Source organism: Larimichthys crocea, chromosome XXIV (genome assembly GCF_000972845.2).
Source record: "Larimichthys crocea isolate SSNF chromosome XXIV, L_crocea_2.0, whole genome shotgun sequence".
Taxonomy (NCBI): Eukaryota; Metazoa; Chordata; class Actinopteri; family Sciaenidae; genus Larimichthys; species Larimichthys crocea.
The window spans coordinates 2,407,126-2,520,501 of record NC_040034.1 but is presented as its reverse complement, the minus strand read 5'-3'; the positions used below and the strand labels follow the sequence as shown (position 1 = coordinate 2,520,501).

The 113,376-nt window shown below is 43.3% G+C and overlaps 4 protein-coding genes across 7 annotated transcripts; 1 reads left to right on the top strand and 3 right to left on the bottom strand.

The window, feature by feature from the left end:
- Positions 1-3,384: 3,384 nt before the first annotated feature.
- On the bottom strand, positions 3,385-24,501 carry nin (ninein (GSK3B interacting protein)). Of its 3 annotated transcripts, none has more exons than XM_027274974.1 (28): positions 24,103-24,501; positions 21,101-21,310; positions 20,249-20,336; positions 19,092-19,276; positions 17,181-17,226; positions 16,913-17,088; positions 16,322-16,468; positions 16,016-16,183; positions 15,788-15,924; positions 15,559-15,699; positions 15,246-15,420; positions 15,048-15,158; positions 14,836-14,925; positions 14,605-14,740; positions 14,314-14,435; positions 13,121-14,220; positions 10,093-10,191; positions 9,926-9,995; positions 9,573-9,740; positions 9,374-9,490; positions 9,104-9,217; positions 8,864-9,010; positions 8,438-8,617; positions 8,230-8,364; positions 8,050-8,151; positions 7,842-7,934; positions 4,895-5,041; positions 3,385-4,282 (listed from the first exon to the last, which is right to left on the bottom strand). In XM_027274974.1, the coding sequence occupies exons 2-28, from the start codon at positions 21,287-21,289 to the stop codon at positions 4,067-4,069; spliced, it is 4,599 nt and encodes a 1,532-aa protein (XP_027130775.1). In that variant the 5' UTR covers positions 21,290-21,310; positions 24,103-24,501; the 3' UTR covers positions 3,385-4,066. The 3 variants fall into 3 exon arrangements, with proteins under 3 accessions (XP_027130775.1, XP_027130776.1, XP_019133411.2); XM_027274975.1 differs by having other exon boundaries at positions 4,895-5,008; positions 24,103-24,500; XM_019277866.2 differs by lacking the exons at positions 3,385-4,282; positions 4,895-5,041 and adding an exon at positions 5,127-6,296 and having other exon boundaries at positions 24,103-24,498.
- Positions 24,502-29,716: 5,215 nt separating this feature from the next.
- pygl (phosphorylase, glycogen, liver) lies at positions 29,717-39,642 on the bottom strand. Its single transcript, XM_010754598.3, has 20 exons — positions 39,400-39,642; positions 38,872-38,973; positions 38,673-38,751; positions 38,382-38,485; positions 37,651-37,782; positions 36,679-36,790; positions 36,396-36,478; positions 36,128-36,265; positions 35,907-35,999; positions 35,485-35,631; positions 35,240-35,403; positions 34,392-34,506; positions 34,040-34,141; positions 33,189-33,336; positions 32,188-32,246; positions 31,941-32,082; positions 31,658-31,865; positions 31,436-31,570; positions 31,244-31,310; positions 29,717-30,294 (listed from the first exon to the last, which is right to left on the bottom strand). Exons 1-20 carry the CDS (start codon positions 39,640-39,642, stop codon positions 30,106-30,108), a joined length of 2,562 nt encoding a protein of 853 aa, XP_010752900.1. The 3' UTR covers positions 29,717-30,105.
- An 808-nt stretch (positions 39,643-40,450) lies between these two features.
- On the bottom strand, positions 40,451-77,342 carry trim9 (tripartite motif containing 9). 2 transcript variants are annotated; one of them, XM_019277902.2, is made up of 11 exons: positions 76,350-77,342; positions 61,810-61,905; positions 60,986-61,108; positions 52,439-52,549; positions 52,161-52,314; positions 51,385-51,530; positions 48,377-48,515; positions 46,964-47,002; positions 45,590-45,893; positions 45,197-45,359; positions 40,451-44,086 (listed from the first exon to the last, which is right to left on the bottom strand). In XM_019277902.2, exons 1-11 carry the CDS (start codon positions 77,184-77,186, stop codon positions 44,009-44,011), a joined length of 2,190 nt encoding a protein of 729 aa, XP_019133447.1. In that variant the 5' UTR covers positions 77,187-77,342; the 3' UTR covers positions 40,451-44,008. The 2 variants fall into 2 exon arrangements, with proteins under 2 accessions (XP_019133447.1, XP_019133448.1); XM_019277903.2 differs by lacking the exon at positions 46,964-47,002 and having other exon boundaries at positions 76,350-77,341.
- A 24,166-nt stretch (positions 77,343-101,508) lies between these two features.
- tmx1 (thioredoxin-related transmembrane protein 1) lies at positions 101,509-107,986 on the top strand. Its single transcript, XM_019277937.2, has 8 exons — positions 101,509-101,787; positions 102,045-102,160; positions 103,324-103,369; positions 104,192-104,320; positions 104,603-104,648; positions 105,462-105,563; positions 105,655-105,721; positions 105,807-107,986. Exons 1-8 carry the CDS (start codon positions 101,558-101,560, stop codon positions 106,046-106,048), a joined length of 978 nt encoding a protein of 325 aa, XP_019133482.2. The 5' UTR covers positions 101,509-101,557; the 3' UTR covers positions 106,049-107,986.
- The last annotated feature ends 5,390 nt before the right edge of the window (positions 107,987-113,376 follow it).

The following is a 113,376-nucleotide window of genomic DNA, read 5'->3' as shown; positions in this document are numbered from 1 at the left end:
CCATCCGGTGTTGTTCTTCCAGACTAACTTGTTGGATTTGCAACGCCGTAAAGAATCTCTCTCTCTAAAACCGAATTTCCAGACAGAGCACGATGTATAACATAACTTTATCCACTGTCGTAGTTTTTAAACCCGTTAATATTTCTATTTCTTTCTGGATATAGCTTCACAATTTTATTTACTTCCCAATTCAAGGCAGCGATACCAACACAGAGATACAGCTATCTGCTGTTTACATGTTTTCGGAATACCTTTCTTCCTGTGATTGGCACAGGAGTGCGTTTGTGTTTTATTTTTAACCTGTGCACGTCTCATCGCTTACCATACTGCATCTCATCCTGCCATCATTAGTTATATCTCATCGTCATTACTTCGTTCGTTTAAGTTTCGTCACGTTATGACAGTTTACTATGTATCACATCCTAAAACTCAACAGACTGTGACACACACTAAAAAAAAACATGATCATAATATAACTGTGTGCAGACTTTCCTCACTTTACTGCACTTTATTGTGAAATATTGGACTGTTTTCTGTGTTTGAACACAGAAAATGTCATAAATCATAATTTGCTTTTGTAAACGAAACAAATACAACATTATATTTACATTTCTGTTCAGCAACAAATAACAACACAGTAATTTAACACCAAATACTATATATACCGTGGGGCAGTATTTCCTACTTACCGCACTTTATTGTGAATATTGGACTGTTTATGTGTTTGACAACAGAAAGTTAAATCATAATTTGTGCTTTGTAAACGAACAAATACAACATTTATTACATTTCGATTGAAGCCAACATAACAACACAGTATTAACCCCAAATACTATATATCCGTGTGCAGTATTTTCCTCACTTTACTGCACTTTATTGTGAAATATTGGAATGTTTTCTGTGTTGTTGAACACACGAAAATGTCATAAATCATAATTTGCTGCTTGTAAACGACCAAATACATTATATTTACATTTCCCATTGAAGCCAACAATACAAAACACAGTAATTTAACACCAGATCTCTATACACCTGTGCAGTACTTCCTCACTTTACTGCACTTTATTGGAAATTGGACTGTTTTCTGTGTTGAACACAGAAAATGTTATAAAATCTAATTTACTGCTTGTAAACGAACATACAACATTATATTACATTTCCATCAAGCCAACAATAACACACAGTATTTAACACCAGATACTATAAATACTTCATACGGCATGAAGTAGCGTACTATGCTGATAAACAACATAACTGTCATTTAAGCTGTTCAACAGTCAACAACAGATGAACACTCAGTCAGAGGACACTGTGAGCTGGACACTAACAAATCTGAAACTAAAGTCAAAAAATAAATAAAAAGTCAAACATTTATTTTTTGTTTTTCTAATCTGATGTTTAATGTAGCATTTAGCCGGCTAGGTTGCATCTTGTTGTTAGGTTGTACAAAAACTAGTTTTTATAGTTTTTACGGTCTGTGAGCCACTTTAACTTGTTGATATGTTGAACATATGTATATATTCAAACTGTTTTCGTGGTTTTTTTGCCACTTAAAGGCGGTTAAAGTTAATTCTCGGCATGCTAAGTGAAGCTAACTCGGAGCTAACTCGGAGCTAACGACGCTAACTCACTCTCAGCCAGCGGGGACGTCTCCTTCTTCACATACTTCCCGTGGACCTCGGCTGGTTTCGACGCTTCGTTTTGCTTTTCTTTTCGTGAAGCATAATCAAGGCTCCGGGGAAAAAACATCAACACCTTCCCTGGATCGTTGGATCCGATCGAGCTGCGAAGCGCGGACAGGAACATTTTATTTGTATGTAAAAAAAGAAGCAGAAGGTTTTTTTTTTTTAGCAGCTGAGCTAACTCTCCTCCACCTCCAGGCTCCGAGTCTGAGCCCGAGCTCCACTCCCACCGCCGGCCCTCCTTCACTGGGGAATGGTGACCGTGCGGTCCTGCCATCTCACGGGCTGACTTGCCTCTGTAGCCGACACACGGACACATGAAACAATATTAACATGGTATTAATCATAAGAGGCTGTGGAGGAAGTATCAAAAGTCATTAACACCACACTGAAATACTTAATTAAAGTAAATACCTGCATTAAAATGACTTAAGTATATAAATGCTCTATGGAAGCCCAAAGGGTCATGCATTCATACATTTTATTCCTGTTTAATTTCATGTTTTTTTGAGATCCAAGAGAACTAAACTTTGAATTACTTAATTACAAGTAAAATACCTGCATAAAGTATATAAATACTAGAAAAAACAAGAGTAAAACAAAACTGTGGAAGCCCAAGCGGTCATGCATTCTATATTTTATTTCCTGTGTAATTTAATTTGTTTTCTTGAGATCTCAAGATAACTAAACTTTGAATATACTTACATTCCTTAAGTTTAAGCTGTAAAAAGCCAAAAAAAAAAGTTTTAAAAAAAAAAAAAAAAAAAGTATATAAATACTAGAAAAACAACAACTTATTTATGTCATTAAATTGAAATTTACAAATGTTATTATCCTGAGATAACAGGATACATTTCTTGAGATCTTAAGTTCATAAATTTTACGGAAACCCAAAGCGGTCATGCATTCATATTTTCTTGAGATCTTGAGAGTCAGAAAACAAAGTTCATCTAGAGAACATCATCCCATTATATTGAAATAACGTTTGTTATTTTGAGCTAATCACAAATATCTTGAGATCATGAAAAAAACAAATGAAATGAACTCGTTATCAGAAAATGTGACTGCTTAGGGCTTCCGTAGTCCAGCAACTAAGCGGTCCTACATTTTATTTCCTCAGTTTTCTCTTGATAACGAGTTGATTTGATTTGTTTTCTTGAGATCTCAAGATAACTAAACTTTGTTTTCTTGATATAACGACATTAATTTGAGATCCAGACTGAAGTTTATTAAATAACTGCAGGAAACATCATTCAGTGCAGCAATTGTTGCAACGATTTAATATACTAGATTATTATTTGTTAATTCAGTGTAGTGACATATATATAACTCGTTTTTGGGCTTCCTTAAAAAAGTAAAAACAGGTTGCAAGAAGTCGGTGGACGCATGCAAAATATAAATATATCTATATACAAGCAATAATTTCATTATTTTACATGCATTAGATCAGTGTATATGCATGTGATGTTAAATAATTAACTGAAGTTACATAAGTGTAGTGGAGTAGAAAAAGTACTTGAAAATAAGAAATATTCAAGTACAAGTACTTTAAAAAGCAACAAAACCATTTAGTGCCAGTGAACCAGCATGCACCACTGCAGCACCCTGACCCTGTTTGACCCGAATGGAACGGGGCCTTAATTAGCATCTTTGGTAACACTTGTGAATGCACTCAGGTACAGCACAGACGAGTCAAACCAAACACGATCCGTGTATTTTTATTTATTTCTGTAACACAAAACTCGACCCTGTTCTCAGCTTCAGTGCTTCACAAAGACGTTCATCATTCATCATGGCACAGCTTCACATATTGCAACAGTTTAAAGGCTTTTTAATTTAAAGTAAAGTCAGGTAGTGTTATTGTTATCACGCACGCAAACACCTTGGAAAAGGTCACCAGACTGTTTGACTGTTCTGTTGACATGATTTCACCGCTGACAGGTTTGTGTGCACACCTAAAGGGCTTAAAGGAGGAAACATGGAGAGATGAACTAAGTTATAATCCCTGTGACAACACAGAGAAAAGAACACTTGCATAAAAAGTGCACGTGAGTATCGCTCCTCTCTTTCAAAAGAGAAACATAGTGTCATGATACAATATGTACTTAAAAATATAAATTACTGAATGTTGTCTTTACAGTACGACGTCACATTTGGTTCTTTAAAAAGGTCCAGAACAACATAAGCAGATTATTTCTGAGAATAAAATGAACAAATGTATAAAATACTGCATATTTAACAGTTAAAAAAGGCTTAAAGACGATAAAACATGCAACAGAAAAAGGCCTTTTTCTTGTGCGTTGGGCTCCATCTGTTGCACGAAAGGTTCAAGCGACGACAAAGACAGTGAATAAAATAGTGCACTTCGCAGTGAACGCAACGCGTTACGAGCATTGATAGTGGTACGGCAGTGAGGAAAGCGGCGAGGGGTTCAGGTCTCGCACGATCTTGTTCAGGGTGGAGATCTTCTCTTCCAGCAGGTAGTTCTTCTTCTCCGCGATCTTCTGCCGCTGCTCCGTTATCTCCAGAGCTTTCAGCAGCTGGGCGTTCTCCACGTACAGGTCTTTGATCAACACGTCTGCTTTGCCGTTCTTGTGCAGCTGGAAAAAAAGAAAGTGGATGATAAATAATTTTATAATTAATCTAATGGAGCAACACATCAGTTTGTCTTATTTTTGTGTCCTGCTCAGTTAAACAGTCCCAATTCTTTAATATCCAAGTTTAAAAGGTACGCTCAGACTTTATTAGTGTTGATTTGTAATGCTGATTTTTGTTGTGCATTAAAAGTTTTGGAGAATAGTCAGTGGTGTTCTTAATGATGCATCGACTTCATGAAGATCTCTCAGCTACTCGAGTGTTTTCAGGTTTGGTTTCTCTTTTTGCTGGTTTGAGCCTGCAGCCTGATCAAAGTCCATGACTGAAACCGTGCATCTTTAATAAACTCTGATGGCTGTGTGCAGGAATTCAGACACTTTGATTCACTTTGTATTAAATGTTGCTGCATACATCTTCATGTTTTTTAACACTAAATATCAATATCAGCCTCAAAAATCCAGTAACTAACTATAAACAACAACTTCAAACCTCTGACTGAACTCCATCCTGAATAAAGTCTTAAAACTCAAACATTTATTTAAGATATTTCAGTTTTATGATGCTATATGTGAGACTTGTTTCTGAATGTTCCTGCTGAATGATCTCCGTGCACTGACCTGATCCTTCAGCTGAGCGACCTTCTCTCTGAGCAGCAGTTTGATGTTGTGCAGCGACAGTTCGATCTCCCTCATGCGCTCCTCCATGTGCTTCATCTTCCTCTCCTTCCCGTCCTGGTGAGAAGACAGCGAGCGATGAACAAGTTGCTGACAAAAAAAATGAAAGTTGAATTTTTGTTGTTTCTTCTCTTTGAGCTGAGAAAAAAAAACACGTTTAAAAGAGCTAGATGTTTTGATGCTTTATTTTGTCTTCTGCATTAAATGGAGTGTGGTACATTTCTAAAAATAAAAATAATAAGGAGCGGGACAATCACTACAAAAACAATAAATAAAATTATAAATAGGTATAAAATTATGCCACGTATTCCAGATACTTCTACAAAAAAATAATTTAATGCATAAATAAAATAAACCCTAACATGATTCTATTAAAATAAATAAAACAAATAAAACATTTGAGTCTATACATGGTGCAAAAAAGAAAACACACAGATACGACATTAATTAACAGACAGAACAACATTAATCTACTGGGGACAAACAATAATTTGGTCCAATAATAAATAGCATTTGAAGTTAACAAGCCGTGTGACGTGAACGAAAGATGTGATTCACTTTGGTCGTGCAGCAGCAGCAGCAGCAGGAGCAGAGACAGAAACATTCCCAGAACACAAATACAACGTTAAAAACAGGAAGCTTGAAGAAACATTTAACTATGCGCGGCGTGAAATCAGAAATACAGGCATAAAAAAACAAAAAAAACAAAACAGTGAAAACCTTATTAAGCATCTTCGTTAACAGATAAACCCTGACTGACGCAGACTTTTGCTTGATTGTTAGAAAAAAGGCTCAGAAGGCTGCGAGGCCTCAGCTTAACACTCCTCGATGGTCGTAAGGCAAGATGTCGCACAACATTTCGCCTCTGAGGATATTTCTATATATACCCTGTCTCACATGGTACAAGTGCATAAACAGAACACTCCCAGAAAAACACACCCTGCGTTAAAAAGTCGCTTAGAGATGCTGAACTCGACACAGCAAACTTTACATTTTCATTATAGTGTCATTAATTCACCTAAATCCCATTGGGAAAAGCCCTTTTGTGTGTTTTCCTGCCACCTAGCAGCAGGAAAATACAATTACACATTCATGCCCGTTTGAATCAGGCACCACGTTTGTTCACAATCTTCCTACAAGGATGCAGAAAGGACGCCACGGTCCTACAGTACAGTAGCAGGAGGAGCAGGACTGAGAGGAGCAGGACTGAGAGGAGCAGTCGTTGGAGGAGGGGGAAAAAAAGAGGCGAAAGTGAAGAGCATGGAAAGACGTGGCTGGCGTTTTACAGTCCACCGATCCGCCGGTAGCTGTCCGCGTGAGCCGCCCGCTGCTCCGGCATCGCCCCCTGCAGAGAAAAGGCAGGTACACTTCACCACGGCTCCACCTGTCCGTCCTATCAACACCTACACAGGCCTGCTCAGTTACAGCAGGGCTTCATGACTGTTATATATGTGTATGGAGACGTGCATTTAATATAACATAAACCAATGAGAAATCATATGAATAAACACAGACAAAGAATAAAAACGTGGAGTAACCGAACACAATGTCAATGACGGTGATGAATAAAACAAATATTCATGTGATTAAGGTTTGTTACATATTTTGTCTGTATTTATTCACTTCATAATGTCTCATTCATTTATTTAACATCGACTGCTTCTCGTCTCCATGAGCACAAATCACTTCAACGTCACTTACAGGGAAAGATTCACGCATCATAAAGATCCCATTTTATATAATATTTATGTGGATAATATAAATTTATATTGTTAAAGAGGCACTTAATATAAAATCAATAAAGTTTACTATTACGGGGTCTGTGAAAATGTTTTTGAAACTTGTATTCCTTTTAAATAAAATGTTGAATAAGTGGAAAAGGAAAGTTACAACACGTGAAAAGCTCAAATTTTATAATACATATTATTTATTTATGACGTAAAGCAGACATGAAATGTGCAAAAATGTCCAAATATTATTTGGATTATGTTTTAATGTGTACTAAAACTGTTATGTTTATTACTGAGAGGTGTGAAAATAAAACTGGTTCATGCTGATATAAACCTTAATGTAATGTACACACGCAGTGTTATTATATTAAATGGGATCCTCTGTTCTTTCCTCTACAGTCATGGTAACCTGCTGATGATAACTAGAACAGAAATGACAGTGGGTTGACTTCATTTCAAGATAAACAAACTAAGTCTACAAACTAGAGTTTGTGCGATGTGACTAACGAGGTGACAAATGGAAAGAAAAACAGCCACCGAGACCACACCCAGACGATGGCACCGCTGCAGCTACCTTCAGTCCCCGAGATGGAAAATCAAATAATGACAGCAATGACAGAGTCAGAAAGACGACGAAGGAGGAACACACCACAGGCTGAACACCAAACCCAGAAAGTAAACACTACAAACTACACACACACACGACACATGGAGATGAGGACAGACGGGCGCTGACATGGAGCCGTGACAAACACCGAGACGAGGAGCGCCGCAAAACCAGCAAACAAGTGAATGACACCCAGCTCCGGTGTTTAAAACTAATTATTAATGTCAACTGATGATTTTATTTTTTTTAATTTTCAGCACCTGAGCTGAGTCATTCATTTGAGCGGGAACGAAACCAAAGAAAAACAATGTGAGTGTCCCAAAACATCCCCGACATGAGATCCAGAGAAGTTCAGCCCCCTCCTTAAAACATTTAATGAGAACTGTGACAACATAACGACAGCGGTGGGAGAGAAATGGCAGGAGATGAATGCAAAAGCAAAAGTGTGCAATGACGCAAGGCCGCTAAACCTGCAGGTGCTCATGTATTTTCAAATACATGTATACGTTAAGCCTGAGTCTGCCGTCAGGGGAAGATTCAGGTTGCTCTGTACCTGCATGTTGTCGGGATCTTCTCCGCGATGCGGTCCCCTCGGCATCCTGTGGGGTGACGGAGGCAGAAGGCCGACCAACTGAGCCTGAAATGTCTGGACAAACAGGAGAAGAATAAGAAAGTTGGGAGAGAAATATATGAAGTATATTAAGAAATAAAATGATTAAAGAAAGCAGAAATACAAGAGAAAAGTTGCCACCGTGACCGACCTCCAGCAGCTGTGTCGACAGTCGAGCCATCTGAGTCCTGAGCGCCTCGTTTTCCTGTTGAAGGCTCTCCAGCTCTGCGTGTCCTGGTCCCGCTTCACAGCCCTGAAACACACGAACGACATGTAAGAAGAACTGAAGCAGACACACTCTCGGCGTGTTTAGGAAAATGTTGGTTAATACCTTAGCGAGCTCCTTCTGGGCCTCGAGCTCCTGTTTAAGAGAGGAGTTCTCCTGCTCCAACGCCTTCACCAGGGAGGACTGGCTCTGCTGTCTGTGCTGCTTCAGGGACAGGACGGTGGCGTCGAGCTGACGGACCTGCACAAGCTCACGGGTTAGTGACGGAGAGAGACGACGGAGCACTAACGTGACAGTAGGTCTTCAAGCTCACCTTTTCTCTGGACTGCACCAGGTCTCCCTTGATGCTGAGCATCTCGGCCTGAAGCCGCTCGTTCTCCTGGCTGAGCAGCTGCTGATCCTGCTCCATCAGCCGCGACATCTCGTCTCTGTAACGCTTCTTGCTCTGATTCTGGAGGCCGCTCGAGTGCAAGGCCATCTCCAAAACATGGTTCTGCGACAAACAGGGACGAAAAAGTCAAGTCTACTGAAGGAAGGTGCAAAACATGGACACCTTCAAACATCATTTGCTGCTCTTGTGTGACCCAAGTGAAGGGTTTAGTGGCATCTAGTGGTGAGATTGCAAATGACAACCAAATGAAACCTCTCGACTCAACCAAACTACGCCGGCCTAAGGTAACAGTTCTTATCTTCAGGTGATTATACACACATTTCTGCCAAAACATCCAGATGATCGTACCTTCTCGTTGACATTCTGCAGCTGTTTGTGCAGCACGGCAACGTCGTGTTTGAGGGAATCCCTCTCCTGCTGCAAAACTCGAAGGTCCGACTTGAGGCGAGCACTTTGATGGTTCAGGGCCTGGAGAGTTTCATCCGTGGTTTTCGCCTAGAGTGAAGAAACAGGAAGGCATTGTGTGACACCGCTTGTTCCTGGAATACTTCCAAATCTGAAGTAACAGAGGTCACAGCAGACGCTCACCCTCTCCTCAGCTTTGTCGAGCTGGTTGCGGAGGCCCTGGGACTCCTTATCCGCGCTCTGACGCTCCTCCGTGAGGTGGCTGAGCCGTCTCTCCATCGAGTCGACTTTGGCCACCTGAGAACCAGAAGACGACAGCTGAAATGAAACAATCTCTTACATACACCTTCACTGGATCATGCCTAAACATCTCAGCAGATCACAGCTTTGTTTTGAGGCCAGAGTCAGGATGTGTTTGACGGTGAATGATGGCGTCCACGGCCTGATGCTCACCTTCTCTCTGAGGTCAGAGAGCTGCTGTGACAGCTGAGTGTTCCTCTCCTCCAGCTGTGCGGTGTCCTCCAGAGCTTTGGTCAGCTCTGCCTCCAGAGCAGACACACAAGCTGCCATCTAACACAAAACAGCCACCGGTTAACTACTCGCTACGACCACCACGACACCGTGACGACCGTCGGTCTGTCGTGAAACACACCTTGTTTTTCTCTTCAGACGGGAACGCCTCCCTCCTCTCGTTTTCCTTCATCAGCTCTGCCAGCTGCTGCCGTACGTTTTGCATATCGGTGATGTTTTGGGTGTCTTTCTCTGACAGCGTCCCGTTCTCGTCCTCCAGCTGCTGGATCTGCAGACGCAGCTCTGAAATCTGCAGAGGAGGAGATGAATTGACATCTTATTACCTGTTCTGAATGTTTTTGAACACTTTAGTCCAACTAAAACATCTTAAAAACTGCTGGATGGACTGTCATTAAATGCACAGACAGACATTCATTGTCCCCAGAGGACAAATCTTGGACAATATTCCATGTTTTACGTTTAATAACACAGTACCTGTTTCTTGAAGTTCTCCGCTGCCTTTTGAGCCGCAACCTTCCCTTTTTTTAAGCGCTCCAATCTTTGCCTTAAAAATGAAATATTAAAAGAAAATGTCAGTTTACGAGACGAAACAAAACTGGAACAGGTGTGATTATTTGCAAATGAAATGTCTCAGTTCTTACATCATCTCTTCCTGAGCCTCTTTCAAGTCCTCTTCCTTCAACGCAGAAAGCTTCTGCCTGAGGACGTGGTTTTCTTCAGCGAGACGGCTGGCCTCAGATCTGTAAACAGACAAAACTTTGTTAGAAAAAACTACATCCAACAAGTTATACTTAACCGTACACGTCAGGATGCACCTTTCTAATTCAGTGGGATGACAACATCATGATAAGTTGCTAGACATCGATTAATTTCTACAATGTACACACACGGACGTTGCGATATTTTTCTGCTTTTCCACTGGTGATCTACAGGGATCGAAGGAGCACACGTGTTCGAGATCTGTTGTGTCACACAAAAAAGGGTTTAGGAACCTAATCACAGGACAAACGGCACAACGTTGCTCGGGAAACTCAAAGGGACGGGGACCACGAGAAACCACAGGAGACACGGAGGAGGGACGGGCGTCTCTAGTTTCTGTCCACGTTACCTATGAGCCTGTGTGGTTTCATTTAACGTCCGCGACTTGTCCTGGAGCTCTGTGATGGCTCGGCGAAGGTTGGTGTTCTCCTTCTCGAACTCCTCGCAGCGGTCCTTCAGATTGGTCACCGCCTGACCTTTAACCTCCAGCTGATTGGTCAGATCCAGGGCGGACGCCTCCGCGGGGCTCTCGGCAGCCGAAAGAATCTCGGACTGCCTTTCCAATTCGCCGAACAACTCGGAGAGCTTACTGTTCTCCTCCCTCATCCGGCCGATTTCACCCACCAGCGAGATCTGCTGGTCCTGGAAATCATGGAAAAGGTTCATCCTGCTTTCAAGGCTCCAAACTCTCTTCTCGAGTTCTCCGTTTTGGTCCTTCAGTTTGGCGTTTTCACACATGCAGTCTTCATATCGAATCTGAAGATCCGCCATCTTTAAGGCCTTTAGCTCCACCTCTTTGACGTGCTCCATCAGAAGCACCATTTTAACTTTGAGGTTGTAGTTTTCCTCCAACACCTGGTGGCCAGTTTTGATCTTTTCAGTGTTGTGAGCCAGAAGATTCTCCAGGATTTCTGTTTTCTGTTGAAGCAGGGAGATCTTCTCATGAAGGAGGACGTTCTCCTCCGCGGCGGTGTTGTACAAAGACTGTAGTTTGAGGGAAGAACACTCCCTGACCTCCCAGTCATCGTCTTCATCCAGACAATCATGTGCGCATTCATCCTTTATCTTAGTGGTTAAATGTTCACAGTCTGCGTCTGACACAAGTTCAACTTCCCGTCCATGGTTGTGAGAGTTAACCTCAGCATCCAACAGAGACGGCTCATCGGGGCCACCCGTCTCCTCCGGCGTTGAGGGATCGACCACAGTCTCATGACACGGCTCGTCTTCACGGGAAGAGCTTTCATTGTCCAGAGTGGGTACGTCTTGAGGTTTGTTCTCCTCCTCACATGATTCAAGAGCTGCTTTATTCTCACCATCTTCACCTTCAAACGCCTCGAGAGATGAGGACGCCTCACGCTGCAGCTCGTTTTTGGATTCTTCATCCGGGTCGTGGCCCTCAGAGGATGTCGATTCATGGGCTTCAGGTCCAACTCTGGGCTCTCCTTCAACGTCATCACCCTCAGGCACAAATATTTGACCATCCTGTTCTTCTTTCGTCTTTACTTCTGGCATTTTGTCTCCATGATCATCATTGGTAGCAAGAGCATCGTCGTTTTCGATGTTTTCATCCACAGCCTTGGGGTCCTCTGTTGGAGTTTCGTCTTGTTCAACTGGAAAAGGTGCCAAACAAACTAGTTCCTGATCGTCATCGTTGAGACGGATTTCACAGGGTACACGACATGTTTCTGTGGTGTTCAGCAGCTCGTCCATGAAAGTGTTTATTTCATTCGATACTTTTATTTCTGCTTCCTTGGCCTTTTCCGCAGAAGACAGAACCTGATCGAATTCCATCTCCAGCTCTACGATTCGGATTTTCAGCATGTCTCTCTCAGCTACGAGTTCTTCTCTGTCGTTCTCCAGGTTATCGTTTAATTTTCTCTCCAGGACGGACATGTGTTCCTGCAGCCTGCTCCTCTCCAGCTCAAAGTCCACCGCCGCCTGTTTAAGCAGCATCTCCAGCTCCTCGATCTTCATCTTCAGATCGTCGCGCTCGGTCAGCAGCTCAATCCTCTCGGTGATCTGCCTCTCGGAGATGTGAAGCATCTCGTCGTTTTTTGCCCTGAGTTCTTCCCGCTCCTGCTTGAGATCTTCGATGGTCTGATTCAGCAGGAGCTCGGTTTCGAGAGCTTTTTTCTCGGACTGGGCGAGAAGCTCGTCTCTGGTTTCCAGGCTCTCCTGAAGCCGGTTGTGGAGGTCGTTCAGCTGCCTGCTCAGCTCGATCTCTTTGGTCTGAGCCTCGCTGATGAAGTCATCCAGTTCATTCTGCAGTCGCTGGTTGTCAATCACCACTTTTTCCATCTTCTCTTCATGAAGACCTTCGAGCTCACGCCGCTCCTTCCTCCACTGTTTCTCCTGGTTCTCTCTGTCCTCCTCCATCATTCTCCTCTGCTCCTCCACCCTCTGGAGGGCCTCCTGCATCTGCGCCTCCCAGTGGAGCTTCTGCTCGACGTGGCTTTCTGAAACGGCCTTCAGCTCGCTCTGGTAGTGCTGCTCGAGTTTCCGAACGTCAGCCTGGAAACGCTTCGCGACAGACTCTTGATCGCCTGAGAAACGATCTTCCACCTGCTTGATTCTCTGCGAGAAGCTGATCTCGATTTCCTTCCTGTGCATGGTGGTTTAATGTTACAGCAACACTTCTGAACTCGTGACGGCACAAACAAATATCAAGATTCTTAAAAGAAATCAGCATATCCGATTATTTTAAAGGATTAGTCGATATTCTTTCAATGTAGGGCTGAAGCTAGTGTTACATTACATTTATACTGTTTATTTTCAATACTTTCTTATATTTTTATGCACCAATAACACCAAGACTTGGTGATAGCTTCATATTTTAAACACACTGACATGATCTAATCCGTCTTGGCAGACAACAAATTAATAATTTTTAAAAAAAGTCAGACGTCTCACCTCTCCTGAGCGATATCGTCTCGTAGTCTGTCCAACATGCCGCTGAGAGCGTCCCTCTCTTCGGCGTGCTTGGCGGTCAGCTCCTTCACGGTCTCCTCTAGACGAGCTCTCTCCTCTGCCATCAAGAATTCGACCCTCTTCTCCTCCTCCTCCGCCTCCGCCTGAAGCTTCTCCCTCTCTTCACTCACCCTCTCCTGGATCATCCCTTCGTAATCCTCCTCCAGTTGCGACCTCTCGCTCTCCCACTCCTCCTTCAGCCTTTTCTCCCTCTGCTCGAACTGCTCCTGTAACTGCGACCTTTCTCGCGCCACTCTACCGAGCAGAGCCTCCTCCTGACGCTCCTGAAGCCGGGCTCGCTCCGTCTCCCACTGCTCCCTCAGCTTGACCTCCTTCTCCTCCTGTTCCTTGACAAGTCTCAGCATCTCTTCCTCCAGCAGCGCCTGCAGAGACTCGTTGTTCTGCTCGTCCAGCTGAGCCTTCTCTTTCTGCCACTGCTCTGTCAGCTTCTGCACAATCTCGTCACGCTCCTCCTCGAACCTCACCTTCGCCTCCTCTAGCCTGGCCTTCAGTTCCTCCTCATGCCTCCGGTTCAGCAGCTCCTTCTCCCTTTCAAAATCACCCAACAGCCTCTTCTCAGACTCGGCCTTTTCCTCCTGCAGTTTCTTCCTCTCCTCTTCCAGTCTGGCTTCAGAGAGCTCTGCATGCTCCCTCTCCAGTTTACTCATCTCAGCGGCGTGTTGTTCCCTCAGCTCCTCAAGTTTTTTATCCATCTCTGCGTGCTGGGCTTCGAGGCTCTTCAGCTGCTCCTCCAGGTCGGCGGTGTCGGTGTGGGCCTCGAGCAGCTGTTGCCTCAGAGCGCCCACTTCCTCCTCTTGCAGATTCTCGAGCTCTTCCCGTTCTTCGGCCTGCGCCTGCTCCAGACACGTCCGCTCCAGCTCCGCTTTCTCGAGCTGGCTCTGGAGCTCCTGTGCGTGGCTCTGAACACCGGCCATCTCCTCCCTCAAAGCCTGGACCTCCTGCTGGTACTGGATGGCCAAAGTGGCCTTCTGGTCCTCGTGGCTCGTCCTCTGCTTCTCCACCATCTCGTCAAACTCATTGATCTGCGGCGATATAAAGAAAATATAAGACTCATGCATTTAACTTCTCCCTGTTGTTCCTGTCCAAAGTTATTAAAAGGTCTCTAATGGACTCACCTTGTATTCCAGCTGGTTTCGCAGCTCCTCCATTTCCTGGAGGTGCTGCTCCTTCAGGTGCTCCAACATCATCTCCGCCTCGAGGCTCATGCTGAACGGCTGAACTTCCTCTGAACCGATACCTGCAAAAAAAAAGAGTTGATGAAGCCGGTGACGCTTGACGCTGATGCATGTTTCCATGCAGCATCTCTACGCACTGATTGTTGTCACCAGCTGATGTAGTTAGCGCTCTGTAATGAGTTCTCTGAGGACTGTATGTGTGTGTGTGCTGTAAGGATTCATCAGGCCTACCTGGATCAGACTCCATGCCGGGGCTTTTGCTCTCCAGCTCTTCAGAGAGAGGTTTGTGGCAGGGCTGATGAACCCGTCCCAGGCTGTGGAACTCCCGCAGCTCGGACTGCAGCTCGTCGATACGATCCTGCAGCTCCTACCGGACGAGTTAAACACGCGTCATCAACAAAAGAATAAAAGAATCACTGACATCTAGTTTGCTTCTTTTTCTGGTGATCTAGACGCAGTTACCCTGTACTGAGCTTCATAGCTGCTGCGCAGCTGTTTAATCCGTTCCTCTTGAAGGAGGAAGTCGGCACTGCTGGGGTCCAAGTCTCCAAACTAAAGAAGATAATTTCATTTACACGAATGTGGTTTGTTTGCACAGAAAACATCAAATAACAAAATCATAAAAACACTAAAAAGGGATGAAAAAGAACATGCATGCTCCAACAACTCCTCACCCGTTCTTTCATAGCGTTGTCCACACACGTCTGGAGTTTTGTAATCTGGCTTTGTGCCTCCAGCAGCTTTTCGTTGCTGTCCAGCAGCTCCATCTCAAGACGCCTGTTTTCCTAAAAACAAAGTTTTGTTTACAGTTATCGACCAGGTTTTCTCTGGATGATGATTTATCGAGACAAAAGCAGAAATCGATCCGGTACCTTCACCGAGATGGAGAGGTGGTCTCTGAGGAAAGATTCATCCTCTCTGATCTTCTGGACTTCTGCTTCCATCTCCTCGCGCTGCAGGTCGGCCTGCTGCTGGAGCTGGTCCATCTCCTGCATCAGCTCCGATCGGACAGCCGCGAGCTTCTCTTTGTGGTCCTGTTCAAGCTTCCTGTACGATACATGAAGAACACAAGATTCAAGGCAAAGAAGTGCGGCTAGAATCCTTCTAATCAAGCTCATTAAACATGAAACAACACATGTTTATGTGTTGCTGTGATGAACTGCTGTAATCTGAGGAATAAATGACCTGAGGTTGAGATTATTCGTGTGTTCAATCGCAGAGTGATGCTCGTCCACCTCAGTGGCGAGCTGACTTTTTAGTTTTTCGGCTTTCTCCAGGTCCGATCGGATTTTCTCTTTCTCCCGGACTTCTCGGTCGACTTGCTCTCTGACGAGAGAGAAACAAACGATTCAGCAACATAGAGAAAGTTATTTCCACCTGAACGAGCTGCGTCACGGCGCTGACTCGTACTCACAGGAGATATCTGATCTCAGCTTTGAAGCTCGCCAGCGCCGCTTGGTGAATCCCGTTCTTAGTGACGAGCAGCTCGTTTTCAAGCGCCATGGTGAGATCGCTGAGACTCAGTTTTCCATCGAGGCTGAAATTCAAAGCCTGCGAATAAATTCAGAACATTTTAAAATAATAATAATAATAAAGAGTAATGGCGACAGTCATCATTTGAATAATAAGTACAGTTTGGCACCTGCAGGATCTCGGTGCTGTTTTCTATCCCTTCCTCCATCCAGGCATCCAGGATGTATTCGACTGGAGTGAAACCGGTACCGTCATCGAGGGTGGAGAAGAGGCGCATGCCGATGGTGCTGGTCAGAGCAGATGGAGTGGCGATCCGGCGGCCTCCTTCATCAAACGGCTGTATGGTGGAGAAAACAGTCTTTACAAGAGAAAAGATGCATTCTGGGTATAAAATGAAAAATAAAAACGTCTTTACTGAAGCTGCAGCAGAGCCCGATAAAAACAGGAATTAATTAACGAGAGAAAAGAGGCGTACCTGGGTGGAGTGGAGTCGTTTCAGCTGTCTGTAGGGGGTGGAGGCGGACGGTGTCGGAGGTTTGTTGTGGTTTACAACCCTGGAAACAAACTCCTGAACGTTCATCGCTCCATCGCCGGTTAGACTCTGCAGCACGTCGACGCTTACCTGAAAAATTAAGTGATATCTATTTTCCTCACCCTGTGTGTGAAATTTCAATTCTTTGACCTCCTCAGGATGATTTGTTAAACCCACAACAAATCTTTCATTATTTTTGGAGGTTTTTATGGTCGCACAAACCAACATCACCTTAATCTTGAGACAATTTTCCTTTTCTTACATTTTTAGAGCAAATGATTTATTTATTGAATTGAGAAAATAGTAAATGATGAAAAATAAATCAGTAGTTGCAGCCTTATATGTAAATATCTGATAATGTAATACAGGAGAAATTTAAAGGTGGTCACACAAACAAACCAAAAAATCTGAGCGCATGTCTGTTTTAACATCAACAAATTATAGCCATGTTCATTTAAAGTCAAGCCTTTTTACTGTGATGAGGTGTTTTGCATTGAGATGCAATAAAACAACGTCCCTGTTTTTAAATCTCACCTCCAGGCTCAGGTGTTCACACAGAGCGAGCAGCTCGGCGTGTCCGGCGTACCCGTCCCACGATATCTTCAGCTCGGCGCAGGCTTCGCGCAGCCTCTCCTCCAAACAGCTCGGCAGAGGGAGGCTGGATTTCCGGGGTGTGCTCGGCTCGTCGGGGTTCCAGAGGTGCATCTGGCCTAAACACGAGGTGAGAGACGGGGATCGATTTAGCGCCAAACATCAGCGAATGAGTAAAACTCTGAAGGGGAATGCTGCGACTCTGACGCACCTTCAGCCTCGTATTCCTCGGAGCTTGTTTCGTGAGCATTCCAGCGCTGTGAGAAACAAAAACAACAGATTAATATCACAAAAGTTTGACCTTTTAATAACCAGCTCACATCAAAATATAGAAACTGATTTGTGAGGAGAGATCTGATGGGACAAGCAGCTGGTTGGGAGTTCAAACATGTTTTTCTGGCTGACAAAAAACACGAGAGCTTTTGTGACGGCACGAGCAGCGAGGATGAAACTGTCACGGACAGACACACTTCTTTCTTTTCTTTTATCATCACAGGCATGTTAATGTTTTTCTCTTCTCATGCCGAGGTGCAACGTTTAAAAACTTTAAAAGTTCTAACTGCAGAAACGAGAAACCGTCGCTGAAAATGAAACACAAAAAGAAGTTTTAAAAAAAGTTCTTTGAAAGCAAAAATGAGGACGTTTTCAGCAGATTCTTGTTCTTAAATTCAGCATCGGTATCAGCAGAGTTTTTAAAGTTTCTGTGCTTGTTAATATAGAGGAGAGGAGGAGGAGGAGGAGGAGGAGGAGGAGGAGAGGAGGTGGTTTATCTGGGTGTGAATCACTGCAACCCAGTCCCAGTGTGAGCGTCCATTGTTTGGGAGGCAAACAGTGAGGGAATGGAGAACAGATGGGATCCTGCGAGCGGCATTTTGATACACGGTGCATAGGCATCCACCATCGGGGGTGGGGGTAGTGGGGCTCATTGTTCCTCTGTCACCCTCCTCCTCCTCCCTCCACCCAAAAGCACCAAAGCCTGCAAGTCTCTGCGGCAGAGCGCCACCCCACCCTCTGACCCGTCCCCATCTGCCGGACATTGTAGCATTGTTGCGGCCTTAGATTAGTCAAGACCAAGACACGCTTCAGTTCGACGTCTCCAATGGCGTTTGTCTCGGTGCTGGCGGGCATCTGGGGTGGAGTCAGGAGCGCAGACAATACGCAGAATATTAACGCGTCCGTCGGTGCACGGGCTGAAGCCGTTTTCTTTGTCCTGATTTATTTTTGCTGCAGCGCGTCCAGAAGTTTGAATAATGAACCTGTTGTCCGAAGGCCGCAGCAGTCAGTAAATCCTTCACTCACCATGAACTCAAACATACGGCTGCATCGTTTTCTAGTCATCTTTTCTGCAAATGACTCGTTTTGTGCAACCAGTCAGTCCAAAAACTCAGAAATACATTTGTTTATTGACTGAACCATTCATTGTCTGGCACTCCACAACCAAAATGTGACATCCCGCTCATCTTGCTGCAAACTTCTCCCCCTTGTTTCTGCTGCAGCGTGAGCTCAGCCCTCCATACGTGTGTCAAATAACTTTCTATGTCAGCGGCGAGGATAATCCAAGAAAAGAAAAGGATCTAGAAGATCAACCAGAGGAACCGTGCAGAGCGTTCAGCTCTGAACTAATGCGACACAAGCGAAGCATGCTGGATATAAGCCACTACAATGAGAGGCACCGACTGTCAGTCTTTAAATGAGAAAGGGAAATATTGACAAGCATAAAGAACCAGTCAGTGCCCGTCTCTCTCTGTCTTTATCTGCTGAACGCTCAGATCTGTTTGGACACGATGGACTGAATTCCTCCATCGCTGCTCTGTTGCCTTGACCACCTTGTCGCCACAGACACACACACACACTCGGGGCAAAGTTCAACTCGGCACAATCGCATCATGAAACATTAAACACTGTGCCGCAGAGCCCTGTGAGCGTGAACGCTGCGTTTGAGTGTCTGTGTTACATTCAGGATCTGCCCTGCATGCCACTAAGCTGATTAGCTAAGAATAACGCCGCGCTGCCAGCCTGCGGCTGCCGAGGAACACGGTGCATGAAGGACAGGAGGCGATAAAGGCTGGCATCACAGTGTCTGGAGGTTTAGTGCAGCACGGCGCTGGTCTTAGCCCTTTACCTCACGCTTCCTCGGAACAGCTGAGTCATAGTTGTCCTCAGGATCCTCGTCCTGCTCCTCCTCCTCCAACGGATTTGCGATTTTAACTTCGGACGGGTCGGAAATAGGCTCGATGAACTCGGGCGTGGAGCGGCGGCCGTAGCGTTTGCTGCCCTTCACGAACTTTGGTTGGATCTCAGGAGATTCTGAGGAGATGCAAAGACAAGAAAGTGTTAAAAAAGGGCCAGTGTGTCTCTATTTACAGAATTGGAATATAATACACATAACCATGTTTTCAATGGTATATAATCATCCATGTTTTTGTGACCTTGGCTTGTGACTTTTATCACACCATGTTCCTACAACACTGGCTGCAGACAGAACCTTTTGTGTTTTTCATACATTTCATGGCCACTGCAGAGACAACAGGGTCATCATGAGGTTTGCACAACAGAGGAAACGATTAAAACTGAACACAGAGAGAAAAAATGCTTGATGACTAATATCTGCCGCAGATTCCAGCAGCTGTAACTTCTCTAAAAGTGGTAACCGAAGCTCAAACAGAAACTGAAAGGCAAACATCTCTACTGACTTCATCTTTGATGAACACGAATGTGAGATGTGACCATAAAGAAATAAAACATGTCAGCTTATTAAACACACGGCTGAACACGTCTGAACAAATATTTCTTGGCTTCATAAACAGATTTCTACCGGGACCTACGGATCCTACTGAGCCCTCAAGAATAACCCAGATACTTTTTGATGCTCATAGTTTAAAGTTTTTTACTTTAATGAACAAAAAGTCAACCAATGATATAATGGAGTGCTGGGAAAAGGAGGTGTGGCTTCAGATAACTTTGTTTTGGAGGGATTTCATCTTTTCTGTGCTCACATTAAAGCAGAAAAAACTAAATAAAAGTATAAAGAAGAAAGAAATAGCTTCATCTAAATGACTCTTTGTGTTAAGTACATTAATTAACAAACTGTGCCAGCAGTCAAACCATGACGGAGCAAACAGCTCACTGCTAATTGGCTTTGTGCCTCTGTATGTAGATTTACAGCTGAATCAGCCTTCACGAGTCTCAGCTTCTTCTGAGCTTTAAGTTCAATATTAAACTGATCCTGACGTTAATTTAACAGATTCAGCTTCATGACTTTGTGAATCCAGACTTTACCCGGTTTCGGCGGGCTCTCCTGCTCCGCCTGCTCGACACTCGACGACAACACCTGAATCAGCGCGTTCTTGAACGCGTCAAAGTCGACCTGAAACGAGAGAGATTTTGCATACGTGTGAGAAAATGCAAGCAATGCTCAGCATGTGAAGCCAAATATGAACAAAGCAAAAAAAAAAAAAAGTTCATGAAATTCCTTCGACTGCATGTCAGAGTCCCCGTGTGCCGGGGTGGAGGCTGGGCGGCCCTGGCTGTCTGGGTGGAGGAGGGTGCGTGGAGGTCACACTTCAAGAATCAACAGCTGCTAACCCTGAATATGCTGATTTTCTTTGTGCGTCGAGGCCGACGGCTGCCGGATTGTTTCATAGAAGGGGGGGGGTTTTGACTTTATTGTTGGATGCCATGGGCAGGCAGTCAGTTCACCAGCTAAACATTCATCCCTGCCCACACACTCCCAACACGCAAGACAATAGCCAGCCGTCTGTGCACACGCTTATATTCAAAAACGACGACATGCAAAAGTGTGGAGGTAAGCAGAAGATAACACACTGCAGATCCGAGTCGCACACAGATTGGACCGGCGTCCTGGAGAACCCTCAAAGAAACTCATCTGTGCATGATGATTAGGCGGCTTGTTTGTCCTGACGACAGACACCTGGGATCAGGGGTTGATGGGGGCACGTTTTCCCCTCAACAAGACTGGCTAACAAAGCACCAACAAAAAAACCCACAAAGACCTGAGAGCTGGAGTGGCTCCACATAAGCACCTGCCAAACTCAAAAAGGAAAGCCAAAAGGCCACGACTGGGCAGATTACTTCAAAAGTTGCACACCTGTAAGAGGAATGAACACGTACCCTGGCAGTGAGGCGGTCCTGGTTCTGCAGCAGCGCATGGAGAAGGGCTGGTGTGGCATCGTCAAGGTGCAGGGACTGGCAGAGGTCGGCGAGTTCCTCCGTGCACAGCGAGCCGGAGCCGCTGGCGTCGAAACTGTTAAAAACTTCTTTTAGGCGCTCCTCATAGTCCTGCTCTTGGGTGTCATCCATCCCACAGGACAGCACCCTGCCCTGAAACAGAAGGAAGAGGAAACACTCGTTCAATCACACAGTATCACAACGCCGCATATTTACAGCATGATGCGACGGAAGACACTCACAACCAGGGTGGAAACATTTATCTCGACAGCATGCGACCCTAACAGCACCTTCATCTGAGTGACGCCGAGCGACTGAGCCACCGACACGCTGCTCCAGCGTCACTTGTGGTGGAGGCTTTGCCTAATCCAATTAGGATGATTAGACAATCAGGAAAATTGATAGACGTGACCGTGACTCTGTTTTAACGCCTTCGGCCAGGGAAGTTTCATGACCCGAGTAATTCAATCTGAGGCACACGTGAGAGGGAAGTTGTCGATGTGAAGAAATGTGATATCAAAATGGAAAGTTATTTAGTGTTCGAGGTTTCAAACTGCTGATAAAGACCGAGGACAAAGTGGAACAAGCAGCCAGGAACTAACTGAGAAGGTTACGGCGAGGCTTTGAGCCAACGTTCAGCAGCTGGCAGCATCGGTCACAGACACATGGACGAGGTTTTAATAGTCTCTATCCAGCTGGATCATCACTGTGATTGAAAAAACAACGAGAAGCATTTGACTAAGATAAAGAAAGACAAATACAAAAACAATGAATCCAGGGTGTTTATTCATGAATCTTTCATATTTCTAAACAGAGAAATGAACATGAGAGGTCTTCATGGATCAAAATAAAAGAAGAGATAAAGTCTGACTAAGTTAAGCAATGATATAACTCACAGACGCAGCCCGGGTCAGCCACCTGAAGCTTAACGAAGGTGACTGGAAATAGCATTAGTCTATTTTTACTCACAAACACTCTCCACAAATGTTTTGTCTGACTGCTGCGACACGTTTCAGCACAAATCATCTCCTTTATCATCTTTGTTCACTGCATTTATTCTGTGTTTAAGAGTCCACGGTGTCTAACGAGTGGAAACTTCTCACTTCGGGCTTATAAAACACAAAGAGTCCCCTCCTGACCTCCAGCTTTTCCAGCTGCTCTCAGTGAGATCATCAAGCGCTCGGCCAGGTGTCCCCCCACACCCCGGGCTCGGGGTACCCTCATTCACCGCACGCAGACAATGGAGACAAAAACTGAATCAGTATTCTGCATCTGCACACTTGAGCCGCTTATGAAATGCAAGAAAATCATGGCTCAGAGCTGGCGGCGGTGGCTCGGTGTCACAAAATTAAAAATCAAATCTGGATCAAACAAGAACAGATCGAATCAAATGTTAAATCTTTAACACTTGGCTTGGTTTGTGCTGTCCCACTGATTCAGTCTGCGCCCTCCGAGCAGCCTCTGAGCCCATTATCCCGGTAGCCCTCCTGCACGGCGGCCGGTGGTTTGACAGCTGCTGCGGCCAAAGAATCGCTCTAGTCCGGGTCACAAGAAGGAGGTTAATCCTCGGCACCATAACCAGCGTTCACCGCTACTGGTCTGATTAGTAATTAACACCAACACTGACAGACGTCAATCTAAAGAAAAGTAAAAACTGTGTTCTCCATCATGCAACTCCTGAAGGAGAGAGTTTTCCTTTATAATAATAATAATAATAATAATAATAATAATAATAATAATAATATAATAAAATAATATAATAATAATTAAAAAAAAAGAAAGGTCACACAGGTCAAGACAAACACGACAGATCCAACGCCACAGAAACAAACAGGCAGAGCGATTAAAAGAAAATTTTAAAAACAGCTATCTTGATGTCTGGAGCTTCGGAATAAAAAAAGAAGAGTACAACAATAAAAACATAATACTCAGACGGAGCATGAAACGTGGAAAAATGTCAGCCTGGTTAAGAATAACGAAACAATAAGATCAAATATTAAGAGACAATATCACAAAAAAGCAGAAAATGTCTAAAAAAAAATCATCATGCATCATGTTCTTAAATCAAAATCACATTTCTACCTTCATATTTATATTATTGTTTGCTTTTCTTTGCACATGCACAACAACAAAAATATTATTTAACATATTCTGACTCCCTCATTATGATAAATATCTGCACAAACTAAACTAAAACAACATTTATATTTATATTGTTTCTCTTTTTTAAGACTTCAGGTTTAATCTTTGCACCAATAACACATTTTATACCTTTTCTGACTTATAATGCAGTTAGATTATTTCATTTTTAGTCTCTTAACATGTTTAAAGTCTCTGCAAATGTTTTAATTTCTTAAAATCCAGATTTATCTTCTAGGTTTATTATAATGCATGTTTCTTGTGCTTCATGCTGCTGCAGGATGCATGAGTTTGGATGAAGCATGAGTTTAGATGATGCATGCATGAGTTTAGATGCAGCATGAGTTTAGATGAAGCATGAGTTTAGATGAAGCATGCATGAGTTTAGATGATGCATGAGTTTAGATGAAGGATGCATGAGTTTAGATGAAGCATGAGTTTAGATGAAGGATGCATGAGTTTGGATGCAGCATGCATGAGTTGAGCATCTATCTGACTCATGTCTGCAGATCACAGCATGTTGAGTTTCGTGTTTTTTGCACGTCAGCTGTGGACAAACAGAAGTGTCTCATATGACCAGTTCATCGGGAAGTGAAGCCTGAATGCTTCACTAACTTACAGACACACTGAGTAAACTACAACCACCTGTAGAAGCGGGTTTAGCTCCTGGAGCTAACCCACGGAGGACGTCTTCATCACCGGGGAAAGTGATGTGCTAACCGGGGCTAAAGTATCCGCAGGCGCGTCTGGAGGGAGGAAGTTCAAATCAGTGAACATCCGTCTAAAAAGACTTAATGTGAACTCACCACAGTCTGTGAACTTGGAGGACAGTCGGCTCCTTTTTCCCAACCTGAATTTGGATTTAAATTATGCGGCAAAACAAACTTTTACAGCATTTCTTCCTCCGGCGGGCGGCGGCGCGGTTTTCTCCCGGACAAAGATGCGTGTCAGCGGGTAAACTCCGCTCGAAGATGCGCCGGTCCGGTTTGAGTTTGTGGAAGTTTGTTTTTATGTCCAGATATCAGAGGACTGTCTGCCGGTTTTCAGGGTGTCTGCTGGCCCGGCTTCGTGTCCTCTCTCCCCCGTGTCTCATCCTTCTCTCTCCGGTGGTTTGTAGCGGGTTTTGAAAAAGCGGCTGTTAGAGGAAGGGGCGGGGACCGGAGAGAGCCTGAGGCCGCCTGAGTGGACACACAGGCCGGCCCCCTGCGGACCGAAGAGGGGGGTGGGGCTGGTACTGAAAAATACTCAATTACAAGTAATACTTTAACTTAAGTGAGTGCAAAAGTATTGGACTCAAAATATACTTAAAGTACCAGAAGTACTTATTATGCAGACTATAACTACATAAAATACACTATATATGAATTTGGGGATCAATAAAGCTTTATTTGACTCCTATAATAAAACATCATCATATATTTTTGCATTAATAATATGAAGCTGCAAAAAAAGCAACAATTCTATGGAAGCCCAAAGCGGTCATACATTAAATACATCTTTGTTTTTTCTCACGATAACAAGTTAATTTCACAAGTTATTGTGAAACATTTTCAACAGAGATAACGACATTATTAATTTGAGATCTCGATAAAACAAATTAACTCGATGAATTAACTAAAATATAACCTACGGAAGTCCAAAGCGGTCATGTATTCATACATTTTATTTCCTCTAGCGGGTTCATTTCATTTGTTTTCTTGAGATTTCAAGATCATGGAATTTTGTTTTCCAAGACAATGCCATAATCTGAGATTTTAAGAAAACAAAAGACTAGTTTATTAAATTATCAATATTCTCCTGCTCCTCTGACATCGCTACACTGAATGACGTTTCCTGCAATGATCTCAGATTATTTATGACAAAAAAACAGAGGAAATAAAATGTTTAACTGTATGACCTCTCTCTAACTTCGTCATACGTTCATACATTGTATTTCCTCCAGTTTTTATCCTTGTTGTCACTGTATTTTGGCGTTTGCATCCTTCTATCAGCAGCCTGCGTAGCTGACACAAGTTTTTATTTACTGCATGTTTGAATCGCTGTATTAAATGTGAACCAGCAGCAGAGGACCTGATTAGTTTCAGTCTCATATTGTCAGGTGAGAGCTCACAGATTTGGACAGCGGGGCAGATTTTATTGCTGCAGTAGAGAAATAATAAAGAGAGCTGTCTGCTACTAAATCTACCTGCTACTCACCTTTAGTCACTGCAGTGAGTAATGTGTTGTTCATTCTGTGTGTGGTCATTGCAGGGAAAAATATGTAATTAAGTGCTGTCCTGTGATTGGTCCTTACATTTCCAAAACATATAATATCAAGCCTACAGGATAAATAATTTAGAGTTTGTCTGACCCAGTTCTGCTGTACTCAACAGAACAACAAACACACAGTAACAAAAGCTGAACAATGGGACAAAAACAGAAGACAATAACTTCTTTGTTCCACAGATTTCAGACAGTATGCATTATTAATATCCAGCAACTGATGAGACAGTCTGATATGATGTGACGTAATAGTAAGGTTTGATGAAATATTTACAGGAGTACGATATAAAGATCGAGGGTGTGGATGGACATGATGTGATGTTGAAAATCCTCTCCTGAATAAAATTTAACAGCAACTACTGAACTGTCCCCACTGTCACACCAGGAACCTTTTTTGCTGTGAAGTGGCCGTGCGAACCACTGCACCACCGTGCCGCGATATAAATTCAATCACCTGCAAATCCTTTTTCAAGCTATAGTCACTTAAATACAGTAGAGAGGCGACATATTTAAAGTTCAAACTGATTAACCTTGTTGGTAAATCTCTTTCTGAATTTGATGTTTCAAAAAAATTGGTGATAGGTGATAGCATCATGGGCATGAAAGTCCTCTAAAGGCTCGCTCACAAACCGCATGGACCAATAGTCTGACGGTTAAAGAACATTGTTAATTCAATGATTTCACCATCAACAGTCCATCTAATATCACTGAGGATCCTAAAATCAACACTGAGTGTCTGTGACCTTTGACCCCTCAGGCAGCACCGCGTTAGAAACTGACACGTTTGTATGAAGGATTTCATTACACGGGCTCAGGAACATTATTAGAAAACCTTTGTCAGTAAACACAGTTTGTTTCTGCATCCACACATGCGAGTTAAGACTGTGCGACACAAAGTGAAAGCCGCAAATCAACAACATCCAGAAACACAGCTGACCTCTCTGAGACGGACAGACGGTGTGCTGAGGATGGACATCATGTACTGCAGGCTGAATTTAAGTTTCCAACTGAGTAACTGACCACACATCTGTATTCCCGTACACTGTGCACACCTCTGCACATTTACTACCTGATCCAAGATATGATAAAATGCATCCTAATGTACAAACACCATACTGACCCTGTGTGTTATCTTCTGCAGAGGAGTTTCCATTCTCCGTGGATCTGAGGACACATGCAGCTTCCACCTCGGCACAGAGGACGGCGTCTCAGTGGGTGTCTCGCAGGTCGTTTGTGGGTTCCTCTTTGTGTCCGTTGAAGTACATCAGTGTCTGAAAAACACCACGAGCCCGCACACATTCGGCCCAGGTGGCTCCTGAGTGAATGGGACCACAGTCTACTCATTTACCTGCACTCAGAGAAAAAAAAAACTGTACTGTACGTCTTAAAAAACACAAAGCCTGTTTGTTTGTGCTGCTCCTTCTCTTGTCTTTGTGTCTAATAGGTATACGCTCCCTGCCAGCCAATGAGGGCAGGCCGTAGGGAGAAACCCCAGAGCGGGCACCGGGGAAACTCTGGGGCCCGTCCTGTTATTATCTGTCTCCATGGCAACCGAGGGACCAGGTGGGATGAGAGCAGGAGCATAGAGACCCTTGAATTGATCCTAATGGAGTCTAGTGGGCATCAGAGGCCCCTGGGTTTATGCACAGGCACAATGCACTCGAGGGTTTGCGGGTCAGAATAAATGAGTCTGAAAGCCACTTTTGTTTGTTTGCATTCATTGATATTCTCAGAGGGGAGCCGCTGAAGGTTTCTGTTCTGGAGCTTCGACTCATATCAAGATCAGATTTAGATTTGTGTGTGCTGCAGGGTGTCATATGCTCGTAGGAACTGAATCCAGTGATTTAGGTTTGTTTTAACTGTTCTTGTTGGATTCATGTTGTACTTTTATTACACTGGGGAACAATTTGAAAAAAAAAAATTCAGTTGAGTTAGATTTTTATGCTGATTCTAAAATTGCAGTCAGTTTTTTCTCCACAGCTCCAGATAAGCAAAATCTATGAGCATACCGTTATAAGTTCTGTTTGGTTTGATGCTGTTTTTGTAGTTTTCAAAGCGTGTAACTATTCCATCTTAGTGTTTTATTTCTATAGGTATATATTTCCTTTGTTCCAGATCACTTCTCGTCGTAAACGTCTAAACAACCCTGACTCCTTTTGCTTTATTTGTGCTAGTTTTACCATTCAAAGTCAGAGGAAAGCAAACATCAGTGCATTTGTCAAACAAGCATATTTTGCATATTCTAAAGTAAAACTCGTGATCAAGACGACAAACCATGGGCCCCTCACAAAGTGTGCAAGCAGTGTGTCAAGAGTTTAACGGATGTGGACCAAAGGAACACATTAAAAGTTGGCGTTTGGTATCCCCATGGTTTGGCGAGAGCAAAAAGATCATTGCTCAGACTTTTGTTTAGTAAAAACATCAGGATTTAACCAGAAAAATAAAAGTCAAGCTAGAAGAGTTCTCGAAGTTTTCGAACAACTACCTCCTCTGGAAGATCTGAGTGATGTTGAAGAACGCAGTGACAGCAATGATGCAGATTTTAAAATTCACGAGGATTCAAACAAACAAGCACATATCTGTTAAGTTCAGTATTTTTCATATTTTTTTAAGAAAACAGGGATCCTATAGTTCAAAAACTCGATAGAGAGAAAAACTGAGATCACTTTTGGATTCCGCACCCAAAAATTTAAAACAGCTGTCCGACCGAACTCTGTTCCCCAGTGTTATTTTTCTAGATTGCTATGTGTTGTAATATCGTCCTGTGTGTCTTGTATCTGTTTTAATTTGACTTTTTCTCATTTATGCTGCTGCCTGTTGTGACCAGGACTCTCTTGGGGGAGGTTTTTAATCTTCCTGGTTAAATGAATAAATAAATCATGTCTTAGACCACAGAGGTAAGATTCTTATTGTTGCTCTTCAAGTGATCTAAATCCATTCAAGATCCACAGCTTCAGAAAACACAGTTATTATTGTTTTATCAACTTGATACAACATGATTTTTCATTTGATGAGGATTGTGTTCATGATTTTGAACCAATGAGTTTCTCTTTTGGGTCTCCTGCTGTGAAACTTCTTTTTATTATTATTATTACACATGCAGGTGTATAGGTCATGTTGTCCTGTCAGTCTGACTGGACACAGTCATGATTTGAAAGGTTTGAAATAGCTCAGCTGGGAGAGACTGAAGCTCTAAAGGTTGCTGGTTCAATCCTGGCCAACATAGTCAACATAGTCTCTTGTGTCAGGTCCTGCAGCACACATCTTTTCTCTTCTCTGTAAGTCACTTTAGATAAAACTGTCAGCTAAATGACTGAATGTTAATGTCGTCTAATAACCCTGACGAGGTTTTGGAGACTCCACTGTGGAGCCAAGTGAAGCTGGACTGACCAACGACGCCATCTACCTGTACCAGAGGGTAAAGAAACAAAACATGAAACTACCAGAGACAACTGAGTGAGAATGTTTAACTTACTTTAACTCTTTTTTGGTGGGTGGGAACCGATACTGCAGTGAAAGTTTGTGAGGTCATGTGATTTTATTACTGATCCGACCTGTGTGGGTGTGTACAGACCAACCTGTGTCTCGCTCTTCTCTTAGTTTTGTTGCACCTAATCAAGTTTCTATTCAGCCAGAAGAACTCATCACCTGTGTAGGCGTGCAGGGCCGTGAAGTATACTCTGCGTTTCATGTGTTGGTTAGTCTATAATAGTCTAAATACTGACTCAACAAGCCAATATACATTTTAATTTCTTACTGTCACAGTCTGTTGTTGATGCTTTAATCCTCGAAGCTCCACAGATGAGAATTATACATGGAGTAGTCGACCATCCTCTCAGTAAGCTGAGGCCGCTTATCGCATTTTTGTCTGTCTGCAGCCCTTCAGGGTGTTTACCAAGCCATGGAAACACAGCTGCCTACGTCTTATTTAGTTTCATAAGAGTGCAAACACTGTGACAAATGTTTGTGGGGAAATAAATGCACAAATTGCAGTTTTTAATCAGCCACAAGCTCAGCCACAAATAATTAAATATGTGTAAATTAAAGGTCCAGTGTGCTTTCACAGCTTGTTGCTTTTCTTCTTCTTCTTTTAGCTCATGAATGTTGTCGAGTTTCCAACCTTTACCGTCTTTTAATAACTCAGATTCCTTTGCAGACTTATGATAAAATATTTTTTTATTCACCCGAATGAAATCTGTGACTGACACTGATACAGACACGAGTAAATCTTGGGAATGGTTTCAGCCTTCCTGCACAGACAGGCTTTGTACACACAGCATCAAGTCGCAGGAATGTAATTAAAGATTCAGTTTAGTCAGCTGCTCCCTCACTGTCTTCCTACTGAATTCCTTAAATACAGAAACCCCCCCACCACCAATCCTGAACTTTGGGAATGTCGACAGACTCAGTTTACTGCATGTGCTGGTGCAAAAGGACTGTAACAGACAATTTCTAATGCATGTGCTTTGAGAAAATAAAAACATGTCCAGACGTGAGTTCTGAACCACCTAAAAAAAAAAAGTTCTTGAAAAAGTTCCGGCCTCGCCTCACATCTTCTTCAGAGCTCTGGCCGTTTCTTCGATGGCCTCTCTCGGCTCGTTGGGAGCGGGGATCTTCAGGTCGGTCGGCTCCACGCCCCACACATCGGTGGCGTACTCTGTGATGGTTCTGTCGCTGGAGAACTTTCCTGTGGCGGCGATGTTCTTGATCACCATCTTCGTCCAGTCTGTTGGGTTCTGTCAGAGAAACATAAAACAGTTTTATTTTAGGTTTTATTTTTTTGTAGGTCTGAAGAGATAACGCTTCTTGTTTTCTACTTGATTTTACTTCTTTATTTTACACTATAAATAAAATGCATGAACGTGTGACTGCATTGGGCTTCCATAAATTTGCCCTCTTGTGGTTGTCTAAAGCATCAGAATCAGATTTATGTATAACCAACAAATAATCTGACTCCTTCAACCTTTCACTTGATTTATGCAGCTTCACTTACTTTCTGAGCTCATGTTTGCTTGTTTCTTTGCTGTGGATGTTTTTTGTATCTGTTTATAGTTCTTCCTCATTCTACAGGCTTCTCCCGTGCACAATTTTCCTCTTTTCTTTTGTTGTTGTGTTTCAAATAAATGTGTGCAAATCAATAAAAAAGTGCAATGAAGCGGAAAAACATAGAGAGCTATTATAGAAGTAGGTGAAACAACAGGAGAACATATGGGCTACAATATGAACAATAATAAATGATGAATATAGAATCTGCCAAAGCACACAAACAAAATCTGAAATCAGAAATGCAAATAGGATTTGATCATGAGGATCCTGTAGCACGAAGAAAGTTCAGCTCAGTCTAAATATGAAAACAGATACCCGTGAAAAAAATATTAAGAGAAGAAGAGAAGAATGAGTATTTTTGCTTTTGTGTTGGATCATGAACAACCTGCTATGAATATGTGAAGTTAAAGACAGCTTTAATCATCTTTGTTGAAACTCTGAAACTCCTTTATGAACTCAGAGGATGCTGTATGATGAGTCAGGTCTTCTGGTGATCTGACTGGTCAGTAGACATCGGATGGTTTTAAACTGACCCTCTGAAGTTAAGTCAGGTTACCGTGGTGATTAAAGCTGACTCAACTTTGTCATACTGGAAAAAATGAAAGTCAAAGACAGCTGTTTGCTTGAGGCAAATGTTACCTGATACAGCTTGCTGACTTTCTCTTGGCATTTCACGTAGTCCTCATAGTCTGCAAACACTTTGAAACTGAAGAGAGACAAGAGAGGATGAATAAGTCACGAGTGTGACAGCAGGAACTTGTAAAGAAGTTCCATCGCTACGAGTAAAACTAATTTGCTTCTTTGTAAAGACTTTGTCTGCACGCTTCTCACCGGTCATGTTTGAAGAGCATGTTAGTGAGGTCTCGGAAAATCTCTGGATTTCTGGGGCTGAAGTATCCGCTTGTGATCTGGTCCATCACTTGTTTCAGCTCTGGGAGCTTATTGTAGTACGACATGGCATCGTACCTAAAAAACAAAGACAACGGTTCATATAGTTTAACAAAAAAAGAACTCTGGAACTTAAATATGAGAAATAATAAGAATCTCATTTACCCCTTTTTGTCCATCTCAGCCACGTCGTCCACCCTCATGCCGAAGATGAACAGGTTCTCCTCTCCGGCCTCCTCGGCCATCTCCACGTTGGCTCCGTCCATGGTGCCGATGGTCAGAGCTCCGTTCAGCATGAACTTCATGTTACCTGTTCCTGAAGCTTCAGTGCCAGCGGTGGAGATCTGCTCTGACAGATCCGTGGCAGGGATCACTGAGGACGAGCAAAGTTTATATATTATTATTACATAAAGAGCTATCCGTTTTGCTCGTATATGTCAGCAGCTACCTTTCTCTGCCAGAGAGACCCTGTAGTTCTCCAGGAAGATGACCTTCAGCTTGTCTCCCACCACGGGGTCATTATTCACCACGTCAGCCACCGAAGTGATCAGCCTGATGATCATCTTCGCCATGTGGTACCCGGGAGCAGCCTGCGGAGGGCGACAGTGGATGACTTACTGTAAAACAAGAACCTCACACCACGCCTGAACTTCAGCATGTGTCGTTTGTCACGTCTGCTTTGGCTGAGCTGCTACCTTTCCTCCGATGATCACTGTCCGAGGTACAAAAGGTGCACTGGGCTCCTTTCTGATGCCTTAAGAAGAAACACAAACACATTATGATTTATGTGTGAAGCACTCAATGGATCATATGAACGTTGGGTCACTGTTAAAACACCAGGAAGTTGTATTTGCATGCATGCTACACACACACGTGGGATTTAAAATGTACGTATTGTTGTTTTATCCAGTGCTCAGGATGGAGACGCTGGTTGGTTGGTCACACCATCTGTGTCCTAGTACTCAAGATTGTTCTTAGTCTCGAGACTGGACTCAAGACTACTATTTAAAGGCCTCGATCTCTAGATCTTAGTTAAAGACCGGTCTTAATTGTCTGTGAGGAGACATCAGCCAAATCTTCTGCAATAAACCACAAAGAAAAGACCTTAGCTACCCAAGTATGCATGGTCTTGACCTGGTCTCGATCCCTCAAAGTCTTGGTCTTGTCTCGGTCTTGATGCACACTATTCTTGGTCATGACAACACCACACACCTTAAAGATCTCACAAGCGAGCTGCTGGGACGTTTGTAGGCTCTTATTGTGTGTTTACTTATAGATTTATGTCTCATTCTGTTCGTCTTTTATGCTATAAGGACCCTGAATTGTCATTTTATAGAATTATATTGCATGTCATGGTTGCTGGGAAAAATTTCCAAGAGAGAAAAAAGTTTTAGATGCAGCATCAAAGTAAATTTCATTTAGCATGAAGCAAGAACAGCTGATGAAAGTGACTTCCTGTTCATCAGCTGATGACTACAATGGGATATTCCTACTCTGGATTCAGTCTGCAGATGCTTCCCATTCTTTGTGTTTGTTCTAACTTGCTCAGAGAACCGGCGGTCGGCTGGGGGGAGTCTTCCGCGTCAGGATGTGTCAGATTGTGTCAGGTTGTGTTAGATTGTGTTATGTAACTCTGCAGAGCCGTGCGGTAGCTTGTGAAACCTTCTGGCACTTTGTAATGAGAGGTTTCACATACGGTTGTACATGGTGATGATGTGCAGGCAGTTGAGGAGCTGCCGCTTGTACTCGTGGATCCTCTTCACGTGGACGTCAAACATGGACGCTGGGTTGATTTTCACCCTGTACTCTTTCTCCAGGTGCTGGGCGAATTTCACCTTGTTGTCCTGTGAGAAAAAGGAAATGTTGTGACTTGTTGGTGGGAACGGAGGAGTTGTTCGGTGAGGTGAAGTTGCTGAATCACGGACGCAGCCTGTCCTGACACATACTGACTCTACAGCTGCGAAATGCAATGTTGCAACTGACCATAATGTGCCTGCAATGACATGCAGAAATGATAAACAACCAAGAGAGAAACGGGCACCAACGAGGCTTCATGGTGCAACAGGACATGTAGAAAAAAGCTGCCAGTATGGCAACATTGTTGCTTATCAATCCAGTAAAACCGTCACGTGACACAAAGCTTTTAGATCTATCGATACACCTTACACCATAACAGCTGTCTGCAGCCTCTGCAGAGTGAAGATGCTGTTTCAAACCATCTAAACGTGACTGAAGTTTTATGTTATTTCAGTTTTCTTTTGTCCATTTGTTGACGCCGTGGTACACTGGAAGAAATACTCGAATACCAATGTAAGTACTCCATTACAGTGCATTCAAGAGTCAAAGTACAGATGTATAGAGTTAAACATAATACTTGTTCTGCAGAAAAAGGCCCCCACTGACTGATAGGATAGTTTTAGTTTGGTAATACTCTTGTAAGAATACAAATAAATCTCTCGGCCTCAAGCAGAGGATTTTTAAATGAACTTATATTTTCAGTGATTAGTATTTCTCTCTAGTACTTAAAGTCAGTAGATGCACTCTCACCTGTTTCACTCTAGAGACGTCTCGGATGAAGGCCGCATCGGTGACGAGGTCATTGAGCTTCTGCAGCTCGCTCAGGTCCTTCACATAATCCTCCCCGATGGCCTGAAAGAGATTAAAGGTCACAATAAAACACGTGTAAACACAAACTAACAAACAGCGTTTACTGCACTCACGCCTCGTATATTTGCAAAGCTGACTGCCGTGAAAGACTCAGGAGAGAACGCTGTGCCAAGGTTCAATCAAACGACAGCTGGGGGGGGGATATATTGTCGAGGATTCTGGGATCTTAACTGCTACAATGTCTCTTGGCGCTCGATTATTTAATTATTTCTCAGCTCAGCTCTGAACAGACCTCAGCTATAAGCTCAGCCAGTCCGGGGTTGCAGAGCAGCAACCAGCGTCTCGGAGTGATGCCGTTGGTTTTGTTCTGAAACTTCTCCGGCTCCAGATCACTGAAATTACGAAACCTGTGGAAGAAAAATGAGAAATGTTCACGGGGAAGGATGTAATCAGTTATTTCAGTGTGCATGTTTGTATGAGATCTTTGAAGGAAGCATGCACTTTCATTTGACCTTTGAGTGAACGCTACATTTTTTAGATTTCAAGTAAAACTAGCTCATCAACTATTAGATGGATTGCAGTGACATACACTGCAGATATTCATGATCACCTGAAAACAAATAACTTTATTGATCCTCTGCATTTAAACTTATGTAGTGAAAACGAGACATTCGTGGTTCCCAGAGGATGAATCCTTGTAGTTTTTAGTGACAACTAGTGAAACTTTTGTCAGAATAAATTGTAATAACTTGTGTGATTTTTATTTAGCGCCACCATCACATCAAAGTTGTAATACGTCCAATATTTTATGTTGAAACTTTGTGTTTGTAATGAAGTAGCAAGTCAGCCAACACCTGCAGTGAACGCCCTGAAGCATGAGGAAACAGAGGGTGAACTAATCAGACCACATTCATTTCTCACTGATAAGGAAACGGGTTTGTCTTGGTTTCTTAACAGCAGTCGTGCCTTTCAGGCTTCCACGCTTATTGTTCAGAGGCATGTGGTCTGCAGCATCTACTCTGTTAGTGATCTGTCTACCTGAGCTGCTCTGAGTTTATTTATGAAAATGTGAATTAAAATGTTGGAGCCTGGCGCCGCCTGGTGCGCGCGAGCATCGTGCGTCCTCGGCACAGGGCTTACACTTGGGTCTTGATGATGTTGGAGTGTATCTCAGCGACTCCGTTGACGGCGTGAGATCCCACGATGCACAGGTGCGCCATGTTCACCCTCTTGCATCCGTCCTCTTCAATCAGAGACATCTTCCTCAGCTTGTCCATGTCATTTGGATACATGGCTGCAATCCTCTGCGGCGACAAAACAGATGCACCTTTAGGACGTGTCAGGGAAGAGTTCAATCAATACAAAACATGAACTACAGCACGCACATCCAGGTGGATCTGGTTGATCTGGTAGATGATCTGCAGGTGTCTGGGCAGGAGGTTCTCCAGCAGCTCCACAGGCCAGCGCTCCAGAGCCTCAGGGAGGACTGTGTGGTTGGTGTAGGCGAACGTTCGCCGGGTGAGGTCCCAGGCCTGCAGAGAGGAGGCAGGTTATTCTTCCTCTGATCAAACATCACACTTGAAGTCTTGTTCTTCTCGTCTGTGCTGATCACAGATGTTCCACAACAAGCTGGATTTCATTCTTTAACTTGTTCGACTTTCCCTGCAGGACATTATGCAACACACTCACACTCATTTGTCAAGCCCTGTGGCTTTGACCTCCTTTGTGTTACATGCTTGTGCTTGTTTGTGATTTCGTCATTGAAGCCTGTGTGAACTCAGATCTACCAAATCTGACAATCACTCACTGTGTCCCAGTCGAGTTTCTCGATGTCCACAAAGATTCTCATCAGCTCGGGGATGGCCATGGCAGGATGAGTGTCGTTCAGCTGGATGGCGACCTGGAAAACGCGACACAACATCTCTTACTGATTTCACCTCCAGTGACTCTTTTCTAGTTTGAAATCTCATTTCAAGACCTGATCTCGCTCACTTCGTCAATAAATGACCGACTGAGTCTGAAGCTTACTTTTTCTGGGAAGCTCTCGAAGGAGGTTCGGCTGGGGGAACCCTTCTTTGTGGTCTTGAAGCGACGGATGATGTCTTGGAGTGTGGCTGCCACAACAAAGTACTCCTGCTTCAGACGCAGTTCTTTTCCTTCAAAGAACTACAGACACAGTTAAGACACGACATGTGTTGAATACCAGAGAAGGAATGATGCATTTCCTGTGGAACCAGGTGATACTTTTATGCAAAATGTTCAAGTCGTGTGCTTCGTGACAAAATATTGAACTTACATTGTCGTTGGGATAAAGAACACGGGAGATGTTCTCCGCCAGATTTCTGTCCAGGACAGCCTGGATGTAATCTCCAACATTAACTACAGACAGATGAGATGCATTTTAGTTTCACTGATGCCATATTACAAATATTATATAGTGCCTGAAACTCTGCAGCATTTGAGCTCTTGAGCAAGGTGCCAGTGTTGCATCTTTCTTGCCAATCTCCTCTGTCGAAAACTAAACTTGCAAAAAAAGGTTTTCATGACAGAAGTGGTCAACGTCGCCTTCGGCAACTCACAGTCTCTCAGGTTAAAGTCGTTCGGGGCGCGAGCAGACCACAGCCTCATGGTGTTCACGGTGTTGTTCATGTAGCCGGGGATGGGTGTGTCGTAGGGCATTGCCAAAACCACCTGAATCAGCGAGAGCGTAGAACAGTGAGTCAGCAAGGAAACAAAACAACTGTTTACAAAAAGTTTACTACGAGGATTCAAATGATCGAGTCTGCAAGGCGAACAAAATACACGAGTTAGAAATGAGAATAAAAACATGTTTAGACTCTCAACTATACGTCATAAAGAATGCCAAATAAACTACTTATTATTTTGAGAGACTTTCTATGTCTTTGTTGTCATTTTGTGTCACTTTGCATGTCTTTGTAGTTGTTTTGTATAATTTTGTAGACATTTTGCGTGTCTTTAAAGTCGTTTTGTGTCCTTTTGCATGTCTTTGTAGTTGTTTTGCGTCACTTTGTAGTTGTTTTGTATCATTTTGTAGACATTCTGCGTGTCTTTAAAGTCGTTTTGTGTCACTTTGTAGTCATTTTGTGTCCTTTTGCATGTGTTTGTAGTTGTTTTGCATCACTTTGTTGTAATTTTGTGTCACTTTGTAGTTGTTTTGTATCATTTTGTAGACATTTTGCATGCCTTTAAAGTCGTTTTGCGTCACTCTGCACGTCTTTGTCGTCGTTTTGTGTCACTTTGTTGTCATTTTGTGTCCTTTTATGTCACTTTGCGTGTCTTTATAGTCGTTTTGTATATCTTTGCAATTATTTTGTGTCTTTGTAGATGTTTTCTGTCTCTTTGTGGTTGTTTGATTAACTTTCCATCAAAGGTTCGGTCCAGGTGCTCCTTTGGTCTGCACCAGGTGGGCCTGTTCAATAATCCCTTCATTATACTAACAAGCCACCTACCTATCACCTGCTAACTGCAGTAAGGAGGGCACACCTGGTCACTTATCAGTACCGACTGTGATCTTTACGCATCATCAGTACCTGAGTGTCGACCCATTTGGAGCCCTTTTCCGTCTCCTCTACTCGTCCATAGAAGTGAACCGGCAGCATGTATTCAGGACGCGCTTTCTCCCACGGGTTTCCATGCCTCAGCCAATCATCTGCCTCCTCCACCTACAACAGGGAGGTGCAGGGCAAAGATAAAAAGCTTTAATATGATAAATGTAGGTCCAGTGATGAAGAAACTCACAATGTTATGTCAAGTCCAATCGGGTCCTTGATAAGATTAGATTATGTGTGAAGTTCAGCAACTTTCACCACATTTAAAGTTCACTGGCAGCAGGGATTAAATGTATACGGTAGATTCATGTGAGAAAACACTGAGCTTAAACCCAGTTCAGTGTTCAGGAGGACATGTTTACAGAACAGCAGAAAGAATTCAAAAGGGCAAAAGCCTTTAGTTTGAGGATCTCTTATCACAACATACACAACGTTTATTTGGTTCTTCCATGCAGACCACAAACGAAGCCCCCGTTAATGATTAGCTCGTGATGTATTCTGACCTAATTCATTTCTACTTTGGCCCCGCTCCACTTTGCAGACAGCTTGACGACAGACTCAGTGAATTTCAAAGTAAAAGATAAGAGATAAGATGAACTCTGTGTTTGTAGGGAGATGTTTTGTGATTTTAGGCTAAATTAAACTGTCGAGCGTGTATTTTGAAAGTTAAAGACAGTTAATTAGCAGCTAATTGTTGTTTTAGTTGCAGTTACCTGCCAGCCGTCTCTTATCTTCTGGTTAAAGATTCCATATTCATATCGAATGCCATAACCGTACGCTGCCAGACCCAAGGTGGCCATCGAATCCAAGAAACACGCTGCGTGCAGAAAGAATTAGACATGACATCTGTAGTGATTAAATGAAACAAAATGACTGTTCATGGTGTCATTCAGAATTTATTTAGTCATTTAAATGTTCTGTTGCAACATTTCTGTGGCTTCAAGTTCCTCCAGACCTTCCTGTCTCTCTGTTTCCATCAGGTTCAAACATCTGCAGCCTTTTACCTGCCAGCCTGCCCAGACCTCCGTTCCCCAGACCTGCATCCTCCTCCATCTCCTCCAGCTCCTCCATGTCCAAGCCGAGCTACAGCAGGCGGAAACATAAAAGCAACCCACAGATGACGTTTGTGTGAACGTTTCAAAGGTTATTAAAAGTCGCACAGTCATTTTGTGTGTTTGCTTTTCCTGTCAGTGCATGTCTGACCTGATAGATGGCCTCATCGCAGGCGTTCTGCAGCCCGAGGTTAATCATCGTGTTCTGGAGCGTCCTGCCCATGTAGAACTCCAGAGACAGATAATACACCCTCTGCACATGTTAAAAAAAAAAAACAGAAATCAGATGCACACAGCTTTTTTTTCATGTGTTAATCAAATATTTGTGATACGCCTTGTTTGATCGTGGCTCGAAGTTGCAGAAAGCCGAGCCGTGCAGCAAATGAATGAACGTGGAACAGGCAAACATTGAGCTGCATGTTACAGCAGTGTAAATATGATGCAATGAGCTAAAAGCACTGGACTTCTTGGAAGTTTTCTGCAACTTCTCATAAAAAACATGTCAGAGAATAAACTCTGTGTGGCTTTCTCTCCAAACAAACACAAACCACGTCGGCAGAAATGACTTTAAATGCAGTTAAAGTGAGCAGAACATATTTTATGTGTCAGAAAGGAACATTCAGATGTCAAATGTGTGAAATAGATACATTCTGGTCAGCTTTCTGTGTGTTTACAGTACCTTTGGGTCTGCTTCATAGTAAAACTGCTGTGTTCTGATCCATCTCCCCACCAGGTGATCTCTCACAGTGTGAGCCAGGGCAAAGTAATAATCCCTGGGTGTTGCAATGTTCCTGTCTTTGACCAGGGTGAAGTGCAGGTGTCGGTTGAAGCCCTTCTTCAGCTCCGCCACGTTCTCCACTCCCACAATCCCCCTGATGCTGATCTGCTTGCGCTTCTCCTGGTCGGTGAGAGGTGTCGCCATGCTGTCCCCGGGGGAAGGTTTGTCAGGTGAGTGTGACCGTGGCTGTCCTGGGCGGCTGGAAGTGAGGTTGGAAGGTAAGGCGGTGGCAGTTTTCACAGCAGCAGTCTCCTCCTTTTGCTTCTTTTCATTGGTGAGTGCAGGGGGAGGGTGTTTCCTGAGGCGGCCACTGAGCTGCAGAGCTGAGCAGCAGGAAAAGGTGAACAGAGAGAGTACAGAGAGGAAGGACTGAAGGTTTCTGCACAGCTTAGGTTGGTACAAATCCAGACAGACAGACAGACAGACAGACAGACAGACAGACAGACAGATAGATAGATAGATATTGACACAGATCCAAGGCTCTAAGTTGGTGAATAACAATGCAAAGTATATTTGTCATTAAAAGTGCAGTGTGTAAGATTTAGTGGCATCAAGTGGTGAGATTGCATAGGTTTAGAAATTGTGTTTATACTCTGTAAAACTACGGATCCTGTGTCATTGTTACCTGTTCTGCACTGTGTTGATGTTTTCATTTTAAAGACTGTTGCTCCCTCGGCTTTTCTTGTGCTAAATTATAAGTATGATCCAACGTTTGTCGACATTTCACTTCTCAGACTTCTAATAAAACACATTTAGTGTCTAGTAAACACTTCTTCTTCTTCTACATCTTCTTCTTATGGTACGCGCTCTGTGGAGATATAAAAGGCTGATTCTGAAGGTAATGAATTAGATTTCACTAAAAACATAGCTTTGCATGTTGTCCATAGATTGCACTAAAAGTTGCACACTGAACCTTTAATTCAGATCAGACAGACAGACAGGCAGCATAAAACCTTGTTGACACCTATTTATTGAATATCCACACATACAAAAAAACACAGAGGCTCATGTTACACTTCAGATCATAATAATAGCAGTAATATGGTAATGATAGACATATAATCATAACAATCATAATAATCATACTGTGTTAAAATCATATTAATAATGCTCATTTTTATATTCATAAAATATTTCACTGTAAATAATAACATCGAGTGATGACATCGCACCTCGGATCAAACGGCCAAAAAAAGTTAAAATGAGGTTATAATGCAGGTAACACACACTCACACACACTCACACACACACACACACATATATGTATGTACATTTGGAGCTATAACACCCAGTGTCGCCCAGCGACTGTGAGGACGTTTGTAATAATTCATAAAAGTTTGACGAGGCTGTGTGATAGATTTTAAATGATTCGCAGGGAGGGGGAGGTAAAGTTTGATATATTTAAAGTGTGTTCGGCTGGTTTTTAGAAATAATAAATGTTACAATCACACAGTTTTTTAACGTCAGCACCCTCCTGTGTATTCAGTAAAAAGAAAGAAATACACATTTATGTTATCTTTCAATCATAGAACTCTAGAAATCCCTTTATGTGAAGCGTTTCGTTGGATTAAAGCCATTTTCCGTGTGTGTGTTTGTCCTGGATTCAGAGGTTGCGTAATGCTCTGATAATGGCTGCTCTTGTTTCTCTGTATGAGTCAAAGGAAGCTCTTCGCTGCTCAGTGACCCGCTGCTGAACGGGCTGCTTTTGTCCTCCGGCGTTATAATTACAGCCGGACAAAAGGCTTACCTTGAAAAAACTGTCAATTAAATCAAAGCTCGAATCGCAGCCTCGCAGCAAAAAGGCCGTGCAACTTGCTGGTTTGTCTGGTTTAGTTTAAGTCAGCACACATGCACGTATCATACTCAGATTTATATTTGTGCAGCCAGATGATTTACAATCAGTGTGAGCCCAGGGGAAGAGAAAGGAAAGAAAGACACCTTCCCATACCTGACTAATATTCCCTTCAATACTGTGGTTATTATATCCGTAACAACAACAACAACAACAACTAGTGTCGAGTTTGCCCTTTTGCCGATAGAAAAAAATAAGTAGCAGCAGCAGCAGGTGTAGTCAGGCATCACAGATGTTACAGTCGACTCTGCTGAAGCGATGAATCTAGTTTGTAGCAAAGTTTCGTAAATCTTTTTTTTTTTAGGTGGGGGGGTTATTGAGGAGGGGAAAAGGCACACCCATGAAGCTCAAACACAGGATAGCACCTCATGTGAATGTATGTCTCAGGGCGGCGATGCACAGGGGAACGTTTGTGGGCATCCCATCAACATTTAGACTGCAGATACTGCTGCCAGGAAACATCTTTCAGTCATTCTAACCACTTTGGTCCAGATGGAAATATCCTAAATTGGTGAATTTCTAAGACATTTTATACTTTCAGGCATTCATGGTCCCCAGAAGATGAACCAAAATGTATTTGGTGATTGTGACTTTGGCGTTTTCGTTTGTTAGTGGCATGTCTTGCATCCAACTGGCAACTGTTGGATGCATTTCTATAAATTCTTGTTAATGTTGACACTCATGGTTCCCAGAGGATAAATCCTACAGCCTTTTCTTGATCCCTGACTTGTAGAGTGGGTGTCCACTGAATGCAGGGCACCCACTCAGGGTCGCTAGTTTACTGTCATCGTTGTGTGTGAATGAATGGGTGGATGAAATGTGGCGAAATGTACAGCACTGTAAAAATGCTGCCCATTCATCTTCCCAGAAGATGAACCCTACAGACATGATCACGATCCCTGACTTTTATTCTCTAGTGTCTCTAGTGTCATTAGCAGTTCGCAGTGGTCACCTGTGAAGTATTTCAGTGTCTACTGGCTGGATTTGTACTGATTCATGGTTGCCAGAGGATGAACCCATATGACTTCTCCCCTAGCGCCACAATAAGATGTACATTTGTGTTTTTTTATGGAAATATCTCAACAACTGTTGGATGGATCGGCATGAAATTTGATAGAGACATTCGTGACCTCGTCAGGATGAATCATTGAAACTTTGGTGATTATCGAATGTTTTATAACCAAATAACTCCAAAACTAAAGACGCTCCCATCAGCCTCAGCGGCACTAAGGCTAAGTACAGCAACACAGAGCAGTCCTGTTGGGGAGTCCGTTGCCCGAATGCGACGCCTCACAAACATCCCAGTGCATCGTCCCCTTTCCCGTTGCTTTAATAAGACAAAAACTGGTTCTCGCGATTTACCGTGAAGCCTCCTCGTCTCAAGAACAAACTACATTTCTAAAGCGACAAAAAGATTCTTTCTGTAATAACTATACATCAAATAAAGGAGCAATGACGGATTCTCATTGAAAAAACTCTGAACATCAATAACTTATTTAAGCTATACACCTCTCTGCGATAGATCGTCTCAATAACAATGTTACAAAACTACCAGGATCGGTCACCTACGGTAAAAAAAAAAAGCCAGAATGAAGCGAGCTGCTGTAGCACCTTATTCAAGCAGCTTCACAGTCATCATCTCTAACTTCACTTTCCAACACTCGATCAACGCACGGAATAATCGCCTGCTTTTATGATACATTAAACCCCAAAATCTTCCCCTCCTGCTTCGAGAGCTGCACTGCAGAGAAAGGCTGCATTTATTACGGCAATGCTGTATTTTTATATATTTTCTTTTTTCTTTTTTATACAGATGATACAGAAAGTTTCACATGAGCTTAAAGCCACTAAGAAAAGCGTCTCATGTACACGGGGACGAGGATACGACAGTGACGCGGCTGAGAGTCCGACTATTGCTCTCTTCTCGTCCGGGGATCGCTGACCAGTCTCGAACCCGTTCCACCCTCGCACACATTCACAGAAAACATAAAAAAGAAACGAGGGTGAGAACGAAGAGTAAGTTGTATCGTCTGTGGTGTGATGGAGGCTACTTCTTCTAAGTTAACTTTACAAAACAACCTCCTTCCTTTGCTTATTTGCTTTAAACCAGAGAGTTAGATCAGTTTTCATGGCTTTATGCTAAATATGAAACTAAACCTCTGTCCAAAGGTAACAAAATCCACCTATAAGCACCTTTAAACGTGTTTTATCTTCTATTTCTACATCACACAGATCAAACTAATAAGATTTAAGAGAGCTTCAGACGTGTTAGTACACGTGTTTTTGAACTTTGGACAGAGCCAGGCTAGCTGTTTCCAGTCCGACAGCTTCATATTTAGCATGAACACATGAGAGAGGTTCTGATTTTATGCAAAGAAAGCAACAACAACAACAACAACAATGACGACAGGACTCCAACAGGAGGTACAGATCACAAAGCACTGCTCATGTCCTGCAGATTGGTCCACGTCGGTCCAAGGTTTAGGCATGATAAAGGCATGGCTCAGCGCTGGATGGGGGCCCTCTAACGGAGTCATGGGGTCAGTCGGTCAGGGGGACACGGGAAGAGGCGGGAAGGGGAGGGTCATAGTTATTGACTGGCAGGATGAACCCTGGGAAATCCCACAGAGGTTTTCCCTCGACCGGTTGTAGAGTCTTTTAGCACACGGAGCCGGTTGGATCTGCCTCTCCGGGAGTGTAGAAATCAGGGATGGGTAGTCCGGTATGCAGCGTAACCTGAAGAAAAACACATTTACATACAAATATGAGTGATGGGGAAGATGTCTGGTTTATGTTTCCCCCTGCAGGTGGAGCTGTTGAACTGTTTCCTTCAGCGAGTGAAGGAGGCAGTTTGCTTTCATCACCCAGAGACAGCATAAGAAATGAGAGAGGTGGCTCAGAGCTACTAACTGCTGTTGAGTCTTTGAAGCTTTCTCTTTCAAGGTTTTAATCCTCCGAGAACATATTTGTAAAACTTCTGGAAAAAGCAGTTTGCACTCGTTCTGGATCTATAAGTAAAAGCCTCTGTTTACACCCGCAGCGCTGCTCACAGAGGCAGAGGAGAGCGGCACCTTGACCAGCTGGTTAATTATTTATTTAAATATTCAACCATTTGAATCATTTTACATAACATTTCCTGACATAGGACTTAAATAACGACGCACAAAATACAAAAAATTAAAAATAAATAAATAAATAATAATAAAAGTAAATTAAGAGAGTAAAAATAAATAATAAGGTAAAAATAAAATAAAAGTATATAGAATTAATACATAAAAAGAAATATGATTAAAAGATAAATAAAAAGTATGAAGTAAAGTATTTAAATTAATTAAATTAAGGTAACTAAAGAAATAAAATAATAAAAGTATTAATAATAATTTGACCAGCTAGTATAAATGAAATGTGCATGTACATAAGAATAATTCAACCTGATAAATAAAGAAGATTTTAACTATTTTCTATGATGTTATGAAGCCTGTGCACTAATATAAAGTGTGTTTAATTCATAAAGTGAAACAACAGTTTGTTGTTTGTAGGTTTATGTGTCGAGCTCTTCTTTGGCTGGCTCCACTAACTCTCTGTCGGCTCCGCCTGCTGCCTGTTAACCGGCCAAGAAATAGTTGGCAGACGACGTCTTATTGTCATTTTTCTTTCTTTCTTTTTTTATTTTAAACCTTTGGACAGAGTCAGGCCAGCTTCTTATTTACAGACGTGAGAGTGCGTTTCCCAAAACTAATCCATTAAAGCCACTCAACGCAAAACAGAAGGATCCAGAAACTGAATTATTATAATTAAACGCGTAGCTGTAGTTCATACATACAATCATAAAACATCACTCAGTACCTGGACGTTTCGGTTGATGCTGATCGCAGGGTAATAAACGCCCTCCAAGCCTTCGAAAGCCACCGGACCCTGCTGCTCATCGTTGATGAGGAAGATCAGGATCCCACGAGAGAAGTCCAGCAGGACTCCTATTGTAGTTCCTTTACTGATGCCGCCGTCCGTCCTGCACGGTCACACAGAGAGAGATGAACATCAGACTTCACATTCACATAAAATAAAATAACTTCTTCTGTCAGTCACATGAGCTTTCGTACATGACACCCCATGCTTTCAATTATTTTGAAGGCAGGATGTTTATTTGGTGTTTGAATTGTTTCACCGCTGTCTCAAAATAACAAAATATTTAACACTTTAATCTACATGACTCCTGGACATCACGTGATGATTCTTCACCTGTTGGTGTGTGAGTTGTTGTGCATGAACCAGGAGCGGTTGTTGTCCACGTACATAGCCCAGGCCTTGTCGTCCTTCCCCAGCATCACGTCCTTCAGGACGTCACCCCGGGCGATACCGAAGGCCGGATCCGGGTGGTTGTCATAGCGATCGATGGTCATCTCCCAGTAATGAACGCCGCGGGAGAAGGCGGAGTTACCCATGACCACCCTGTCGTCGTAGCTGTTGCACGTCACCGTCAGGTTGTCGTTGGAGAGGATGATGTCCGGGTGGGCGGAGGCCGGGTCGAACGTGAACCAAGCGACTGCACACACACACACACACACACACGGGAACACACACACCGTTTAGCGTCGATGACATCACTGACACGGTGACCATGACTTCACAGAGGTGACAGGAGGTTAGATGAGGTGAAGATACACTGTAAAAATACTTAATGTAAGAAAATGAGAGATTCTATCACTATTATTATTATTACACATTTAATATTCTAAGCATCGTACTACACTTAACTTATAACTTAATTATCTTAATCTTAATAATCTTAATCATAATATCATCACACCTTTGTCACACAGTCTGCAAATAAAATGGAGTATGGAGGTTGGACTGCTCCCAGCACTCCACCATCCTCTGTGTGTGTGTGTGTGTGTGTGTGTGTGTGGGGTTATATTTTGGGCCTTCAATCAATTATATTGATTCTATTGATCTGTTATCTGGTTTGCTTCACTCTCATCGCTCTCATAGGATCGTTGTTTGCAGTGAAAAGGTTCAGACGACTGTAGCTGGTGAAGCATTCAGCAGTTAAAGAGTCATTATGTTTCCATCATGAGGTGGTGGCGACCCAAACTAGAGCTAAAAATGAAGTGAAATGCGACTATTTGCTGATTATTTGCCATCTAAACTTTATGAAATGATAATATTTCAGTCCTGTGCTGCCACCAAGTGGCAAATTTTTTTTCATCGTGCAGTTTTAAAACCTCAGCAAATAAAAACCATTTATATGAAATCGCTGCAGGCACGTTAAATCAAACGTGATTAATTTTGCAAACTGTTTGACTCGAGGTTGAAAGTATATACTCTATACTCTATACAGAGAAATATGGGAATCTAACAGACGGACGTTTGCACTTTATGTGGGCTCCACTGGACTTTAAAGTTTCATTACATGGCTTTTTATTTCCCAGAGGAAATAAAACAAAGACATTTATTAGAAGCCCGTATTGAACGTGCAGCCCACAGAGCGGCAAACCGCCCCCCTGCTGGTTAAAGAGTGAAGACCCACGGATGTATAAAAGGAGAGGATCGCACTGATGAGAAACAGGAAATGGCCAGGAGAGGATTACAGTCAGCAATGAGAGCCGTCCATACCTGTGCCTAGAGACTGAATATCGCATGGAGGGAGTCCAGCTGAAATGTGAAATGAACGGGGGTGGGTAGAGGAAGGGAGGAAGAAAAGAGGGGAGGAGGAGGAGGAGAGCGTAGTGAAGCGGTGAAGCAGACGGGGAGGGGTCGGGACGGGTGGAGGAGAGGGTAAAAAAAAGCAGGTTTGATCAGGGAAGCTGGTTCAACTCTCAGTGGTCACAAAACACGAGAGAGGAGAGCCCAAACACAAAACCAACGAGTTCCTGGAAACAGACTTAAGAAGAACAAAGCATGGAAACAAAGAAGAAGAGTCCAGGCGAGGTGACGGATGTCACATCTCTGCAAAAAACAACAGTCAGAGTGGTTAGATGACTTCGTACAGCCGCTGAGTGCTCTGTCTGTCTGTCTGTCCACTGATGGATCACAAGCTTCCCCATCTATACAGAGCAGCGTTTAACTAACGGGGGAAAGCAAACGCGTGGATGGATTATTCAGCTGCTTACCAGATGTACCTGGTTTTAAAAAGCTCAAACACACCCTCAAACAGAATTCACATCAAAACTTTTAGGGAGGCTTTTACCGTTATTACTTTTGTCTGACATGAAAGATAGATGAGGACGAGGAAGGTCCTCGAGACGCATCTTTAAATAAATAAAAAAATCAGGAAAAATAACTTTTTGTCCTTCTGAAGATGCAAGGCAGCGACAATTTATTATTCTTAAGATCTCTGCGAGTTCAGTCAAGATTTATTTGCCTGTTAATGAGCAAAAAAATCCCCCAAAAAGAAGAAAGAGACTGAGCCGAGACTCTTGTCTGTGATCTCGTGAAGTGGCGATAACAGAGCTGTACTTTTACTCTGATTACTGTGATGAAATATTTGCCAGCTCACGCCCAGTCAAAACAAAAGACACTAAAGAGGCTCAGTAACAAACACGTGGAAAGTCAAACGTGCATGTTTAGTCTTTATTTTTACTTTTATATAGTTTTATAAAGATCTAATTTCTTTGCACAGGTTTATTTTAAATGCCATCTCTGTCTATCATTTATGAGCCACATTTCACAAATAGAAATAAACGTGTGAGCGCTCTCTGGTGGACAAATTTATTTCTGTTCTACATTCACACTCATAACAATAAATCTGCAATGAGCTGATTTATCCGTCGTGCTTCACTTTAAATCTTTGAAAGCTTCAGCACTAACAGTGGAGACGATGATGAGACTCGAGTCTCGGCTCTTTGTGGAGTCAAACTTTATTTTACAAACTGACTCGAGATCAGAGGAATATTAATTATAATGAATTCTGTTTTAAGAGTGTGTTTTTCCTTAAAGATATATAAATATATAAGTATAAGCAGTATAAGCAGTAGTAGTAGCAGTAGTAGTAGTATAAGGAGGAGGAGGAGATGATGCTTAACGTACTCTCAGAGGTCTGCATGATCAGTGTCTTGCTGTACTGGCCCACTCCGCTGGCGTTAAAGGCCTTCACTCTGGACTTGTACGTGCTGTTGAAGTGGAGCCCGTCCACTGTGCAGATGGTCTCCGTCCCCACGTACACTTCCTGTAAAGACACACAGGCGCTTCCTGTTAAAGTTGGCGGATACATCAGGTGCGTAATCATGACACCAAACAGACAGACAGACAGACAGACAGGCAGCTTCAGAAGGAGTGTCGCCTCTTTTTTTTTTGGGGGGGGATTTGGCGGTGAGTGTAATAAGTGAGAGTGTGAGTTTGTACAACTGAGCGTGGGCGAGGCAGCCCACACCGAGGTATAAATAGACACGGGGACACAACTTGCCAAGCTCAGCGAGGCGCTGCGTCGGCGAGCCTCAATGAGTCAGAGAGTGGAAGAGAAAGAGAAAACTTCCTTTGGAAGGTGCACAGGTATGATATAAGACGTGAGAGGCACAGATTGTAAAAAAAAACATCAGATTAAAATGTGCTTTAACATCTCAACAGTGTTCAATCTGGCATCGGCTGCTCACCAATCAGCAGTTAGCGGATGCAGTTGGTGTCAGAGTGGATGTAAATGATCACCCTCTTACACGGAGCAGTTGTAATTAAGACCGAAGGGCGAAGGCTCACACAAACAGACAATTACAGAACACACAAACGAACCCGAAAGGTTTCAGACGAGCAGCTGGATTTAGAGAGCGGCAGAGTAAACTGACTTTCAGGTCAGCGGCGGCTTTTATTCTAAATTAAAACTCATACACAAACAGCTGCTGCTGCTGCTGCTGCTGCTGCTGCTGCTGCTGGACCTTCACACCACACGGGGAGGGAGTTTATCCGGATGCTCCGAGTCTGGAAGAGCCAACTGTTGTCTCGTTTCAGCTGAAGCTTGACAGGGTGACGGATTCACGATGAGACAGATATTTAGATGTTTAGATGGCTGTGTGTGTGTGTGTGTGTGTGCATTAAAACTGAATCAAACTACTTAAATTATGCTGCACAGCTGTTTACAGGAATCAGACAGACGTTGTATTTTGTAGGAGCGATGAAAACAACAGTTTGAGAGGCTGAGACTCAAATGTTTTTTGTGGCTCCATTAACCCTTTAAACTTCTGTTTATTTGGACGGTTAATAGTATTGACACCGCATATTAACTAAGCATGAGGCTACTCAGAAATACTAGGACATATTTTGTAGTTTAAAACTGCATCTATGTCTTGAGATTTAACCGAGTTTTGAGTTTTAAGTGAGTAAGTAAACAATGGTCAGGGTTAAATCTGTGCTGATACTTACCTTTGCTTTCCTACTTTACCAGAACCCCACTGACTGGATTTTTACCCAACTATCCGCCATGAAGGTCATAATCTCTGCTGTATATACCTTCATCCACTCCATAAATCCGGCTTCACTCCATAGGAAAGTGTTCGGACACTACAGGAGGAGGATTTACAGTGTTAACTTGTGGATGATGAATCCACTCTTCCTCCAGATCTGCACGGGTTGCTACAATGTAAGATTCACCACCGCTATCACTTAGCCAAGGTCAGAAATATATCTGTCTGTGAGAGATGTCATCAGTATTCCATATTCTTTATAGGTTTAATATCACATAGAACTAAAACTATAAATAAAAACCAGTAAGAATGACACCAAATAAGTTGTTCTGTGGAGTTTTTTAAGGACCGCTCCAGCAGCATATAACAATAACTCGCCAACAACAGCCGAAGAGCATGTTGCCAGGCCTGGTGGAGACGCCTGCCACGCTGATCTATGAAGATGACCAGCGTGTGGCCTTCCCTGACTCACTCACATCCTTCGTCGTCCCAAAAAAAGCCCGTCGAAAGGCTACAGGACTGTCATCAACGATGGACCGGACGGAGGTCAGTCGGTCTGACACGTCCACCTCCATGTGCTGGTGCTTTAGTCTAACTTTAGTCTGCCAGCACAGACCATTAAATCCGATAAGCAGTGCTGTAGCAGTTTGTTACTCATCAGTGATAATGAATGCATGTAGACTCAGATGAACTGAAAGTGATGGACAGATTCTTAGCTGCTGTAGGGACAACAACAGATCTGATAGTTCAGTTTATAAGACAGCTGAGACTTTTGTGGAATTTAATTTAAATGTTTTAAACTTTTTAGAGCTGCAGATATAAAAAAAAAAGTTTAGGAATGTGGATCAGCAGTCAAACTGCAGCTCATAAACAAAGGAGCAGCCAGTAAACACTATTTTTCTTTTCCTCTGTGTAAAGTCTGTAAAAATAAATAACAGGACTCGCTTGTCTCGCGCTCACGGAGCCGGGGAGCAACAATAAAAACACTAACGTCAGGTTAAGCGGACTGAGAGTCAACAGGTTCATTGTTCTGGACTGTATGGAGGAACCTGCACACAGATATCCTCTGCCATTGTACTGACTGTTTTGTTCGTGAGGTTTAAGTTGCCATTGTAACAAAGCAGGAGCCTGAACGTACAGCCAGCCGGGGATGGATTACACGGCGAGCCTCGGAGGGTCTGAATACAGCTTTGATCCCGGATCGTACTTCCTGTGGGATCATCCCAGCTGACAGCTGCGTTACAAACCCCTTTCTCTCCTGACGGCGTGTCATTCAACGCCTCACTACAGTGTGTCACATGACCTGCTCATATCACCCAGAGACGTGCAGCGCGGCCGCACACGACGCGTCGACTCGACTCGAGGGGGTTTCAGCGACAAAGCGTCGCTTTCACATGCCCCCCTAGCCGGGCCGGTGTCCTCCCTGGCACCAAATGAAGGAGTCTTTGTTGAGAGAGGGGGGGCGGGTGTTATGTAAAGGTGAATTATGACTCTGACTGGTCCTGTTTTTCACTTTTTGTCTTGTAATCTAAATGTAAATCCAATAAAGACCCTCCTCCTCCCTCCTCCTAAAAGTTTGTCTTCTATTAACATGGACAGATAAATCCTCACCGGACGAGTACCTGCTGTGGGGGGAAAACATACCCTGAACGGACCCCCGTTTCCATCGTCCAGCTCCAGGATGTATCCGTCCACGACGATGGTGGAGAGCGGTGGCTGTTTCCATGACAACGTGGCGCTGTTGTTCTGAGTGCAGCATTCTTCCAGCTGGAGCATCGGAGCAGCTGGGACTGAGGAGGAGACGAAGAAGGAGGAGGAGGAGGAGGAGGAGGCCAGATTACAGAAAAGACACAAACACACTCTGCCCGAGGAGATCGGTTCAATATTCATCATCCAGAAATTCAATCATGAATATATGAATTCATAACACATTAATCAAAGGTTCCCGAATCTGGAATATAAACACAACCAAACTTTCTGAGTGATTTGTGAAGATTTTCCACCTACAGCATGTCAGCGATATACTGAGTGAAGCAGGTATATGAGTGTTTTTTATGTTCGTTTTAAAATAATTTGTGATTTTTAAAGATAAAAAGCTGCATCAGCTTCACGGCTGTGTCAGTTTTAGAAAGACTATATGGAACTGTCACGGTAAAGTTATATTTGAACAAATCCCTGAGTAAACTTTACTGTAATAAAGCAGTGATTCAGAACGCTGCAGGTATATTTTCCATCACAGATCAGTCTGACTACAGAGCAGCTCCTTCACAGATCGACTCAGGAGAGAAGACACCATCTCTCTCTTGAGAGAGAGAGGGCTTGAACTCGCCTCTTTGAGTTTAAAATAAGTCTCCGTCTGCAGCCCACTCATCTATAAATCCCTCAGGTGTCTCTGTCGCTCTCTCTCTGCTTTTTTTTACCTTTCATCTGGACAAAATCCAGCTGGTGGATCGTCTGCAGCAGAGGTCCGCTGTCCAGAGTCAGGTCGAAGTCGCTGGTCATCCTCGGGGTGAGGGTTCCCTTCCCCCACTGACCCTCCGTCATGTGCACCCTCCGGATCAAAGCGTCGGAGATCTGAGAACAACAAAGGGAGGAAATGTATTCACAGTTATTCACTCTTGATGTGAAGGCAGGTCAGGTACGTTGCTTCATTCGAGCTGCATCTTCTAGCAGAAACGATGATGATGATGCGTCTTACCTGCAGGAAACCACTGGGGTCGTTCTCCTTGATGACCTCCAGGCAGTACTCCATCAGCCCCGTGGTCTGACGCAGCTTCACCGTACAGTGGGAGATCTGATCCCGAACCACCTGGATGACGGAAGAGAAGAGAGACTTATAAAGACTTACGTAACAACAACAACAACGTATGGAAGATAATCATGTTAATCTTTTCTGTAATCACTCTGGAGTGGAACACGAATAAAAACCCGCAGAGATGCTTTAATAAAGTGTGTGAGCGCTGGAGAGTTTAAATAAGACTTAAAGGAGAGTAAACAAACAGATGAATGATGATGAATGAGGAAAGGACGGAGGATGCTGGAAAACTCCGATTAAAACTTAAAGAGATGAGCGGCAGGAATACAAATAATGAGATTAACATCGGGATTGTCGGAGTGATCGATTGAGTCATTTCTTTTCCTCTCGTCACTTTCGCACAGATTGAAGGGGAAGGCAGAGGAGGCATCCTGACGTTAACGCGAGGAAAGTGACATTTTGTTTTCGCGCGTGGCGGCCGTGTGAAAAGTCGTCAGCGTCTCCGGTTACATCAGAGATGAGACGGCCGCGCTCGTTTCACTCATTTGTTGTTGTTTTTTTTTACATTTTCTGTACGCAGAAAGACGTTTTACGTCTCAGTAAACACGTCTCACATCAGAAAAATGAGTCTGCTACAAAACACAAATCTGATTTCTATCGCAGCCTCTTCATATTTTATCATTTATCCTCCCACGACGTGCTCTGAATACAAGGGAGCAGCTTTTAAATCGAGACATGCGACCGACCGATCTGATTTTTTATATTTTTGCGGACGTGACTGTGGAGATTCGGTCTCTGCCTCACGATACTCCTGATGTCCACACAAGTCGCCTCGCAACAGTGTGAAATAAACGGAGGTGCTGGACCGAGGGTTGCTAGGTAACAGAAACTTCACTGCTGCTATCCGAGGGGCTCCAAGGCTGAACGGAGAGGAAAATCCTTTCTGCAGCCGCTCCGAAAGATGATTTACTGATGAGTGCGGCCTGAGTGCATCAATATGCAGATGTTACACAGACAGTTAAAGATTTTTTAGTATACAGTGTGTTGTATTACTGTGACACACGTGCACACAGAGTATGCATGTGTGGGCAACATGGATACAGTATTGGATCACAGTATATGCATGGAGAAATATATCCAAGATATGCTAAAATGCACTATATGGACAAAAGTATTCGGATGCCTGACTTCTTTATTCATTCTGCAGAGCATTCATGAGGTCAGGCACTGATGTTGGATGAGAAGGTCAGGGCTCTATGTGGGCAAGTTCTTCCACAACGAACTCATCAAACCATTTTGTCTTCATGGACCTTTGCTTTGTGCGCTGTGGCACAGTCATGGACAGAGAAGGTCTTCCCCAAACTGTTGCAATACGATACAAATACATTTCTACTGCTTGACACGCGTCTATATCCTCGTGTCCCCCTTGTGTGCAAATATTCGAATGATTGTGGTCAACATCATCTTCAGGCTATTAGTGCCACTAACAGAGCACGATCAATATTTTAACCGCTGTCATTTCAAATGATCCTGAAGAGGAACGGTTTGTGTTTTAATCACAAACTTCTGTTCTCAGTTCAGTTTGATCTGACCTCGTGTGCCCTCGAGCAAACTGCACAAAGACGCACTTAGAAATGTAGAAATTTTATATTTCTGAGCCGCTCTCGTCTCCTCGTCCGTCCTCAGCTGCTCTCATCCCCTGTAAACACCAGGGAAGGTGCATTTAGGCGAAGTCTGCAAATAAGTCCATCATCATTTAGTTACAGAGTTTAGAGTCACATTTGTTTCGACCTCCTGGTCGTATCCACGTCCCTCTGGCTCCAGAATTGACTGGATACTTGCTCAGCTTTGGTCCATTCGCAGTGAGACAGCGTGGACTTAAATGAACCAAATATAAAAATGCAACTTCTTCCCCTCAGATTTACATGAAACAAAACAAACTGGAGCTCTAAAAGGATTAAAAATTAATATTTACAGACACGCAGATAATCATGTTCCAATTATTCCCCTTTCCTAGTGCTGTAATCATCCAGGGGGAGGACCGTGTTTAACCTCTCTGCCCATACAATGAGAGGAAATCTCATCCCAGCTCTGATGACTCGGTCTATATTTCTCTGGCCCAGATCCAAAAACCTTCCCTGCTGTGTCGAGGCTGGAACATCCACACGCCTGCAGTGGCCTGGCAGAGCTCCAGGAAGAGTTTCTCACTGCTGTCACTGCCTGTTAAACAATCAGACTCCTCTGTACGCAGCTGGAATCACAATCTCCTAATTCACACAATGCACATGGAGGAATTTTACTCGAGGATGCAGAGAGGCGACTTTTATCTCGTTTCCAGATTGGACTCTCTGCTTACTGAGCATCTTCTCTCTGCATTCCAGTCATCTTTCCTGAAATCTGCTTTACATCATCTTCGGAATAAGATATAAAGTCCGCCGACGGCAATGCAGCTCTGCCAGCTGATCAGCAGATAATCGGCAGAGGGAAGATTCATTCATCTGAATTTAACACAGAATGAAGGGACAGCGGCAGCTCGAGGTGGGAGGAAAGGATTAAAACACAGAGAGGGAGGACATGGTGCAGGACGGTGACGGAGGCCGGAGCTGGATGCTGTAAGTGGGCCACAGTTTCTGCAGCTCACGGGAGGGGAAACAAACTCCGTCCTCTCACACATATGTGGCTGTCGTGGTGATGAAGCACATCGTCATACAGAGTCACAGCAGCGCTGCTAAAACAATCCCAAACAGGATGAGGGCAGAGTGACGCTGCACGGCGCTCGAACCTGCTGAGATGCTTCTCTTCACGTTTATCGTTCACGTTTGGAACAGCCGGTTTCTTCATCCCGGGAGGGAGGTGAGACGTTTATTCTCCAGCTGTGCGACACATTAAAACATCGTCCTGTTCTCGAGCTGCTAACATAACCCCGACAACAGATCTTTAAACTCAAGCTGCAACTCTGTGGCTGCAGTTCCTCAAACGTCCACCTGAGGGTGGCTCCAGAAGTGAGTCAGTCTCCATAAGTCCCCATGTTAAAAACTTCACAGCAGAAATAAACATGTTTACAGCCTGGTACAAAAAACAGTTTTGCTCTCTGTAGCTAAATTCCCCGTTCATGACAACTGTACTGAGGGTGAATTTATATACAACTCACCTGTTCAGGTTATATTAAGGCTTAAAGTTATGCAGGATTAAGAGCGTGGACGCTTTGATTGACAGGTGGGTGTCTTTACAGGTGGTTTGTTTGTGGTTTATTTATGCATCCAGCAGCAAAACGAATACAGAGCAACATTGAGATTTCATATGAGGAGTCGTGCACCTGGCGGAGTCCGACATTCACTCTCCTTTTATCTCTGTTTTTGGTCTCCACCAACTCCAGAAGAAAACATCTGACTTTTTCAGCAGCTGAATGCCTCACCTTGGTTCATCATCTAGTTGCTAACTGTGTCTGTGTGTCAGGGCTGCACGATGAGAGCGAGTGAACCCGAAACAGCAACGCTGTGGGTCGTAAAAAGACGGCAGATCCATAGTTGATATAAAAGCAGACTGTGGCAGCTTTAAAGAGGTTTAATATAACACACCAGCTTTGGCTTCAACCAAACAAGGCAGGATATTTAGTCTTGTATCTCATCAGCTGCACACACTGTACAGTCGGCAGGTCTGCTGCTTCTTTGAGAAATAAATCGCCTTCTTCCGTCTGATTCTGTTGAGATTATTAGGCCACTGCGGCACTTTTGGCCTTGTAAGATACTGTGACTGCAGTCTCCCAACCTGCCTCTCTACAGCAGCACAGGCTGCTTGTACAGTCAGCCTGGACGCTGTAACAAAACCGACATCCTGTATCGTAGGATCGCAGAAGGAGGTGGAGTAAGTGAGGAGAGAGAGAAAGAGCTGTGAAAAGAGGGGTTAGATGAAGTAAAAGATGGAGAGGGGAGCGACAGGAGGAGGAAGATGAGAAGGAGGTTAGAGAAAGAGGGATTGAGATGAGGATCAAGCATCGATAAATAAAGGGATTAGAATCGCCTCCTGCTTCGTCCTGCATGTTACACGCCGCAGTGACGGTCAGATAAAGTGACAAGTGCCACTTCCACAGACACTCAGCTGCCAGTGACGATCCAGGCGCCGCCTGCTCGACATGAATTGGCCTCTTTACTCGAGACAGACGCGGAGAAAATGTAACAGCCCGGCGAGCAGGCGTGAGAAATTCAATAGCAGAAAAGAGCAGATGTCAAAATGATGTCGGACTGTTTTGAATTATTTAACCATCTCTGTTCAATCAGTCTAATCCTGCTCATTTTTTAACGATATAATACAAGAAAAATCTGCAAATTCTGACTAAAAATGACTGAAATGATTAGATCTGAAGAGATAAGTTGATTAACAAGTTAGTTAATTAGTCAACAGCAAATAATCAGCAACTTCTTTTGAGTTATTTGCAAGTAAAACACTAAAAGAATCAAGTTATAGCTTCTCAATTGTGATTTTATTTGTTTTATATGCTTGTAAATTAATAATTTTCGTCAGACAAAACAAGATGTTTAAAGACATTGTTTAGGATTTTACTATATTTTTTAGATTAAATGATTAGTTGATTAGTGGAGACAGTTATTAGCAGATGAATCAATCGATGATATGAAATATTAAAAGTATTCGTCCATTTTGCAGAGACAAAAACACTGATGAGCCCTAACACTTGTTTCACGTCCATCCTCTCTGCTGCAGATCTCACAGTATTAATTGTTTGATTTTTGCCTCCGGTGTCTTTTAAACTTCCTCGGTTAATCTCGGAGCTGCTGTACAGTCCAAAAGGTTCCCCCCACGTCTGAGTGCTTTAAAGTTGGGGGGGGGATCCTGGGAAGCAGGGATCCCCCCTGGAGCGACACACTTGGAGTCAACAACGAGGTCGGCAAATCACTACAGTGGAATTTAAAATAGCCTCGGAGCAGCTGTGCTCATTAAACGACCCGGACTGGGCGTCCAGAGGACGAAGCATCCGGTGGCAAACTTGGGAGCGAGTGGAGGAAGATGCAGACTGACTTTGTGTTTGACTGAAGAATCAGCCAGCTCGATGCTGACTCTGTAAGCCTGCAGACCAAATACAGTGTACCTCTCTCCAGGTACTCCTGCTTCCTCCCACAGTCCAAAGACATGAACCTTAACGGGTTAATTTGTGCCTCTAAATTGCCCGTGAACTGAGCTGATGAACGTCTAACTATTGCCTTTAAGACTTTTACTGTTGGTGCATTCAAGTGTTTGCTTAAAGCTCAGACATCTGAGACCTCGAAATCTGCAGCACGACGCCAACTTTATAATGCAAGTAACACGTTTACTAAGTGTTATTGTGACGTGATAGATCCAAAAGTGTTCTGGTTCACTAAAGTTGGATTTTCCAACACACTTGTGAACGTACCGTCTCCGCTCTGTAAAAACTGTGATGAATTATCAATAAAACAAGTTTTACATCTTTGTGAGATGATTTCCACTCTGACATAAAATGAGAAACGTTACTTCCTGACACAAGAGGTTGGAAAATTGCCACGGCTAAGATGAAGTATGTAATTTCATGTCATCTCAGTATTAAATGAATATTAAACACGTTCAACTGTTACACACATATAATACACAGTGGAGTTCAATTTGATTATTTATCTTTAAAAAAAAATAGATTAAGGTTTAATTTAAGTAAAAAATGAGACTTTGAAGCAGCATGTAGGACAATAAAACTGACAGCAGTTAAATTACTGAGTAAATAAACAGAGAACGGTTTTGGTGTTGCCGTGGCGATGAAATCACGGCCGTGTGAGCTCTGATAACCGCTTACTGTGACAAAATCAACATGAGACTCCGCCGCCTAAAACAAACACGCGGGTCAGTCCTCTTGATGTGCAGGAAAAATATCAAATGAAAAGAAAAAAAAAAAATGAACGTGACTCATGTTATTAAGTGCTACTTCTCGCCTCCGCAGCTTCAAACAACAAGCTCGCCACAGTCCCGGTCCCCATGGCGACTGGGCTTTTGGCGTCAGCGTGCAGGACCAGCAGCAGGTCGCTCTGTAGGAGACGTCAAGTCGCCTGCAGAAGCCTCCGTTTGAATTGATTTAATGTTCTCTCCATTAAAAAAAAAACAGAATCAGCACGATTAATCAGGACACTTCATTAGCGTCTTAATTGGAAACGTATAAAACGCATAGCTGGCGTTTTGTTTCATGTTTTTCATGTGGAAATAAATCCTACTGGAGATGCTACATCTGGAACACACACACACACACAAAGGGCTACGGTTACAGCTGCAGGACGACCTCCACCACCACTGAGCCACATGCTAATGAAGCAGAAAGCATCACATGCAGTGCTCATATCAGAGGGGCTCCAATTATTGGAGGTGCTCCAGAAAACAAGCAACGTCTCAAGTGGTCCTTTCCTGGTCCTCCTCCTCCTCCTCCTCATCCCGGATGATACAGACCTAAAGCGAGCTACCATCCAGGAGTGAATGTGAAACACAGAGCTGAGTTTGAGTAAGATTCACACACAGAGATCGACTGAAAACCTGCAAAGAATATCAGATCTGTCGTGTAGAAATGTGTCTTCTAGCAGTGAGATTCAGTGAACGGCACACAGAGGCTGACAGAAGGGATCAGGTCTGCGCCGAGACGCATTAAAATTCCTCCATCTTCGACGTGTGAATGTGTCCCATGATTCTCTGCCCCTTGACAAACATCCATCCGTCACTTCAACAACGGCGTTCCAACCATTAACGGGACGGAGTTCGCATCTTAAGCGTGCACAATGGCACCTTAAACCGAGGCCGTGCAGCTCTGCAGCGCTGCAGTTTTCAGCCGACCTGTGCAAACCAACGGTCAATAGAAGAAGCAACAATGGCGTGAAAACATGTTGCATTGTGTTCCATCTGCTTTAATTCTGACATTTGTGAGTCTGCAGGAAACGAGTGTAACCGCAGCTGCTTCGAGACTGAGAGGTTTTTATATTTCAACCTGCAAAATGTTCACGAGCAGCTAAAAACTGGGAGGAGTGCACACTGTCCAGGGTGTCATTGTGAGTCCTTCGTCCTCCAGGAGCGTCCCGGTTACTTTGCAGAGGGAAGCCAACAAAGGAAATAGCACAAATATATTAATGTAGTTAAACTCTGAATAGTTAATACTTGAAAGTGGTTTACAGATCAAATAGTTCTGGAGATTGATAATTATCCGATGGTCCAATGCCAGAAAAAGAAATAGTTAGACAAATGTCTGAATGTCGACTATTAAACTGCAAGAGGACATGAGTCTGATCTCAATCTTACTCTTGGCAGTTCCTCTAACGTCCACTTGAGGCTGGCTCCAGAAGTGAGTCAGTCTCCATAAGTCCCCATGTCCAAATGTCCAACTTCACAGCAGAAATAAACATGTTTACAGCCTGGTACAAAAAACAGTTTTGGTCTCTGTAGCTAATTTCCCCGTTCATGACAACTGTACTGAGGGTGAATTTATATACAACTCACCTGTTCACATTATATTAAGGCTTAAAGTTATGCAGGATTAAAGTTAACACTGAGTTATTGCCTCGTGTGAAGCCGTGTTAATAAATGTTTCCATTCAAAAGACAAACCGAAACAAACAAGAAACAAACAGCCATCTTGCAGCAGCAGATCCTCGTGTAGAAAATAAAAATGAGGTTTTCAATTTGTCTGTGATTTATGAGGCACTTCCATAAAATACACATCTAAATATTTCATACATGAAGAACAGAAAACACACACACACACTTATATATATATGTATATATGTATGCATGTATGTGAGCGTATGAGCATGTCACCGCGCACACGTGTTTTTTTTCAAACCACCTACATGTGTGAAACCTCGATTCTACAGAGCGTCCAAGTGTGAAATTGGATGCTGTACAGCACAAATGTATCTGTCCCTCCTCCTCCTCCTCTTCCTCTTCCTCCTCGTCCTCCTCCTCCTCTCGTGTTGACTGCATCGCTGTCCTCCGCTCAATGTGTCGCAGGCGGTTTAAAGACAAATGTGGCATTTCATGTCCCCGCCTTATCAATCTTATTCTCGTCTGCAGCACTTTGAGCAGAAACTGTGCTGTCTTTTTAGGTTTAATATTGACGAGTCAAGAACTTTGAGCTGGTTTATCTCCAAATAACAGACATGAGACATAACACACATCTGTTTTTAAAGCATACCATTAATATCTAGATTCATTTCCACCCTGTCAATGAGTAGATCCACCAGTTGCCAATGTTAAAACCTTGCCTGACTGCCCTAATTCATCACAAATGTTATTTTCTAGTCTAAATTATTATTTCAGATCCCAAACAGGAAACATTTAATACAAAAACATCACATTTTCATGCCTCCCTGGTTGGATTTTTAAACAGTATTCGACGTTTCTTGTGAACAAACACACCGCAGCAAAGCTTGACATCCATCTGAGTGTGTTGGTGGTTAGCGGTGTGTGTCTGTGTGTCTGTGCGATGCTCGCTGACCTTCAGTTTGTGTTCATGCTCTTTGTTTACTCGAGCCAGCAGCTGGGCCTTGCGTCGGTTCAAGGCGTCGATGAGGGCGTCGCACTGCGCCACCAAACAGGCCTCGAACTCCACTCCGTTCTCCTGCGAGACGACAGACGAAAAAAAGGCTGGGAAGATCGAGATGCTGGCAGAGAGTTAAGCATCTTATAGAGTGGAAATATATGAGAGCTTGAAACAGAGCCAAAGTAGAAGACGATCAGACTTATATCACTCTTTTAAAAATGTGTTTTCATTCGCACGTCTGCTCCATCACATGAGGTGGGCGGATAAAACCACCAGGAAGCATCAGCGGCGTGTGATGGCTGAATAATGCACAATAACGCCTCGTAGCGTTCATATTCACACATCCCAAATTCCCACTGCGATGCGTCCCCCCCTGAAGCATCATCCCGCTGTGTGGCGATAATTAAGGAGGGTGTTTAATCCCACCGTCCTCCTGTCAGCTGACCGCGGCTTTGTCTCCACACGTGCACAGCAGAGACCATCTGAATCTATTCCTGGTTCAATATATTGTACTTACACTCAGCACATGTGATACCAGAGAATGTAAACTGCTCTCGAATCTATATCACACAGAAAGCTGCAGCTGCCGTTACTATGGCAATTTACATCCTGACTGTCTGTATCTGGTGTCTACATACCAAGCTGCATGTTGACTTTAAAGTTTGATCTGAGCTTCCATGTCCTAAATAAATAAATAAATCTCCCACTTGTTGTGCTGTGATGGAGGCGCATCATGTCTGGGTGCAGTGAGAGAAGCAGCAGGTTGTCTGTTAAAGTACCTGGATGTGCTGCACCATGTTCCTCAGCTGGACCAGGAACTCCTTGGCCTCGGTGGCTCGGTCTGACAGGCCGTTGAGAGCCTGAGACAGCTGACCCTGTGGAAAGCAGACAGAGAGAGAGAGAGAAGACATTAAAATATGCAGCAGCACTGCAGATGTATGAGTTTGTACTTCATTTGAATAATAACTGCAGGGAAATTTAAAGAAATAAAGCCCGATCAGAACGACAGAGAGGAGGATAAATAAGAAGGTTCATGTGCCAAAAGAATTTCTGAGGAGGTGGATGGAAGCTTTTATCGGCACTGAGTCATCTGTTACATCTCATTTCTCTAGAAGATGGAAGATGTCTCAAACTACAGTACGTGTACCTGTAGGAATCTAAAATCTTTTTTAAAAAAATGAAATAAATTCATTTAAAAACATCAAAATACTACGGAAGATCCGCAGCGGTCAGACATTTTATTTCCTCCGTTTTCTCGTGAAGACGAATTCATTTCATTTGTTTTCTCGAGATCTCGATTATTTATCTCATTATGTCGAAATAACAAACGTTGTCATCATTGCAGGAAACATCATTCAGTGTAGCGATGTCAGATGAGCAGGAGAACGTTGATCTCAAGATCTCAAATTCATCATTCTTCCAAGATAATGACATAAATAATTCGAGATCTCCAGAAAACAAATTGTTGGAAATAAAATATATGAATGCATGACGTAAAATACCATTTGAATGAAAATAAACTATGAGATCGCAGGAATGTAAGCTTGTTGGTGTTTTGCTGTAATATTTCTTGTAATATTTTAAATGCTACGTGGTCACATTCATGAATGTGATGCATGGCACAGGAACTTTGTGGAGGAGTAACGCCTTTCCCACAAGATGAGCAGTCACCAATAAATAATCTTGAATAAACCTCCTGAGTCAGCTGTCTGCAGCGTTTTAATGGTGATACACGTTTTTATTTTTTATTCTCTTGTACTGTAAAAATTATGACAACACATTAAGTTAAGTTTCCTTGATGTATTCTGGTGTACAGAGGAATTTTTATTTTTTATGTGTGTAAGTTTTCTAATTTTGTCCCAAAAGCCTGAAAAAGGCCGACACATTCATTATTTTTTGCAGTGATTTATGAATTTTGTTGTAGACGATGATTGTTGGATTGTAAAAGATGCTGAAGTTTCTTTTTTTTTCTGGATGTTGTTTGGAAATGTAAACGCAGCACTCTGATCCTGGCTCGTCTGCATTCATGATGCCTTGCAGCCCCGAGTGGGAAATATCACAAAAACTTCATTCATTCATTCAATTAACGATAAATCAACACCCTCAGCTTCAGGAGCGTGAAATCTACAAAATCCTCACCGGGACAACACTCCAATTTAAGAATTCACTCACGCGTGGACGTGACAATGAAAAACAGACAAACAACACAACCAGACAGCCAGGACTGAATCAGGTGTCTCCTCTTTGTAGCTGTCCACATCGTCTGTATGTTGGAGTGATGGAGGATTTTTGTAGACAGTGAATCCCTCCTCAACATCTCACATCAAAATGTACAAGAAATATACAAACAAACCAAACGGGAACGCAAAGACTGACAGGAAAGACACATGGAGGCAGTTCCTCTAACGTCCACTTGAGGCTGGCTCCAGAAGTGAGTCAGTCTCCATAAGTCCCCATGTTTAAATGTCACAACTTCACAGCAGGAATAAACATGGCAAACGTGGCGCTGAGCTTCAGAAACCTGTGGGTGACGTCTGTTCATTACACTGTCAGTGGTTATTTTAGATGCAGATTGTCAGGCCAGTGTAAATCTTTAAGTTCAAAGTATAAGACACAGGCTCAGCCGACATATTGGATGAACTCGAAGTCCACGGTTCATAAACAAAGCAGTGCCTCATCGCCGCTGAGAGACTGACATTATAAAGTGTCAGAGTCTTCACCCCTGTGAGCCTTATTCTCACACACAGAATGACATTTCAAATGAAATCCAACATGATTTATGTACAAACTTGATTACTGGACTATAGCCTCTGGTCGTGCAGAGCACAGCACAGGAAATACCACTGCTCTGGGTGCGTGCGACGACACACAAACGCTGCTGTTTGGACGGTGGGGAAAAGAGAGAGATGGGGGTTGTTCATGTATGTGAACAGGGAGGTGACGGCCTGACCCTGTGGGAACCTCGTTCGGTTCAGCGAACAACCGTCAGCTTGGGGGACGTATTGTCTTCTGGGAGGAAAAAAAAAGGGTACTGGGCGTCGTCGGGCAAAAAAAGAAAAGGAGGAAAAAAAAAATCACTTGAACTCCGGAAACGGGCAATAAAACCTGGATTTAGCTGATACGGTGAAAAACTCTGTGAAAACAACACTGTGTCAACCCAGCGCCGGGCATCTGACGTGAGGAACAGCTGACCTTTGACCTTGTGCGTTTGGGAAACCGTGACAGCTGCCACTAACATGAGCCTAATGCACAGAGGGAGCCGGTAACAGCTGAGCAAAGGCCGAATGTAAACTTTCCCGGATTGTGTAGGACTTCAAAAAACTTCCTCCCTGTTAGCTTGGGACTCAAATTTCAACGTCACAAGAGACCTGCAGGAATGTTTGTCACAAGGACATCTCAAATATCTGTGGACCGATGATGTGTTCATGAAATTATTTGGTAGATAATGTCAAAAAATAACATTTCCCACAGCTGACATCTTTGAATTACTTGTTTATATTGATATATAAACCAATCAAGCTCATACATTTTAAGTATAGAAGCTCTTCCCCAACATATGGATAACAAATCCAGTAAACTTTAAATCATTTTTAAAGTTTTGATTACTGAATTTGAGGATTTCAAGGTCTTCAAGAAAAGGTTTCATATCTGTTTGTTGAATATGAAGCCACATCCAGTAGCCTGTGCTGTAAACATGTTTATTTCTGCTGTGAACGTTGGACATTTGAACATGGAGACTTATGGAGACTGACTCACTTCTGGAGCCAGCCTCAAGTGGACGTTAGAGGAACTGCAGTTTTTGGCACTTCACGACCACGAAGCTTTCTGCTTGTATCCAACCATCTCCCTCAAAGTTAGCGTGTTACATCTAATTTCAAGGACAAGTTGATACATTTCTTGGATTGGAAGTACATCAAACTAAAAATGTGAGTCAAAATCTAAAATAGTAAAAACAAAAAGACACTCCAGTCCCTAAAACGAAGCTCCATCTCACTCGGATCACAGAGTCACTGCCAATCACACTCAGGTCAGGTCTAGAACGTTCACTCAGACTCTGGTGGTTTCATTACAGATCCGTCGGGTCGCTCACATGTGCCCTCTCAGCTGTCCTAAATTGGAGTTCATTTTCTCTTTCAGTTTTCTCATTTTCCTCCCGGCGACACAGTGATGGACGTCGAGGGAGCTCCTGCCTCGCCTCGCCCAGTTAACAGTCAGCGTGCGTTCAGTGACAGAGCAGATGAAATGAAAAGCACTTGATTGTCTGGAGGCGTTTTTTTTTTTTTTTTTTCTGTTTCGAGAGCCTGCGGAGCTCAGTCCTCAAAAACCAGGTCAGAACGTAGCACGAAAGCAGAGGCTGTTTTATTTCTACACAGCTCGTGGCTACTTCCTGCCTGGTAAAGACAACAGTGCTCTGGCCTGAAGGTCGGCGAGTGGAAAGACAGACTACAACGACAAACGGCTGAGGAGAGCTACAGGACTGAGACCAAAGATTCACAGTTCCAGGCTGTAAACATGGACATTTGGACATGGGGACTTATGGAGACTGACTCACTTCTGGAGCCAGCCTCAAGTGGACGTTTGAGGAACTGCAGTTTTTGACACTTCACCACGGAGGTTGCAGCTTCAGATAAACACATTTTTAATCCTTTTCTTCAGTGTTAATTTTGTCACCCATTTTTCAATTTAGTCTTAAGTCTTGTGTCAAAGTTCATTCTTAGTCTTAGTCACTTTTAGTCTTTCACAAATCAGTTTTGTTCGTCATATTTTAGTCGACTAACAGTCTCAAAATTCTAGTCCAGTTTTAGTCAAACGTGAACACAGGGTATTTTAGTCCAGTTTATTAATTCCAGTTCTCTTGTGTTCCACAGCTGACATACTGATTAAATGTCTTGATTGAATTGAATTGAATGAGTTCATCTTCAAGTGTCTTGTCTGTTGTTTCAATGCACACTTAATATGCACTTGATTTCATTTTATCAAATCATTTTGATTTGCCTTTTCAGGTTGGTGGTATTTTTACCAGCAGTTTTTCTTCCCGCACATATTCCCATCCGTCAAAACGAGACATTGTGACTTTTCCTCTGCTTCTAAATAATGGAAATGGGACCACACGTCCAGTCTCTTTTTCCTTCCGAGCATGATCTCGCTGTCCGTACTCCGTGTTTCTCCTGCGTGCTGTTTGTTTCCAAGCCACAGGTGCGAGAGCAGCAAGAGGATCTCATACGTGTGGCCGTGACGTTGCTGCAGTAAAAGAAGTGCTGGCACAAACACACGACAGCAGGACTGGACTTTCTAGACGAGAACAAGGAGGACGTTTTTGTTTATTTTTTTATTTCTTGCGTGACATTTTCGTCTCGTTTTTATTCGTCAACAAAAACGCACATTGGCACATTTTTCCTCAGTGTTTTTAGAACGTTGTGTCGTCTCGTCATCATCGTAAAAGGCTTGTTGACGAACATATTTCGTCTCATCTCGTTTCCTTTCCTTACACTTTTGCTCTTTATCAGGTCACCTCCATCCTGAAAATAACCCCACCATCCTCCAAACTCTTGACAAACAGTGATTTGAGGGCTTTTGGGGGGTTTTGGCTTGAGAGTTAATGCAGTGTGACTTCTTCAGCTTGTTCAGGAACATTTGAAATTAAAAACATCACACGACATTAGTGTAAAAAAAAAAAAGGGATGCTGCAATGAGCTATGGAGGATTTGTTGAGGTGGTGGCGGGGGTTTAGGATGTCCCTGATATTTGGGAGAACTAATCATGTCGGTAATTAAGCCGGTTGGGAACACGTGCACGGCATGAATAATTCAGCAGGACGCTCTGCACGCTTCATTTTCACTCTGTGGCCGAGCGAACTTGCCAATCTGTCAGAGCAAAGCGCCCGATGTCTGAGAGGCGTCAGAAACAATTTGGATTAAAGCCCCCAACTAGGCAAGGAAAAGAGGGAGTAGGTGTAGTGTCACAGCTAAGCTCTCAGAGCGGCAGCAAAGGAAACAGATTCCTCTACAAGCTAATTAAAAAAAAACCTCATATCCAACTAAAATGTTCCAGATAGATTTGGAGTTCCCGTAACCTACTTTCAAAAAGCAGCGTTACATCTTCAGAGAAGAGCGCCCTGCTCTTCCTCAGAGCTTCAGGGTTAAGTACACTCTCTGGTGTTCTTTAAACAGTCTCTTTACCCCAAATTAATCCTGTGTGTGTAACACACAGTCATTTGGTTACACGCAAACAGAGGCCGAGGTCGAAGTCGAGGTAGAGAAAACATCAAATAAATAAAGACAAAGATCCACCAAGGCCGCACGATTCATGTCATTCAGACACAGCTTGATTGCAGATTGCGTTACAGTGTCAAGCTCTCGCATGAAAGGTTGTGGATGTTTACTCGGAGAATGCAGCGTGAAATATTAAGCAGGCGTCTTGATATTTACTGTCTTCTCTCGTTAAAAATTAAGCTCTTACATCCTTCAACACGCCGGAGGAGTTAAGATTCGTCCAGATTGTGATACTCCTCTGTGTTTAACATGAAACCCAAGCAGAACCTAAGTGACTGGTGCATTATTCATGGATTATATCTGCCATCATCAATAATGCAGAGCATGTCGTTAACTATCCACACACACACACACAAAAGGGCGATGAAGCTCAGACGATAATAATGAGGGCTTCTGAAAGTTGCCACAGTTTCTTCGTGTGAGAAACAGAGTCCTTATTTGACGGACACCCGGGACAGCACAGCAGGAAATGGGGGCAGGAGTGATCTATTCTCGTCAGCCCTGGATTTCATCTGGAGAGGGAGGCTTCTTCTACAGATGATCAAGTCGCCTACCTGCTGATCTAGATTGAACGTGTCAAAGAGATGACACCTGGGCGAAAGGAATCAAGCGCAGAAAGGGAGAGCGATGATGAGAAGGTGTGTCAGGTCGTTCAGTCAGGCGTCAGGTACTTAAAAGGAGGTTTCTGAAGTGGCCTGATGACCTGATGACCTCCTCCTGGGGTATCCCGAGGCGTTCCAGGGCTGGATAGGCTGTGTAGTCCCTCCAGCAGGTTCTGGGTCTGCCCCGGGGTCTCCTTTCCAGTTGGACGTGCCATGAACAGCTCCAAAGGAAGCTGATGCTTGAACTACCTCAGCTGGCTCCTCTGAAAGTCCGAGCTCCTCACCCTATCTCTAAGGCTGAGGCCGGCCACCCACTGGAGGAAGCTAATTTCTGTCGCTCGTGTCCCAGATCTCGTTCTTACGGTCACTACCAAAAGCTAATGACCATAGGTGAGGGTTGGAACGTAGATAGACCAGAAAAACCAGAGCTTCAACTTCCAGTTCAGCTCCTTCTGAACCACAACGGTCCGGTACAGTGTACTGCAGACGCCGCGCCAACCCGCCGGTCCAGCTCACCAGGTGACAAGATGTTTGAACTCCTTTGCTCGGGTATAGATATTAAAATTCTTGGATTCAATATTTGAGCTTCACACCTTTTGTTGTTCGTTTTAAATTCCTGCAGACTTCCATCTTCTCTTCTGAACCGTCTCTGATGCAGAAATCCTCATAGAAATCCTTCGATTTGTTGATTTTGTTAAAAATCCTTTAGCCATGAGAGTCCCGGGCTCTGACTCTCAGCCAGCAGTTTTCATTAACTACGAGTGTGTGTGTGTGTGTGTGTGTGTGTGTGTGTGTGGAGTGGGTTAAAGTTTAAAGGCTTGGTACACCCACACAGATGTTTGTCATTACCATGGTGAAAGCTGTTTTTCACTTCAGCTTTTGGCCTGTTTGGTTCATACAAAGTCACGTAAAGAAGAATAAAATACATAAACCTGTACTGATGGACTGGTAGGTGTGTGTGTGTGTGTGTGTGTGTGTGTGTGTGTGTGTGTGTGTGTGTGTGTATGTAGGCGAAGGTCTGAAGAGGCTGAATCCGTTTTGAAAACAAGACATTAAGCAGTTTAATCCATGGATTATACGAATAGAATATTAACAGCAGTGGGAGTAAGATGTGCTGCATATGTCAGTGTGATCTTCCCTCACTTATTCAGCGTCCGTCACGTTGACAGACTCAGAGATGCCATGCATGTTACATTAAGCTGCATTTTGTTCAAATCAATGCTCGCAAGGCGTGGCGGCTGCTTCGTGGCACGCGGATGCAGCTGTGGTGAAGCTGGTAACGAGTTAAATTAAGAAGGAACGCACTACCAATAATTAGAGCCGACCCCGTTTAAGCTGAGAGTTTCCTGATGGACAGTGAACTCTAGCTGCTGTTATCTAACGTTAGCTCAGTTTGTTAGCCGTGCCACTCGGACCGTGAGCTCAGAGCACCGGCGGGAGTGCCAGTGTTTGTACCACAGGCGCTTTGGACCACCGGGAAGAAGAAGAAGAAGATTAAAGCTGCAAGCAGCGATGGTCGGGCCCTCACACATGTGCGCATGTGGAAATGTGCATAGATCGCCACGCCCACACAGTTTCCCCAAATTTCATAATTTTAATAACTGTTACTCAGGAAATCTATGTGAACACACCTACCAAGTTTGAAGTGAATTGGATACAATCCCTAGGAGGAGTTCGTTCAAACATGACCCCTTCTTTTTTGTAGGTCTTGCCATGTTCTACAATTCGGCTGAGGTTTCATAACTCTGTGTCCAAAACTGTGGCGGGGCTGTTCCAAAGAAAAATTCCAGGGGGCGCTATAGAGCTCTTTTGCCCCGCCCCCTCATTAATTATGCAGCCGAATTGTGCATAATATTGTTCTTAACAACCACAATAAGTTTCAGACAGCTCTGAGAAAGTATATGATAGCCCCACACTTTTGCCCGAAAATCAGCCCAAAAATCAATGGAGTCTCCTTTTTTGCGAAAAAATCGGGCAGCGTTGACTTTGACACGCCGTCACGGCCACGCCCTCTGATGAAAAGTTGTGATTTTGATAACTTTTCATTGTCGAGGCCTTGAGAACACACACGCCAAGTTTCAAGCACATCGGATAAAATCCCTAGGAGCAGTGCATTTAAATGCGACCCCTGGAAATGACCCCAAAACCCGAAAAGTCCAAATTTGACAAAAATTGGACGCCGTACGCTTCACTGTAGCTTGAGATGGTGTCGTGCCAGTACCGGAGCTGGACAATACGGGCTCAGCAGTCTCTATGGACATAATGGCAGAGGAGGAGAGAGCGAAGAGGACGTTGACAGAGGAAGAGAAGAAGAGAAGTGAACAAGAAGAGTAAATCTGGGACTGACTTTTAGTGGTTGGTGAAATAAAAGGCTGAAAGACAGACGCCGAGCTGGGCTGACTGCTGTTGGACTAGTCAGTGATATTAGCTGCTGCTGTGGTTGACCTTGTTGATGTCGACTCTCTAGTTTTTAAACATAAGTAATGTAATCAGAACAAATACTCGAGTACAGCTGAACATGTTTACCACAGAGGTATCGCACTCGATGGAACGATGGAAACAGGGTCATTGCAGGATGTAATCTTACAGATTTCAGGTTGAACTCACTTTTTTCGCACTTTTTTCATGCGACTGGTGTCCTCGTTTAATGTGGGTTAACTGTGTTAGGGCAGCCGGATGTAACAGGCACGATGAATTATTCTGTTTTTAAAATGCTGCCTCCTAAAAAATTAACAGCTTGATTTTGGTTTGGACTACAGAAAAGAAAGAAAGAAAACTTGCTTTTCTTTCTTTCCCCAGTCGGGCCACAAAGAAAAAATTAGCACAGTGGAGTTTTAAGGAATTTATCTCTCTCCAGTTCCACGCCTGGAGCAAGTTGAAATATTCAGCCGGGTCTCTGTTCCCACCCAGAAAAGTACAAATATGTCAAAACAAGAATACCTCCAACCCACGAGCCAATGATTTCTGTGTGGACAGAGGCTGGCCGTGAAGAAACTCGGCTCGTTTCCACCCTGAGATCGGACATCCAGCGTCGCTCTGCCTCTCTTTCCTGCTCATCCTCATCCTCCCTTTCACTTCCTCTCTTTTGGGCATTCTGGGTCATTCTGCCGCTCTCATTGTCCTCTTCTTTATCTCCCTCTTTCATTAACATTTACACAGCTAATCTCTTTACATGGCAGCTCAAGGGGTAAATATCAGCGCCTGTAATGGAGCGGCATCAAACTAAACGGCTTTGAGACGTCTAAGCCCCCCCGCTGTGAAATGTCATTCTCTATAGACCTCCGTCATGCCTTTGTCCTCCGTCTCATCCCCGTATCAGTGAATCTCAGGTTGCTTTTATCTGCACAGAATCACTTATAGCAAAGACGATGCACTTAAAGATTTAGACTGCGTTGTCGCTCGAGGACACTCAAGTCTTTACTCGCGAGAAAATGCAACATGAGAACACCAGAATCTGTATCATGATGATAGAAACATTACGAACATGTTAACATCCTCATGTGTTTCAATAAACGGTATTCCCATGGCTCTATCATACATCCATGACCGCTCCACACAGATCGACATTAATATTTAGTTGTGTTACATCTTGTTACGCTCTCTTTTTCTGGTTTCTCGAGAATCAGCGCCACCTAGTGCTCATCTCATGAACCAGCTTGTAATATTTGCATAGCGGTAGTGGATAGAAACCAATTCTCTTTTGCTGAATTACTCAAAACATGACATCAAGTCACAGATACAAGTGTCCCAAATCAGCCTCCTCCACGAGATCCGGAGGGAACTCGGAGTGTGTGTGGTTCGGGGCATCTGATCGGGATGCCTGCTGGGCGCCTTCCTTTGGAGGTGTTCCAGGCACATCTAACTGGCCGAAGGAGACCCCGGGGCAGACCCCAGAACCTGCTGGAAGGACTATGTTACCCATCTTGCCTGGGAACGCCTCAGGATCCTCCAAGAGGAGCTGGAATCTGTGAATCCGCACCCGAATAAGCGAAAGTAAATGGATCGATGGACATTAAAGATGTATTTTCTTGGCTGAAGCTGACAGTTGAAGAAAGTGTAAAGATGACGCTGATATATTATCACCTTTTACACGTTAGTGTTTATGTCACAGCTGGCTATTAATATTCTGGTTTTCCAAAGAAGTCTCTGGTCTAAATGCTGCACTTTGTTGGCCAGCTGATCACTAACCGTGTCCATCTGCTGCTGTTGGTGCTGAGCAGGTAAGCATACGCGTCTGTTTGTCTGACAACAGATGTCTGCCGTGGATGGAAACAATGCTGATGTGACGACTGGAGCGCAAAACCAAAACAATGAGCTGAAAGATGCTAAAAGGGTTCATACAGCTAAGGGGAGCTGCAGTTGTAGTTAGAAATACTCAACGAGCAATTTCTTTCATATTAAACATTTGATCCATCTGTTAATGTGAAAATATTGATTGTAGCAGCTCCGTATTGATGCTGCCAGCTTCTTCTAGTGTCAGCATCTGCTCGTTTTTGGTTAAACGGCTCAAAAGCTGCGCTGTATCTCTGAGTGTTGGTGTTGCTAATGAGAAAGAAGCCAGATGTTCACATCGCCGGGCAGTTATTTATCTGTATGGCACAGTTTCATGCTGGTCTTTGTCTCGTTGTCCTGAGTCTTGAGGAGCCGCACAGTGGGACCGACTGTGGATACAATGGATCCAGACTGACAGTCAGCCTCATTACGATTAACAGGCGGGAGGAGAACCAGCAGCGGAGGACTGGTTGGGGATCCCCCCGCCTGTGTCTGACTTTTCAAGGCTTTTCCTTTTGCTCCCGCTGAGCTCAGACAGACCTGCAGGTAACAGATCATCCAGAACATGACAACATCGTTGAGACTTTTAAATATTCATCCCAGTACCGGCTCTGTCTGTCCTCATTAGCCTGCTTTTTGGAGCAATCTTGAATGAGAGCTTGCAGAGCATCATCTGCCGTTCGCTTTGTGTCAGGGTGTGCAGGCCGTCTGTTGGTGTCAGGAGGCTTAGGATCAAACACATGGTGACTTTAAAGGGTAGCACGTGTGCACGCTACAGATGATAGATTCCTTCAATCACCTGCAAGTTCCTGAAATTCCTCAAACTTAAATCCTGCTCCAGCTCAAAGGGAATGTTTCACGGTTGTCTTGGTAAACATCTCCTGCTGCCTCTTTCCTTTCATGGCGAGAGGGCAAATTACAAATTTTCACGCATCTTCTTGTACTTAAGCTTCCATGTAATTAATCACCTAATTGCCACTGAACACACTGAGGCGAAAGAGCTTGACCTAGATCGCATCGAGGGTCCCGTTCGAACAGCTGATAACCACTCACTCGGTGGTGATTTAACACTCGGACGCCTTCATTGTTTTTAATGTGATTTACAGAGATTAACACAGACATCCTGTCACCGCATGAAACCTCCTGACACAAATCTGAAGAGGCAGACGAGAGCTGGACGAGCCACGCTGTGCAGCTCTTAAATTTCAGCTCGTCTTTTGTAACTGGGAATCGACTTCGGAGACATGAAATTGATTACCGTGCCCGTTTATACACGGTCACGCAGTCCAAACGGGTGGGAGGGAGCGAGGGAGGGTGGGTGGACATAAAATGTGGTTACTGAACCCGAAGTTGAGAAGATGTCTAAGAAGGAGCAGGAAGAACGTGAGGAATGATCTGTAGCATTCAACATTCAGCATGCATGTACTGTAAACCATCTGGGACGGATTCCTCATGGGGTCCAGTATCTAAGAGACCTCTGCTGCTCTGCGCAACATCAAGAGGGATTTGGTTGCCATGGCGGCAGGTGGTTCAACTCTTTCTCTATAGAAAGAGAGAGAAACGTTTCACAAAGACAGAGAAGCACAGTTTGCACAGACGACGACGATGGTGCATATTTAAAAAACCTTGAAGAAAATCCCAGGTGGGATCTTATTAAGTGATACAAGCAGGTTCTTTTTCAGCTCGATCCTGCAGGTTTAAAGATTTGACGCCAAGAAAACGAGGTTGCAGATCAAACAAGCTTTGATCACTTGGAGTGTAAAGGGAAAAAACAAGATGCTTGTACAGTACATGAATATTTCTGCATAAGGCCAGCTGCAGTAGTAATTATTTTTTACATATATAATACATAAATGGATAAATGTGTAATGAAAGGTGTCGCTCGTAGTGACAAACTCTGACTGTTTTAGCCTCTTTCAGCTCATTGTTTTGTTTTTTTACGGCCCGCAACTTTAATGTTTTGGTTCACACTCGCCGCCTTCATCAACGTCCCTGAACATCACCAAACAACAAACAGCTGCTGAACATAATGGAGCATTTAGTAGCTTGATTGTGACCAAAGCGGAGCCAAAAGACCTAAAAGGACTCCAAGACTATCACCACTGGATACTTCCAGGCCTGCGTCCTTTCTCCTTATTCTTTTTCCCTGAATACCAACAGCTACACCACCAGTCATCAGTCCGTCAAGCTCCTGAAGTTCACAGACGACACCACACCTCATTTGACAGTCAGTTTGGTTGTGAACTTCAGAAAGAACCCGGCTTTAACTTACCTCCATCACCCTGAAGTTCAACCTGCCAAAAGACAATGATGCTGCACTTCTACTGTACATCTCCACCTGAGCCCATCCTCACCTCCTCCATCACCATCTGGCACGTTGCTGCCACTGCCAAGTACAAGAACCGACTGCAGCGCATCATTCCCTCTGCTGTGAAGATGATTGGCTGCAATCTTCCATCTCTTCAGGACCTGTTACCCCTCCAGGAGGCATGCAGCTAGGACTGTGGCTGACCCCTCCAACCATGGACACAAATTTTTGAGAGACTCTCTGTTTTTTAGCCTTGTAAATTGAATATTTTGACAGAAATGTCACTTTGGGTTCTTGAAAATTGTGATGGACATTCTTTAAAACTAATTTCTGACACTGTTCACAGCTCTGTTTAGGATACAACATCTTATATTTCAGATAAGTTCAATGTTATAGTGTAACAGCTTATGAGGACGTCTGTGGAGTAAAAAATCAGGTTTCAGACGGAGCCAGTGACACCACATTCTTGAGTTTCTACACTATTCTATATGCATTATGTATAAGTACAAGTAATGCATGAGGATGTACAGTATATCCGCAGGATATGGAATACATGAATTATGTGAGGAACACCCCGAAGCTCTGAAAGATGCCCTCCATCTCCAAACGCTGCCAGCTCCGAGCTCTCAGCCATCTGTTACAGTTACTGTACGGCAGCAGCTTCAGATAACAGGTCACAAACAAGCAGGTGCCACAAAAGAAGCCAAAAAAAAAACATGCCGACCAGCTAAATACTGGCACCGACGTCAACGTCCCTCCTGCCATTGATTGGTTTCTAAAAAAAACTAACTGAAAAGCTCCTTCAGCATCTTTTTTTTTTTCCATTTCTGGATCCGAAGATGAGGCAGGAAAGGTCAGCAACTTCTCAAGTGAAGGCAATTTGATGTGAGTGAAACGATCAACCCGCCCCCTCTGAGTTTTCCATCAGTTTTTTTGCCTCATACATCTGAGGTGACACGCTATCTCACCACCATCATCTAGAGGAGATGATTGGACTGGAGGTCTGTAAAATGGCTGTTTTTGGAGACCAATTCAGACTGTAAATCACGAGGACGACTTATCTGCACATGTGCGTGTGCACAGAACTCAAATGCATCACCATATTTTTATGGAAACCCAGGAGCCACCACCACTACACATCATTATCCCCCTGTGTGTGTGTGTGTGTGGGTGAGTATTGAAGAGCAGCATCTTTATCTAGCTCTGCATCCTCCCTCACCACTGGAAGCTGCGAGCGTGGAGGCGAGGGGTTCCTGCTGCAGAGGCGCAGATAAACCGCAGCCTCCCCTGAACTGCCCACGACAACACAGCTTCCAAAATAGCCTCTCTCTGCATCTGCTGCTTCACTGCTGGCTCTCCTTATAAAAGCATAGCTCCCATATTAGCCGTGCCTAATGATCTCTGGGGCGCCTGCGAGCTGTCAAAGCACAGGAGGGAGTGGAACATACACTGAATATAGAGTGGAGGAATGTGTTGTATGTAAGCTCAGGGGACAGATGGTCAAATCATGACACTGATCACTGTGCAACGTTTTAAAGAGGGAGATGGAGGCAGTTTAAGGAGGCCTCCTCCTTCCTGGTTGTCCAGTCGTGAACAGAATTTCAAATAGAGCTGACAGCTTTGCGCACCAAAGACAGACAGCAGAGTTTGGAGAGGTGCGCATCTCTCAATGTGAGGCAAATACAGCCGCTTTAGTATTCATTTAAAGAGAGTGTATATCTGCGGGATGGAGAAAGCGCAAATCATTCTCAAGGCAGACTTGTTGCTCGGCTCAGAGCATGATAATCATTGTGAATGGACGCGCGCACACAGAGAAAAGACGCAAACAAACACTTCGCAGCCTGATCAGATTTTTACGCACGTACCTTGTGCAGTTTCCACATTGCGCCCAGAGCTTTGACTTCGTGTGTGCCGTGTTTCCCTTCCTCCAAACACTGATAACACACGGGCGTCTTACACTGTACACAGTACATGCTTAGATTCTCCAGTTCGTGCTCCGTGCATGTGGAGATTTTGCGCGGACTCGCGCGGCGACTTATCCGCCCCTGCGCCGGCGGTACCAGGCGATGCTTGGCGAGGGGACCGCGGGGAGGATGGCACCGCAGGCGGCACGGGTCACAGTAGAAGACGTCGCACTGCTCGCACATCACGGTGGCCTCTTTGGGGCTCTTCTCGCACAGCTGACACTTGAGTGCAGCCGCTTTGCTCTGCTGATACCTGTCCACAACACCCTCCAGAACACGGTTCTTGGGGAATCCGCGGAGTCCCCGGTCGTCCAGGATTAAGCTGCGGTGACACTGCGGGCAGGTGATGCAGGAGTTGCGGGGGATCGGGGGTAAAGAGCCGGGCTGCGGTAGCAGGTGTTGTTGCGGAGGAGGCTGGGGGACAGACGGGGGGAAAACTCGCACCCCGTTTGGTGATTTTTGGCAAGGGGTAGTCGGAGCGCTGACGAAGCCTCCATATGAACCATATCCACTGTCCGCCTCACTGTACAAACTCATTTTATCCAAATCCAGGTAATCATAGTCGGAGACTCCGGATCCGGAGGCTCGGCTGCTCTGTGGGGACTCAGCATCGGGGGTCTGCACAAGGATATTCCGAGCACAAGCCAGGCAAATATTGTGGGAGCACGGCAGGATGATGGGCTCCCGGTAAAAAGAGCCGCACACGGGGCATTTTAACTCTTCCTCCATTTCATCCATGGCTGCCTCGGTGAGGTGAGAGATTCCTTCCGCGCAGTGCAAACACAAACAGTGCAACTCGCAGCTGATCAGTCGGCAGCTCTGTTTGCGCGTAAAAACGGAGCTCCGGTCGCGTCCTACTGCGATCACTGCAAGTGCAACCTTGACCGGAGGAAAGGCATCAGCACGGACTCACCGATACGACGCACTCTGCGCCAATAGGCGCGCAGCATCTGCTCGCAACGGGTTTCCATTGGACAGCCAGTGGATTCCAAACAGCCATTGGACAACTCAGCTGTCGGTGTGCGTAATGAGCTTCACAGAGATACAACAAGATAGGCTGCAGACATCACTGAGCGTCCAATGACAGCCTCATTGTTGAGCGGATTAGAGGAGAAACTCTCCTTTAAATACTGAATAAATTAAATTAAATTAATATCATGATTATGCAGAAATAATATAAAGACGTTTTTGTTATTTCAGGGAAATTAAGCAAAGAAAATAATGAGTATTGTTTTAGAAAACGCTCCTTAAGCTGATCAGCTGAGTTAATAAAGAGTAGCAGTGCCACAATGTAAACATATTTAATTATCTGGATTATCAAAAGTATTAGATGTAAATGAGGATTTGTTACATTATATGATATAATTTGACAATAAAAAAATTGATTATTACTGATGCATTTCTAACTTCTTTACATACTGTTGGGTAGTTTAATTTGTGGGAATTATATATTTTTAATGCAAAACCCTCATTGGCAAAATAACTTGCAGGGCTGCAGCAAATTGTTTTGATTGTTTTGTCAAAAAAATAATGAAAAATGTCCGTCACACACTCAAAGCCCACTGCAGCATGTTGATAATGTTCGTTTGTCACACCAACAGTCCAAAATTAAAATTGGAAGAAGATAAACTCTTTTTTCAGTCAGTTTAAACACACACACACACACACACACACACACACACACACACACAGAGGGCTCATATGTAAATATGGAGTGATGTGCAGCCATGTAGCACACCCTGGGAGCAGTTGGGGGTCTGGTGTCTTGTTCGGTGCTTTGCCCAGGAGGTGAACTGGCACCTCCTCTCAGCTACCAGTCCAAGCACCATACTGTGGTTTGTGCTCGACTTGAACCGACCACCCTCCGGTTCCCCAAAACAAGCCCCCGTGTGGACTGAACTACTGCTGCTTCAATGTTTAAAATCAAATCTTCATATTTAAGAAGCTGGATCTGATTTTTGTTTGATAAATAATTTATTAACTGACTGACAGAACTGTTGTTATACAGCTGTCAAATATTTGGTAGTTTGGTGAAAAAGTATATTTTCTCCATGTGGTGGACTAGAATTGAAGGACATACTAGACTAAGTCACCATTATTGAAGTATATTGAGTTACTTGCAGCTCAGCGTAGCTGCTGCTCTGTATAAACTTGTTTGTTTGTTGGAAAGCTTCACGTCTCGTCTGCCGAGGGAGTAAAGATCAGTCCTGGAGGAGATTGAAAACATGGAAACTGACATCTTGTGAGATAAGATAAAGCGGCAGCTCTCCACTGCACTCAAAAGAGTTGTTTTTTCTTTTCTTCCTCTCCTCCAGCTATCTCCATTTCTATGGCCAAATACCTCAGTCATCTCTGAGACGTCCATGGCAACGCGAGCTCCCACTTTTAGCTCTTCAGTGAGGCCGTTGATGGGGAAATTAAACGCAATAATCCCATTTTACAGAATGCCTCAGACCCACAGAGGGCAGCTGAGTGTGATTACATTTGCATATTTTGTAAAGCAGTTTGAGAATAAGAAGAGCATTAATATGGACGTCTTTGTGTACTAAAGATAATCAGTCTCTGTTTCTGTGTCCCACCTCAGAAAATATCAACTGACGTTAAAACACAGTTCACACAGGAGGTTTGTTGGTACTTCTAATCTTGATTTTTCACATTCGGAGCCACGATAGCTGAGTTTCTGAACCACTTATTTCAGTGACAGGAAAGAAGGGGGACGACATGCAGCAAAGGGCAACAGGTGGGAATCAAACCCAGGAAGCAACTTCCACTTCCTCAAACGTCCACTTGAGGCTGGCTCCAGAAGTGAGTCAGTCTCCATAAATCCCCATGTTAAAATCCAGTAGTCCTACATAAAGAGCAAAAGTGTAAGGAAAGAATTAATAATGTGTTTATCTCAAGCTGCAACCTCCTTGGCTGTGAAGTGAAGCCAATGCAGAAGTGCCAAAAACTGCAGTTCCTCTTGTCGTCCACTTGAGGCTGGCTCCAGAAGTGAGTCAGTCTCCATAAGTCCCCATGTTTCACAGCAGAAATAAACATGTTTACAGCCTGGTACAAAAAACAGTTTTGGTCTCTGTAGCTAATTTCCCCGTTCATGACAACTGTACTGAGGGTGAATTTATATACAACTCACCTGTTCACATTATATTAAGGCTTAAAGTTATGCAGGATTAAGAGCGTGGATGCTTTGATTGACAGGTGGGTGCTGTTACAGAGCACCCAGTCGTCATTCGGCCCGCTTCAGGTCCACTGATGATCCACATCCGGGAGGGAGAAGAGGCAGTACAACCAACCGGGTTGCAGCAAGCATTGAATATCTTCAGCTTCAAACCTGTGGGTGACGTTATTCATGTTCTGTCTATTCTTTATACTGGCACTGCACGATTCCCCCATGTACCACTACAAGGAGGTCACGTGCCACCAGCGGTACTCGTACCATAGTTTGAGAAACAGTGCACTATAACAGGCTGTCTGATAAACATCAAAGATCTCTTTGAGATCAGTAATAATGTTGATTTCAAGCAAACATCCTTGAGGAAAATCAACATGGACTTCTAGAGAAAATGACTCTCATACACATTATTCTGTGTATGTCTAATTTTTATCAGAGCTGATAATGTTTCTGCTCATAATTCTCAAAGATTTGTGAAAATATACAACAAATGGCAAGTTTATCTGTGCTAATATTTCCCTGGCTTTAACCAAACACAGTGTTGATTCAAACCAAATGTTTGCAACAAGACCGTCAGCTATTTTTGGACGCGTGCTTACTGACGCCTCCAGCATGATGACATTGTTCTCTGTGTAATCTCCTCAGTTTGGGGCCACACTTGCATCTTCCTGTTCGCTGCTTTCCAACAGACGAGTGGCCCGATCCTTCCAAAGTCTATTTCATCCTTTTTCTTTTGCTGTCAGTGCCAGATTCCTCCTGCTGTCAGAACTCACACCAGGCGCCTCCGAGAGGAGAAAATATTCACAGATTTCTTTTTTATTTTTCTGTAATCACATCCCAGAATGAGAAGAAACTCTGTGATTAAGTTTCCGTTTTTCCTGGTGACCTCAAGTGCAGCAACGCAGAAGAGGCAATCACGAGGACGAATGTAAAATAGCTGCTGATTAACTGGCGAGTGACAAGGCAGAAACAGTATCAGCAAACAGGCCGAGTCGAATGAAAGAAAAAGACTTTTCTGCCAAGTTAACTGACTTAAATGTTTATTTCTGCTGTGAAGTCGTGACATTTTTACATTACAGAGACTGACTCATTTCTGGAGCCAGCCTCAAGTGGACGTTTGAGGAACTGCAGCATAAAATATTATGCATTTGATGGCAGCATACATGATATTGTGCCGTGCAAAATGTTAGCATCCTCACTAACTGTGTGGAGGACATGGAAGTAAGAAAACAGCTTTAAAGATTCATTTTTTGTCCCTTTTATGCCTTTATTGATAGTACAGCTGAAGATAGACAGGAAGCAGGGGGCAGAGATAGGGGGAGTGACACGCAGTAAATTAGCCGTCCAATGCGGGATTCGAACCGGGGCCAGCTGCAGCGAGGACTATAGCCTCCACACACGGGGCGGCCGCTTAACCCACTACTACCCACTACTCCCCCGACCGCCCCGAGAAAACAGCTTTGTTCATGTATTATAATGTAAAGCTCGTTAGTCCTTATTAGTATTATATGAAAAAAGGTAAGATCATTCTAACATAGGCTACCCAGTATGGGGGCTAATGGTGACTGACTCATTTCTGGAGCCAGCTACAAGTGGCCGTTCAAGGAACTGCAGTTTTTGGGACTTCATTGGAAACAATTAGGTGATGTCATGGCTTTCTCTCTCCACAAGCTTGCTCGCTGTTATGGAACCAACTTAACTCTCTCTTAGGATTAAAAATACACGACTCAGTCCAAATGTTTGAAATGCAGAATATCGGATTTACTACAGCCCTTGTGCACACTGCTCAGGTACACAGGAAAACACACCTGCAAACATGTCTTAAAATAAATCTGCCTTTGACCTTAAGATCACAACACTTCAATACTCGGATCTCTTCTCACACCAGAGAGGAAAAAAAAGCCTCATTGTTAGTTAAAGCAGCGTTCAACCCACAGTTCAATCGTCCTGCTCGTAGCTCACGTACTTTATTGGAGTCGGCCACTCCATCGATAAGGGCTGAAGTCTCCTTTGTGTGTTGGACTGAGTCTATTAACTCTTCTCATCACACTCCCTGTGCAGCCCCAGAGGCATCAACCACCATCTGTGTAAAGAAGTACACAGGCTGCAGGAGCTATGGGTACACTCAGGAGTAGATAGGAATCTCTGTGGGACAAAGTGGCGATATTGTCGAGATATGAATAGAAGCGGCTGCTGGTATTGTTACTGAACTCTTTAAAGGATCAAGTCTGACAAGGCTGGATGGTTACACCGGGTCCAAATTACACAGTGAAGCAAACTTACATTCTAAACAAGCCTTGAAGTTTCTTTTGTTCTGAGTTAAAGACGAAGAACTGAAAGTGCTTTACAGTAATCAACGCCCCAACGGCATAACCAAGCCCCGTGTAGGGTAAAGGTCATTGTTGGCTTTAAAAAAGTACTTTGTTGAGGTCAGAGAACCTTGTCATCATGGTAACAAATAAACATGTGGCTAAAGTTTGGGAACAATCACAGTCGAGGTTAAAAAATAATGTCGGCTTCATACACTGACAGTAAAAAGAATGGATGGTGCATCCATGTTGCTGTTTTGAAGCTCTGCTCATCGCCATGTTGGCTGTCCTGCCTCAAGTGGACGTTTGAGGAACTGCAGTTTTTGGCGCTTTGAAGATTGCTGCTTGGTTTTAAATGAGAAACAAACAGCGGCCTGTAAAGTCCATTCATTTGTCGACTCATCCATCCACCCAGACCTCAAAAGTGCATATCTGGACTTTGTTGCAACGTCCACTGACTCCCTTCTTCACTAACATCAGAACTACCACAACCTCTCGAGGTCTTTGTCTCTTGAACGTGAACATACTGACTTGTGTCAGTGCTGTCGTTCTTGTTGGGAGGACAGATTAAACAAATTAAATTTGATTAGGGTTACGATCTATGCAAGGCTGGAGAACCCAATGAAGTTTGAGAAGTCTCCATCCACAGAGATCGTCCCAAAGTCTGACTGTGAGGAAGAAGAAGAGACCCGTATCCTTATTGTGGAGGGCTCTCTGCTTTACACCTACAGACCTTGATCGATATGCTGAGTCAGCGTTCAAGGAAGTGCTCGAGGAACTACATGGTGCCAACCCCCGCAGCCTGGCACACTGCTTCTTACGTTGGCACTACATGTTGGACGTAAATCGTGATGTCCAGAATCATCCAGTAAGGACACGATCCCTTGAAACATTCGGCTATTTTTAGAGTTTGTTTGCAGTTGACAAAGTTCATGTCTTGATCTCACCTTCAGAAACTACTGAGTCAAAGTTATGACGCCGCTGCCTAAAGATCACTTGCACATTCACCTCCAGTGTATGCACGAGTTCTCACACATGATCGCCATCTGCTATCGCAGTTCTCCGTAGCAGAACGAGCACCTTGGATAACAAAAGTCACTCTTTCTGACTTCCTGACACCTCGGCGCAATGCAGCATCTTCTACAACAACCTCAGATGAACTCATGTTTATGGATTCGGCACCATCTGTGCCCTTCACAGTGACCTGAAAAATGCATTTCTTTTTTTTTTCCTGATGCAATATTTGCAAATGAGGCCTTCGGGGAGAAAACTGGGAATGATGCCTCGTATTTATGATGACTTTTTTCTGAACTAATACGCTCCAGAATTAATGATAGTAAACAAAGCGCTGAGATGTTTTTCCTGCGGTTATTAAAGTGTAAATTTGGTCACAAGATTGATATACAGTACATCATGAAGTGGAAGTAAGAAGATAGTTATGAACATGGCCTATGGGGGGAAATGCAAAGTTACACAGGTCACATCGATGTTTTGCATACAAATATTTTACAGCTTGTTCTGTGCTTAAGTTGAGAAAAACTAGTGGAGTCGACATAAGATTACTCCAATTTTCCTTTCAGCCTGTTGACAGGAGATTTGCTCTTTTCGAGAGCGCCCAAACACGCTTGTCGTTGAGATTTGCAGCATTACTGACATCAGTAAGACGACTGATCAGGTGAAACTCTACATTGTGTAAAAGAAAAATAACATTTTGGCCTCTTTGTTCATGCTGAGTTTAGATATTGCAGTTATGCGCCGGGAGTCCGCACAAGAGGAATGCCATAATGATGTGTTTCTTAGCCGCTGATTTGGATTGGCTCTCTGCCTCTCAGTGCCATGTTGTTAGTGAAAACACAAAAGGCCAAAGCAGCTGAAAGTGCATCTGAAATACATTTAAGTGCTCCATTGTGTGTGCTGCTGATTCTTTGCCTGCTCGTCGCAAGCAGCCTTCCTATAAGAGGGGTCAGAGTTATTGTGAACAAACCAAGCAATCGACGACGCGCCGCTGCACGCACAGATGGAGAGCGGCTCTACCAGAAGTGCAATCATCACTTTACTGTATGCGTGGGCTGCCTGAAGAGACATGTGAGCAGGGAAAGGCTTCCACGTGCAGCAACACTTTCCACATCTCCCCAGTGCAAATAGTCCAGGGCTCTGCAGGGAATATATGCTGCAATTAATAGACTAATGATTTTTTATTCTAAGCGGGATGAAGCTTTGCTGCTACACCAAACTCTCCTGTTGTAAAGGGACTCACACAACGTGAAACCAAACCACAATGTAGAATATCGATTCTTTCCAGCGTCTTTAAACATGCAATCAGTCGAATGTAAAGTCCTGTGGGCTAAAGCCGACAGATTATGTGACGTGTAGCAGAAATCAATGTGCCTAAAGGGATCATTTATTTGAATAATATAGTTGTGTAGTTAAACAAGGCTTCATTGTAGAGTGTAGAGCCCTTTTTATTGACTAGGTCCACCTTGTCCTTTCCCCTCCAAGGACTGGAGACTCTGACTAACCTAGATATGCCAAGAAAATGAAGAGTTACGGCGCTGGGGAGTGTACAAATGGATTCCTAGACGGACAGACAATTGTTTCCCTTTTTTCCTCCTCTTCTATTCTCTTAATGTAATTTTAACCTGCAACAATAGAGTTGCACTGTGCTTCTTCACAAGCCTCTATCCATAACATTTAGTCCTTCTCCCAACCCCCACCGCCGCCCTGCATCCAGCAGGGACTCCCCCCCACGCTGCTATAATGGAATCAGCTCTTGTTACCACAGGCTTTCTTACTGGCTTGAGGCTTCCTTTGTTTACCTCTGATTTAGTGAAAACTGAACAGGTGCAGAGAAGGAAAGACGGATGTATGATGTTACAGCCGGTGCAAGCGAGAACGATGGGGAGATAACAAAAGGAGGTACTGTATAAATGTAAGGATAGAAGAGGAGAAAATTCTGGTCTAATAAAAGTTTGATGCCGATCCATCAGTGGACATAAAACACGGGAACTCCATCAAGAGTTGTGAAGAACGGATGGCCTGAAGCTGAGAGATATGAACCCATTAAACATCTTTATCAAATATGAAGAGCCATTACAAGTCATCACTATCTCCTCACTGGGAAACTCAGACAGACTCATAAAGTGTAATTATGGTGGAACCAGTTTTTTTACAGTTTGAGGGGAAAGTTATCGAACGTGTAACGTGTATATAAAGTCCAAACTGTTACTGTGTTATTGTGGCTGCTCAGATTACAGGTCGTGTTAACTTTGCACTCACAAACTTGTTGCAGACGACAGCATGACTTGTTCCTGTGATCACTGCTCGCCAAACCTGACTCAAGAGGAAGACTCTGCTACAATAAGTTTATTTACTTTGAAAATGTAGCTGCGTACACCGAGACCGGTTAGTTCTTCGTATGAAAAGCAGCCTAACAAAGCTATTGAAGCTTTTCAGGACGTCTTTGTGACGTAACCTCTATTGAAGTTAAAACATACATTAAACAAATATATATATTATTAATCCAGATGACTTTGTAGTTTGCTAGTTGGCCAACCAAATGGCCAGTTTGGTTATCCAGTTGGTTTGCCCTGTAACTAGCACTGTGTCTCCATTCATGCGTCGAGCATGCATTGAGTACGAAGTCCGTTCACGTTGTGTCAGTTATGTCAAAATGCAGTGTGCTGTGAGAAACCGGATGATGAACTCACGACAATCAATAAGTTGGGTGTGGAACGCTGGACACTTCTCGTCCTCAACAGTGATTTGGTTACGTAGCTGAAGGTGAGGGACCATCGGCATCGTGAAAGGAAACTACTGAAGCAGTCGCGGTGAAGAAGTAGTAGTAAGATGTTTCGATTTAGTGCACGATGGCCGTACTTCTGAAATTAGCACACTATGCCTGGAAGAACACACAGTGTACCAACAAAAGTATCTGAATAAAGACACAGTAAAAATCTAGGAAGTTAGGAAAATAGCTAAAGACTTAATACCACCGGGCACAGATGCAACGTGTGCCGTGTGTGCCACAGCCTGACGGAGCTATGCACAGCTGTTCTAGTCAAACCCTAATTTCAAACCCCAACCGAAGCGCCATGGTCTGTTGAAGAAGCACCCCGTGTAACCATGTGGTATATTTAAGCACAAAAAACTAAGAAAAAAGTAGCAAATTTGAGCAGGTTAACCAATTTTAGCGGGCAAAATGCTTCTGAAACACTCCTGGCGTGACATAGATGCAGGGTTTCGTCGTAATATAGCGGGATTCCTGTTTTTATTCAAATGCAGTTTCGTCGTAATATAGCGGGATTCCTGTTTTTATTCAAATGCAATACATGCAATAGCCACAGTTATGAGATATATTTTTGTATGATGTCTTGCAAAAATCAGAAATAGCACCTTCTGAAATTATTAATGAATTAATATTTACTTATTATTAATCTGCCAAATGAAATGAAAACTAATATTGCAGCCGTCCCTGAAATAAATTACTCGTAGAGAGAAGTTCCAGATGACAAAGAGGTGGTAAATCTGTCATGAATGAAGCATTTGAAGTCCACACAGTCAGCATCTCTCAATCCTTCCTTCTCTTTGTTTCTTTGTTTCCTCCATCCTTCCTTAAATTCCCCTCCCCTTCCAAAGCCAGCCACACCCAGGTCTCTCTGTAAATCTGTCCTTCGTACCATTGAGACTTGACCTCCCACAGACACCAGATGAGGACAGAGAGGTTGGCTTGGTGACCATTGATCCACTGGTTGATGCCTCCCCCCATCTCACCGGTAGTCCGCCTCTGGGGAGCAATAAGAGGCTCGTGGTGAAGACTCCGACTGCAGAGGACATTATAAGCCAACAGTCGAGTCTTGGCATTGGCCTTGCTGGATAAATTACAGTGAAGGGTGGTGATTGAACGGTTGAATTATATCATTCTTGGAAAGCAGCATGTCTTGTGGGAAGCGTAAATCTTTTGGTTTATGTAAATGATCATCTCTGATAAATCTCTCTTTGGTATTTTTGGAGTTTTTCACCATGATTGTACTTTTAAGACTGAAATAACTGAACCCACTGATGATCTTTAAGGAAATTCAGGCATTTTTCACCTTTTATATGGGAAAGATTCAGGAGGCTCGCCCTGCAATGTTTGCTCTAATACGAGTTGTTTCTCAAATCCTAATAACAGAGCTAATAATATATCCACCTTACAGTTACAGGATGCTGACGTGAACAGCTTTATACAGCCAGAATGACCTAACCTGAGTGCGGTGAAAAATACTGCAATGTTCCTTTAACGCACTGAGCTTTTCCTCTAAACACAAGGTGCTATTCCCGGGCTCTTCTTTGAGAAACAAGGTGTTCAAAAATAGAAGCTTTAAATGGGCCAAAGGCAGCTGAGTTTGTTAAAAAACCTCTCTGTTAATACACTACAAACTAAAACACAGGCCAACACTGAAAGCTTCAAAGTGTCACCGTACAGTAGGTCTCCCCTTAACTAATATTAGATCCCTCACACTGTACTACAGGGACGACAAGGACCCGTTTACCTCTAATGGCGAAGGCTATTGAGAGTTTGCTGCTGTTGTTGAGCTATTCTCATTTATATTTAATCTCCCACATGGGAGTCCAAATGTAGTGTATTTATATCTGGATGTATACTGTATATATTATAGGTTTCATTCTGTCTGCTGCACTTTCCTTCATCCTAGACAAGCAGCTATAGTAACAGGGAACAAATCACGGCCTTGAGCAATATGTAAAAATAAAAAAATACATTTGGGTTTGACTCCGCGATGAACTGGGATTGCAACAGATTGCACAGCAAGGAGGGAAAAACAATGACAGACTGCAGCAGCCTCATGTTAGCTTTGGCTCAGCCACTTTTCTTTTTTACACTAAAAATGTAGATTACAAGGTGAAGCTGCACGTCCAGCAGCCTGTGAGGAAATGTTGCGATGCTGTGGGGATGATATCAAGGCTCCAAAACTGAGAGATTGTGTTGGTTTAAAAAAAAAAAAAAACAGCGTGTTGTATTACCCACAATCTTTAGGGAACTCAAGAACAACACCAGACGCAGACTTCCTGTCAGCTCGAGCTGATTGACGCGTGCTGCACGCGACGTACGTCAAAAAATAGAACACTGGCGTGTTATTGGTGGAGCCGAGTGGAAACCTGCTTCTGAAACGGACCGTGGCGCTTCTCGTGGGGTTTGAAACATTGACCACGATTAAGTCCAGTGACCACGTCGTACATGGAACGTGTCACATCCGAATCCCCTGTGGAATTTGGCAGTTAGAATTAAAACTTTTGATTTAATGTCATAATTTAGTCTGGACCCCAGTCTAACATCATACAGTACATTATATACTACATACAGGCCTGTTCCTATGAGAAAAATGACATCATGAATGGAAACCATGAATAAACGGTGGATGTAAACAGCTCTGATGCCAAAGAAAATTAAAACAGTAACAAAAATTGATTAAAAATTAAACTTGAACTTTAATTTCTTGTAGAAAATCTAACACAACAGCAGTAGATAAGTATAAAAAAAGGACATTTGGATGCAGTCTTGCCCATTTTGACCAGTCCTTTCTGATATAAGCTATGTATATAATTTGGAAACTCGCTATTATGGAGTATTAGTCTTTATTTTGGGATTTTCTCAAAAGTGCAGAAAAACAAATGTGCGACTTTCTTACACGAAGCGGGGGCGGCTGAAAAAAAAAAGGAGGTGGACACATTTTCAAGCTCCGAACCTCTGCAAAATGTTAAAGTTGATCTCACAAGGCATCGCTGTGAATCAATAAATGTCTCTGGCCTCTAGTTGCAGTGCGCTTTGCACCTGAACAGTCAGCGTGCTGAAGAGAAACCTTTCACGTCACGTCCGGGAGAGGCGTCTGCTTCAAAGGACGCGTCTATTTCTGTCATGGAAGAGGATTTACTCATACACTTCGCTCAGGGCAGGAAGCTCGTTACGTAAACCTATTTTTTTTAAAGTGTTCTGATGAGTGTGTGTCTGTGTGGGTGTCTGTCCGTGAATGATACGCCATTGTGTGCCTCCTACTTTTTTCTATTCAGGCCGCTTCCTCACACTTTTCTGTCCTGTCCTCCCACTCCTTCCAACAATTCATCCTCTCTCTCAGACACCAGCAGAGGCCTGTGCGATCTGTCACTGACTCATGAATGGTTGTACTTACATGGGCATCGGGCATTCTTAGAAAACAAGGAAATCCGCCTTATATAAGAGCCTCTCTCTGTTTATGGATGACTGTGAGCGGTGCTGGAGGTATTTTAGCAGCATGGGCCTGCAGGGAGTACGAAGAGCGTACGTTGTTGCGTCTGTGATGGCAAACAGTGAGGCAGGGCGTCGAGATCTGAAGGCATCATTTATAACAGTGGAAGTAGTCCTTTACTAAAAATGGACTGATCACTGTCATTCATAAAACTGTGATTACACACTGTGTTTAAACGCTGCAACGGTTGGTACTCGGCACCTTTTTGGCCGTGATTCAACGTGCACTCTGCCACGTGTCTTAGCCCGAGTCACGGCATGAATTTGAACTCTATGATCATCTTATCTGACACAGTAACCATCTCAAAAGACAAAAATGTGAAGTAGTATGATCACAACGTAACACACTGGTCCAAGATCTCACATTAGAGGTCGAAATCTGGCGACTGGGACAGCCACAGAGTGGAAAAGATTATACAAACCATGCGTACCATCTGTTATTACGGGGAACGCAAGACCTCTCCACAACAAGATGGAAGGTCAGCTGAAGTCACACAGAAAAGACAGGGGGACAACATGCAACCGGGTCGCTGCAGGACGGACTCCACCTTTCGGAGCCCACTGTACCAGCTGAGCCACCGGGATGCATAAATGATAAATGTAGTGTCGTAAAAGGTGAAATATTTCCCTCTGAGATGTTGAGCAGAAGAATAAACGGACACAAACTGAACATATCGAAGTGAAAACTGAAGTACCATACAAGCATGGTGTGCACTGTGACCCTCAAAGGATAAGCAGTCCAGATTATGGATATATAGATGGATGGGTTTATAAAAATGCTGATTAATGTGCATCGTCTTCATAAATAAACTGAAAAACAAACCACTGATCACTCCTGAAATATGAACTCTGACATCTGAGTCACTGCAGGATCTGGTAGACGTCTCCCACAAATTCAATTTCACTCCATCTGTGCGCACAGATCCAGATATAAACTAACAGTTAGTGACTAACACGGTCCTGAAATCAATAGACCTGAAGCCATTTGAAAACAGAGACAGACAAAAGCATCTTTTATTTTTTTTAACTCTGTCAGCTCCATTATGACTCTTCTGTGCGTTTAAATGTGGCATGAGCAGCAGATGAGACGGCGGTGCATGCCGCTTGTTTCACTGCATTTAATGTCACACATGTTCAAACGCCTCTCGTCTTCACCTTCAGAGCGTCGGCGTTAATGCGGGCACGTGTGAACGTTAATGGCCTCCTCTGGGCTCTTTTAGTGTTTGTGCATCTGAAGCTGAAGTTTGACTGAAGGGAGGGAGCCGTGTCCCTTTAATGTCTGGATGAGGGTGAATCATCGGCGCTGAGTCACAAATGAAACAAAACAAACGGAGAGAACAGAGCTGCTGCTGTAATCACTGCTGCTTTTTGAATTAGATTGGATGAATGTTCAGGTACATTGTGAGCAAAGAGGAGGTTTGTTCTGCAGGGTCTCCTCAGGGGATCGGGTAAAAACGACTACTTTATAATACTAGGACGTAAAGTGGGGAAGCACATTCAAAAATAAACCATCCAGAAAGAAAGAGAGTGCAGTTAATGGACTCCACATACGGAGCACGTTCTTACCTGGACTCAGAGATACTTCGATGTGGACGGAAGAACCGTCCGATTAATGGACGACCCGCTCTGCATCCTGAGCCACAACAGGCCTGAAATCAAACAATGACATTGAGGTCAAATCTGTTTACATCCACATCGGATGAACAATGTTACAGAGCTGACTGATATACGTTATATCCGACAGTATAGCCGATCTTCTGCAAACATCTCTGTTTTTAGACAGAGAGAGAAAAACAAAATTAGAGTCTCGCAGCTCTGTGAGGCTGCACGCAGACACGCTGACAACAGTCTGTAATATTTACCAGATTTAAGAAACCCTAAAAGCCAGAAAAATGTTCCATTAGACCGAAAGTCCAAACACACTCCAAGTTTTTTAGCCCTTAATATCTTTGTGTGTCAAGCGACCTTGGTTGTCATAGTTACAATACTGAACACGTAGTTAATATTGTGCAACGGGCACAGTTTGGTTAGGTTTAGGCATCGATCAATGGATTACGGTCCACTTAGACATTTTTCTGACTGTTTTGATGGACTGTTGGAAGAATACTATGGGACCCAAGCAGCTTCAGCGAAGAGAAGAGAAGCTGATGCAGAAGTGCCAAAAACTGTAAGTCCTTGAGCTACAGCAAAACAGTGCTTTGGAAACCTGCAGGTGGCATCACGCAGACGCTGTCCATTCTTTATACCGTCACTGATGCTTACAATCGCAAATTAGCAATAAAGTACAGAGGTGTGTGAAGGTTCTCTGTCATCCAGGTCATCTTTCTTTAAGAAATCTGGGGCCACCGGACTTGGTTGTAGATCCGTGAAGACGTTTCACCTCCTTCAGTTCTGATGAGGAGAGTGTTTAGCCTAGGCGGGATTGTAGATGAGGGTTAGAGTTTGTTAGTGCTCATTGCTGTTGTCAGACTAAGTTATGCGGTCACCAAATGTATTACAATTCATCTTAAAAGGTCTCAGTTTGGAACAAAGTAGGTAGGTGACTGACCAACCGACCGAAGTTGTCATCAGTAAAACCTCATCACTGGCTGCTACAAAACTGAGAGTCTGCACTTGTTTCATCCTGCAGGAGCACCGAGCCAACGCAGCACAGAAATGGGTCAGCGTCCTCGTATATTTAACTGCATCCTGAAGCTCTGACAGGTTCTATAGCGCAGTGAGGCTTATCGTCCTTACTGTGGGTGGTAAACACACGCTTGCTTGATCTTAGAGGACTATATACAAGATGATATCCAAACTCTTCATGCTGCAGAGTTTGTTCCCTTTCTCCGAACCTCTTTATAACGATAACTTCCACGTCCGGTTCAGCTCCAGCGTTCAAGTCAGGGAACGTGGAAATGTTAAACAGTAAGACTGTTTAGGAACAGTAGAATAAAGTCTTTTGTTCCAGATGAATCCAGGCCTTCTTCCACATGTTTAAATCCAATTACAGGGACCAGAGGAGCTGGCTCCCCCTCCTGCTGATGCCTCGTGAAGAGACATCTCAGGCTGCACATCGCGAACGCTGCTCAACTAATCGACAGTGTGCCCAAGTCAAACAGTAGAAGACTGTGTACACAAATGTTTTTCATTGAAATAAAGAGACAGCGCTGCAGATTTACTTACTTTACTTTACAAACAAAGCAAGAACAGCAAAGTTGTTCTCGTTCGAATATCTCCTGGACCTGAGACATGAGAAATATTCACATTTATCTGCCTATGAAGCAGAAACAGATGATTCCAGCTTTCTGGGTTTTTGGCGAGTTAATCTTTAGGCACTGACATGTTCAATTACTTTTGAAGCAGTCATCTTTCACCTTCACAGTCGTAAAGTGTCAACACAGATTTGAACTCTGGAACCTGGAAGTCGTTCCCACTGTGATGAGTCAAGGTAAGCTGAGCTCAGCAGAATCAGCCGTGCTCCCCCCCGGCCCAGTGACACACTGTCCGACTGATCCAGTTTTAACCACACCTCCTACCTCTTATGTCACTCAGTGCATCAACCCCCTCCCTCCCTCTCTCTCCCTTAGTTTCCTCTCCTTTTGCACGACACACTGCGACGTGACCCGCAAACCTCAGAGCGCTGCAGACTTATTGCAGAGCCTCGGACACACACATGCATGTGCACGCTAAAGGAGATTCAATGACATGTAAGAAAACAATCAAGCCATGCATGTGAGATTAAACACGGACCTCTGCTCAGCTGTGACCAAAAATGTGTTTGCGTGTTGGTGAAACATTATTTTTCCTCCCCTGTAGCTGATGGATTCCTCCATTTTTGTCTCTGCCCGGGTGGCTGGCAGTGTAATATAAATTTATTCCACGGGATATCACATATTGCACTGGAGCATTCACAGTTTCGTACGGTTCTTTAGCTCCTGAATTTATGGCCGTAAATCACATTTAAGAACGGCTGCACCAGATCTTCATCAATCCACCTTTAAGCCTGATGTCATTAGATCATTTCAGCTTTGGCTCTGGGAAACTGTGACGGACACATATAAGTGTGAATCACTAGCTGCTGCTGTAAACACATTTTAAAGAGGTGAAGCCTGTTTTATGTTGGAAGAGTCTTTCCTCGGGTGTTGTCGTCAAATAAAGTGTTCATCACATTGTCACCCTCCTCTCCACTCAGATGTAAACATGTTAACAAGTCATGGCGAGAGATGGGTGATTAATGAGCGACAGTAAATCAGACAGCAAACTTTTGTTTATTTGTGAGAGCGACGACGGAACGAATGCAGAGAACAGCAGGAGATAAAAAAAAAGGATGAGTCACGATCAGTTCATCAGAGTTCATGAGGATGCAGCACAGCGAGGACACAGGCTGCTGTCTGTGCTATGAAACACACCTGGAGAGTAACAGCAGACTTCTGCTGTATCTCAGTTTGTGTTTTTCGTTGTTGGACTTTTGGATTGTCGGATTAAGTTTGTTTTCTCAGCTTGGATTGATTCAGATTTTGTAATTTTGTGTCAACCTGCCTGTTCGGTAGGTTTTTAATGTTACCTTTTGTTCACTCTATGTACCTGTCTGCATTCAGGTTCACTTTTTGAATCAGATCATAACACAGACGTCGTCATAAACCCCAAATCCTCCATGTGAGCTGAAGGGACATGGGCCAAACTCAAAGTACGTGTCAATACATTTAGTTCTTATCACACTGATATATAAATATATATGTATATATATGTTTCAGTGTTCAGTTCAAGTTAAAGTTTGGTTTTCTTACTTTATGCTGTGAAAATGGGATTTCACGTCATGATTGGCAGCTGTGGCAGACACGAGATGGCAGTGCTCGTATCTGTGATATTTTGGCTACATCATCCATCTTTATATACAGTCCAAGAGTGCAACCCATCTTAATTTAAGCGATGGACAAATCTAAAACTAACAAGGAGCTGGTGCAACTTCTTTATTGTGCTTTCACTGGACTGATGCTCAGGAATCGATCACATTAGGACACCAGATGGGATGAAAGCACATCGGGGGAAATCCGCATTTATATTTTAGGACCTCCTCTCTCAGCTGGAAAAATGTGAACGACTGCTAGAAATCCCAACACCTAAAGGAAAATGTTTATATATTTGATACACAATTTTGAAGAGGTTAAGCATGTTGGCACTGATGAATTCTGCATTTTTCTGCATTTGAGCAAAGATTGTTTCAGAGAATTCGTTGGTGATTAGCAGTGCCTATCTGAGGAGCATAATTAATGCATGCCATCAGGAAACAAACCATTTATCATCCAGTGTGCAACACATCCAAACAACCGAGTGGCAACCTTTAAGACGGCTGCAGGCTGAGCGAGGAGCGGGACTCATTAATCAGCGGCCGGAGGGTTCAATAGCTCAAATCTTTGGCACCTCTGCAGGCTGCTGAGCTGAAGACGAAGAGATGAAGAATGTTTGCACCGACTTCACAAATGAGAAAAGGCATCATGTTACAGAATACCAAATGTGGTTTAGGCATGTAGGATGATTTATAGTTTTTACGAGACGGACGGGAGGTGTCGTTTCGGTCACAGAGGCGATTACTGAGGAGAAAAACTCATAACGGTGTAATGAGGAGCGCAAAAGGAGGGAAGATTAGTGAGAATAAGACAAAAAATAATAATGAAACGTGATTTTCACAGCTTCTATTTCACACACGGCTCACTAATGGCACCGTGCACAGAAATAAGACTGATCAGTCAGTGTCTGCAGACACATTTCACAACAGACACCCAAACACAATCATGCAAAGTTTTGAAATCCTCCAAAACTAAATTAAAAATTCACTGATTTCTATTCACAGATTTTTAAAAGGTAGTGAGCAGAGTCCAGGCTTTGAAATTCATCTGAGTGATGTTGGTGTGTGTAACCACGCTGCCTGATGATTGTAATGTATGTGTGAGCAGTTGGCAGTGAATCTCTCTGGGGAGTCTGAAACACAGGAAGTCCTCATTTGGGAGAATGAGTAAGACGTACGAGAGGACACGGGGCAACATATGAAATCTCACAGGTAATGAAGACCGCTCCGGTGGCTCCAGATGTTGTGGGGATCCTGGCACAGCTGGTATTTAGCTGTAATTGCCACGCTAGGCTTTTTGTGTGTGTGTGTGTCTTTGCTCTCAGGTATGTCTGGTGTTTCTCAACGGTCCGCTGGGAAATGTTCTGCCTGCGTCACTCAGCTCATCCTGACTCTGCTAAAACAATGTTTTTTTAAGAGAGAACAAGAAGAGGCTCAAACTTCTTTTTTGTGAATTCAGTGGATTGAATTTTATGATCACAACGTGCTTGATGCTGCAATCCTACAACGATGATCTGTGCCTAGAAGCAGATGCAGAACTTGTAAAACATTGAAATGACAAACTGAATTCAGGGGGAATGTAGATGGTAAGCAGAGCCAGTGTCGTGCTAGAACCGGAGCTGGGTAAGCGTGCAATGTAACCGGGCTCGGCAGCCTCTATGGACATAATGGCAGAGGCAAAAAAAGACTGAAGAGGACGTTGACGGAGGAAGACAAGAGTAAATCTGGGACTGACAATCTTCCCTGGAAGACATTTATAGTGTTGCACCAGTTTGTGCAAACAAAAAGTGCCAGAAATAACTGTGCAATGAAAAAGTTCAAGTTCCAAACACACTTCCTCACCTCCACCTACTCTGCCAATCTGTGTGTAAAGTGGGCGAGCTTGTCGGATTGCTGGTTGCGGACACAGCTTGCCAAATTTCTGTCTGCGGAGTTTAATCTTTTCTTTTTTCACCTGCTGCACTTCACTTAGACTGAATCCTCTGCTGAGCATATATAGTAAGGACATCAATAATTCAACATCCACCAAGTTTCCTGCAGTGAATAGGTCACATCAACTGCTCTTCTGCAGCTCACATAAATATAACCACACACCCACCCACCCACACACATAGAACCCTGATTTGTCCTCATGGTTTGTGGTCGTGTTGACTTCAAATGCTAATCAGTGACACCAATCAAACCTCTGATAGAAAACATCTGCGGTGGCATCAACGAGCCAGAGACTGGCACACATTCAGGGCATCTCAACCACCAAGTTCCCTTCACGCCGAGAGCTTCTCTCTGAGTGTTTTTAAGTCTTTTCTCTGGGTGTTGGATCACAAAATTCACTTTACTCACGAGGATCAGACCCACATCCTTCTTGCTTTGAAAGGCCTCTAACACCCTGAGCTATTTGGCCAGAGATACTTTTCACTTTCTCCTTTTCAGCTTTTAAAACCTGAGAATCCAACCCAAATCCTCACAACTTCTAAAGAGGCCTCTCTGAGCTATCGAGGTCTGTTTCTACAGGAGTACTGCTGTAAAGTTCTTGGAACCACGACGGACGGTTAAAACCGATGCAACAGGACCAGAGGTATCGTCTTTTTATTTCTTCTTCCTTGTCAAAGCTTACAACCTCAAGACCTTTAGGCAGTCCTTCAACACACTGAGCTGTTATCTGGGGAACCTCTGACTTCTCCTCTGGTGCCACCATCAGGTCAAAACTAATGACAACCCTGCCGGCCTCAGCTGCACTTCACTGTTTGGTTCATTTGGACTAAACTGTAGCGCCTTGAGGATCAAGCTCGTACCTCTGGGTAACACATTATTAATAATTTCTTCAACATTTCTGTCCTACGGCTTCCTGAAGCACCTGGTCGGATATTTGAACTCTCTTTCTTTAGATCCTTTTTCTTTGGACAGCGTCTTACATAAGTCAAAAGAATGGCCTGTGGAATACTCAAGCCCCTGGGCATCGTGTCTAAAAGCTTTTCGGTCTTTCATCTGAGTTTGGTGAACTCAGTTCTAACAACTGGGACAGAAACACAAAGACTTTTTCTTCAGGAAAACATTCCAGTCTTTACTCCAAATGCTGGGGTTCAACATTTACTGACGGAAGTAAGACTGAACCAACATCCTCAGCAGCTCAGAAGTCAGTTCTTAGTAGTTTAATAAGAGCCTGTCGCCTGAAGCCCTTTATGAACACAGATCCACTGAACACACAAAGCAGACAATCCGGTTTTTATTATTATTGCTACATCACTATTAATATAAATTTCTACCATAGTCTTCTTTAGTGTTTTAAAGAGTCAGGACAGATTTGTTGAACATATTTCATTCAATTACTTTTACTCTTGAGTCTGAATGGGTCATATTATCGGTCCGATGTAACTTTTATCAGTTGTTTTTCAGTTAGCTACACTCTGAAGACAAACTGCTTCTTAATACGTGCTCTGAAGAAACTTGTTACGCTTATGTATTACCCCTTTTTGCTATTTTTACTTTTTTGGGGGGGGATAAAATGCAACACTTTTATGTTTAATCTTTTATTCTTCTTTAGAACTTAATACGCTAAAAAAGGATTTTTAATTCACCCTGTGCAACAATGTGACTTTGGTCGACTTTGGTAAAAACTTAACCAACAAAGAGACAGTTTGAACAACTTCGAAGAGCCTTTTTTGTGAACCTGAATGGCTTCAACACGCCTAGTCTATTAATTAAATTGAAAAGAAGTTGATGATAAATTGTGCTTTGAAGAACCGAATCAGTGTCGTAGCAGTGTCGCCTTTATACGTAAGAGCTCCAGTTTTTATTTAGAGGCATAACGGTCTCAAAACTTGGGTTATAACCAGACTAAAGTTGAACTCACATCTTCATCAGTAAATGGACTTTTGCTTGGTCATTGAATTGGAGGTGCTTAAACTAATTTTTCCCCTGAGCATGTTAAAAATTGAGGTTTAAAGTTCAGCCTCGATCTTGGCAGCAGTTGCTGACAAAACAATCTCACCTCACTGTCCGTGTAATGGGTTAAGTGATGTATAAACTCAAAGCCCGAAGGAAAAATCTGGCAGGCTGTACTGTAGCAGAGCAGTAACCATGGCAACAATCAGCCTCCGGCCAGCCATCAACAGTTTAGTCGGCGTCGAATTAAATGTAAAATTAGAAAAAAATGTTTGACAGCTTTATCACGGCAGCATCAGTGTCAGAGGTAAAAATCCACGCAGTGATCGTCGAGATGTTTTACTTTAGGACGGACAGATCGAGCAAACAAACAACACGGCTAAAAAAAAAAAAAAATCAGAGAGAAGATGCTACAGTGTTCCTGCTCTCCACCAGCAGCAGCAGCAGCAGGCTGAGCACAGTAATGCAGTTTGAGAGAAAGAGAAACAGCATTACAACTCCCCAGTCTGCCACTTATTTTCCTCACTGCCACATTAAGCCGAAGGAGAAGAGCAGGACGACTGCCGAGCAGGAAGGAGATTCATTTTGTGCTCTAAGTGGAGCAGAGCTGATGGCTGGAAAAAGGGGGCGATGGTAGGGGCACAAAAGGATGTCATCTTGAGGGTATTTTTAGAGCGTGAGGTGCGCTGATAACCAGCTGCCATTGCAATCTGCCTGCAGGTTTCCCAGCAATAATAGCTGCTCTCATTCTGCAGATTCACTCACAGTGTAATCCTCTTGTGCAGAGAAACACAGGCAGGCTGATTGAAACCCAAAATATGGAAGTTCATAAGTGAGCACAAACGGAAGGAGGCCAGGAACGGAGAGTGGAGCACAGATTTGTAGGTTTTGAGAGCAAAGACTTTGGCCTGGTCTGTGCTCAGACTGAAATCTGCTCTTTGTATTATCTCCAGCAGTTTTGGCCACTAAAGAAGCTTTTCGTTAATTTATGTTTCAGCCATCAGTGATGTTGAAGATGTTGAAGATGTTAGTGACCAAAGAAAGTCATTGTTGATGTACTGTAAGAGGTGAAAGTATGTTTTCTTTTGCAGGGTGTCTGGGATCGCCTTCAAGGACGGGTTAAATCCACCGACAGTATAAAGAATGGACAGTGTATGAGTGACGTCACCCCCTGTCCTTCCCTTTTCCGCCTCCCGACTAATCTAAAAATCGGTGTGGGTGGATTTGAGGCAGGCTGGGTGCTCAAATAAGCAATTTATAACGACACCTACCTGTCAATTAAAGCGTCCACGCTCTTAATTCTGCATAACTTTAAGCCTTAATATAACCTGAACAGGTGAGTTGTATATAAATTCACCCTCAGTACAGTTTTCATGAACAGGGACATTAGCTATAGAGACCAGAGACTGGATCTTTAAGTGTTAATAAAAAGATTTCACAGATAATAGATCTGTAAAAGTCATTAGTAAAACCACTGCTCCCTCCTTCACATTAAGACGAGTATAATGAGTGCAGAGGTACGTAGCAGAGTGGCCTCCCTGCAGAGGAATCCACAGGAAGACATGCTGAATGTCAGAATGGTAATAGACCCTGGATGAGATCCACAGCTCACTGAAGGAATTACATCCAACCTAATGTGAGAACCTGCCGGAGGACAAGGCTGGAAAGGAGGACGTCTGCCGCTGCATCCCAGAAAGTGGACGGACTGACGGATGATGGGGAGATGAAATATTTGAGAATATAGTTTGATGTTCCTTAGAAGGCAGAGTGTATCAGGATTGAGTTTCACCTCCGGGTCAAATCAAATTGATTTTTACTCGGTGAGTTTTTGCATGTGTGGATGCAAAATTGAAAACACTGCGTGCAGCTTTGAAGATACAGAGTACACAGACACAGTTTCTTTTGGATCGAAACCACCGAGAGGAGAGGACAGCATGAGCTTGACGTGACCCACAAGTTTCACCAATTAACCTGGTAAGCGCATGTCTTTGGACTGTGGGAGGAAGCCGAAGTACCTGGAGAGAACCCACTCAGACATGGGGAGAACGTTCACAGTTGGAGCTTTTTAAGTGAAGTGTTATTTTCTAATAATAATAACTAATAATATAATAATATAATATAATAATAATAATAATAATAATTATCTTCTAATAATCCTTGAGCTCTCACATATACACAGACACATTCACTACAGCACACTAGGTGAATATATACCTGGATATATATACACAGTCTATGATACACACAGTATGTACACTAACATTTTATTATGCAGCATGTATGTCCACCTCCTTGTTATTTTAGGGGCAGTAGCGCCACCTGCTGGTCATACACATTTACAATAAATGAGCATGAAGTGAAGTCTTCTTATAAAATAAATAAAATGAAACAATACTGGTATGGTGTGAGGAAAGTGTCCTCCATAGATCGGTCTGCCGTACTCGGTGAAAAGCGTGAAATAAGACGGACCACAGTCATTTGAATATAGATGTGTGTGTGTGTGTGTGTGTGTGTGTGTGTGTGTGTGTGGTGTGTGTGTGTGTGTGTATATCAGAAATCAGAATAACTTTAACTGGTCACACACAAGAAATGTGACTGGTTACACTTTCCTCTCAATGTAGATACAGTTATAAGTACATTTTAATTAATAAATAATATATAAATACTATTTGTGCACTGAATAAAGAAATGATGCAGAGGATGATTAAATAAACATGATCTGACTTTACAGCAGGTTGTTTTATGCAGTATACGGAGCATACATAGATTAAATATGGGTGATGATATATAAATATTATATAACACGAAGAGACTAACAGTGAGAAATAATGTGTTATTATAGGTATTGCACAGGTAATACTACTAGTACTAATAATATAAATACACTTAGGTAGTATATAAGTACATTATTAGCTATATACTGGAAAGTCTCTGCTGCATATATTATATATTATATATAATATATATATTATATAATAGATGATAGATAGATAGATAGATAGATAGATAGATAGATAGATAGATAGATAGACACCACATACACATTATTACACACACACCTATATATGTTACATATATGTATATACACACATATATGTATATACACCATTACTACATAATACATACATACATATACACAAACCTATATAGTCTCTACATCTATTAGTCTCTGCGTGCATATTATTATATATATATATATATTATATATATATATATATATATATATATATATATATATATATATATATCTTATTCAAAGTATGTGTCATTATAAGAGGAAGGTTTAACAGTTAAAAACATGTCTGCCATTATCTACATCCACACCCTCACATGCACATGCATCACTAACATTTGTACCGTAAACGTCGTTTTGTTTGCGGCTTCACCACAGAGCAAACAGCCGCTGATAGCTGCTCATGTTATCACTCTCCAGGCTCTCTGACCCTACCTGCCCTCTGACGGCCGGTCACACCTCCCACCTGACGGCCGGACGTCGTCGTCTTCCTCCGGACGTCGTCGGGTCCGCTCGGCTCCTCTCAGTTCCTCTCGGCTCCTCTCGGTTCCGCTCGGCTCCGCTCGGCTCCTCTCGGCTCTTCTCGGCAGCGGAAGTGGCGGCGGGGCTGTTCTTCTCAGACAAACATGGCGCGGTGTCCGTCAGCCTCCGCGGTGTCTCTGTCCTCTCTCACGCCGCGGACTCGAACCCCGCACGGCGGCTCACGGATGTGCCGCTTGTTGTTCCTGGCGACGTGTCTCACGGCGCTGCTGCTGTCACCGGCGGCGTCGACGACGACGACGAAGCGGGGCAGCCTGAGAGAAGTGACGGACGGGAACTGGGAGGAGATCCTGAGCGGAGAGTGGATGATTGAATTGTGAGCTAACGGCTAACTCAGCTTAACTCAGCTTATATATAAATATATTATATTATAATTATATCATAATCTATCAGATTAAAGCTGAATTATCGTGTTTTTATTATTATTATCATCATATATATCATCATATTAACTTAACCGCCGTGCTAACTGCTAACAGCTTTAGCTTCTGCGAGCTAGTTTACCGTTAAAGTGATTTACCTGAGCTTTCACCTGTGGTTCACCTTCTTCCTCTTCTTCTTCCTCCCGGGCAGCTACGCGCCCTGGTGCCCGGCGTGCCAGCAGCTCCAGCCGGTGTGGAAGGAGTTCGCGGACTGGGGAGAGGACATGGGTCTGAACATCGCCAAGGTGGACGTGACGGACCAGCCCGGTAGGCCCGAGTGACCTTATGACGTAACAGAGCCCGAGTGACCTTATGACGTAACAGAGCTGTGGTCAGTGTTTGTTGTTATTTAACATCCACAGCTCGGTGTTTTTCTACTGCTTTACCCACCTAATGTCTGTTTATCATGAGCACTGACTAAATATTAGAAATACAGGCAACATCTCCACAAACTACAGCCTCCAAAACATTATAATTTTTAATTAAAAGTAGCATTTATTGCCTCATGAACACAGCATGATCACTGTATTTCAGTTATTTGCCCGGATGCACGGATTAGATTCAATCAGTCATTGCACAAAGTAATGAAAATGCAGTTTAGCATCTAACCGTGACTGCAGAGAATGTTAATAATAATAATAATAATACATTTTATTTCATTTAGACAGCAAATAACAGAAACAAACAAAAACAACCATAAAAGTATCAAATTACAAGAATACAACATTAAAAAAAGGTTAAAATAAGACGATTTTAATTGTAAACAGGTTGTTTTAAATGCAGACTTGAGTTGTGAGACGGGAGGTAAAGAGGTCCAGATATAAATAATAATATAGATTTAAATATACCTTATATATCTTAAATATTCACCATATTTTCTACCAGTATCAGTCAGAAAATCTCATATCGATCAGGCCCTTTTAATAAATGATAGATGGATAGATGACTTTATTGATCCCTGAAGAGAAGTTCTTGTGTTTGAGTATTACTCAAAACAAATACGTGATATAAACAAAAAGGCATAAGGTAGATAAAATTAAAGGTGACTGCAGTATAAACAGAATAAAGTCTGAAAGTAAAATATATACGTGGAGTTTGCAGTGGTGTCGTTTTGTTCTGCTTGCTAAAGACTTTTCTGTCCGTCCGTCTGGATAGAGACCGTTCAGATGTTACCGCTCGTCACCTTTTCTGGCTGCTGACTGACTTAAATCTACCAACCAGCTGCATGTTTCACATATTTTGTGCCGTGCTACTCGGGTTCCACATTTCCCCGTCGCCATAAAACAGTCGTGCTCTTACTAAAACACCAAAGAGACGGCCTTTAAAGTCATCTTTACATCGTCTCACTGTGCCGTGTGTTCATCTTTGCGCGGTGGGTCTGTTTTCAGTTATGAGTCATGCTGACGCTGCTCGTCTCTTCTCTCTGTCAGGTCTGAGCGGGCGATTCATCATCACCTCACTTCCGACTATTTACCAGTAAGTTCTCGGTTATTTTGTGGGTTTTTTATTTGCTTCCTCTTTTTGTGTGGCTGATGCTGATGCGCAACGTCTTGACACCAGAAGTGTAGAATCACGTGTACGTAATATCAGCTCGTAGCTCTGCTGTGAAGTAACATTTTGAGCAGACTTTTGTAATCTATCGTAAATCTGCTTATACATTTGTTAGAATAAATACAGCATGAGTTATGAGGTACAACTGGAGACAGACTGAAACAGACTTTAATGATCCCACATCGGGTAAATTCACTTATCGCAACAGCTCGTTTACACACGGTGGATAAGAAATGACTCATAAATAAGAAACTTATAGAAGAAAGTCATGAAGTCGTGCTGGTGTTGAAGAGTCTGCTGGAATGAAGGAGCTGTTCAAGGAGGTGAAATGTGATTAGATGGATTCAAATTCTATATTATAATTCCAGATTTTTGCTGATTATGTTTCCTGGATTATCATCTGAGTGTTTCAGCATTATTTCAGTCCTCACCATCAGCCAGGAACAGTCACTATCGTTGGTGTCAGTTGCTGGATATCACACAGTGTAACAGCAGTTGTAACAGCATCGTCCTGCAGCCTGTTGAACGAGTTTATGAATTGTTGAGTTTTCGTTTTTGTAATTTCTGGGTCTAAACTGAAAACTCAGAATCTTCAGATTCATGCTCGTAATTTAGATTCTAACGAGTTAATTCTGTACCTACACCACTGGCCCGTCGGCTGTCGTTTAGCTGAACACACACACCTTCATCACTATAAATGTTGGTCGCGTGTGTCGGGATAAAACACTCTGAATGTTTGTGTTTCAGCTGTAAGGACGGCGTCTTCAGGAAGTACCAGGGAGCTCGCACCAAAGACGACTTCCTCAGCTTCGTCGACGAACAGAAATGGCAAGCAGTGGAGCCGGTTTCCTCTTGGCTGGGGCCGTCTTCGTTTCTGTGAGTTCACGCGATGACCACGGTGATGCAGTGATTATGATTATGAAGTCCTGCTCCGGTCCTGAGGACACAGCTGCAGTCCAGTCTCTTGGAAATAACAGGAATCATCAGACACCTTCCCTGTTAGCTCGTGTCTCAGTGTCTTTCTTTGGTTTTAAACCACAGATGCCTCCCTCTCCTCCTCCTCCTCCTCCTCATCCTCCTTTTTTTGTGTTTAAGCTCTGCGATGATGTTACAGTTTGACAGATCTGTGTTGAATTACGTTTCCTCCTCTTTCATCAGGATGAACTCGATGTCCGCTTTGTTCAAGCTCTCCATGTTTATCCGGGTAAGTCGTGATTTCACTCCGGATAGCGCTGACAGTCGACGTGTGGGTTATTATTCACGGGAAGGTATTTATTTCATTTACCGCAATTTCCACTTGAAGGAAGGAGGGGAAAAAACAAATCCAGTCTTACAGGAAACAGAGCTGACACAGACAGAACATATCGTGTTCATATTTCTTCAACGAAAACACAGAAACCAGCTGTGTTAGTCAGTGCTTGACCTAAATACCGTCTTAATACACTGATGTTTGTGTATGTGCACAAACCAGATCATATTTGGTGACCTGCAGATGTTCTGAGTATCCTTGTAAAACATGAACACACAGAGTCGAAGAACTTTCTTTTATTATCTAGTCCAGACGTGTGAAATTAGATAATAGTTTGGCCGGATTCGGCCTGTGGGTCTAATCTCATACATCTATTGTTAACTAATCGGTGGTTGGGTTTGTTAGATCCGTTAGAGTTATCAGATTCAAGTTTCTTATTTATGAGTCATTTCTTATCCGCCTCGTGTAAACGAGCTGCTGTGACAACTCAGATTTCTCTCGCTGTAGGATCATTAAAGTTTAAAGTGTCAGAGGGATTTCAGGGAGTGGAATCGGAACAACTGTAGGATGTGCAAAGATAAACTAATTTCCCTTCATGGAGCGGATATAAATGTAATAAAGTGCACGGCCTGACGTCAAGAAACATCATGTGACGATGACAGAGTGGCCTGATGGTGACGTCAAAGATGAAAAGTCAAACAGGGTTTGATATGTGGACTCAAACCGTCCTCGATTGTCGGTGAGTGAAACTGTTTCTGTGTTTTGCAGCGTTGCCATAACTACATGACGGAGCAGCTGGGGATCCCTGTTTGGGGCTCGTATGTTATCTTTGGCTTGGCCACTCTGTTCTCCGGCCTCGCGTTGGGACTGGTGAGTACACGAGCAGCACGGTCAGATATATGTTTATATATATCGAGTTCTTACGGTGTGTTCAACGCTTCTCGTCGTCTCGTCTTTGCAGTTACTGGTGTTCATCGCAGATTTCGTCTTCCCCTCACGACGGTTCTCTTCTCCGGATTACTACCAGAGTGAGTTTCATGTGACGACGCTTCACCGGGGGCTTTGTTTTTATCTGGTTCTAATCCTCTAAATCTTCTGAATGTTACTCTGCAGAAAAACAAACGATGCAGCAGGCGAGGTTACTCCAGCGACAAGAGGAAGAACACGAGGCCGACGGCGAGGAGGACGACGACGAGGAGGAAGAAGACGGCGACCAGTACGACGTCTGGAGGAGGAGGAGAGGTTCCCCGGAAGGCCGCCCAGAACCCAAAGCGCCGGGTTTCTCCGACGAAGCCCTGAGGAAGAGGGTGGTGGGCAACCGCGAGGAGGAGGAAGAGGACGAGGAGGACACCTAGAGAGGCGCACGGTACCGAATCGTTTGAGAAAAGCACCATGGAGTCGGAGGAGCTTTGGTCCTGAGCAGCAGCAGTGTTTACAGCAGGGAGCCCTGAATCTCCCCCACCCTGACCTCCCTCTCTCCTCCTCCTCCTCCTCCTCCTCCTCCTCTTCCTCTGGGCCCCCCAGAAAACACCTCCTTCTTTTCTTCTCCTTCCCTTGTTTGTGACGGGAGCGCCTTAAGACTCTCTCCACCACCTCTCTCCGCCTGAGCAGCAGGCTCCACCTGGGGGGGAAAAAGCAAAAATCACTCCTGAAACCTGTTTTTCACTCGTGGGAGCAAACCGCCGGGCTGAGGTTTTTAGGTATGACGTGCAGAAGAAGCTGGAAATTTTGCAATGTTGTTTATGCTATGCATCGTTTTTTAAAAGATCTGTGTGTTTTTATTATGTGTTTATCTCGGATTCATTAGACCAGGCTTGGGTTTGAGGTTCATGTTGTTCGGCTAATCTTTACACACGGTTCAACACACACACACACACACACTCCATCTATCCGCCGCGTTCAGCGAACGACAAGAAAGAAACCTTAAGATTTCACTCCTGGTTACCGCGGTAACAGCAAGTGCAAAACACTCCTTGAGCAAGAACTAGAGCAGTCGACGTGTCCGACCACGGCGCAGACAAACAAACTTAGACTGAGTGAAGAAAGAAGTCCCATGGACAGATCTTTGATCAGTAATCACGGTCAGGGCTAAGATTGATGACAAACACATTGCTTCACAATAAAAGCATTCAACAGGCGACTCAGATCGTGTCTGATACTTCTCTACTGCAGTGTTAGGAGAGCGAACAGCTGCTATCAATGAATCACATTTAAAAACAGTGTATTTAAATTAGCGTTGGGCTGGTGTAAACATTTCAAAACTGGTTTGACGTTAAGCCAAAGACTGGAACGGACCAGTAATACCGATTTCTACCACTGGGTATCGCACGTGACTCAGCAGAACATCATGAGTTGTTCCTGCAAAAGTTTCACAATAAAAGCCTCGTTAAGAAACTTACTCTTTTTAATTTGAAACAACTCCGCCATGAACAAATCTAAGACCATAAATAGTATTAAAACAGTTTTATCTCACAGGAAACTTTAAAATGAGACAGTGAATGTCTTGATTCTCCTTCAGTCTGTGTAAAGTTGGCACGTTTGGGGCAGGAACCCTTAAAGCGTCGGCACTCACACCAACACAGACTTTGAGCTTCACTCTCTGCTGAAAATAAAATCAAAGGAACAACGTTCACTTCAAATTAAAAGCCTGGTGAATGTCGTCGTATGTCCCCCCCCACACAATCAACGAGAGGGTTTTATTTTATTTCTGTTGCTGATGTTTCACTCACGATTCTTTAATTATTAACTGAAGAGAACCAGAGGTGTTGTGGACCTGTCAGTGGCTCTGCAGTACAGTGTGCATGCCATAATAACACAATTTAATGAATTAAAGTTTGACGTATCCGTCCTGGACTGACAAAGAGAGGCGTGACTCATCCAGACTTTGTTTTTAAACCACTTTTACTCTGACTCGAAATGTCAAATCAAACCACAGATTAATTTATCTAACTCGGTGCCATCTCGTGTTTGTTTCTGGGTTTCTCGTTGAAATCCTGAACACGTGGCATCTTTTCTGCTTTATCTTTTTTTTCCGAACATTAACAGCTTCACCTGCAACCATTTCAGTCTGTGTGTGTGTGTGTGTGTGTGTGTATGAAGTGTTTTTAATGAAACACATTTGATTTAATGAGGCTGAAGATGATCCTGGAATAAAAAAAGAAGTGACGGTTGAAACAGGTTGTAGTTTTTTTTTATTTTTATTAATGGCTTGTAGCATTCATTCACACTTCACTCTGAGCCGCTGTTCTCCTTCATTGTTTGAACATTTCTTTAAATAAAGGATTTACTCTGAACGCTGCCTCCCTGCTTCTTCTTCTTCTTGTGTTGACACAAATATGAACCTCCAGTAATCATCGCTGATGCACACAGGAAATGGAAGAGTCGCTCACAGCTGGGATAAATCAAAATTATAAATACTCCTGAGACAGTTCCAGGAACGTCCTGGGAAACGAACAAGAGTCAAATATTCGGTGGAAGAACTGCCAAAAATCAAACTTTATGAAGGTTAGTACACACTGCAGCAGTGATGGAGGGAGTACACGGACCTTTTACTTTAATAATATACTAATAGAACAATGTAGAAGTACTCTACTGAAGTTAAGTATCAGGAAAATATACTTAATACCTAATAAGCAGCTTGGTGGTTCCTAACTGACGTTGGGCCCCTCCAAAGGGTCACAAGATAAATCTGAAGTGTAGAAAATACAAAATATAAGACAAATCTATATTAATATTTTTAAATATTAGATCATTTGACCTCTTTGTAGGCCTCAAATCACACTTGACAACCTTGAAACCTCTAATGCAGCAAAGTGAGGTGAGGTCACAAGTTACTGGCGTGGAGCGGCGTCTGTAGGGTTCAGGAGACTCTGAGGAGATGCAAAGACAAGAAACTGTTAGGGTTCAGGAGACTCTGAGGAGATGCAAAGACAAGAAACTGTTAATAAAAAAGGTCCAACGTGTCAGATTTAGGAGGCTCTGTTTGCAGAATAGCTTGTTCTCCCCATGTGCGTGGGTTCTCTCCACTGTCCAAAGACTTATCAGGTTAACTGGTGACTCTAAATTGTCCATAGGTGTCAATGTGACTGCGAATACTTCACCCAGAGTCAGCTGGGATAGGCTCCAGCCTCACCGTGACCCTGATGAGGATGAGGGTGCCACCAGATGTCACTCTTGTATTCATTTTGGGTGACGCTCAAACTAAATTCTTATTTTTACAACAAGACAATTCAAAGTTGTTTACATGGGACATAAAATGTGTAAAAGAAAAGAAACTCGGTGCAATAAGTTTGATTTAAAAGAGTAATATAGAATAAAACAATAAAAACAAATTACCCTGCAGTGCAACATCCACGTTAAGTGTATCGCAGCGCTGCCCTTCAGGGAACATGCGGTGACACTTAACGCAGCAAATGTGAAGCTACAGTTCACGTTTCCTTTTCCAGTCTCCGGGGGGCGTCCCATTTCCTATGTGGAGTCCCCTCCCCTCCCTGAGTGGTGTTACTCCCCCTGGATTAAGAGGGGAGCTGGTCCCTGGAGTGGATCTCTAATCAGTGCTGTCATTTCAGCTCGAGTGGCCTTCTGCACGTGCTCTGTTTAGCGGGGTTTCGTCTTTCCGAGGGTGAAACAGGAGGAAGGTGTTGTGAAGGGATTCCCCTGCTTGCAGGCCAAGTGTGTGTGTGTGTGCACATGCAGAAACATTAAGCAGATGCTTGATATAAAAAAGCCGCCTGCACACTCCAACTGAAGCTTTGATTTATCGGGCACACACAGAGACTCTACTGCCCCGGACGGGCAGTCGGCTGTTTTTATTGTTCTGCAGTATAAAGTGAACGCAGATGGCACTGCTGCTTTAGTGGTTTCTGTTCTTGTTCATTTAGCTCGCTCTGGTCCTCGTGGGTTTTCTGTTGTCCTTGTTTTCACTTTAGCAGGAACTTCGACTTCAGCTGCAGCAGTGGACGAACGCTGGAATCCTGCGTGATAACCACAAGATCTTTCCTTGTTGGACATGATCGATTCAACACTTTGGAGCAGAGAGAATTATCCCAATGACTGTTTGATTCCATTAAATTTTGTGCAGGCATTTATGCTTCTTAAAAGATGAATCCTTTGGGGATCTCCTGACTTTAACTGTAGCGCCACCATGAGGTTGAATTTGGTGGTTCAGAGTAGGGATTATACATCTTGATGGTATGGTTTTAGTTTTAGGAAAAAGTCCTGGTGTCATGGTATCATCCAGAATCATATTAATGTTTAAAATTAAAAGATGTATTCTTGTTTTTATTTATTTAGTTATTGCGGTTTTAGTAAAAATAAAAGGAGACTGAGAACATCCCTTGTGCAAGTTTTACGTCTGCTTTGTTGACATTACATTTTACTGAAAGCTGAAACTGTGAAGTGAAGCCAATGCACAAGTGCCCAAAAACTGCAGTTCCTCTAACGTCCACCTGAGGCTGGCTCCAGAAGTGAGTCAGTCTCCATAAGTCCCCATGTTTCACAGCAGAAATAAACATGTTTACAGCCTGGTACAAAAAACAGTTTTGGTCTCTGTAGCTAATTTCCCCGTTTATGACAACTGTACTGAGGGTGAATTTATATTTTTTTATTTATAAGTTATGCAGGATTAAGAGCGTGGACGCTTTGACTGACAGGTGGGTGTGGTTACAGATGGGTTGTTTGAGCACCCAGGCGTCACTCAGCCCGCCTTAAGTCCGCCAATGATCCTTTGCTTATTTTTAAGTAATCTGTCAAGGTGGCGGCGTCCAGAGCCACCACACTTTACAACAGCTCTTCAGAAACCTGTGGGTGACGTCACAGATACGACATCCGTGTTTTATAAACTCTGTTTTAGCTCAGTATAGCCCCACAGATCTGATTTCATCGTCTAAATGTTATTTACCAACGACCTTCTTTATTAACAGAATATTCAACCCATTCATAAAGTCCCTGTTTGATCACCATCACTGCTGCTGCTGCTGCACTATGAACTGAGCTGTTTATATAAACTGTAAATCTTTTGCTGCTGCAGATCCGTCTCAGGCCAGCTGGCAGAGCGGAGTGCTGGATTTCATTATTTACCTTCACTCACCTTCGTGTCCGTCTCCACATCAATCATGTGCCGTCGCTCTGACTCTCAAAATGGTGGGGGGAAAAAAAACATGTGGACAGTACAGTCAGTTTGTTGTGATTAGGCAAAGTGTGATTGATTTGTTATATTCAGACTCATGTTTGACGATGATGAACATGGTGCCTAGAATATTTTTATTTGATGGGATTGTGCAGCCATTAGAAAAGTGTCTTGTGTTTCAATATTTCAGAGTGTACGCTTGAGTTTTAAGTGGATACAGAAACGGGGAAATCTGTATCTCAAGGAGGAGGTGAAGTACAAAGAGTCGGTCTGAGAGGAGTCTCACAGCTAAATGAATTATGACCGCACTACAGGCGAGTACTCAGAAGTAGCAGGACCACAATGAAAAACTCTGGGAGTCCTCCTCAAAGTATTAGCACCAAAAAGTACTTAAAGGACCAGCATGTAGGATTGAGTGTCATCGAGTTGCTGATCACACTGTTCTTCCTCTGTAGAAGAGAACCTGCAGCATCTGTACATATAAAAGTCTCACTTTAACGTACCGAAAACATAAAGATATGAAGTATTTTGAGGTGATTATACACAGATGAAAACATAGTTGTGAATATTATGTTACATTTCTGTCATATTCTGTGAACAGAAGCCGTTAAATCTGACACACTGGACCTTTAAAGTATCAAAAACGAGTGTAAAATATAAATAAGTATTTATGTGGCATGTAACACACTGTGAAATTCACAGTAACTGACAGTGATTTTCTACAGTAACTATATAATAACTGTAGTTTTTTATTGAATACACAGTATACTACTGTGAAATGTGAAATATAACGTACCACATCATATCCTTTATTATCCCATTATATTTACTATGGCATCACTATTAATGGTGTAGCTGCTGGAGCTCATTTTACCATTTGACTATCTGTTACCTTTATCAATAAATAATTTTAGAAGCTCATCATAGGGGTTCTGTTTAAATGTGCTGAGCTTTCTGTGTTGAGGAACGATCTGAGGGTCGGTCCGACATCAAAGCGTCTCTTTATCTGCTGTCGTGGTGGGACGATGTCCATGGTTTGGACCTGAGTCACTGTTTCCACCTCAGTGGTGAGCAGCCAGCCTCAAATACAAACAGAAACTTTGAAGGTCTGCTTTCCCACACTCCTCTTTCCTGTTTCCATCTCAACTCATCTGATTCTCGGTATAAATCAATTTCCATTTTGGCAGCTTCATTTTTTTTTTTTGTTGAATCTCATGACGATAATGGGAGCGCGCTCCCAACAAACGATGGATTATATCAACTGGGTTGGCAACTTTTCTGCCTGGAAAAGATTCATTCAGCATGCAGGACGAGGCAGAAGCATTTTTTTGTATTGAGGTCTCTTTTTTTGAATATAAATCCCCGGGCCGGTGGCCAGGAGGGTTTTTTTGCTCAAGCCACAAAAATCCATGAGAAAAACAAGGCCGTGTTATACGATCCCGCCTCAGCTCGCTGAGCTACTGGACGCCAGCGAGGTGCGAGCGTGAGCGTTCAACAAGGCAGCACTTGTTCTCTGAGCTGCTGTGTCCCCTCGGTGTCCTCCGTGTGGTTAGACCATTAAAACCTATAAAGAAGATGAAGAGATGGAGATTCCTCTGTTTGGGCTTGTAATGATGATTTATTCATCAATCTGAGACGCAGAGACAAAGGGGCTGCTATTGTTTTTGCTCTTTCTGCCTTCATATGTAGGAAATTATTCAGCAGATCAGCCCAGTCTCAAATTATATAAGAACTATATTGTCTTATGATGCAGCTTCTGATTTAAAATGAAGGCTCAGCTGAGGAGAAACTTTCATGAGCTACAAATGAAATCACATCCGTCACCTTGTTTTTATCTTGAAAAACAAATTTCAACTATTTTCAGAAATACTGTACGAGAATAATGTTCATACTGCTAGATCTACACTGTGAATATCTTTCTATATTTGCCATATTTAGACTGTTTATATATTTTATAGTTGCCATATGTTCCATTTAAACTTTATTTTTCATGTTTATTGCTGTTTGCACCATGGGACATCTCTTGACCTTAAAAAGTAATTCTTAACTAAAATTAAAAAATCATGTCTATTACATGCAAAAAAAAGTCTGAATCTATATGGAACTATAATGTTTTTCTTCTTATTTTAACCTAATTCATGTGAATGTAATGTTATTTTATCGGAAAATGCAACTTTTTTGCAAAATATTTGAATTTTATGCAGATTTTATGGTTTAAATGCAAAAAAAAGAAACATTTAAAACTTGTGTAACTTTTCTACCATAAAATACAACAAGTTTAAAATGAGTTTGATGTCTTTGAAGTGTGATCAGGTGACTGGTCGCTCTGTTATCCGTACGTCTGTTCTCACATTATGTAACTTATTGCTTTACGGCACCACCACACCACCAACTATTTCACAGATTTTGGTGAAACTGGATCATATTTTATGGAGAAAATGTTTTCTGGTTTTCTCTGATGCTGCACCATCAACTCTCCAAGTTTCCTGACGTTTCCATAAGAGGACGTTGATGGAGGAAGACAAGAGTAAATCTGGGACTGACTTTGAGGCTAGT

Bases quoted from the DNA above. Each gene is read 5' to 3' on its own strand.
- nin (XM_027274974.1), bottom strand. From the start codon at position 21,289: ATGGATGACACCCAAGAGCAGGACTATGAGGAGCGCCTAAAAGAAGTT. The intron at 20,337-21,100 runs GTACGTGTTCAT...CTCTCGTTTCAG, and splicing joins AGGACCGCCTCACTGCCAGG to GTCGACTTTGACGCGTTCAA. The intron at 15,925-16,015 runs GTGCCAAACTGT...ATTTATTCGCAG, and splicing joins ACAGCACCGAGATCCTGCAG to GCTTTGAATTTCAGCCTCGA.
- pygl (XM_010754598.3), bottom strand. From the start codon at position 39,642: ATGGCGACACCTCTCACCGACCAGGAGAAGCGCAAGCAGATCAGCATC. The intron at 35,632-35,906 runs GTGAGTGATTGT...TCCTCTCTGCAG, and splicing joins AGAAACTCGACTGGGACACA to GCCTGGGACCTCACCCGGCG. The intron at 34,507-35,239 runs GTAAGCCCTGTG...TTTCTTCCACAG, and splicing joins AACATCATCAAGACCCAAGT to GTTTCGTAATTTCAGTGATC.
- trim9 (XM_019277902.2), bottom strand. From the start codon at position 77,186: ATGGATGAAATGGAGGAAGAGTTAAAATGCCCCGTGTGCGGCTCTTTT. The intron at 61,109-61,809 runs GTACTTTAACAG...GTCGTCTCGCAG, and splicing joins ACATGGTGCAGCACATCCAG to GAGAACGGAGTGGAGTTCGA. The intron at 45,360-45,589 runs GTGAAGAATCAT...GTGACCGTGCAG, and splicing joins AACAACTCACACACCAACAG to GACGGACGGCGGCATCAGTA.
- tmx1 (XM_019277937.2), top strand. From the start codon at position 101,558: ATGGCGCGGTGTCCGTCAGCCTCCGCGGTGTCTCTGTCCTCTCTCACG. The intron at 104,649-105,461 runs GTAAGTCGTGAT...TGTGTTTTGCAG, and splicing joins AGCTCTCCATGTTTATCCGG to CGTTGCCATAACTACATGAC. The intron at 105,564-105,654 runs GTGAGTACACGA...TCGTCTTTGCAG, and splicing joins CCGGCCTCGCGTTGGGACTG to TTACTGGTGTTCATCGCAGA.